This window comes from Jaculus jaculus, chromosome 6, assembly GCF_020740685.1.
Source record: "Jaculus jaculus isolate mJacJac1 chromosome 6, mJacJac1.mat.Y.cur, whole genome shotgun sequence".
In the NCBI taxonomy this organism is placed as follows: domain Eukaryota; kingdom Metazoa; phylum Chordata; class Mammalia; order Rodentia; family Dipodidae; genus Jaculus; species Jaculus jaculus.
The window spans coordinates 590301-733092 of NC_059107.1; the positions used below are offsets into that span (position 1 = coordinate 590301).

General features: G+C 43.7%; 4 protein-coding genes, 1 non-coding gene and 1 pseudogene across 7 annotated transcripts in view; 4 read left to right on the forward strand and 2 right to left on the reverse strand.

Annotated features, from left to right (window-relative positions):
• Positions 1–11800: 11800 nt before the first annotated feature.
• Positions 11801–56167, forward strand: Canx (calnexin). 3 transcript variants are annotated; one of them, XM_045151999.1, is made up of 15 exons: positions 11801–11993; positions 31465–31641; positions 33120–33193; positions 33599–33657; positions 35314–35455; positions 36349–36430; positions 37201–37393; positions 38098–38287; positions 43906–44019; positions 45393–45549; positions 48190–48405; positions 48961–49080; positions 49988–50111; positions 50810–50889; positions 53730–56167. In XM_045151999.1, exons 2-15 carry the CDS (start codon positions 31468–31470, stop codon positions 53781–53783), a joined length of 1779 nt encoding a protein of 592 aa, XP_045007934.1. In that variant the 5' UTR covers positions 11801–11993; positions 31465–31467; the 3' UTR covers positions 53784–56167. The 3 variants fall into 3 exon arrangements, with proteins under 3 accessions (XP_045007934.1, XP_004666672.2, XP_045007933.1); XM_004666615.2 differs by lacking the exon at positions 11801–11993 and having other exon boundaries at positions 31459–31641; XM_045151998.1 differs by lacking the exon at positions 11801–11993 and having other exon boundaries at positions 50813–50889.
• On the reverse strand, positions 20059–20167 carry LOC123461987 (annotated as a pseudogene).
• Positions 56168–58036: 1869 nt separating the features above from the next.
• Positions 58037–111382, forward strand: Maml1 (mastermind like transcriptional coactivator 1). Its single transcript, XM_004666614.2, has 5 exons — positions 58037–58398; positions 89597–91009; positions 104491–104712; positions 105550–105646; positions 108127–111382. The coding sequence occupies exons 1-5, from the start codon at positions 58069–58071 to the stop codon at positions 109107–109109; spliced, it is 3045 nt and encodes a 1014-aa protein (XP_004666671.1). The 5' UTR covers positions 58037–58068; the 3' UTR covers positions 109110–111382.
• LOC123461813 lies at positions 61280–61386 on the forward strand. The gene has a single exon (XR_006637878.1). It is a non-coding gene; the product is annotated as a U6 spliceosomal RNA (small nuclear RNA).
• A 16350-nt stretch (positions 111383–127732) lies between the features above and the next one.
• LOC101595871 (bifunctional methylenetetrahydrofolate dehydrogenase/cyclohydrolase, mitochondrial) lies at positions 127733–131009 on the reverse strand. Its single transcript, XM_045151624.1, is given in 3 exon segments — positions 127733–128678; positions 128681–128848; positions 130985–131009. Coding segments are annotated over 3 exon segments (1065 nt in total). The 3' UTR covers positions 127733–127806.
• An 11164-nt stretch (positions 131010–142173) lies between these two features.
• Positions 142174–142792, forward strand: part of Ltc4s (leukotriene C4 synthase) — a 1988-nt gene continuing 1369 nt past the window's right edge. The window contains exon 1 of the mRNA XM_004666613.2: positions 142174–142308. Within this exon, the coding sequence (XP_004666670.2) occupies positions 142251–142308 (58 nt within the window). The 5' untranslated portion in view covers positions 142174–142250. The remainder of the gene's footprint in view (positions 142309–142792) is intronic.

The window sequence follows — 142792 nt, forward strand, 5'->3', positions numbered from 1 at the left end:
AGAACATCTTTTTAGATGCTTGTATGCCATTCGTATTTCTTCCTTTGAGAATGCTCTATTTAGTTCCATAGCCCATTTTTTGTATGGCTTATTTGATTCCTTATTATTTAACTTTTTGAGTTCTTTGTATATCCTAGATATTAATCCTCTATCAGATATATAGCTGGAGAAGACTTTTTTCCCATTCTGTAGGTTGCCTCTTTGCTTTTTTCACTGTGTCCTTTGCAGTCCAAAATCTTTGTAATTTCATGAGGTCCCAGTGATTAATCTGTAGTTTTATTGCCTGAGCAATTAGGGTTGTATTCAGAAAGTCTTTGCCAAGACCAATATGTTGGAGGGTTTCCCCTACTTTTTTCTCTAACAGTTTCAGAGTTTCAGGTCTGATGTTAAGGTCTTTAATCCATTTGGACTTAATTCTTTTTTTTTTTTTTTAATATTTTTTATTTATTTGAGAGCAACAGACACAGAGAGAAAGACAGATAGAGGGAGAGAGAGAATGGGCGCGCCAGGGCTTCCAGCCTCTGCAAACGAACTCCAGACGCGTGCGCCCCCTTGTGCATCTGGCTAACGTGGGACCTGGGGAACCGAGCCTCGAACTGGGGTCCTTAGGCTTCACAGGCAAGCACTTAACCGCTAAGCCATCTCTCCAGCCCCATTTGGACTTAATTCTTGTGCATGGCGAGAGAGAAGAATCTATTTTCATCCTTTTGCAGATATATATCCAGTTTTCGCAACACCATTTGCTGAAGAGGCTGTCTTTTCTCCAATGAGTATTTTGGGCATTTTTATCGAATATCAGGTGGCTATAGCTACTTGGGCTTACATCTGGGTCCTCTATTCTGTTCCACTGATCTACATGTCTATTTTTGTGCCAGTACCATGCTGTTTTTGTTACTATGGCTCTGTAGTATAGGTTAAAATCAGGTATGGTGATACCACCAGCCTTATTTTTGTTGCTCAGTAATATTTTAGATATTCGAGATTTTTTGTGATTTCAAATGAATTTTTGATTGTTCTTTCTATTTCCATGAAGAATGCTTTTGGAATTTTGATAGGGATTGCATTAAATGTGTAGATTGCTTTAGGTAAGATTGCCATTTTCACAATATTGATTCTTCCAATCCAGGAACAAGGGATGTTTCTCCACTTTCTAGTGTCTTCTGCAATTTCTCACATGAGTGTTTTAAAGCTCTCATTGTAGAGATTCTTTACTTCCTTGGTTAGGTTTATTCCAAGGTACTTTATTTTTTTTGATGCAATTGTGAATGGGAGTGATTCTCTGATTTCATCCTCTGTGTGTTTGTTGTTAGCATATATGAAGGCTACTGATTTCTGTGTATTTATTTTTTATTCTGCTACATGGCTGTAGGTTTTGATCAGCTCTAACAGTTTGCTAGTAGAGTTTTTAGGGTCCTTTATGTATAGAACCATGTCATCTGCAAATAATGGTAACTTGATCTCCCCCTTTCCAATTTGTATCCCCTTTATGTGTGTCTCTTTCCTTATTGCTATGGCTAAGACTTCCAAAACTATATTAAATAAAAGTGGGTACAGTGGACACCCTTGTCTTGTTCCTGATTTTAGTGGAAAACCTTCCAGTTTTTCTTCATTTAGTAATATGTTGGATGTAGGCTTGCCATAAATAGCTTTTATTATATTGAGATATGTTCCTTCTATTCCCAGTCTCTGTAGGACTTTTATCATGAAGGGATGTTGGCTTTTGTCAAATGCTTTCTCTGTGTCCAGTGAGATGATCATGTGATTTTTGTCCTTCAACCCATTTATATAATGTATAGCATTTCTAGATTTGCATATATTGAATCATCCCTGCATCTCTGGGATAAAGCCTACTTGGTCAGGGTGAATGATCTTTTTGATATACTCTTGTATTCTGTTTGCCAATGTTTTGTTGAGAATTTTTGCATCTATGTTCATGAGGGAGATTGGCCTGTAATTTTCTTTTTTTGTTCTATCTTTGCCTGGTTTTGGTATCAGGGTGAGGCTGTCCTCATAGAAGGAGTTTGGTAGAATTCCTCTTTTTCTATTTCCTGGAAAAGCTTAAGAAGCAATGGTGTTAGCTCTTCCTTAAAGGTCTGGTAAAATTCAGCAGTGAATCCATCTGGGCCGGGGCTTTTTTTAGTTGGGAGATTATTGATAACTGTTCAGATCTCCATGTTTGTTATAGGTCTATTTAAGTGATTAATCTCATTTTGATTTAATTTAGGTAGGTCATATAAATCAAGGAAATCATCCATTTCTTTCAGATTTTCATACTTTGTGGAGTATGTGCTTTTATAGTATGTCCCTATAATTTTTTGAATTTCTCTGAAATCTGTTGTGATGTTACCTTTTCCATCTCTGATTTTATTAATTTGAGTCTATTCTCTCTTTCTTTTGGTCAGATTTGCTAAGGGTTTATCAATCTTGTTTATCCTTTCAAAGAACCAACTCTTTGTTTCATTAATTCTTTGGATTTTTTTTTGTTTCTATTTCATTAATTTCTGCCCTAATCTTTATTATTTCTTCCCGCCTACTAATTTTTGGTTTGCCTTGTTTTTCTTTTTCCAAGGCTTTAAGGTGAAGCATTAGGTCGTTTACTTGCGACCTTTCTAATTTCTTAATATAGGCACTTAAGGCTATAAATTTACCTCTTAGAACTGCCTTCATTGTGTCCCAGAGAATTTGATATGTTGTGTTCTCATTATCGTTTGACTCTAAATTTTTTGATTTCCTTCTTGATTTCTTCATTGACCCATTCATCATTTAGTAGTGTATTGTTTAGTTTCCATGATTTTGTGTATGCTCTATAGCCTTTCTTGCTACTGATTTGTAGTTTAATTCTATTGTGGTCAGATAGAATACAAGGAATTATTTCAATTTTCCTGTATTTGTTAAGATTTGCTTTGTGTCCTAATATATGGTCTATTTTAGAGAATGTTCCATGTGCTGCTGAACAGAATGTGTATTCTGCAGCCTTTGGATGAAATGTCCTGTATATATCTGTTAAGTCCATTCCTTCTATGACCTCATTTAATCCAGATACCTCTCTGTTTATTTTTTCCCGGGATGACCTGTCAATTGATGAGAGTGGGGTGTTAAAGTCACCCACCACCACTGTGTTTGGTGTTATCTGTGACCTTAGTTCTAATAGTGTTTATTTGACGAATTTGGGAGCCCCCATGTTAGGTGCATATATGTTTAGGATTGTAATGTCCTCCTGTTGGAGTGTGCCCTTAATCAATATAAAGTGACCTTCCTTATCTTTCTTGACTAACGTCGGACTAAGGTCTACCCTGTCTGATATTAGGATAGCAACCCCTGCTTGTTTTCTAGGCCCATTTGCTTGAAACATCATCTTCCAACCTTTCACCCTAAGATAATGTCTATCCTTTGTAGAAAGGTGAGTTTCTTGGAGACAACAAATTGTAGGATCCTGCTTTTTAACCCAGTCTGCAAACCTATATCTTTTGGTTGGGGCATTGAGGCCGTTGATATTAAGAGATATTATTGAAAGGTGTGTATTTATGTTTGCCTTTTTGTGTGTGTGTGTGGTTCCAGTTCTACCTGTGATCTCTTGTGTTAACTAGTATTTGAGTATTGCTTGTTGTTTCTAGGTTCCCTATATGTGTGCTTTTCCTTCTCTTCAGCATGGAGGATTCTATCAAGTATTTTCTGTAGAGCTGGCTTTGTCTTCAAATACTCCTTTAACCTGCTTTCATCATGGAATGTCCTTATTTCTCCATCTATTTGAATGGATAGCTTTGCAGGATAAAGAACCTTGGTTGACAGTTATCTTTCAGAACTTAGAATATATCACTCCAAGCCCTTCTGGCTTTAAAAGTTTGTGTTGAATAATCTGCTATAATCCTGATGGGCTTGCTTTTGTAGGTAACTTGATTTTTCTCTCTAACTGCTTTCAATATTTTTTCTTTGGTGTGTGTGTTTGGAAGTTTGATTATAATATGTCGAGGAGAGGTTCTTTCCAGGTTTTGTCTGGCTGGGGTTCTAAAGGCTTCCTGTATCTTCATTGGCACCTCTTTCCCAACTTGGGGGAAATTTTCTTCTATGATTCTGTTGAAGATGCCTACTATGCCTTTGGTGTGAAGTTCTTCTCCTTCTACTCTGCCCTGAATTCTTATATTTGATCTTTTCATAGTGTCCTGAACATCTTGAAACTCCTACTCATACTTTTCTATAAGTTTGTCTTTCTCTTTGTTGGACTGTATTAGATCTGCCACCTGGTCTTCTAGCTTAGATATTCTGTCCTCTCCTTCATCCATTCTACTGGTGAGATTGTCTACAGAGTTTTTTATTTCATTAACTGTGTTCTTCATTGTTAGTAATTCTGACTGGTTTTTCTTTATTATTTCTATTTCCTTATTTATGTCTTGTATTGCCTTCTTTATTTCATGAAATTGGTGTCCTGCATCTTCTTTGATTCCTTTGATTTCCTCTTTAAGTTCCTCTTTGACTCCTTTGATTTGTTCTCTGACTTCTTTGAACATATTTACAATCATTCTTTTGAAATCTTTCTCAGGCATTTCCTCTAACTCGTTCTCACTGGAGGTCATTTCTGATGCATCAATACTTTTAGGTAGATTTATATCGTCTTGCTTTTTAGTGTTTCTTGTGTTATAATGTATATATTTTTGCATTTTGGATTAAGTTAATGCTTGGATTTTCTAACTAGCTGGGTATTCTTAGCTGTATCAATTGATTTGGCATTATATATTTTCAGGGTAGGAGCTTAAGGTGTTAGGTGTGGCTCTTAAGACTCTCAGAGTATCTACAAAAGTGCTCCTAGGGGTTGAGTTTCCCTGCTATGGGAGTATTCAAGTAGGCTGAGTGGAATAAAATACAGGTAGATTCTAAAAGTTAACTAAATACTGTACCCATTCAATCAAAAACAGCCCCAAGTATGTATGCCAGAGTAGTTATTATAACAACCAGATCCTCTATCAACATAGAGGTTAAGATTTCTGGTCTGTTGAGGGATTCAAGTCAGCTTGTGACCGAGTGAGACCCTTCACTGATGCAAACCCAGTTACCTTGGATGATATTGGTCTCAGTCAAGTTGCTGCCTGGTCATCGGGCTGCTGTTCTGATTTCTGGAACTGGTCACTGGCTTTTCCTGTGTGGCAAACTGAGCCTGGCAACTGTGGCCCTGCAGATCAGCACCCCGCTGCTGGAACTGCTGCTGCTAAAGCTGCCTCTGCTGGGTCTGTCAGCAGCTGACGCTGCTGCTGCTGGGCCCACCACTGCTGTTGCCTCTGCTGCTGCAGCTGTAGCTGCCACTTCTAGAGCCACCACTGCTGCTGAATCTGCTGCTGCTGGATCTGCTGCTGTTGGGGCCGCTGTTACTGGTGCCAGTGCCACTGATGTTGCTGCAGGACTCTGCTCCTGCTTGTGTCCCTCTGTCGGCCCAAGTTGGCATGGCCAGGTCCCGGGACTGCTGCTCTGTTCGCTGGAGCTGGGCTCAGTTGGTGGGGGAGGGGAGGGAGCCTCAGCTGCTCTGGATCTCTCGCTGTTCCCCGTGTTCTTCTACCTTGTGTTCTGCTCCTCCGTTGCTCACTGCCGCTCTCCCTTCATGTGTCCTGAGTTGCGGAGAGCACCGGTGCGAGGGGAAGCGCCCGCACTTGGCTTTTCCTGCGGCTGGAGCCGATCTTGGGGGCTTTCTGGTGTGCCGCCGCCGCTGCCGCGGTTGGCAGAGCTGACAGAGCCGCTTTTGCTGGCCTGTGAGGGTTCTGGATGCTCTGGCTCTCTTCTACTTCTCTGCTGCTGCTTCAATTTCCTATAAACCTCACTTTTTAGTAAAAGTGTGTATTTTGCTGAGTTTTTTTGGTCTTTTTTTCCCCCTAGGCTGCTTTGGCATGGTACCTACGCCATCATCTTAACCAGAAGTCTCAACAAGTTTTTAAAAAATGTATTATTTATTTTATTCTAGCCAGACGTAGTGGTGCACGCCTTTAATCCCAGCACTTGGGATTAACGGTGTGTGCTACCATGCCCGGCTCTAAATAAATAAAAATAATTTTAAAAATATTTATCTGAGGGCTGGAGAGATGGCTTAGCAGTTAAGGCATTTGCCTGCAAAGCCAAGGGACCTCGGTTCGTTCACCAGGTCCCACATAAACCACATGCACAAGGGGGCACATGCATCTGGAGATAGTTTGCAGTGGTTAGAGGCCCTGGCGGGCCTATTCTCTTTCTCCCTCTCTCTGCCTCTTTCTCTGTCTCTTAAATTAAAAAAAAAAAATAAAGTTTAAGAAAAATATTTATCTGATAGAGAGAAAGAAAGAATGTGCCTTCCAGGGCCTCTAGTCACTGCAGATGAACTCCAGATACATGCACCACCTTGGCCATTTGGTTTATGTGGGTATTGGGGAATAGAACCTTAGGCTTCACAGGTAAACACCTTAACCATTAAGACATCTCTCCAGCCCCAGAATACACATTTAAAAAATATTTTATTTAACCAGGCATGGTGGTGCATGCCTTTAATCCCAGCACTCCGGAAGCAGAGGTAGGAGAATCATCGTGAGTTCATGGCCACCCTGAGACTCCATAGTGAATTCCAGGTAAGCCTGAGCTAAAGTGAGACCCTACCTTGAAAATAAATAAATAAAATTAAAACACAACAAAAAAATAAGCCAGGTGTGGTGGCATATGCCTTTAATCCCAACACTTGGGAGGCAGAGGTGGGAGGATCGCTGTAGTTCCAGGCCACCCTGAGAGTACATAGTGAATTCTAGTTTAGCCTGGGCTGCAGCGGAAACCCTATCTGAAAAAATCAAATAACAAGAACATAAGAGAAAGAATGAGTAAGAATGGGTGCAAAAGGGTCTAGTGTGGCTGCAAAGGTACTTTAGACACACATACCACTTTGTGATCTGGCTTTACGTTGGTTCTGGTGAATGGAACCCAGTCCATCAGGTTTTGCAAACAAGTGCCTTAAACAATTGAGCTATTTCTCCAGCCCCAGAATATAAATTAAAAAAAATTTTTTTTGTTATTTTTATTTATTTATTCGAGAAGGACAGAGAAAGAGGCAGATAGAGAGACAGAGAGAATGGACGTGCCAGGGCTTCCAGTCACTGCAAACGAACTCCAGATGTGTAGGCACCCTTGTGCATCTGGCTAACATGGGTCCTGGGGAATCGAGCCTTGAACCAGGGTCTTCAGGCTTCACAGGCAAGCGCTTAACCACTAAGCCATCTCTCCAGCCTAGAATATAAATTTTTAAATGTGTGAGATTAAAAAAAAAAATTGGGGCTGGAGAGATGGCTTAGCGGTTAAGCGCTTGCCTGTGAAGCCTAAGGACCCCGGTTCAAGGCTCGGTTCTCCAGGTCCCACGTTAGCCAGATGCACAAGGGGGCGCACGCGTCTGGAGTTCGTTTGCAGAGGCTGGAAGCCCTGGCGCGCCCATTCTCTCTCTCTCCCTCTATCTGTCTTTCTCTCTGTGTCTGTCACTCTCAAATAAATAAATAAATAAAATTAAAAAAAAATTGTACTTTTTTTTCAGGAAGTGACAGGTGTGTGTTTACTAATTTACATACTAATCACAGAGAAAGAAAGATATTGGGGTTATTTTGAGAAAATTAAAACATGTCTAGCTCGGCGTGGTGGCATATACCTTTTTTATCCCAGCACTCAGGTATAAGGATCAGTGTGAGTTTGAGGCCACCTTGAGATAACAGAGTGAATTACAGGTCAGCCTAGGCTAGTGCAAGAACCTACTTTGAAAAAAAAAAAAAATCTGTACAAAGAGTTACAAACATTCATAGTAGTTCTTTAAAAATTTTTTTTCTTCAAAACAATTTTTTTTATTAACAACGTCCATGATTATAAAAAATATCCCATGGTAATGCCCTCCCTCCCCCCATTTCCCCTTTGAAACTCCATTCTCCATCATATCTCCTCCTCCTCTCAGTCTCTTTTTTTCTCAATTTTTATTAACATCTTCCATGATTATAAAAAGTATTCCATGGTAATACCCTCCCTCCCCCCAGTTTCCCCTTTGAAATTCTTTTCTCCATCAGATCCCCTCCCCATCTCAATCAGCCTCTCTTTTATTTTGATATCATGATCTTTTCCTCCTCTTATGATGGTCTTGTGTAGGTAGTGTCAGGCACTGTGAGGTCATGGATATCCAGGCCATTTTGTGTCTGGGGGGAGCATGTTGTAAGGAGTCCTACCCTTCCTTAGGCTCTTACATTCTTTCTGCCACCTCTTCCACAATGGGCCCTGAGCATTGGAAGGTGTGAAAGAGATATTGCAGTACTGAGTACTTCTGTCACTTCTTTCCAGCACCATGACACCTTCTGAGTCATCCCAAGGTCACTGCCATCAAAGAGAAGATTCTTTACCAAAAGTGAGAGTAGCATTAATATATAGTTATGAACATTAAGAGAAGTGCTTACTGAGCAGTTTGATAAACATGGTATATACATTTATCCAGACAGCAGCAGACATTACACCCCTAGGGCTCATGACTACCCCTGTTTTAAGTTTGCAGTATCAGGGATGTATTCCCTCCCATGGAGTGGATCTCTGGTCCAATTAGTGGGCAGTTGGTTTTCACCATGACAGACATGCCACTATTGCACCCATTGGCTCATTTGGCTGGCCAAATATAAGGCTTGCAGTATCCACAGTTGAGTATCTTCACTGGTGATTTCTCTCTCTTCCATTGAACTGCATGCAGAATGGCTTCTTCTAGCTTTCTGTCAGCTGATCTACATGGAGGAGGTTATCAGCCCAGTTCCAGCAGGATTTCTCAGTGGCCTTGCAGCCCAAGTATGTGGAGTCTTCAGCAATAGGGTCTTACCATCTATTCCTGGCGGGAAACCAAGGGCCTCAGGAATGGCCTATAATCTTTTGTTTTGTTTTATTTTATTTACTTATTTGAAAGAGAGAAAGAGGGGGAGAGAGAGAGAAGAGATAATGTGCATGCCAGGGTCTCCAGCCTCTGCAAAGAAACTCCAGTTGCATGTGTCCCCTTGTGCATCTGGCTTACATGGTCCTGGAGAGTCGAACCAGGATCCTTTGGCTTTGTGGACAAACACCTTAACCACTAAGCCATCTCTTCAGCCTTATAACAGTTTTTTTTTTTTTAATAAAGCAGGAAAGCTTTACATGAGACCCTATCTTTATTTTTTATTTGTTTATTTTTATTTATTTGAGAGCAACAGACGGACAGAGAGAGAGCAAGAATGGGTGAATGGGTGTGCCACGGCCTCCAGCCACTGAAAACGAACTCCAGATGCATGCACTCCCTTGTGCATCTGGCTTATGTGGGTACTGGGGAATCAAGCCTCGAACCAGGGTCCTTAGGCTTCACAGGCAAATACTTAACCACTAAGCCATCTCTCCAGCCCTTTATAGCATTTTTAAAGCTATTTTTGAAAGAGTATGTTTGGAATTTTTGATTTAATTTATTTCATTAGACAGGGAAGAGAAAGAAGCAGATAGAGAATGGATATGCCAAGGCTTACAGCCACAGAAGACAAACTCCAGACACATGCACCACCTTGTGCATCTGGCTTATGTGGCCTCTGGGGAATTGAATCTGGGTCCTTTGGCTTTGCAGGCAAGCACCTTAAGTACTAAGCCATCTCTCCAGCCTTACATAGCAGTTTTATATCATAAAAGCCCCAAACTGGCCATGTATGTGGTGCACACTTTTAATCACAGCACTCAGGAGGCAGAGTTAGGAGGATTGCTGTGAGTTTAAGGCCAACCTGAAATTACATAGTGAATTTCAGGTCAGCCTGGGCTAGAATGAGAACTTACCTTGAATTCCTCCCCTCCCTCCCTATGAATGAGGATCCTAACACAAGTTCTCTCCCTACCTATTGCCATTGCAAACGATTAGGCACACACCTCTTTGTTCATCTGGCTTTAAGTATGTACTGGAGAACGGAACCTCAGTACCTACTTAAGGCTAACAAGTGCCCATAGCCATGTCTCCAGCCTTCTTTTTCTTGCTTGCTTTCTTGTTTCCTTTCTTTTTCTTTTTTCGTTTTGCAAGGTAGGGTGTCACTCTGGCCCAGGCTGACCTGGAATTCACTATGTAGTCTCAGGGTGGCCTCCAACTCACGGTGATCCTCCTACCTCTGCCTGCTGAATGCTGGGATTAAAGGCGTGTGTCACCACGCCAGGCTTTCTTCTTTTTTATTTTTAAAAATGTATTATTTATTTATTTGGCAGAGAGAAAGAGGGGGAAAAAAAGAGAGGGAAAATGGGCGTGCCAGGGCTCCAGCAAGAGCAAATGAACTCCAGATGCGTGCACCCACTTGTTCGTCTATCTGGTTTACATGGGTCCTGGGGAATAAAACCTGAGCCCTTTAGCTTTGCAGACAGATGCCTTAACTGCTAAGCCATCCCTCCAGCCCTCTCTTAACAAAAAGTTTATTTTCATTTATTAGAGACACAGGGAAGGAGAGTGAGTGAGAAGGGATGCACCAGGGCCCCTAGCCATTGCAAATGAACTCAACACATGTGCCACTATGTATTTGTGGTTTATGTAGGACCTGGAGAATTGAACCTGAGTCCTTAGCCTTACACAGGCAAGAACCTTAACCGCTCAGCCATCTCTCCAGCCCTCTTTTGCTTTCTTAAACCCAAGAATTGAAGGCTGACCTGGAATTCACTATTTAGTGTCAGGCAGACCTCGAATTCACAGATATCCTCCTACCTGTGCCTCCTGAGTGCTGGGATTAAAGGTCTGTGCTACCACCTTCGGCACCAATTAAAATAAACAAAAAAACCGAAAGCTGCATGTTCCACACAATCAGTTTAAAATGTAGTTTAAGGAATCCTGCTGCCTTAGCCTACAGAGTAGCTGGGAGCCACACTTCCAAAAGTAAATAAGGTAAAGTTCAGCATCATACTGATTGTTTTCTTCCCTTTGTATGTAGCAGGAAGCAATAGAAGCGCTTTACTTTACTATGTAAGTGATACACATGCTGGTTCGTTCTCCCCAAGAAGTCAAACTGTCAGTCACCAAGCAAAAATGATCAGGTCGCCTAAACATCTATTAAAATCCCCCGCTATTTCCATTTTATGAAATCTTCAGCATAGTGGAAATGGAAAATGTGCTAACACTACAAAAGCGATTAGACTATTTGAAACCAACTTGCACATCCCTTTCTTTAATTCTGTCGTCAGGGTATGTCTAGTCTTAATTCAGGAAGCTGCAGAAATGTGAAGTTGAAATAATCTCGGATTATACTACTCTAGACCGTTCCTCATTAGGAAAAGTGGAGGCCTCAGAGGCCTGGGCAGTGACTCTGCAGGAACGCCAGCGCCTGCTTACAAAGCACAGACCAGCCCGTCCACCCCGCGGGCGGGCGAGCCAGCCGTCGGGGCCGCGCAGGCAAAGGGTCCTTCTAGATCCGACCAGACCTCCCACTCCTGCTGATAGCTGCCACCAGCTCGGGATGCAAACGGCCGCGGATGCAGGTACTGAATTTAGAACCCGAGGGGTGGGACGAGGATTTGTTCGAAAGGCCAAGCGGCACACCCACTAAGGAACCAGGGCAACCCGACGCAAGACGACCGCCAAGCCTGCCCTGCCAAGGGGACTCGCGAGCCCGCTCAAGTGCGACCCGCCTTCTCGCCTCCTGCCCAACCAACAGCCACTTCCTGCCTCACTCTCGACCAATCCGTACGCTCCACGAAGAATAGCCCTAGGGGGCGTATGGGAAGGCGCGTGGAGCGATGGCCGCGTCGACCTATCAATTGTCGAAGCTTCCGTTGGGAGGCGGGGCTTACCACCCGACGTAGCTACTCAGCAGCTAGAGGCGGACACAGGGCTGGGCTTCGTGCTGAGGGCTCGCTCGTGTGATAGCGGTAGCTGTGGCCGAGGTCTCTCGGTTCTGCAGCACGTGACGGTCGGGCAGCCCCCGCCACGGTCTTCACTGCAGCGCGGGGCCGAGTTGTGCGGGTGGGAGAAGGTGTGGGCGCCGCCGGCGTTCCCTTGGAGGCTCCAGGTGAGACGGGAGGCCTGCGCGGGTGCGCGGGCCTGTGAGGACCTCGGGGGCCGGGGAGCGTGGCGCGGCGGCAGAGGGGTCGGGCGTGGCTGGTAGCCGAAGGGTCGGGCTGGCTTTCGAGGGCCCAGCCCCAGGGACGCGCGGAGAGCCGCCCGTAGCCGGGCTCAGGCCGCGCCGGCAGGGTTCGGGAGGCGTGGCAGGTGTCCTAGGGCCTCCCCTGACCTCTGAGCCAGCTAACTTGTCCCTATCGCTTTGCTTCTAGGGCTTTCTGAGGCCTCTTACTGGCTGCCTGGGCCACTTTCGAGGTGGGCTGAGTGCTCCGGTGAAGGTCTGGAGTTCGAATCGGGCCTACTTGGTACTCGTAGTGTAGTGAGAGGCGAGTTACTGCTCAAGAGAATACGCAGGGTTAGCGTTGCGGGTTCTGGATCCAAAAGTCAGGCTTTAAAGTGGAAGCTTGACCATAGCTCCTTGGCGACTAAGGAGAAGGTACTAGAAAGCGTAGTTGGGGAAACTTCAGTTTTAACGATTACAGCACCTACCTACTCGGTGGTGGGGAGTAATCCAGTCGGAGATTCATCGGACCTTAAAAGCCAGAAAACAATCGAAAGTTCACTTAGCACTCTCACTTAAAGTGCAGGAAACTGAGGCCTAGGGGTATGAAATGACTGGCCCAAGGTCATGCGGTCAGTTTGATGGTCATATTGGAATTACAATCGAAGACTAGACAGTCTTAGTGTAGTAGTATTGAAGGTTAAGGCCCTAATTCAAGCACCTCATCGATCATTTGTTGCTATGTGAACTTGGGGGGGATATTTCCCTATCTTTTGTGCTCCAGTCCCAGTAGTAGATACAATGCCTGATGGCCTTGTGAGGCTCAAATTAAGATGTGTATAAAATGGGGTATGGAAGTCGTATAGTAAATGCTTAGTAGGTAATGGCTGCAGTGAATTATAGTCTTGAGTGCCTTGGCCCACCACGCTGACATCCTCATCTTTTGAGTTGGTTAAGTCCTGTACTTATATATATACTTACGGCGCTGGAAAGCAACAGCATCTTATGGATTAACTACTGGGCTTGTCATAAGTGATAGCTGGTTGCTGGAAGTTAAACAGAGCTGAACATTAAAAGCTTGGGAGGACAAAGGTGAACCATTTTCTTTAACCATAGGAAATGGAAGGCTCTCCATATATACATATATATGGGGATATATATACACACACACACACACACACACACACACATATGTATATATATATATATAGAGAGAGAGAGAGAGAGAGAGATATTCTAGTGTGAGCCCGCTATATGTGTGTGTGTATGTATGTATATCTATCCTGTCTGTATATAATATATAAGGGTTCTTTTTTAAAGGGAAGAATAATTAGCTTGACTTTTAAAATCCTTCTGTGTCAGGCTGGAGAGATGGCTTAGCGGTTAAGCGCTTGCCTGTGAAACCTAAGGACCCCGGTTTGAGGCTCGATTCCCCAGGACGCATGTTAGCCAGATGCACAAGGGGGCGCATGCGTCTGGAGTTTGTTTGCAGTGGGTAGAGGCCCTGGCGCTCCCATTCTCTCTCTCCCTCCCTCCCTCTTTCTGTCTGTTGCTCTCAAGTAAAAATAAACAAAAAAATTTAAAAAATCCTTCTATATCTTTGGGTTTGTTTAGGGGTCATGAATAGAATCAATTCCCTTGTACATGTGCTGTAATTAAACTTACCGTAGAAGTAATGAACTGTGGGAGAAGTCCTTAGCCAGGTTGTACAGACCAGCCACGTAATTGGAACATGACAAGGGTCCAGTGTATTGTGAATGGTGCACAACAGAAAGTTTCTGATCTGTCTGAAAATGGGTGACCACATCTCCTTTTCCACCTTACTATCTTAACAATTCAATTAGCTTATCTTCCAGGGGCTGCAATGTGCAAATATTTTGACAGAAGCTGCAGTTTTGGCAATCATACTGTTGCCTCCTTTTAGTTACAACGTTCACTTTGCCCTAGCCTAAGGGGCTGGAGTGGCAGTTTAAGCATAGGTGTAGATTCTTTGTCACTTTTGTTCTCATATCTTTATTTATTTTTTATTTTTTTACTTTTTTTGGTTTTTCGAGGTAGGGTCTCACTCTAGCCCAGGCTGACCTGGCATTCACTATGGAGTCTCAGGGTGGCCTTAATCCTCCCACCTCTGCCTCCCAGAGCTGGGATTAAAGGCGTGCGCCACCACGCCCAGCTGTTCTCACATCTTTAAAATGGGAATGAAAGTCTGTATGTCTCAACTTTAGGAGGCAGTTGTAAGGGGAGATATGAAATTACTTTGTAAAGTACAAGAACTGGTCAAATAGACTTGGCAGCTCATAAAAGCTGCTGGGAAAGAAGTATAGTGTAACTTCTGTAGCTTATTGTAGAACTTGTCAGGAAAGTGCTGTTGGAATGCTTTGTTGTGGTACAAGTGTTTTTTCCTTATTTATTAGTAGTAGTATTTTGTTGTGTGTGTATGTGTGTGTGTTATTGAAGATTGAGCTCAGAACCTCACACTAGGCAAAGACTTTATATCCTAGTCACCAAGATAGTCTTGACTTTCTTGGCTCAAATGCTCCTTTCACCTAAGCTTTCCAACTACAGGAGTGTGCTGTTATACCCAGCTAAATTATTTATTTATTTTTAGTGTTCTTTTTTGTGCATGTTTTTAAAAATATTTTATTTATTTTTATTTATTTGACAGGGGGAGAGAGAACGGGTGCGCCAGGACTTCTAGCCACTGCAAGCAAACTCCAGAGGCATGTGCCACCTTGTGCATCTGGCTGATGTGGGTGCTGGGGAATAGAACCTAGATTCTTTGGCTTTGCAGACAAACACCTTAACCGCTAAGCCATCCCTACAGCCCTATTTTAGTTTTTTGAGGTAGGGTCTTGCTGTAGTCCAGGCTGACCTGGAATTCACTCTGTAGTCTCAGGGTGGCCTTGAACTCACAGAAATCCTCCTACCTCAGTCTCCCAAGTGCTGAGATTAAAGCTGTGTGTCACCATGCCTGACAAATCTATTTATTTTTATATTATTTATTTGCAAGTAGAGTGAGACAGAGAAAAGAGAGAAAATGGGCATGCCAGGGTCTCTAGCCACTACAAACAAACTCCAGATTCATCTGCCACTTGTGCATCTGGCTTTAATTTTTCTGTTTGTTTGTTTTTGAGGTAGGCTCTTAACTCTAGCCCAGACTGACCTGGACTTCACTGTGTAGTCTCAAGGTGGCATTGAACTCATGGTGATCTTCCTACCTCTGCCTCCCAAGTGCTGGGATTAAAGGTATATGCCACCATGCCCACCTTGCATCTGGCTTTAATGGGTACTGGGGAATCAAATGGAGTAATTTATAATAAAGACAGGAATGAGTTGTAAGTATTTTCTTCCATTAAATGTTTTTATTTTTTATTTATTTTGGGGGGATTTTCTGAGGTAGGGTCTCATTCTAACTTACGTTGAGCACACACTATGAAACAAGCACTGTTATAAGAAGTATTTTTGCTTATTTGCAAGTACAAAAACAAGAGAGACAGAGAAGGCCTTCAGCCACTGTAAATGAAGTCCAGATGCATGTGCCACTTTGTGGGTACTGGGCAATTGAACCTGGGCCATTAAGCTTTGCAGGCAAGTGCCTTAACTGCTGAGCCATCTCTTCAGCTCAGATTGGGGTCAGTTTAGAGATAATGAAACAGATAAGTAGCTGACTAGGGATCATGACTTGAATATATGCTCAAACATGTTCTTTTTTTTTAAGCTTATTTTTATTCATTTATTTCAGGGAGAGAAAGAATGGGTGTGCCAGGGCCTGCAGCGACTGCAAGTGACTCCAGACGCATGCGCCTTCTTGTGTATCTGGCTTACATGGGTTCTGGGGAATCGAACCGAGGTCCTTTGGCTTTGTAGGCAAACACCTTAACTGCTAAGCCATCTTCCCAGCCCTTCAAAACATGTTCTTAACTGTAATAAGGTTTTTTTTTTTTTTTTTTGAGGTAGGGTCTCACTGTAGCCCAGGCTGACCTGGAATTCACTATGTAGTCCTCAGGGTGGACTTGAACTCCTAGCGATCCTCCTACCTCTGCCTCCCGAGTGCTTGGATTAAAGGCATGCACCACCACGTTCAGCAGTATTAAGTTTGTTTGAGGTAAGGTCTCACTCTAGTTCCAGGCTACCCTCTCAACTCATAGCTATCCTCCTACCTTAGCCTCCTGAGCACTGGGACTAAAAGCATGTGCTACCACATCTGGCTTTCTTAGTTTTAATTGTGTTACATGTAAAATAGGTATATAAAACCTCCTAGATTCTTACAAGGATTATTATTAGGCTATCTAATGACCTCAAAAATTTCAAGGTTGGGGCTGGAGAGTTGTCTCAGTGGTTTAAGGCACTGCTTGCAAAGCCTGCAGGCCTGGGTTCAATTCCCCAGTACCCATGTAAGTTAGAGATACAAAGTGGCTCATGTGCCTGGACTTATCTTTGCAGTGGCAGGGGGTTGAGGTACTCCCATCCTTCCTCTCTCTTACTTTTTTCTTTTTAAGATTATTTTGTTCCAATTTTATTTATAATTTACAAGCAGAGAGAGGGAGAGAGAGAGAGAAGAGAGGCAGACAGAGAGAATGGGTATGCTAGGTCCTCGAGCCACTGTAAACGAAGTCCAGATGGATGTGCCCCTTGTGCATCTGGCTTATGTGGGTCCTGGAAAATAAAACCAAGATCCTTTGGCTTCACAGGCAAACACCTTAACCACTAAGCCATTTCTCCAGCCCTTTCATTATTATTTTTTATTATTATTGACAACTTCCATAATTATAAATAATAAGTCATGATAATTTCCTTCCCCCGCTGTTTCTCTCCTCCTAAAATAAATAAATAATAAAAAAATTTAAGGCTATGCCAAATGAGTGGATAGCTTGGATGAAAGGCCACTTTTCTTTTTCTTTTTTTTTTTGTTTTTCGAGGTAGGGTGTCACTCTAGCCCAGGCCGACCTGGGATTCATTATGGAGTCTCAGGGTAGCCTCAGACTCACGGCCATCCTCCTGCCTCTGCCTCTGAAGTGTGGGATTAAAGGCGTGTGCCACCACGCCTGGCACTTTGTTTTTAATACATAATATATTTTTTCAAATGTCTTGGTTTTTCGAGGTAGGGTCTCACTCTAATTCAGGCTGACCTGGAATTCACTATGTAGTCTCAGGGTGCCCTTGAACTCAATGTGATAATTCTACCTCTGCCTCCTTAGTGCTGGGATTAAAGGTGTGTGCCACCACGCCCGTCACATAACATACATTTTTTTTAACTTGCATAAATCTTTTTCCAAATTAAAAAAAAAATTTTTTTCTTTGTTTATTTTTATTTATTTATTTGAGAGCAACAGAGAGAAGGAGGGTGTGAGAGAGAGAGAGAATGGGTGTGCCAGGGCTTCAGCCACTGCAAACGACCTCCAGGTGCGTGCACCCATTTGTGCATCTGGCTAACGTGGGTCCCGGGAATTGAGCCTCAAACCAGGGTCCTTAGGCTTCACAGGCAAGCTCTTAACTGCTAAGCCATCTCTCCAGCCCCTTTTTCCAAATTTTTATTAACAACTTTCATGATTATAAAAAATATCTATGGTAATACCCTCCGTCCCCCCCATGGTCCTCTTTGAAACTCCATTCTCCATCATATCCCCTCCCCCTCTCAATCAGTCTTATTTTGATGTCATGATCTTTTCCTCTTATGGTCTTGTGTAGGTAGTGTCAGGCACTGTGAGGTCATGGATATCCAGGCCATTTTGTGTCTGGGGGGAGCACATTTTAAGGTGTCTTACCCTTCCTTTGGCTCTTACATCCTTTCTGCCACCTCTTCCACATTAGACCCTGAGCCTTGGAGGGTGTGAAAGAGATATTGCAGTACTGAGTACTTCTGTCACTTCTTTCCAGCACCATGACATCTTCTGAGACATCCCAAGGTCACTGCCATCAAAGAGAAGATTCTTTACCAAAAGTGAGAGTAGCATTAATATATAGGTATGAACATTAAGAGAAGTGCTTACTGAGCAGTTTGATAAACATGGTATATACATTTATCCAGACAGCAGCAGACATTACACCCCTAGGGCTCATGACTACCCCTGTTTTAAGTTTGCAGTATCAGGGATGTATTCCCTCCCATGGAGTGGATCTCTGGTCCAATTAGTGGGCAGTTGGTTTTCACCATGACAGACATGCCACTATTGCACCCATTGGCTCATTTGGCTGGCCACATATAAGGCTTGCAGTATCCACAGTTGAGTATCTTCACTGGTGATTTCTCTCTCTTCCATTGAACTGCATGCAGAATGGCTTCTTCCAGCTTTCTGTCAGCTGATCTACATGGAGGAGGTTATCAGCTCAGTTCCAGCAGGATTTCTCAGTGGCCTTGCAGCCCAAGTATGTGGAGTCTTCAGCAATAGGGTCTTATCATCTATTCCGGTGGGAAGCCAAGTGCCTCAGGAATGGCCTATAATGTTTTGGGGGCATCAGGGACCTCCCTCCCTGGCCAACACCTCACTGGAAGGTATCCCATCCCTGGCACTGAAAATCTTCTAGCAACAATGTATGGCTCCTGGGTGCTCCATTGTCCAGAAAAGTAGAATTCCATATGATTTATTTATATCCTCTTAGATTTTAATTAGCTCTCCTTCCACCTTTCCTTTACTCAGTCTCTTTCCCCTGACTTCACTTTGGGCCTTTACCCCCCCATTAATCTATTCTTCTTCTTATATCTATACAATACCATCCTATTAAGTACCCCCTTTCTTCCTTTCTCTTCTCTTTATATTTCTTTTCTAGTTTACCGGCCTTTGCTACTGAGTTTTCTTTCTACTCACACAGAAATCCAGTCATCTGTAGCTAGGATCCACATATGAAAGAGAACATGCAATACTTGGCTTTCTGGGCCTGGATTATAATATTTTTAAAATAGATTTTTTTTCAAAAATATCTAAAATACTAAGTCACTTGTTTCTGTAATTCTCATAGGTAAGAGTTTTTTTATTTTTATTTTTTTGGTTGGGAGTGTTTTGAGGTAGGATCTCATTCTAGCACAGGCTGACCTGGAATTCACTTTATTCTCAGGGTGGACTAGAACTCAGCGATCCTCATACCTCTGCCTCCTGAGTGCTGGGTTAAAGGCATGTGCCACCACACCTGTCTTGGTAAGAGGATTTTAAGGTGACAATTTTGTTTTTCATTCTTTTAAAAAAATTTTTTGAGAGAGGGAGAGAGAAAGGAAAAAGAGGTAGAGAGAGAGAGAGAAAGAAAGGGCATCCCAGGGCCTCTAACCACTGCAAACAAACTCTAGATGCATCTGTGTATCTGGTTTACGTGGGTATTGGGAATCAGTTGGCTTTGCAGTCAAGTGATTTAACTGCTAAGCCATTTCTCCAGCACATTCATTCATTCATTCATTCATTTTTTTTTTGTTTTTTCAAGGTAGAGTCTCACTCTAGCTCAAGCTGCCCTGGAACTCACTATATAGTCTCAGGGTGGTCTTGAGCTCTCTGCAATCCTCCTATTTCAGCTTCCCAAGTGCTGGGATTAAAGGCATGCACCACCATGCTTGGCCATTCTTTTATTATTATTATTATTGACAACTTCCATAATTATAGACAATAAGCCATGGTAATTCCTTCCCTCCACTTTCCCCTTTGCAACTCTACTCTCCATCATATACACCTTCCCCCCTCTTAATCATTTTCTTTTATTTTGATGTCGTCATTTTTTCCTCTTATTATGATGTTCTTACGTAGTTAATGTCAGGTACTGTGAGGTCATGGATATCCAGGCTATTGTTTTTATCCAGAAGAGTGCATTGTAAGGAGTCCTACCCTTCCTTTGGCTCTTAAATTCTTTTTGCCACCTCTTTCACAATGCACCCTGAGCTTTGGAAGGTGTGATAGAGATATTTCAGTACTGAGTACTCCTCTGTCTCATTATTTTTTGTTTAAATATTAGGGCTGGATAAAAATGAAAAGAGCCTGAGACTACAGAGTGGTGAATTCCAGGGCAGCCTGAGCTAGAGTGAGAGACTACCTTGAAAAAAAAAAAAGTATGTGGCAATGCCTTAGCTGTATGCCTGTTTTAAGGCCCAAGGTCCTCTTCCATCCCTGTCAAGGGTAGTGTTAACCTCTCCTTTTTTTTTTTTTTTTTTTCCTTCTAGGTAGGGTCTCACTCTAGCTCAAGCTGAATTCACGATACAGTCTCAAGGTATCCTTGAACTCGCAGAGATCCTTATACAAGGTGGCGTTTGCATATGGATGGAGTTCATTTGCAGTGGCTAGAGGCCCTGGTACACCTATTCCCTCTCTCCATTTATCTCTCCTTTCCTAACTAAAAATAAATAAAAAAGAGAAAATGCCAGGTGTTGTGGCACACACCTTTAATCCCAGCACTTGGAAGGCAGAGGTAGGATCACCCTGAATTCAAGACCACCCTGAGATTACATAGTAGGTAGGGTCTCACTCTAGCCAAGGCTGAGCTGGATGTCATTATGTAATTTCTGGGTGGCCTTGAATTTACACCGATCCTCCTACCTCTGCCTCCCGATTGCTGAGATCAAAAGTGCACCAGCACGCCTGGCTACAGTTTAATTTTATAAAATAGTAAACTGAATTCAGCAATGTACAGTGCTAAATAAAGTTGATTAGCTAAATACAAGAGTGGTTCAATGTATTAAAAAATGAATGTTGCCGGCGTGAATTTAAGGTCACTTGAGATTACAAAGTTAATTCTAGGTCAGCCTGGGCTAGAGTAAGCACATTGTAAGGAGTTCTACCTTTCCTTTGGCTCTAACATTCTTTCCATCACCTCTTTTGCACTGTACCCTGGGCCTTGGGAGGTGTGATAGAGATATTGCAGTGCTGAGCACTCCTCTGTCACTTCTCAGCACCATGGTTCTTTCTGAGTCATCCCAAGATCACTGCCATCTGAAAAGAGAAGTGAGAGTAGCATTAATATATGGGTATGAACATTAAGAGAAGTGCTTACTGGGCAGTTTGATGAGCATAGTATATACATTTAGCCAGACACCAGCAGATGTTACACTCCTAAGGCTCATGACTACCCCTGTTGTAGGTTTTCAGTATCAGGGATGTATTCACTCCCATGGAGCAGGCCTCCAGTCAAATTAGAGGGCTGTTGGTTTCCCCCATAACAGATAGTGTCACTGTTGCACCTGTTGGCTTATTTGGCCTGGTTGGCCAAATATAAGGCTTGCAGTATCCACTGTTGAATCTCTTCTCTGGTGATTTCTCTCTCTCCCATTGAACTGCATGCAGTGTGGCATTTCCCAGTTTTCTGTCAGCTGGTCTACATAGAGGTGTTTTTCAGCTCAGTTCCAGCAGGATTTCTCAGTGACCTTGTAGCCCAATTATGTGGATTCTTCAGCAGTAGAGTCTTACCATCTATTCCTAGTGGGAAATCAAGGGCCTTGGCAATGGCCTGTAATGCTTTGGGGGCATCAGGGACCTCTTTGGCCAACAACTCACTGGAAGGTATCCCATCCCTGGCAACAAGTGCTTTTTTTTTTTTTTTTTTAAACTTTCAAGGTTGTGTTTCACTCTAGCTCAGGCTGACCTGGAATTTACTATGTAATCTCAGGTGGCCTTGAACTCATGGTGATCCTTCTAGCTCTGCCTCCCAAGTGCTGGGATTTAAGATGTGTGCCCCTGTGGCCGGCTTGTTTGTTTTGTTTTTGGAGGTAGGGTCTTACTCTAGCTCAGACTGACCTAGAATTCACTATGTCGTCTCAGGCTGGCCTTGAACTCACTGAGATCCTCTTATCTCTTCCTCCTGAGTGCTGGTATCAAAGGCATGTGCTACCACGCCTGGCTTATTTTTGGAGGTAGGGTCTCGCTGTAGCCCAATCTGACCTGGAAGTTAATATGTTGTTTCAGAGTACAGAATGGCCTCAGATTAACTCATGGAGATCTTTTTATGTCTCCATAGCAGGCTATTGGGCCAAGAAACATTAAGTACGCTGAGCAATGCCAAACAGAAGAGCAAAAGAAACTAGCAACTTAACCCTAATCCTATAGCCTTTCAGTGCCCCACCTGTGGCAGGGGCAAGCTACAATGGTTGGAACAGAACCCTCCATTGCTCTTCCACCTGGGTTTATTTTGAGCTGGAGTCTACTGATTCTGGAGCTTGTGGGGCTAGGGCTTCGAAAATTCTTGGATTTCTATTCCCCTGTGGGACTAGGGTTACAGGTGTTTGTGGCCATACTCAGCTGTGTTTTGGATTTTAGAGGCTGTAATTTTGGTGGTTTCAGACCCTCATGCTCACACAAGGAAGCACACTTATCTCCTGAGCCATCTTTGCAACCTCATAAGTTTGATAACTGGGAACTTCAGGATTTGGGGTGTACCTCAGTGACAAAGGACTTGATCCGACCTATTGTACTCAAGATGATTCACTTAAAATTTTATTTACTTAACTTTGAGAAAGAGAAAAAGAGATAGATAGGATGGGCACACCAGTCAGGTGTGGTGGTGCATGCCTTTGAACCCAGCACTTGGCAGGCAGAGGTAGGATTTTTTTTTTTGAGTATTTCATTTTTATTATTTTTTGTTTTTCAAGGTAAGGTCTCACTCTGTTCAAGGCTGACCTGGAATTAACTATGTAGTCTCAGGGTGGCCTCGAACTTAGCATGATCCTCCTACCTTTGCCTCCCGAGTGCTGGGATTAAAGGATACACCACCACGCCTGGCTTGTTTTTATTTTTGAGAGAGAAAAAGAGGGAGGGAGGGAGAGAGAATAGGTGGGTGCACCAGGATCTCCAGACACGAGCCATCTTGTGAATCTGGCATATATGGGTCCTGGAGAATTGAACTTGCGTCCTTTAGCTTTGCAGGCATGCCTTAACTGTTAAGCCATCTCTTCAGCCATTATTTATTTTCAGCAATAGAGTCTTACCATCTATTCCTGGTGGGAAACCAAGGGCCTCCCCTAGCCCTGTTTTTAAAAATTATAACTTTTTGTTTTTTCACGGTAAGGTCTACCTCTAGGCTGACCTGGAATTCATTAAGTGCTTTCAGGGTGGCCTTGATCTCATGGCAATTCTCCTACCTCTGCCTTCCAAGTGCTGTAATTAAAGGCATGTGCCACCATGTCTAGCTCTTAAAAAAAAAAAAAAAAAAGTTTAAATTTTTATTTATTTGAGATAGAGAAAGACGCAGAGAGAGATAATGGGCATGCCTGAGCCTTTGGCTGCTGCAAATGAGCTTCAGTCAGATGCATGTACCACCTTGGCATATGTGAATCCTGGGAAATCAAACCTGGGTCCTTTGGCTTTGAAGACAAGTCCCTTAAGCACTAAGCCATTTCTCCAGTCCTCATAAGACTTTTTATTTTTTATTTAAAAATTTTTTTTTTTTACTGTTTGGAGGTAGGGTTTCACTCTGGTGCAGGCTGACCTGGAATTCACTATGTTGTCTCAGTGTGGCCTCAAACTCATGGTGATCCTCCTACTTCTGCCTCCTGAGTGCCATGACCTGGTTATATATATATTTTTTATATAGCCCTGTATCACGATTAAAGACGTGCCACGACCCTGGTTATATATATATTTTTTATATAGCCCTGTGGTTTTGAGTTTTAATTGGTAGTTTTACTGTGACCCATGTCTGGTTATACATATTTTCACTTAAGACCAAAACTTAGGACTGGGACTATAGAATTTATTGTGTTTGCAAAGCATGGATGAGGCAAAATCCTTACTTTGATCCCTAGTACCAAAAAAAAAAAAAAAAAAAAAAAGATTTTACGTGAATACGTTGAGATAGCTGTATAGCACTAATAATTGGTTGCCTTGTAATGAGTTATACATCCACCTAACATTTGCATTCTGTGTCAAAGGGGACTTCTGTTTTAGACTTTGAGGTAACTTAAAATAACAAAATTGTGCCAGCATTATGGTAGACACCTTTAATCCCAGTTGTGACTTTAAGGCCAGGCTGGAACTACAGAGTAATTTCCAGGTCATCATGGGCTATAGTGAGACTTGACTGAATAAGCAGAGGAGAAAAACCAAAATAACAAAGCTATGTGTACCCATGTGTGGTCCTCCATAAACATAGATGTTCTGAATGCTAGGTTTCCAGCTGATGGAAGTTTGGGAATTACCACCTCTTGGAGGCTGTGTATTGTTGGGGGTGGGCTTATTGGTATTATAGCCAGCTTCCCCTTGCCAGTATTTGGCACACTTTCCTGTTGCTTTTGTCCACCATATGTTGGCCAGGGCGTGATGTCCACCCCTCTGTTCATGCCATCGTTTTCTCCTGCCATCATGGAACTTCCCCTTGAGCCTGTAAGCCAAAATAAGCCTCTTTTTCCCAGAAGCTGCTGTTAGTTGGGTGGCTTCTACCAGCAATGCGAACCTGACTGCAACAATGTGTAAGAATGTGTGTATGTGTATTGGGGATCTTAGAGGACAACTAGTAAAGTGGATTAAGGATCTGGCTCAGTGTAGAGCATTTGCCCAGCATATATATAAGGCCCTGGGCTTGAACTGCAGCATTGTAAGAAATTAAGTGGTAGCTTTTAGACAGAAAATAAGTACAACTTAGAGTGTACATAAACTGTGAAGTAGAAAAGAATTGCATAAAATGTCTTTTTTTAAACAAATAATAACTTATGAGAGAGAATATGGGTGTGCCAGGGTCTCGTGGAGAGAAAGGCCAAGGAACTCATCTCAGAGTCATGCACCACTATGCTTCTGGCTTTATGTGAGTACTGGTTTAGTTAATTCCAGGTCCCCAGACTCTGTAATGTAAGCAAGCACCCCTACACTTTGTTTTTACCATAGTCATACTAGGTAGCCCACACTTTCCTTTAATCCTCCCACCTTAACCCACTGAGTGCTGAATTAGAAGTGTATGTCCAGTTTCTAAACTTGTGCATCTTGCATGTTTCCTGTCCCTATCTTAGAATTAACCATGTTGTAGTTTGCTAATACTGGTTCTGCACAGCCTTTACAACTCTCTTGCTAATGAAAATGAAGTGATAAGTTTCCAACTGTATCTTTAACCTAGAATCCAGGTTTATAACTCTGGATGTAGGGGAAAGATAATGGGAAAGAAGTGCATTTCCTGGTTTGCTGTGGACTTTTACCTTGTTTCTAATAGACAACCTGGAGTCCTCTTTTTCCTTTTTTGGTTGATCTTCAGACTTCCCCTGCTCAGAACAACTCTTTTCTGCTCTTTGCTGAGGAGACCTGTTTCATCTCTGTTGTGCCTCGTTGGTATAAAACTACACGGCAACATGTCTGATGTAACAGGTATAGGGAATTTGGGTTCTTACTGCTCCTCATTTATTTGTGTATTTATGTGTGTGTATATATGTACATGTTATGTGTATGGACATGTTTGGGCCCCCTGCCGCTACAGTCGAAAACAGTCCAGCTTTACCTGCTGAGCTATTTCCCCAGCTCCCACAAATGTATTTGCATAAACCAAACTCAGTGATTCTCAGGATCTCCTTGGGACTTTTTAGAATTGTGAAATCCCACCAAACCAGGTCCATTCTAGTTAAAATGAACCACTATGCACCCAGCAATCTTTGAACACAGCCCAGGTGACCTGTATCTCTCAAAGGTACTACCTCCTCACTCTTCAGTTCTCTTAGTCTGCTAGAGCTGCCCTAACGTGTACCAGTGCCTGGGTGGCTTGAACAGATCTCACAATTTGGAGTCTAAAGGCTGTATCAAGATGAAGGTGTCAAGGTTCCTATCTCTTGAGCTCTCATTTCCCGATTTGTTCTGCCCTGCAGATGGCTGTCTTTCCATGGCCTTCCTGTGGTGCTTATGTGCTTCTGGTATGTCTACCTCTTACAGGAACATCTGAACCATTGGACCATTATAACTTCATATAACTTTAAAACTCTTTAAGGGCCCTATTTCTAGTCACAATACAAATTAGCACTTCAGGATAATCAATTTAGTGATAGCTGGTTCTACGATTCACATAACACCATATCAGCAAATTAAACATTGATAAAGGGCCTGGGATGATGGGTCAGTAGGCAAGAGTGCTTGCTGTGCAAACATGAGGGCATGACTTACCCTGAGTTCCATTTCTTAGCATGTCAACAGCTGGGCATGGTCATGCATGCCTTGAGGTTCAGTGAGAGAAATTATGTGTATCTAGACACATATGATTGATAGCAGGTTGTGCCCAACACTTTCTGGCTTACACAAGGTGGGCACATCTGCATTCACATGTACACACGACAGTACTAAAACACACTCAGGTGGCCTCAAGTCCTCATGCTCAAGCACTCAGCCACTGCGCCCCAGCCCCAGCCTCTTTGCATATTGTGTTGATGGTAAGAATAAAGGTTTTTCTGATAAGCAAATGAATGATTACTATTTAAGTATAGGAGAAAATGTAGCCTAATGTTAACATTGAGATTGACATGTAAGAATCAATACCATTTCTAGGTAAGGTTCTGGATGATTTTATTTAGCACTTGATTTTGTCTGATTATCATAAATTATGAGCATTTAGGAATCCAGTAAACTTTTTTGTAGTTCTTCTGGTTTTACCTTTGCTCTCTTTTATTAAGTATTGTTTGACTATGGTTTGTTTTTTCCCAGGTTCCTCATGTGTGTGCTTTTCTTTCTCTTCAGCATGAAAGATTCTTTCATGTATTTTCTGTAGAGTTGGTTTTGTCTTCAAATATTCCTTTAGCCTGCTTTTCTTGTGGTATGTCCTTGTTTCTCCATCTATTTGAATGGATAGCTTTGCAGGATAAAGTAACCTTGGTTGACAGTTATCTTTCAGAACTTAGAATATATCACTTCAAGCCCTTCTGGCTTTTAAAGTTTGTGTTGAGTAATCTGCTGTGATCCTGATTGGCTTGCCTTTCTTTGTATGTTACTTGATTTTTTCTCTCTAACTGCTTTTAGTATATCTTCTTTTCTTTTCTTTATTAAATTTTTTTATTTATTTGAGAGAAACAGACAGGAGAGAGAGAATGGGCACGCCAGGGCCTTCAGCCACTGTGAACAAACTTCAGACATGTGCGCCCCCATGTGCATCTGGCTAACGTGGGTCCTGGGGAATTGAACCTAGAACCAGGGTCCTTAGGTTTCACAGGCAAGCGCTTAACCGCTAGACCATCTCTGCAGCCCTCAATATATTTTCTTTGGTTTGTATGTTTGGTAGTTTAATTATAATATGGCGAGGAGAGGTTCTTTCCAGGTTTTGTCTCTTTGGTGTTCTAAATGATTCCTGTATCTACATTGGCATCTCTTTCCCAATTTGGGGGAAGTTTCCTTCTATGATTTTGTTGAAAATACCTACTATATCTTTGGAGTGAAATTCTTTCTTTCTTGAATTCTTATGGTTGATCTTTTCATAGTGTCCTGAATGTCTTGAAATTCTCATTTATACTTTCTTGTTAGTTTCTCTTTCTCTTTGTTGGACTGTATTAGATCTGCCAACTGGTCTTCTAGTTTAGATACTCTGTGCTCTCCTTTGTCCATCCCCCCCCCCCCCCCCCCAGGTAGAGTCTCACTCTAGCTCAGGCTGACCTGCAATTCACTAATCTAGTCTCATGGCCTTGAACTCATGGCAATCCTCCTACCTCTGCCCCCCCCCCCCCCCCCCCCCGAGGCTGGGATTAAAGGCGTGCGCCACCACTACTGGTGAGATTTTCTACAGTTTTTTTTTTATTTTATTTCATTGACCATGTTCTTCATTGCTAGTAATTCTGACTGGTTTTTCTTTATTATTGCTATTTTCTTATTTATGTCTTGTATTGACCTCTGTATGTCATCAAATTGAATTGAGGTCATTTCTGATGCATTAATACTTTTTGGTGGATTTATATTGTCTTGATTTTTGGTGTTTCTTGTGTTATAATGTACATATTTTTGCGTGGGTTTTCTTTTTAATTTTTTTTATTATTTTTATTTATTTGAGAGTGACAGAGAGAGAGAGAGAGAGAGAGAGAGAGAGAGAGAGAGAGAGGGAGAGAGAACAGGTGTGCCAGGGCCTCCAGCCACTGCAGATGAGCTCTAGACATGTACACCCCCTTGTGCCTCTGGCTAACGTGGTTCTTGGGCAATGGAGCCTTGAACCAGGACCCTTAGACTTCACAGGCAAGTGCTTAACTGCTATGCCATCTCTCCAGCCCTGGATTTTCTAATTAGCTGCAGTATTATTAGATGTATCAATCTGTTATTACATATCTCAGGGTAGGAGCTTAGTGTGCTAGGTGTGGCTCTTAAGACTCTCAGAGTATCTACAAAAGTGACCCTAGATATTGGGCCTGCTATGAGAGTATTCAAGAATGATAAGTGGAACAAAATACAGGTAGGTTCTAAAATTTAAACAATGTACGCATTCAATGAAAAATAGCACAAAGTATTTGTGCAAGTTTAGATATTATGACAACCAGATCCTCTATCAAAGTCATAGTCCCTTATGGTGTGTGTGTTGCGTCAGACCCTTAATCCTGTCAACTAGGAGGTTAAGATATCTGATCTATTGAGGGTTCTAAGTCAGCTTGTGAGCAAGTGAGACCCTTCCCTAATGAACAACAGAAGAGGAAACGAAGCCACTATAAATCAAGAAGCAACAAATGGGCAAGCTCAAAATAAGCTTATTTAAGAATGACATATCCAACCATCCATCATTTAACATATAATTTCTCCTGGTATGGAAGGTGCAATTAGCACTTCTGATTCAAGCATATCAGGCTTATTTGGCAGGTTCTGACCTGGTGTAATCCCAGTTACCTGTTGGGATTATTTTGGTCTCAGTTACGCTGCGTTCCTTCTTGGGGCCCTCTTTTTTATTCTGTGGGTTCAAGTAGGCTGGCTGGGTCACTAGATTGCTGCTCTGGTCTCCAGTGCTGGGTGCTGTGAGCTCCCTTCCCCAGGTCTCTGGTGCTTACTGGCGCTTGCACTGATGGTGGGGGAGGAGAGGCTGTGGATGGTGGCTCCAGTTCGTTCTCTCACTGGTCCACGTCATCCTCACCTCACAAGCTGCTTCTCCATTGGTCGCTGCAGTGTTCCCTTCTCGTTTATTGAGTTTGCAAGTAGCTCCAGTGTGAGTGGAGAATCCCCTCACCTGGCTTTTCCTGCAGCTCAAGCTGAGCCTTGGAGCTGTGGCCCCACAGACCTGGTACTGCAGCTTCTGCCTGTCTATGTGGGCTTTAGATGCTCTGGATCTCTCCTACTTCTCTGCTGTAGTTGGTAATTTCTTACACACCTCACTTTTTACTAGAAGAGTGTGTATTTTGCTGTTTTTTTCTCCCCTAGGCTGCTTTGGTGTAGTTCCTACGCCACCATCTTAACTGAAAGTCTCAGGAATCCAGTAAATTTTATTTGTTCATTTTGGGAGCACAACCTCAAGATGTGTAATAAAAGTATTACCATTTTTTAAAATGAGTGTAGGCCATACCATCTTGAACACGCCTAGTCTCGACTAAAATGAGTGTGTGTGTGCATGTATTCGTGTGAACATGCATGTGGACACCAGAGGACAGCCTCTTGTTTGTCATTCCTCAAGAACACAGACTTTTTTTGTTTGTTTTGTTTTGTTTTAAGCAGCAGGTAGGAAGCTGACAAGTAGAATAGACGGGCCCCAGGATCCTACTGTTTGTGTCTCCTTGGAGCTAGGATTATAAGAGATGCACACACCTTTACTCCTAGCATTTGGGGGACAGAGGTAGGAGGGTCATTGTGAGTTTGAGGCCAGCCTGGGACTATATAGTGAATTCTAGATCAGCCTGGGCTAGAACAAGACCCTATTTCGAAAAAGCCACTTCAATCCCCCCCCCCCAAAAAAAAGGGCTGGAGAGATTGTTCATCATTTAAAGCATTTGCCTGCAAAGCCTAATGACCTGGGTTTGATTTCCCCAGTATTTGTATACAGACTGATGCACAAAGTGGCACATGGGTCTTGAGCTTGTTTGCAGCGGCTAAAGGCCCTGGAGTACCCATTCCCCCTGTCTCTGCTTGCAAATAAATAGTCTTTTTTTTTTTTTTTTTTTTGAGGTAGGGTCTCACTGTGGCCCAGACTGACCTGGAATTCACTGTGGAGTCTCAGGGTGGCCTTGAACTCACAGTGATCTTCCTACCTCTGCCTCACGAATGCTGGGATTAAAGGTGTGCGCCACCATGCCTGGCTTTGCAAATAAATAGTTTTTAAAAGTGAGAACTGGGGCTACAGAGATGGCTTAGTAGTTAAGCAATTGCCTGTGAAGCCTAAGGACCTTGGTTTGAGGCTCGATTCTCCAGGACCCACATTAGCCAGATACACAAGGGGTCGTATGCAACTGGAGTTCTGCATCTGGAGTTCTGCATCTGGAGTTTGTAATGGCTAGAGGCCCTAGTGTGCCCATTCTCTCTCCCTCCCTCCCTGTTTGTCAATCTCAAATAAATAAATAAGAAAAATAAAGAGAGCTGTTGCTTGGATCAGATTCCAGTCCTTATACCCAACTGAAATATTTCCCATTCCATGGTTTGTTTTGTTTTGTTTTGTTTTTCAAGGTAGGGCCTCCCTAGTCCAGGCTGACCTGGAATTCACTCTGTAGTCAGAGGGTGCCCTCGAACTCACAGCAATCCTCCTACATCTGCCTCCTGAGTGTTGGGACTACACCACCATGCCTGGCTTTTTCTTTTTTTTTTTTTTTTTTTTGGTTTTTTGAGGTAGGGTCTCACTCTAGTCCAGGCTGACCTGGAATTCACTATGTATTCTCAAGGTGGCCTTGAACTCATGGCGATCCACCTACCTCTGCCTCCCAAGTGCTGGGATTAAAGGCGTGCGCCACCACGCCCAGCATGCCTGGCTTTTTAAAAAAATATATTTTATTTATTTATTTATTTGAGAGAGCGAAAGAAGCAGAGAGAGGGAAAGAATGGGCATGCCAGAGCCTCCAGCCACTGCAAACAAACTCCAGCTGCATGTGCCCCCTTGTGCATCTGGCTTATGTACGTCCTGGAAAATCGAACTGGGGTCCTTTGGCTTTTCAGGCATTTGCCTTAACCGCTAAGCCATCTCTCCAGCCTGGCTTGTTGTTTTTCGAGGTAGGGTGTCACTCTAGTAGATCGACCTGGAATTCACTATGAAGCCTCAGAGTGGCCTTGAACTCATGGCAATCCTCCTACCTCTGCCTCCCAAGTGCTAGAATTAAAGGTGTACGCTACCACGCCCAGCTCCTTATTTTCTTTTTTGTTTCAATTTTATTTAATTTGAGATAGCAATAGAAAGGCAGCGAGAGTGAATGGGTGTACCTGTGACTTCAGCCACTGTAAAGGAACTCCAGATGCATGCCCCACCTTGTGCATCTGGCTTCCTGTGGTGCTGGGGAATTGAACCTGGGTCCTTTGGCTATTCAGGCCAGTACCTTAACTGCAAAGCCATCTCTCCAACCTGATTTTTTATAAATTTTAAATAGGTGGCAGCATGTTTAACTTATTCTTTGTCTATGCAGATCATGGAAAAGAAATGGTTACTGTATGTGCTACTGGTCCTTGGAACTGCCATTGTTCAGGCTCATGATGGACATGATGATGATATGATTGATATTGAGGATGATCTTGATGATGTCATTGAAGAGGTAGAAGATTCGAAATCAAAACCAGATAGCAGCACACTTCCATCTCCTAAGGTTTGAAGGTTTTGTGTGTTTGTGTGTGTGTGAGAGAGAGAGAGATACATATATATTTTTATTTGAGGGAATGAGAATGGACATGTAATGTCCTCTTGCTGCTGCAAATGAGAACTCCAGATACATGTGCCATTTTGTACATATGGCTATATGTGGGTATTGGGGAGTCAAATGCAGGCCTGCAGGCTTATCAAGCCAGCACTTTTAACCACTCAGCCATCTCCCAGATCAGTTTTGTTTTGCTTATTTTTTTTTTTAATCTTTTTGTATGTATGCCTGCAGGAGCATGTAGTGATAAGATACCTTGGATATTAGGTCTAGCCTTTCACCTTGTTTGAGACTGGGTCTCTGTTCACCACTGTGTTTTCTTATCTACCTGGTCTGCAAGCTTCCAGGGATTCTCTTGCCTCTTCTCTACCTCCTATCTTGCTGTAGGAATGCTGGGATTATAGATGTTCTCTCTTTTGTCCTAGCTTTACATACATGTGAACTCGTTCTCATAGTTTGTAGTAAGCCCTTTACCCCACTGACCCAGCTCTGCAGCCTGAAGCAGCTTTATTTTTGGTTTTTCAAGGTAGGGTCTCACTCTGGTCCTGGCTGACGGTGTATTAACTGTGTAGTCTCAGGGTGTCCTTGAACTTCCATGGCAATCCTCTTGCCTCTGCCTCCCAAGTGCTGGGGTTAAAGGCATGCGCCACCATGCCTGGCTCCAAGAAGAATTTTAAACTACTTTTTCTATAGCTAGGGCTGCTGGAATTCACTATGTAGTCTCAGGGTGGCCTCAAACTCAGGTTAATCCTCCTACCTCTGCCTAGTGAGTGCTGGGATTAAAGGTATGCACCACCATGCCCACCTAAAATTTCAGGTTTTTTTTTTTTTTTTTTGTTATTTAAGGTAGGGTCTCACTCTAGCCCAGGCTGACATGGAATTCACTATGTGGTCTCATGGTGGCCTCGGACTTACAGCACTACTCCTATCTCTGCCTCCTGAGTGTGGGAATTAAAGGTGCATGCCACCATGCCTGGCCACTTTTTTTTTCTTTAGAATCATTTATTTCCTTTCATATTAAATATTTCTCCATCGTGGTTTGTGAATTCATTAAATACAGCCATTTGGGATTTTTGCTGTCACTGATCACTTTTACTGGTATAGGCAAGATTACATATAAACATTCTTTGAATGTTCTATGACTACTTTAGCATAAGTTTTTTTGAATCTTGAGACAGGGTTCTCATGTAGCCCAGGCTCTGGCCACTTTTTTTAAAAAAAATATGTTTTTAAATCTATTTGAGAGAGAGAGAATGGGCATACCAGGGCCTCCAGACATTGCAGATGAACTCCAGATGCATGCACCCCCTTGTGTGTCTGGCTTATGTGGGTTCTGGAGAGTCAAACCCGGATCTTTGGCATTGCAGGCAAAATGCCTTAACTGCTAAGCCATCTCTCCAGGCCTTAATTCACTTTTTTGTTTAACACAGGTTACCTACAAAGCTCCAGTTCCAACAGGGGAAGTTTATTTTGCTGATTCTTTTGACAGAGGATCTCTGTCAGGGTAAGTATCTTCCTGGGGATAAATGTCTTTAAGGTGAACATCTTGTAAATAAGATAGAATAGGGTTAACTCTTGTGGATAATATTTTATCTAGTAAAATATCTGGCCTTTTACATCTCCACTGTTCATGTCCATTTTCCAAAATAGTCTTGGAATTTAGGACTCTCTGCTTCCATTTCTTCTCTCTCTCCTTCTACCCTAGATTTTGCCTTTGGAGAATGTTTTTGTTTCTCCTTGAGCATTTTGTTTATTTTCTTTGAGAAGTCTTACTCTGAGAGAAGAGAAAGTGAGAATGAGCATGAATGGACGTTCCTCTTGTTGCTGCAAATGAACTCCAGGCATACGTGATTTCTCTTCACAAGTTAACTCAATTGAATCTTAATTTTGGGGTTTATCTTAATTACAGGTGGATTTTATCCAAAGCCAAGAAAGATGACACTGATGATGAAATTGCCAAATATGATGGTGAGAATTTTCTTTGTTCTGGATTCAGTAGCAAATGGAGGTGACATGTTCCATGACTTCCATAAGTATGGACAATAAACCATGATAACTCCTATCCCCCACCCCCTGCATGAGTCACAGCGGGTCAGTAGAGTCAACTTTTTACACATTACCACTATCATCATCTATCCAAAATGCTTTTCTTCTCTCTCTGTGTGTGTTATGCATATATGTGTGTTTGTATGTATGTGGGCACGTATGTGTGCTCATGTATGTGGGTGCCAGATGCTGACATCAGGTGTCTTCCTCAATTGTTTTCTTTTTTTTTTTTTTTTTTTTTTTTTTTGAGATGTAGTCTTACTCTGAGCTGGAACTCACTCTGTAGCTCCAGGCTGGCATTTAATTCATAATGATCCTCCTACCTCAGCCTCCTGAATGCTGGGATTAAAAGTATACCCTACAATGCCTGGCCAACCACCTTATTTTTTGAGACAGGATCTCTATTGAACCTGGAGCTCACTGATTTGGCTAAACTTAACTAGGTAGTAAGTCATAAGGATCCTTCTGTCTCTGCCTTCCTAACCTGGGGATTACAAGTTAGTACCACAATGTGCATCTTTTATTGGGTGCTGGGTATGTGAACTCAGGTCCTCATGTTTGCATGACAGGCACTTTCCTCAGTGAGCCATTTCCCCAAACCCCAAAGGCTTTTTTTAATTAATTTAAATTATTTTTTATTAACAACTTCCATGATTGCAAACAATATCCCATGGTAATTTCCTCCCTCCCCCACTTTCCCCTTGGAAACTCCGCTCTCCATCATATTCCCTCCCCGTCTCAATCAGTCTCTTTTATTTTGATGTCATGATCTTTTACTTCCTATTATGATGGTCTTGTGTAGGTATTATCAGGCCATGTGAGGTAATGGATATCCAGGCCATTTTGTGTCTGGAGGAGCATGTTGTAAGGAGTCCTACCCTACCTTTGGCTCTTACATTCTTTCTGCCATGTCTTCTGCAATGGGCCCTGAGCCTTGGAAGGTGTGATAGTGATATTGCAATACTGAGCACTCCTCTGTCACATCTTCCCAGCACCACTGCATGTCATCTAAAAGACTGGTTCAAGTGGACATAAGTTTACAAATCTTTTATTTATTTATTTATTTATTTATTATTTTGAGAGAGAGACAATGTGGGTGCACCAGGGCCTTCAGCCATTACTAGTGAACTCCAGATGCATTTGCCCCCTTGTGCACCTGTGCATCATTGCACACTTGTGTCACTGCATCTGGCTTACGTGGGACCTAGAGATTTGAACATGAGTTCTTGGGCTTTGCAGGCAAGTGCCTTAACTGCTAAGCCATCTCTCTGCAGCCCAAGTTTTCAAATCTTACATATATTGGGATCATACCTATTTAATTACCTGTGCTGCTGTATATTACAAATGTAAGTTCACTTTTAGGTATAATAAAAATGCTACAATTTTCTAAAAACCATATCCTACTTGGCACATACACATGTACTTTTATTTGTAGCTCAGCTGCCAGGTTAATGGAATATGGTAAAGATTTATTGCTATGTTAGACATACACAGCTTAGAGTTAAGATTGTTAGGATTTATAAGACTGCAGAAAGTGATTAAAGTGTGGATTGCTTTTTAAAAAATGTTGTTTTATAGGAAAGTGGGAGGTAGATGAAATGAAGGAAACAAAGCTTCCAGGTGATAAAGGACTTGTGTTGATATCTCGGGCCAAGCATCATGCCATCTCTGCTAAGCTGAACAAGCCCTTCCTGTTTGATACTAAGCCCCTCATTGTTCAGTAAGTGCAATATTTTGTTGATAAAAATTTTCTAGAAAGGGAGATGTTAGAAAAAAAAATTTGTTTATTTTTTATTCATTTATTTGAGAGTGCTAGGCAGATAGGTAGAGATTGAGCTGGCCAGGGCCTCCAGCCACTACAAATGAACTCCAGATGCATGTGCCACCTTGTGCATCTGGTTTACATGGGTCCTGGGGAATTGAGCCTCGAACTGGGGTCTTCAGGCTTAATAGGCAAGTGCTCAACCACTAAGCCATCTCTCCAACCCCTAGAAAGGATGATTTTAGAATACATATAACTATTACTCTGTATTATAAAATCACAACAGTGTTTTTTTTTTTTTTTCAGTGAATTTAAGCCTCCTGAGTTGATTTTTTTTTTCCCCTGCCCAACAAATACTTACTATTATTTTTTGTTCGTTTTTTTAGGGTGGGGTTTCACTGTATCCCAGTCTGACCTGGAACTCACCATTTAGTCTCAGGGTGGCCTCGAACTCAGAGATAGTTATGCTCCTTACCCCAGCCTCACTAGTGCTGGAATTAAAGGCATATGCCACCAAGCCTAGCAACAAAGTATTTTGAAACAAATTACTAATCTTCCTGCTACCAAATGAATGTATGGATTTTGCAAAAGGCATTCACTGGAGCCAGGTGTGGTGACATACACCTTTAATCCTAGCACTGGAGGTAGAAATAGGAAGATGGCCATGAGTTCAAGGCCACAGATCAGCCTGGGCTAGAGTGAGACCCTAACTCGAAAAACCAAGTTTAAAAAAAAAAAAAGTTTAATTTTGCTTTCCTTATTTAAAGTGGGGTTGGTTGTCCATACAAAAGCAATGGAAGAGGAGGTTCTTTGAATGCTGTAGGATTTTTGCTTTTTTTCTCTGAAATTAGGTATGAAGTTAACTTTCAGAATGGAATAGAATGTGGTGGTGCCTATGTGAAACTGCTTTCCAAAACTCCAGAACTCAATCTGGTAGGTGCTTCTTCTTGTGGCTAGCTACACATAAAAATTTTTTTTGTATCAATTATTTTTATTAACAACTTGCATGATTATAAACAATATCTCATGGTAATGCCCTCCTTCCACCCACTTTCCCCTTTGAGACCCCATTCTCCATCATATCCCCTCCCCCTCTCAGTCTCTCTTTTATTTTGATGTTGTGATCTTTCCCTCCGATTATGATGGTCTTGTGTAGGTAGTGTCAGGCATTGTGAGGTCATGGATATCCAGGCCATTCACAAAATTATTTTTCAAGGATTTTAGGAGCTGTCAGTGGTAGAGTATATGTCCAGAATGCATAAAGCCCCAGGTTCAATTTCCAGTAGTGAAAAAAAAAAAAAAAAGGTTGGGGAGAAGGAAGAAGACCTTAGGAGATAGGTTTATAAGGTCTGTGAAAACAAAGACACCTCTGCCACCATTAATCTTTAGGAAGATTGACAGTATTAACATTGAACAAGGGTGCCATTTTATTTCAAGTAAACCTGACTTTGGAAGCTGATAACAGCTGTATCTTCTCATCTATGTAATATTTACTTTTAACAAACTTGTTTTGTTTCATGAAGGAATCAATAAACACAAAAAATTCATTATTTTAAAACTTTTGGTGTTTAGTGGTCTTTTCATTGGTATCTAAGCACACCCTGTAAACTAATGCATTTTATAAGAGGAAGTATATACTTTGTAAGGTTACTTCTAGTTCTTTGACTAGAGTTTGTTAAAATAATATGTCTTTGTTTCTGAAGGATCAGTTCCACGACAAGACTCCCTATACAATTATGTTTGGTCCAGATAAATGTGGAGAAGACTATAAATTGCACTTCATCTTCCGCCACAAAAACCCAAAGACAGGAGTATATGAAGAAAAGCATGCTAAGAGGCCAGATGCAGATCTGAAGACCTATTTTACTGATAAGAAAACACATCTTTATACATTAAGTAAGAGACCTTTTAGTTGAGGTTATTTTGGTTTGGTTTTCAAGATAGGGTCTTGACCTGGAATTTAGTATGTAGTCTCAGGCCAGCCTCACACTCACAGCAATCCTCCTACCTCTGCCTTCCAAATGCTGGGTTCAAGGCATATGGCCCAACACCTGGCTGTAAATTCCCTCCTCCACCCGTCCCCCTCCCCCAGGTAGGGTTTCAATCTAGCTCAGGTTGTCCTGGAATTCACTATGTAGTCTCAGGGTGGCCTCGAACTCAGTAATCCTCCTACTTCTGCTTCCCAAGTGCTGGGATTAAAGGCATATGCCACTATGTTTGTTTGTTTTTTTTAATATTTTACTTTATTTATTTTGAGAGAGAGAGAGGTGTTGAGAGAGAGAATGGGCACACCAGGGCCTCCAGCTGCTGCAAACAAACTCCAGATGCTAGATAGTCTTCTGTGGTTCCTGGGAAATTGAACCTTGGGTTCTTTGGCTTTGCAGGCAAGCACCTTAACTTGCTAAGCCATCTCACCAGCCCCAAAACAATTTTTTTAACTCTCATTTGTTATAATTTCTAGAAATCCTGGTGCCCTGAGGTCTTTGTTCCAGGATTTCACACTGGAGCTTTCTGTTAGAAGTCATGGTCTTTCGTGTTGTGAAGGGAACTTGGGAAGGAGTAGTTAATTTAACAGTAGCTTGTTCCTGCCTTTTTTCCAGTCTTGAATCCAGATAATAGTTTTGAAATATTAGTTGACCAATCTGTCGTGAACAGTGGCAATCTGCTAAATGACATGACTCCTGCTGTAAACCCTTCACGAGAAATCGAGGACCCAGAAGATCAGAAACCTGAAGACTGGGATGAAAGACCTAAGATACCCGATCCAGATGCTGTCAAGCCAGATGACTGGTAAGTCTTGGGGACCTGCCTTGAAGAGAAGGGAGCGTTTTGTATATTCCACATGGCTTGAACAACCACATGTTGGTTGAGTGTGATCTGATCATTTGAATAATCTGTGATAGAAGTTGGTCATGGTAGCACATGCCTGTAATTCCAGCAGTTGACAGGCTGAGGCAGGAAGAATGTAAGTACAAGGCCAACCTGAACTCCATAACAGGAGCCTATGCCCCCTTCCCAAAAGCAAAAAGAAAACGAAAATCCAAAACCTATGAAGCAGTCCTTCCCATAGGAGAAAATATAGATCACCATAGTTGAAGAGGGGGTGGGGGAAGAGTCTGGGGAGATGGCTCAGTGGTCAAAGGCACCTGCTTGCAAAGCCTGTCGGCCCTGGTTTAACTCCACAGTTCACATGTAAAGCCAGATTCACAAAGTGGTACATAGTGACTGGAGTTCCATTGAAGTGGCTAGAGGCTCTGGTGTGCACAAACAGAATTAAGTTGTTAATTCATTGTGCCCTTTTGTGTGTGTACACATGTGCATGTGGAGGCCACACTGGTAGACATTTGGTATCTCCTTGGAATATTTTTCACATTTATTTATTTGGTAGGGAGGTAGGGGAAGAGAGAGAGAAAGAATGAAAATGAGTATGAATGGGTACACTAGGACATCCTGCCACTGCAGATGAACTCCAGGAGCATGCCCCAGCTTGTGTATCTGTCTTTTTTTTTTTAAGTTTATTTATGCATTTATTAATGAGTCGGGGGGGGGTACAGACAGAAAGATTGGGCGCACCAAGGCCTCCAGCCCCTGTAAAGGAACTCCAGATGCATGTGCCACCTTGTATGTCGGCTTACATGGGTCCTGGGAATCAAATCTGGGTACTTTGGCTTTGCAGGAAAATGTCTTTAACTGCCAAGCCATGCGTCCAGCCCTGCATCTGGCTTTATGTAGGTACTGGGAAATTGAGCCCAGGCCATCAGGCATTGTAAGGAAGCACCTTACTGCTAAGCTACCTTTTGAGCCCCCTTAGTTTTTGAGGCAGTGTCTCTAATTTGAACCCAGAGCTTTACCTATTTGGCTAGTCTTTGCCCCAGGAATTTCCTGCCTAGCACTGGGAATTTGCAAGCAGAGACAGAATGGGTGTGTCATGGCCTCCTACCACTTCAGATGCATGCACCATCTGGTGCGTCTGGCTTTATGTGGGTACTGGGGAATTGAACCCAGGTCATCAGGCCCTGCAAGCAAGCACATTAACTGCTGAACCATCTCCCTAGCCCGGTTTAGCCCCCTCCCCCCTTGTTAATTTTTTTTTTAAATTACTGTTTTGGTTTTTCAAGGTAGGGTCTCAATGTAGCTCAGGCTGACCTGGGATTCACTATGTAGTCTCAGGGTGGCCTTGAACTCAAGGTAATCCTCCTACTTATGCCTCCCAAGTGCTGGGATTGAAAGTGTGTGCCACCACACCTGGCCTGTTTAGCCCTTTTTTCTTTATTTTTTAAAAGATTTTTATTTTTATTTGTTTATTAGAGACAGAGCAGGGGCGGGGGAGAGGGAAGGAAGGAGGGTGGGAGGGGGAGAGAATGGGCACAGCAGGGCCTCCAGCCACTGCATACAAACTCCAGATGCATGTGCCACCTTGTGCATCTGTGTTTAGCCCTTTTTAATTGTAATTATGAGTAATGCTTTCATAATTATTCATAGGTTTTATTTTGTGGGTATGCATATTTTCATTCTCTTGCATGCATGCCTAAGGTGAAATTATTGGGTCACATAACCACTATTTTTTGAGGAATTATACCATTTGCCACCCACAATGAGCACAGCTTTCAATTTTTTTTAAGGGTACACATTATATAACTTTATGTAGTGAGAAGTAATAAAGGATATTATTTATACTATGTTATGTTTTAGTACAAAAAGCTTATCTTCTTTAGCTATCAAGTAACTATGCAGATTTTTATTTCTTCTAGCACACACAAATTTTAACTGGTAATCATGTGCATATTGCCATTGTTACATTAATACTTTATTTTCAAGCAAGCCCCTTTAACCACTGGGCCATCTCCCTAGGCTCCAAGTAATACTTTATTTTTTATTTTTTGTTTTTCGAGGTACAGTCTCACTCTAGCCCAGGCTAACTTGGAATTCACTGTGGAGTCTTAGGTGGCCTCAAACTCATGGCAATCCTCCTACCTCTGCCCCCTGAGTGCTGGGATTAAAGGCGTGTGCCACCACTCCCGGCTTAATTTTTTAATTTTTAATTTTTAATTTTTTTCTCAATTTTTATTAACATTTTCCATGATTATAAAAAAAATCCCATGGTAATACCCCCCCCCCCCACTTTCCCCTTTGAAATCCGGCTTAATTTTTAAAGTATTCTTAGTGTATAGCTCTCAATTTTTAAAAAATATTTTATTTAGGGCTGGAAGGATTGCTTAGCCATTAAGGCATTTGCGTGCAAGGCCAAAGGACCTAGGTTCAATTCTCTAGGACCCACTTTAGTGAGATGCACAAGGGGTCGCACGCTCGGGGAGTTCATTTGCAGTGGCTGGAGGCCCTGTTGTGCCCATTCTCTATCTCCCTGTTGTGCCCATTCTCTATCTCCCTCTTTCTCTGTCAAAGAACTAAATACATAAAATATTAAAAAATATATATGCTAGGGCTTCCTGTCACTGCAAATATACTTGAGACACATGTGCCAGTTTGTATATTTGGCTTTATGTGGATACTGGGGAATTGAACTCATACCATCAGGCTTTGGAAGCAGGTACCTTTAACCATTAAGCCAGATTTCTCCAGCCCCAAACACTTATTGTTGTTGAGTTTTTTTCAAGGTAGAGTCTCCCTCAGGCTGACCTGAAACTGTAATTCCAGGGTGGCCTCAAATTCATGGAAATTCTCTCTCTCTGCTGGGATTAGGGATGTGTACTGCCACTCCTGGTTGCTTCTGCTGCTGCTTTTCCTTCTTCCTTCTTTCCTTCTTTCTTTCCTCTTCTTTCTTCCTTCTTCTTCCTCCTTTATTTCTTTTCTTCTTCTTCCTTCTTACTTCCTTCCTTCTTCTCTTCTCTTTCCAAGCTGGGAGAGAGAATGGGCATGCCATTGCAAACAAATGCATGTACCATCTTGTGCATCTGGCTTTATGTGGGTACTGGGGAATCAAACCCTGTTCTTTAGGCTTTGCAGGCAAGTGCCTTAACTGCTGGGCTATCCCTTGGCTGGTTAAAAAAAAAACATGTATTTATTTAATTTTTCTTTTTTAATGTTTTTTAAATTTTTTTTTATTTTTATCTATTTGATAATGACAGACAGACAAAGAGGCAGATAGAGACAGAGAGAGAATGGCACACCAGGGCCTCCACCCACTGCAAACGAACTCCAGATGCATACGCCCCCTTGTGCATCTGGCTAATGTGGGTTCTGGGGAATCGAGCCTTGAACCAGGGTCCTTAGGCTTCACAGGCAAGCGCTTAACCACTAAGCCATCTCTCCAGCCCATCTTTTTTTTTTTTTTTTTTAATTTATTTGAGAGCGACAGACAGAGAGAGAAAGACAGATAGAGGGAGAGAGAGAGAATGGGCGCGCCAGGGCTTCCAGCCACTGCAAACGAACTCCAGACGCATGCGCCCCCTTGTGCATCTGGCTAACGTGGGACCTGGGGAACCGAGCCTCGAACCGGGGTCCTTAGGCTTCACAGGCAAGCGCTTAACCGCTAAGCCATCTCTCCAGCCCTCCAGCCCATCTTTAATGTGGTTTTTTATTGAAAATTTCTATACAATTTGTAGGCAATAGCCCATGGTTTTTCCCTCCTCCCCACCCCCCACTATTCCCTTTGAAGCTCCACTCTCCATCGTATCCCCTACTCCTCTTTTTTTTCGAGGTAGGGTCTTACTCTAGCCCAGGCTGACTTGGAATTTACTGTGGAGTCTCAGGGTGGCCTCGAACTCGAACTCACGGCATCCTCCTACCTCTGCTTCCCAAATGCTAGAATTAAAGACGTGCGCCACCATGCCCGGCTTCCCCTGCTCCTCTTAATCAGTCTCTTTTTTTAATTTTGATGTCATGATCTTTTCTTCCTATTGTGATAGTCTTGTGTAGGTAGTGTCACTGTGAGATCATGGATATCCAGGACATTTTGGGTCTGGAAGAGCATGTTGAAAGGAGTCCTACCCTTCCTTTGGCTCTTAAATTGTTTCAGCTACCTCTTCCATAATGGACCCTGAGCCTTGGAAGATGTGATATTTCAGTGCTGAGCACTCCTCTGTCACTTCCTCTCAGTACCATGGTGCTTTCTGAGTCATCCCAAGATCAGTACCATGTGAAAAGAGAAGCTTCTCTAAACAAAAGTAAGAGTGGCATTAATATGTGGGTATGAACATTAAGAGAAGTACTTACTGGGCAGTTTGATAAGCATAGTATATGCATTTAGCCAAACAGCAGCAGACATTATACCCTTAGGGCTCATGACAACCCCTGTTGGAGGTTTTCAGTATCAGGGATGTATTCCCTTCCATGGATTGTGCCTCCAGTTCAATTAAGACAGAGATTGTTTTCTCCCATTACAAATGTGCCACTATTGTACCCGTTGGCTCATTTGGCCTGGTTGGCCAAATTTAAGGCTTGCAGTATCCTCTGTTGAGTATCTTCACTGGTGATTTTTCTCTTTCCCATTGAACTACATGCAGCATAGCTTTTTACACCTTTCTGTCAGCTGGTCTACAGGGAGGAGGTTTTCAGCTCAGTTCCTCCAGCAGGATTTCTCAGTGACCTTGCAGCCCAAGTATGTGGAGTCTTCAGCAATAGAGTCTTACCATCTATTCTTGATGGGAAACCAAGCGCCTTGGCAATGGCCTACAATGATTTTTTTTGCAGGGGAGGTTATCAGTGACCTCCCTGGCCAAGAACTCTTTGGAAGGCATCTATTTTTTTTGGGGGGGGGTATTTTGAGGTAGGGTTTTACTATGTTGTCTCAGGGTGGCCTTGAACTTGTGGCAGTGGCAGTTCTATCTCTGCCTCTCGATTGCTGGGACTAAAGGTATGTGTCGCCATGCCAGGCTAAATTTTGATTTATATATTTGAAAGAGAGAGGAGAAAGGAAGAAAGAAGAAGAAATACAATAGGTATGTCAGGGCCTCCAGCCACTGCAAACAAGCTCTACTTTGTTCATCTGGCTTATGTAGGTCCTGAGGAATTGAACCTGGATCCTTTGGCTTTGCTGGCAAATGTCTTAACCGCTAAGCCATCTCTCCAGTCCCCCTTGGCTGATTTTTTTTTTGTTTTTGTTTTTGTTTTTCGAGGTAGGGTCTCACTCTGGTCCAGGCTGACCTGGAATTAACTCTGTAGTCTCAGGGTGGCCTTGAACTCACGGCGATCCTCCTACCTCTGCCTCCTGAGTGCTGGGATTAAAGGCATGCGCCACCACGCCCAGCTCCCCTTGGCTGATTTTTAAGATTAGGTTCGTTCTTCTGGATAATAGACTAGTTACGTGATTGCTAACTATTTTCTAGAGGGAATTAGCTTTTGAGGTTATGACAAATATATTTAGAATGTTCTTTCAAGGTACCTGAAATGGAATTATATCGATTCACTTGCTTGTGTTTGCATAACTTGTGTTTTCTTTTGTGTTGAAGGGATGAAGATGCCCCTGCTAAGATTCCAGATGAAGAGGCCACAAAACCTGAAGGCTGGCTGGATGATGAACCTGAATATATACCTGATCCAGATGCAGAGAAGCCAGAAGACTGGTAAGAACTTGAGTTTACTTGTAAAATTGCCTGTTTTCTTCCTTTCTTTCTTTTCTTCCTTCTCTTTTTCTTTTTTTTAGGTCTGGCTCTAACCCAGGCTGACCTGGAATTCACATAGATCTTATCTCTGCCTCTTTTTTAACCCCCTCAAGGTAGGGTTTCACTGTAGTCCAGTTGGAACTAGAATTCACTATATAGTCTCAGGGTGGTCTTGAACTCATAGTGATCTTCCTACCTCTGTCTCATGAGTGCTGGGATTGAAGGCTTGTGCCACCACACCTGGCCTCTTTTATATTTATTTATTTTTGTTTTTTGAGGGTTTTCACTCCTTCTCAGGGTGGCCTCCATCTCGTGGTGATCCTCTTACTTCTCTGCCTCTTGAGTGCTGGAACAAAAGGTGTGTGCCACTATGTCTGGCTTCTTTCTTTTATTTTTATTTTTATTTTTTAAAGCAGGCTCTCTAGCCCATGCTGACCTGAACTCATTCTGTAGCCTAGGCTGGCCTCAAATTCATGGTGATTTTCCTACCTCAGCCTCCTCCAATGCCTGATATAAAAGGAATGTGCCATCACACCCAGCTGTCTGTGTGTTTGTGTGTATGTGTTTTAAAGTATTGAAATACAAGTACAGGCAAGTGCCAGAGTTTAAGAAGAAAACGTTTTTGGTTTTTCAAGGTAGGATCTCACTCTAGCCAAGGCTAAAGAATTCACTATGAAGTCTCAGGGTGGTCTCTAACTCACGGCAATCCTCCTACCTCTGCTTCCCGAGTGCTGGGATTAAAGGCATGTGCCACCATGCCCAGCATGAGGAAAATTTTGAAAATTTAACTACATGTGATATTTTACTTATTTATTTTTGGTTCTTTGAGGTAGGATCCCACTGTACCCCAGGCTGACCTGGAATTCCTACCTCTGCCTCCTAAGTGCTGGGATTAAAGGTGTGTGCCACCACACCTGACTTACTTCTGATATTTTAAAAATGCATATTGGGCTGGAGAGGTGGTTTAGCAGGTAAGCACTTGCCTGTGAAGCCTAAGAACTGCTGTTCGAGGCTCAATTCCCCAGGACCCACGTTAGCCAGGTGTACAAGGGGGCACATGTGTCTGGAGTTCGTTTGCAATGGCTGGAGGCCCTGGCATGCCCATTCCCCCCCCCCCTCTGCCTCTTTCTCTTTCTCTATCTGCACTTTCAAATAAATAAATAAATGTAAACCAAAAAAACTTAAAAATGCATATTATGGAAGGTCATTGTTATAGAAGTTAGAAATAGAGATTGTGTTCTGAAGGTATTCTAGCAGCATCTCTGGCGTGCTGGGCTGGCCAGATACTCAGTCACATCCCAGGACTCATTTGAAATTTTTTTACATCTCAACAGGGATGAGGATATGGATGGAGAATGGGAGGCTCCTCAGATTGCCAACCCTAAGTGTGAATCAGCTCCTGGGTGTGGTGTCTGGCAGCGACCTATGATTGACAACCCCAATTATAAGGGCAAATGGAAGCCTCCCATGATTGACAATCCTAACTACCAGGTTTGTGTTTCTTGATGATTGAGATGCTTTCATTAATCTCTTTGTACCCAAGTAAACATTTTAACTGCAGTAAGTTCCCAGTTGATGACTGTGTTCAAGCTATTGTACTAAGATCAGAAAGCAAACAAGTGATAGCTGAATGGGGTAAGTATTGTAAAGACAAATGTAGAAATAAGACAAAAGTTTTCATAATCGTTGTGACAACATTTAAAAGTACAAAGAGGGTACAAAGCTTATTGGGTGTCAGGGATGCTTTAGCCACAGGATTCAGATCTTTTGTTGTTGCTCTTATTTTTTTTGTTTTTGAGTTAGGGTCTCATGCTCACCCAGGCTGACCTGGAATTCTCTGTGTAGTCTTAGGTTGGCCTTCAACTCACAGCAGTCTCCCAACCTCTGTCACTGGAGTGAATGGATTAAAGGTGTGAGCCACTGCGCTCAGCAGAATTCAGATTTATTGATTGATTGCTTGTTTTTTTTGAGGTATGGTCTCTAGCTTAGGCTGACCTGGAATTCACCATGTAGTTTTCTCAGGCTGATCTCAGACTCAAAATGATTCTCCTATCTCTGCCTCCTAAGTGCTGGGATTAAAGGGGTGCACCACCAAACCCAGCAGGACTCAGATGTGCTGTGCTCATATTCATTCCCCCCCATCCCTTCTCCTTCTTCTTCCCTCTCTCCCTCACCTCTCTTCGCTTGCAAATAAATTAAATATTTAATTTACCATTTAGCAGGCTAGATGTTGTGATGAACACCTGTATTCCCAGCACTTGGAATGTGTAGGCAGGAGGTCTAGGAGTTTAAGTCTAACCTCAACTACATAGTGAGTTCAAAACTAGCTTTAGCTAAATAAAAACCTGTTGGATGGGCTGGAGAGATGGCTTAGCGGTTAAGCGCTTGCCTGTGAAGCCTAAGGACCCCGGTTCGAGGCTCGGTTCCCCAGGTCCCACGTTAGCCAGATGCACAAGGGGGCGCACGCGTCTGGAGTTCGTTTGCAGAGGCTGGAAGCCCTGGCGCGCCCATTCTCTCTCTCTCTCCCTCTATCTGTCTTTCTCTCTATGTCTGTCGCTCTCAAATAAATAAATAAATAATGAACAACAACCAAAAAAAATCTGTTGGAAACAAAACAAAAAGCTGACACTTAAATTTTATTTTTATTTATTTTTTATTTCAAATTAATTTTTATTTTATTTTTTGAGGTAGGGTTTTACTTTAGTCCAGGCTGACCTGGAATTCATTCTGTAGTCTCCTGGTGGCCTTGAACTTATGGCGATCCTCCTACCTCTGCCTCCTGAGTGCTGGGATTAAAGGCATATGCCACCACACCTGGCTTTAATTTATTTTTTGTATTATTTTATTTTAAATTTATGTATTTTTTGACAACTTACATAATTGTAAACAATTTCTCATGGTAATTCCCTCCCTTCCCCACTATCCCCTTTGAAACTCCACTCTCCATATCCCCTCCTCCTCTTAATCAGTGTCTGTCTTATTTTGATGTCATGATCTTTTCCTCCTATTACAATAGTCTTGTGTAGGTAGTGTCAGGTACTGGGAGGTCATGGATATTAGGACCCTTTTTTTTTTATTCAAGGTAGTGTCTTGCTCTAGCCCAGGCATGGAATTAGTCTCAGACTGGCCTAGAATTCTCAGTGATCCTCCTACCGCAGACTCCCAAGTGTTAGGAATAAAGGCATACACCACCACTCCCTGCCCATTCATCTTTTTTAAAGACCAGCTCTCTCGCTGGCCTGTAGCTTGCTAAAGAGGCTAGCCTGGCTGACGTGTGAGCAGTAGGGATCTTGCTGTCTCTGCCTCTCTGGCACTGGAATTACAACTATGGTCCATCATGCCTGGCCTTTTTTTTTCCCCCCTTAATTTGGATTCTTAGGCTTGAAACTTGGGTCCACATGCTTATAAGACATGCACTTTACCAATTGAGCTACCTTTCCAGCTCTCTACATTTTATTTTAAATTACCACTGGAAAATTTTTGTGCTGGCTTATCTTCTACCTCTAACATTTAATAATTGGTTGGAATACAGCAGATTAGAAATTATTTGAAGTATAGAAGTGTTAAGAGAGAGAAAGTGTGTGTTGGTTTTCTGAGCTAGGGTCTCACTATGTAAATCACGCTGACCTGGAATTCACTATGTAGTTTCACTAGGTCTCACTATGTAAATCAGGCTGACCTGGAATTCACTATGTAGTTTCAGGGTGGCCTTGAACTCACAGAGATCCTCCTACCTCTGCCTAGAGTACTAGGACTAAAGGCATGTGCCACCCGCCTGGCTTTTATTTTTAATTTATGAGAGAGAGAGGGAGGGAGGGAGAGAATGGGGTGCAAGAAGACCTAGCTGCTGCAAACAAACTCCAGACACATGTGGCTTACATGGGTTCTGGGCAGTAGAACCTAGGTCTTTAGGTTTTACAAGCAAGTACCTTAACCACTAAGCTATCTCTCTAGCCCCAGAATGTGTTGCTTTTTTTTTTTTTTTTTTTTTTAATCATTTGTTATTTTCCTGCTACTTGCTCAAGTTTGGCAAAGTCAGCCCTTAGCTCCATTGATGATGCATAGTGATTCTTAAAATTATTTTGTTGTTGGTATTATCTGAAATAATGTTTCTAAACTTCTTTTCAATAGGGAATCTGGAAACCCAGGAAAATACCAAATCCAGATTTCTTTGAAGATCTGGAACCTTTCAAAATGACTCCTTTCAGTGCTATTGGTTTGGAACTGTGGTCCATGACTTCTGACATTTTTTTTGACAACTTTATCATTAGTGGTGATCGAAGAGTAGTTGATGATTGGGCCAATGATGGATGGGGCCTGAAGAAAGCTGCTGATGGGGCTGCTGAGGTTAGTGCCTGCTCATTTCTTAGACATATCTGCTGTTGTAGGGAACCAATTTGTTATGTTTTGTGAAAAGCTATCTTTTGGTGTTCCTTTTTTTCCTTATTTATGTCATAAAATTCTGCTAGACATAAATATTGGTGCTTCTGATCTGATTTCATTGGTGTAATGAGGTAGGTTTACATTCTGTTATGTGGGGGGGGATTCTGTCTGTGTTTCAATTTACCATTTAGGTTATATTTTACTTATTAAATGTGCATTAAAATATAGTCATGTAACTATGCTGGGATTTGGACTTCAGATATTCCAATATCCAGAAATTCTTTACTCATTTGTTTCTGAGGTTAAGGAGCCCTCGTGCAAGAAATCTCATGAAGATGAAAAATTTCCTCCTAAATTCCTTTTACCAGTTGTGTGAGCATCATAGCTTGAACTCTTTGGAAAAGGAGGCATCTAGGTAGTACCATGCCATAAGTGAGCAGTGACACAATCAGTATAACCTATATTTGGTGCCAGAAGCCAGGACTTTGCTTCATGCCACATTGCAATCTTGTTTTTCAGCCAGGTGTCGTGGGGCAGATGCTGGAGGCAGCTGAGGAGCGCCCATGGCTCTGGGTGGTCTACATTTTGACTGTAGCTTTGCCAGTATTCCTTGTTATTCTCTTCTGCTGTTCTGGAAAGGTAGGGGTGTTTCTTTGGACTCATTTTCAGAAAGAATTCTTGTGATGTCTGATGTCATTAAAAATCACTGAAATGCTAGGCATGGTGGCCCATGATTTTAATACCAGCACTTGGGAGGCAGAGGTAAGAGGATTGCTGTGAGTCCAAGGCCAGCTTCATACCGCAGAGTGAGTTGCAGATGCATGTGCCATGATATGAGTACTAGGAAATTGAACCTGGGTCCTTTGCCTTTGCAGGCAAGTTCCTTAACTGTCAGTCTACCTCTCCAGCCAAGGCCTGTACTTTTGTGCTTTAGCCTTTGTTCTTACTGCGGATTCTGCCTTGATGTCTCCCTTATACCCCACACATATGCATGTTGACACGTGCATGCACACACACACACACAGTTATGAAGAGAAACTTATTCAAGGTGTGAATTATATCTTCATATCTATATGTCTTTTTTTTTTTTTTTTTTTTTTAGGTTGGGTCTAACTCTAAACCAGGCTGTCCTGGAACTCATTCTGTAGTCCCAGGATGACCTCAAAGCCACAGAGATATTCTCTGCCTTCCGAGTGCTAGGATTAAAGATGTATGCCACCATGTTCAGCTATATGTATATCTTATAAGTAGATTGGTACAGATTTTGACCTGTAGGCTTTTAGTAGTTATGTGGTAATGTATACATGAAAATATAAACAAAGGGCTGGAGGATGGCTTAGTGGTTATGGCACATACCTGAGAAGCCTAAGGATCCAGGTTTGATTATCCAGATCCCATGTAAGCCAGATACACATGCATATGGAGTTCACTTGCAGTGGCTAGAGGTGCTGGCATGCCCATTCTCTCTCCCTCTCCCTCTCTCATAAATAAATAATAAAGTAAAAAAATAAAATACAAAGTTGTTATGCTTTGGACAATATTTCAGAAACAATCCAATGCTATGGAGTACAAGAAGACAGATGCTCCCCAACCAGATGTGAAGGAAGAAGAAGGGAAGGAAGAGGAAAAGAACAAGGGAGATGAGGAGGAAGAAGTTGAAGAAAAACTTGGTAAGAAGTAGTGGTTGGGCTGGGGTTATAGCTAGGTGGTTGGAGGCACTGTGGGGCCTACTGGCCAGATTCAGTTCCCTAACACCCACATAAATCCAGACTCAGAGTGGTGTAATCATCTAGCATTCATTTGTAGCACCAAGAGAAATAGTGCTCAAAAAAACTGCTTTGGGGCTGGAAAGATGGCTCAGCAATTAAGGTACTTGCCTTCAGAGCCTAATAACCCAAGTTTAATTCTCCAGTGCCCATGTAAAGCCAGATGAACAAAGGGGTGCATACATCTGGAGTCTGTTTGCAGTGGTTAGAGGCCCTGCCACATCCATTCTTTCTGTCTCCTATTTTAATCTGCTTGCAAATAAATAAAACTGCTTTAGGGCTGGAGAGATGGTTCAGCAGTTAAGGCACTGTGAACCCTAAGGATGCAGGTTTGATTTCCCTAGTACTCACATAAGCCAATGCACAAGATGGCACATATGTCTGGAGTTGGTTTGCAGTGTGTTGAGGTTCTGGTGTGCCTGCCCATTCTCTCTCTCAAAATAAGTAAATACATATTTTTTTAAATTCTAAACAAACTGCTTTAAATGAGATAAGTGCTTTAAATTGTGATTGAGACATTATAGTAAAGATTGTTTTAGATGATGTCAAGTATTAGGAAGGTCAGATGTGAAATTGACTCAGTTGTTTACATTCTGTCTTAGAAGAAAAGCAGAAAAGTGATGCTGAAGAAGATGCTGACGCTATCAGTCAAGAGGAGGAAGACAGAAAACCTAAAGCAGAGGTACAGAAAAGGGCTAATAGTTTTTGTACCTCCACCTAAGCTAAGAATACATTTAAAAGTAAAGGGCGGAGCCGGTCATGGCAGCACATGACCCAGAGGAGGTGGGGCGGGGAGAAGAGGTAGGAGAATTGCTGAGACTTTGAGGCCACCCTGAGACTACAGAGTGAATTCCAGGTCAGCCTGAGCTAGAGGGAGACCCTACCTCAACAACAACAACAAAAATAGTGAAGGGAGGACTGGAGAGATTGATTGTTTAAAGGTTAAGGCACTTGCCTGTGAAGCCTAAGTACCCATGTTCTACTTTCCAGATCCCACTAGCTAGACCCACAAAGGTGAGGCAAACACAAGGTTGCACATGCTCAATAGGTGACACAGCGTCTGGAGTTAAGTTGAAGTTGCTGAGGCTCTGGCATGCAACTTTTCTCTCTCTCTCCCTTTCAAATAAAATAATTATAAGAAATAAAAGTACAGAGAATATTTTCATAGATTAATTTGTAATGGCTGTGGCAATGAGAATTCTGCTTGAGCCAGTTTTGTTTTTTTTTTTCTTTTTTCGAGGTAGAGTCTCACTCTGGTCCAGGCTGACCTGGAATTAACTCTGTCATCTCAGGGTGGCCTTGAACTCATGGCAATCCTACTACCTCTGCCTCCCGAGTGCTGGGATTAAAGGCATGCGCCACCACGCCCAGCCAGTTGTTTTTTGTTTTTTTTTTTGGTTTTTGAGGTGGGGTTTCTCTTGCTCAGCTTGACCTGGAATTCACTGTGTGGTCTCAGGGTGGCCTTGAATTCATGGTGATCCTCCTACCTTTGCAATATTTTATTTTTATTTATTTGAGAGAGAGAGAGAGAGAGAGAGAGAGAGAGAATGGGTGTGCCACTGCTTCTAGCCACTGTAAACAAACTCCAGATGCATGAGCCAACTTGTGCATCTGGCTTTATTGTGGTGCTGGGGAGTCGAACCTGGGTCCTTTGGCTTTGCAGGCAAGCACCTTGACTGCTAAGCCATCTCTTCAGCCCATTTTTAAAATTTAAATTTCATTATTTTAAAGTATAGCTGAATCACAAGAGTATTTTTCTGTGCTGAAAATAGTTTTCTGGAATAAGCAAAAGTTGAAGGGAATAAAATTCTAAGACGTGAGCATGAAATTGTCAAGTTTTGCCAGACATGGTGGCACACACCTTTAATCCCAGTACTTGGGAGGCAGAGGTAGGAGGATAGATAGCCATGAGTTCAAGGCCACCCTGAGACTACATTGTGAATTCTATGTCAGCCTGAGCTAGGGTGAGATCCTAACTTGACAAAAAACAAAACAAAACAAAACAAAAATATTGTCAATAGTTTTGTTAAATTTATATCTCACTGTCCCCTCAAAAGTTACTTCTTTGAGTTGGGTGTGATGATGCATGCCTTTAATCCCAACACTTGAGAGGTATTGATAGGAGGATCTCCTGAGTTCAAGGCCAGCCTGTGACTACATAGTGAATTCCAGGTCAGCCTGAGCTAAAGTGAGATCCAACCTCTTAAAGAAATTTTAAAAAGTTTGTCTTGTCCTGGAGAGATGGCTCATTGGTTAAGGCACGTGGCCCTAAAACCTAATGATGCAAGTACCCACATAAAGCCCAATGGCACAAGTGGTGCATGTATCTGAAGCTTATTTGCAGTGTTAGAAAACCCTGATGCACCCATTCTTTCTCTGTTTCTTCCCCCCTCCCTTGCAAATAAATTAATAAAATATGTAAAATGGAAAAAAAAAATGTTGGGTCTTGGGAGATGTTTCAGCAGTTAAGAGCACTTGCTTGAAAGCATGCTGGCCCAAGTTGGATTTCTCCAACATCCACATGAAACCAGATGCACAAATTTGTGCATTTGCTTGAGGCAGCAAGAGGCTCTGGCTTAGCCGGGTGTGGTGGCGCATGCCTTTAATCCCAGCACTTGTGAGGCAGAGGTAGGAGGATTGCTGTGAGTTCGAGGCTACCCTGAGACTACAGAACGAATTCCAGGTCAGCCTGGGCTAGAGTGAAACCCTACCTCGGAAAACCAAAAAAAAAAAAGAGGCTCTGGCTTGCCCATACTCTTTGTCTCTCTCAAATTAAGAAAATGCCCCATAATGCACACAGGTGTGCTGTGACTCTCACACTTGAAAGGTGGACACGTTGTCTAAACATTTTTCTCTCACTTAAAAAAAAAATTATCTGAGAGAGAGAGAATGGGCGCACCAGGGCCTCCAGCCACTGCAAAGAAACTCCAGACACATGCGCCTTCTTGCATATCTGGTTTACATGGGTCCTGGGGATCAAACAGGGGTCCTTTGGCTTTGTAGGCAGGTGCCTTAACCACTAAGCCATTTCTCCAGCCCTTACTTACTTAAAAAAAATTTTTTTTGTTTATTTATTTATTTGAGAAAGATAGAGAGAATGGGCACACCAGGGCTTCCAGACACTGCAAACGAACTCCAGATGCATGCGCCACCTTGTGCATCTGGATCTGACTTAATGTGGGTACTGGGGAATCAAGCCTCCAACTGGGGTACTTAGGCTTCACACGCAAGAGCTTAACTGCTAAGCCAACTTTCCCACCCTGCCTCCCCCCACTAGGTAGGGTCTCACTCTAGCCCAGGAATTCATTATGGAGTCTCAGGGTGGCCTTGAACTCATGGCGATCCTCCTGCCTCTGCCTCCTGAGTGCTGGGATTAAAGGCATGTGCCACCACACCTGGTACTTTTTTTTTTTTTTTTTTTAACTTCAGCAGATGGTTTGCTACTGATTTTGGAAATCTGATGAACTTTTCTTTCTTTAAATGTTCTAATCATAGCAAATTTCTTTCCTTTTCAATTAATAGGAGGATGAAATTTTGAACAGATCGCCAAGAAACAGAAAGCCTCGGAGAGAGTGAAATAATCTTGAGAACTTGATCTGTGATTTCCTCTTCCTTCCCCTCCCTTGCAAGTGTGGTCCTAGGACAGGACCTGCTATACCTTAGGTTAAAACTCCGAAAACCTCAAGACATCACCATCCACAGGTTCCAGTCAAACACTAGTCTGTATAAGTTTAAACATCTAGCAGTACATAATTGCGGTTGTGACATAAAGGAGCCTGTTTCTGTAGAAAAGAAAACATTTAACATAATGGTTGTGAAATGTAACATGAAGCAACTAACTTGTATTTTCTGTTTGTTTGTTTGTTTTAAACATCTTTTTTTTTAATAGAATGATAGAATTTTACCAGTCTAAAATCTTGGCTTAATTTAATATATTAATCTATCCACAAAAACCACCATCATCATTTTGAAGTATTAGGGGGAAGAATTGCAGTTTTTACAACAAATTTTTTGTTTGGTATTGCAAAACATTCAAGTGTCTTTGTCCCTTAAAATTGATAATCACGTTTAAGCATAGTCATTTGTCTTTATAATCTTGTTTTGTGTGCTTCCATTACTCAGTTCCTCCTAAGGAAAATGAGAGGGATTAGGTGGAAGCCCAAATTTATAGAAGAGTCCCTTTAAATTGTATTGAGAATAGACCAAAAAAAAAAAAATCTTCAAAAGCAAAACACTTCACTTGATGTTGGTTAGATCAAAGTTAATGTGTTCTGTGTTGCCCTTGGAACTGCTTAGTTCTCAGACAGGTTTGCAGTTAGTTAGGGGAGGAGGTGGCTTACTGTAGCAGTTTTGGGCATTCTTATATCACACATAGGGAGTGTCTGGCTTCCAGGCCTCTGGAGAACAAGGTTCATTTTTAAGGCATGCTGGTGGGGCCAGAGTAGATGTTTTCATCACTTGTGCCACTGTGTTGACACTGTTTCCTTACCTATTTCCCCCAAACCCTCGCTTTCTCCTCTGCTATGCATACTCTTCACAGCGCAGCTTGCAGTCCGTTGCTGAAAATGATTATAAAGCTCTGCATAGTGTTAAGCTTTATTGTGATTAAATGTGTTCCTTCTTTTTAAGCAGACCCACACCTTTCCAGGGTCTACCTACAGGATAGAATACAAGCTCATTTTTATCCATTTCTTTTACTCAGTGTAAAGACTAGAAGTCTAATAAAAGGTGGGCCAGTTTAGAATTGACTATAATTGAACACAGGCTAAAAGTATTTATGGGAGGAGTGACATGTAGCATGAGTTATTTGACTTTTGTAGGGTATTTAAAGTCTTCATTTGCAATTCATGTAAAAGTTGTCTTAAATTTACACAATAAAGCAGTCTGTTCGATTTTTTTTTAAAGTGGTTTTGAGGCATTTTTTTCAAAAGTGATTTTAGGGTTTTTTTTAATGTGGCATGTAGATGGGTGCTAACATAGCTTCTCCCCCATTACTATAGTGTAATAATAATAATATTACACCACACTGAAATGTATTCAGAAACAGATGTTTCAACTTTATTCTTTTTTCAGAGGCGTTTTAAGTTGTACCGATGATACTGTTTCTTGCACTGACTATATATAAACACTCCATAGTGTTTATATTGGGGAGATACTGGGATAGACATATATTTGTAAAAGATGAAGACTGTACCTGTTGTTTTTTTTTTTGTTGTTGTTGTTTTTTAATTCTGGTTCATTTAAGTTTTTCTTCAGGCTGGAATGCATTTTTCTTGCTGTTCAGTGCTTTATCCTTCTGATCTGTTGTTCTGTGGTCCCAGTGACCTTAGCTATGTAGCAGACTTCCCAAAATGTATGGAGTGCAAATAAATAGTTACTTAGCAAGAACTTAAAATATGTCTGCAGGTTTCTCCTTGAAGCAAATGTGTGAGTATCATTGCATATCTAGAAATCTGTTTCATCCTTCTCCATTGACATTGTATTTGATGCCTAATTTCTTCCATCTGATCTGTGAATTGACAGGCCTATTTAAACCATCAGTATTTATTGCCTTTCAGGGTTATTAGCAAAATTTGTAGAAAAAAAATTCTCACCCCCTCCCTTACACACAATTTGTGTTGAAGGCAATCCCAAGTAGTTAAATGTTTGACACTTTAATGAATGACCAGCAGTTTTCAGCTTTCAAAAGCTCTTACATAAAGGGCTGGTGTTGCATCTCAGTAGTAGAGTGCTTGCCTATCATGGAAAGGCCCTAACTTTGAGCACTAGTACCAGGCCAAACAAAGCAAGGCACATTCAGATTTTACATGCTGGCTACCTGTCCTATTGCTGTAACATGCCCAGTCTCCCACAGCTGTCTTGATCCATTTTTCTTGTACACAGAGTATGCTTTACTTCTCAAATTGTCACATTACTTAATGGTGTTACATTAAAGCCCTATGTTGTATCTTTTTACTGAACTTCATGATAACCTTCAGTGTGTTTTGTGTTTCACTATCTTTTCATTGACCCACTAGTAATTTGCTTGCTAGTGTGTGGAAACTACAGTGAAATAATTACCACATGAGTTTGATTTAATTGTGTCTTTATTTAGTTCTCTCTTTCTGTTCAATTGTGGTTTAGCAGTTTCTGTTGTATTAAATAGAAATAACTCAGAAAAGGAAATTTTCTTTTTTTTTTTTTTTTTTTAAGTTTTGCGAGGTTTCACTCTAGCCCAGACTGACCTGGAATTCACTATGTAGTCTCAGGGTGGCCTTAATTCTCCTACCTCTGCCTTCTGAGTGCTGGGACTAAAAGGCATGTGCCACCACGCCTGGCTTTTGGTTTTCTTTAATTTTTTTTTTTTTTTTTCAGTGCTGGGATTCAGGACCCCTGAGCTACACCACCCTCCAACCTTGAGATTATAATTAAAAAAAAATTTTTTTAAAGGTAATCTTTGTTCAGAATCAGATTATGTATTTGAGGGATTTTTTTGGATATTATGCTCGTGACATTTTATAAAGCTTTTAAAGCTTTTAGATTGCTCATTGAAGAGTATACACAATATAGTTTAGTTGACATTATTTTGTTCTTTTGAAAAAGTTTGAAGCTGGTATGATAGTACCCACATATAATCGCACTCCGGAGGCCGAGGCAGATAATTTAGGAGCTTGAGGCCAACCTGGCCTACCAGACCCTACAGGACTGGATGTAGTTCCGTGGTAGTGCGCTTTCCTAGCATGGGTTCAGTCTCCAGAGCTGCAAAAGTTTAAAAAGCTCTTTATTGGGGTTGTTAAATTTATGTCTGAAGATAGGTAAGAGGCAAGGAACTGCATTTCTCTTATGTTTTTGTAGTCCACCTTTAAAAACAGTTTGTGCGCCCCCCCCCCCCATTTGTACAAGTTCACTTTTTTCCTTGAGATTTTAAAACCTTTTCATGAGTTCCAGTAAGTTTGAAGTGACTGATGGTGCCCTCTAGTGTACATGTTTCTAGTTTTTCTGGTCCTTTAGGTTTTGTTTTGTTTTTGCTTCTTTGCCCTTTTGCTTATTACATTATTGGAACCCAACGTTCTTTGGTTGGAATTTACTGAGTCACACAACTTTAAGTGTAAGTCGGCTTCACACCCACTCTATCACATCTTTGTTGTGTTTCCAAGTATTGAGGCAGTGATTTAGAACAGCTCAAGGGAAAACCTGTACCAGTTCACTGGTGAGCAAGGTTGACCAGCTAATAGGGCTGGGAGTGAGGAAATAGCGATGGCTCCTTGTGAACCGCCCTTCTACGGGGCAGGGTTCTGGGTCTGGCCAGTTAGTCCGCTTTCTTCGTGGACCCGGAAGGGACTACCGTAAGAGGGCGGTATTCAGGAACCTTCTCTCCCCTCTCGGACAGGACAGGCTCTTGTCAGCCTTCCAGGACTGAGACCCGCCCTGGGGCTTCCCTTGGCCTCTTGCTTCAGAGCCTTTTAAATGCCGCTAAGGAATCCTAGCGGACCCCTTACGTGCTTGTCCCCACGCCCTCAGGTTGCCGGCCCTGTCCTGATTGGTCAGATTTCACGTCTGTCAGCTGTGACGCACGGGTTCGCCGGCCCAGACCCCGCCCCCTTCCGAGGGCTCCCGAAAACAATTTTAAGATGGCGGCGGCGGCGGCGCGGAAAACAATGGGGCAGGGGCGGAGGGGACAGGCCGAGGCCTGAGGTGGGCCTCGAGGGCCGGCCTGGGGTCGGGCCGAGCGGGGCAGGAGAAGTTCCGCCGCCGCGCGCGTGCCCGCTCCGCAGTCCACAGTGGTATGGAGCGACCGTGAGGCGGGCCGAGGCCGCCGGGAGCAGCGGAGCCCGAAGTGCCATCCGGCCCCGAGAGGCCCGGCCCGTGAAGCCCACGGCCCATGGTGCTGCCCACCTGCCCCATGGCGGAGTTCGCGCTGCCGCGGCACAGCGCGGTCATGGAGCGCCTCCGCCGGCGTATCGAGCTGTGCCGGCGCCACCACAGCACCTGTGAGGCCCGCTACGAGGCCGTGTCTCCCGAGCGCCTGGAGCTCGAACGCCAGCACACCTTCGCCCTGCACCAGCGCTGCATCCAGGCCAAGGCCAAGCGCGCCGGCAAACACCGCCAGCCACCCGCCGCCGCCCCGGCCCCGGCCCCGGTGCCCGCCGCTCCTGCTCCGGCCGCCCGCCTCGACTCTGCCGACGGCCCCGAGCACGGCCGTCCGGTCGCGGTGAGTAGGGCAGGCTCTTGTGGCAGCAGTCACTTCCCGAGAACGCCTCCGGGGATGCGCCGGGCCTTCGGGAAGCAACTTAGTGCGCCCAGCTTCTGTATCTGGGTCGAGGCAGGCTAACAGGGCAGGGAGCTGAGCGGTTGTCATCTTAGGGAAATGGCACCGAGCTACAGTCAGGAAGCACTTTTACCGGGAGGACTTTTCGCGAAGCCTGGGCTGGGAAAGCTGAAAGGTTTTTATCCTAAACTTGCTTCCAAACTGTTGAGAACTTCATTTCGGAACAGACCGGTCAGCTTTCGAGTTGCCTAGCCTGTAGGAAGTTCTTGCACAGTAGGCCTGGCCTCACTTACTCTGCAAATGTTGATTGGATCCTTCCTTGCTCTCTGCGAGGTCCTGTGCAGTGAGCTGGGGTCAGGGCTTTAATATGGAAATAAGTCGGCCTGCGGTTGACAGTATCTAACTGCTTCTGAATGGGAAACCAAAGTCTTTGAAAACCTAAGGGAAATGCGTGGTGCTGCTTGCTTATTGAATTGTATAAAAAATACTTGGGTAACCCTAAACTGTGTAAACTTGAGATTCCCGTTATACTCGACAATTCGTTTTAACCTATGAGATCTATTTAAAAATTTCTGACAGTATTAGATAGTTGTTGGAGAAAACAATAAAGTGACATGAATTAGCTGTTAGTAAATTGTTATGTCATATATATTTTTAGTGTCCAATACAGAAATTTGTTGTTCAAACCAATTTATAAAAGGGAGACAAGTTGTGTGTGTGTATGTGGGGGTATGTTATTCTTGTTAAAGTTTAAACGTAAAAGTCAAAAGTTACTCTGGTTTGTTCTCTGTATTTTTGTTTTGTTTTTCGAGGTAGGGTTTTACTCCAGCCCAGGCTAACCTGGAATTCACCATGTTGTCACAGGCCGGCCTTGTACTCACAGTGATCCTCCTACCTCTGTCTCCCGAGTGCTGGGATTAAATGCATGTGCCACCTTGCCTGGCAGTTCTCTGTATTTTTAATATATGTCTTTATTGTCTCTCATTTGAATTACTGTAGTACTCTTCCCTAACTAGTTTTTAGGCTTTTAGTCGTCACCCCCTCACACACTTTTTCAGAATGCTTGAAACGTTCTATTGCTGGAAGGAATGAAGTTTAATCTCCAGGTTGGCTCTTTGGACCAGTGTGACCTAACCTATCTTCCTAAATCTCCCACAGTTCCGCTATTCTGGTTATTACTATTTTTCTCCCATATTAGCTTTAGCTATTGGACCTAAACACAGACCACTTGGGTTTAAATACACATTTCATTGCTTATTGAGTGGGCTGGTCAAGCCTCATCCTTTTTTGGCTCACCTGTAAAATTGTAAGATCCAAAAGAAATGAGCATGGTTGTGAGAATATTTCATAAACTAAAAGGCTGCCTACAGGACACTTTTCATAATCCTGTCATTCTGTTCACTTTCTTTCTCTGCTTTACACCTAGTTTCTGAAACCTTAGCCCACAGCAGTCAGAATCTCCTCTATCCATACATTTATGAAACATGCTATTTATACTCCTTATTTTCAGCACATAGTCATAAACTAGACAGCAAGCTCTTGGAGTCAGGGCTTAGCTCACACACATTTTACGCGGTCTGTGTTTGTTGAGTGATTGATATTAAACTTGGTGGTGCTTTACTCAGTCATCTATCCAAAATGACTTAACTGCACAAGTCACTTCTAACAACTCTTGTTTTAAGGAAAGATATCCACTTCTCCCTCATGCCCCCTGCTGGGGATTGAGCCCAGGGTTCACAGGTAAGCAAGAGCTTTCTACTGAGCTATACTCCTAGCTCTAAAAAAAAAAGCTAGCCTGGGTGGTGGTGCATACCTTTGATCCCAGCACTTGGAAGGCAGAGGTAGGAGGATTGCTGTGAGCTCAAGGCCACCCTAAGACTACATAGTGAATTCCAGGTCAGTCTGGGCTAGAGTGAGACCCTACCTTGAAAGCCCCCCTCCGAAAAAAAAAAAAAAAGATGGGTTAGAGATATAGCTTAGTGGTTAAGGAGCTTGTCTTACAAGCCTAAGGACCATATTCTGCTCCCCAGAACCCACCTAAGGCAGGTGCACATGGTGGTGTATGCATCTGGAGTTCATTTGCAGTGGCTATAGCCCATGGCATGCCTATTCTCTTTCTCTCCCTCCCCCTCTATCTATCTCTAATAAAATAAAAATATTTAAGGGTTGGAGAAATGGCTTAGAGGTTAAGGTACTTGCCTGGAAAGCTTAACTACCCAGGTTCAATTCCCCAGTACCCACGTAGGGCCAGATACACACAAAGTGGTGTTTAAATCTGGAGTTCATTTTCAGTGGCTGAGACCCAGGAGCACCCATTCTCTCTCTGCTTACAAATAAAATTTAAAAAATTAAAGATTTTAGCCGGGTGTGGTGGCGCATGCCTTTAATCCCAGCACTCGGGAGGCAGAGGTAGGAGGATTGCCATGAGTTCAAAGCCACCCTGAAATGACAGTCAATTCCAGGTCAGCCTGGACCAGAGTGAGACCCTACCTCGAAAAATTTTAAAAAAAAAAAAAAATTAAAGATTAAAAAAAAATTACATGTACTCATAAATAGTTGTCTTGAATACCCTCTAGAAGAATATTAGTAGTGATTTAATTTTAAGGTTATGGTGAAAATTTAGAACTTGAAGCCAGGTATGGTGGGACACACCTTTAATCCCAGCACTCACTCGGGAGGCAGAAGTAGGAGATCAGCATGAGTTCAAGGCCAGCCTGAGACTACATAGTGAATTCCATGCCAGTCTGGGCTTGAGTGAAACCCTACCTTTAAAAACCAAACAGAAAAATTAGAACTTGAGATTTTTTTTTTAATTTTTTTTTTCGTGCTTGCTTCAGCAGCACATATACTAAAATTGGAATGATACAGAGAAGATTGGTATGGCCCCTGTGCAAGGATGACATGCAAATTCGTGAAGCGTTCCATATTTTTTTTCTGTTTACACAGTGAGTATGTACACAACTAATAAAAAAAATTAAAGCTTTGTATCACTGGAAAGGGCCTGGGGAGATGGTTCAGCCATAAAAGGCACTTATTTGAATCACTGGAGGAAAATTGGGTTCTTATTCTCTCTACATATATATTTTGCCATCACGCTTTTATTTTATTTATTTATTTATTTATTTGTTGACAAGTTCCATAACTATAAACAATATCCTATGGTAATTCCCTCCCTCCCCCACCTTCCCCTTTGAAACTCCACTCTCCATCATATTCCCTCCCTCTCTCAATCAGTTTCTCTTTTATTTAGATGTCATGATCTTTTCCTCATTTTATGATGGTCTTGTATAGGTCGTGTCAGGCACTGTGAGGTCATGGATATCCAGGCCATTTTGTGTCTGGAGGTGCATGTTGTAAGGAGTCCTACCCTTTCTTTGGTTCTTAACATTCTATCTGCCACCTCTTCTGCAATGGACCCTTAGCCTTGGAAGATGTGATAGAGGTATTTCAGTGCTGAGCACTCCTGTCACTTCTTAGCACCATGTTTCCTTCTGAGTCATCCAAGGTCACTGCCATCTGACAAGAGATGGTTCTTTAACCAAAAGTGAGAGTAGCATTAATATATGAGTATGAGCATTAAGAGAAGTGCTTACTGAGCAGTTTGGTGAGCATAGTATATACATTTAGCCAGGTAACAGCAGATGTTACACCCCTGGGGCTCATGACTACCCCTGTTGTAGGTTTTCAGTGTCAGCGATGTATTCCCTCCCATGGGGTGGGCCTCCAGTCAAATTAGAGACCGGTTGGTTTCCCCTATAACAGATGTGCCACTATTGCACCCATTGGCTCATTTGGCCTGGCTGGCCAAATATAAGGCTTGCAGTATCCACTATTGAGTATCTTCATTGGTGATATCCCTCTCTCTCTATCTCTCTCTTCCCCCTCCCCTCCATTGAACTGCATGCAGCCTGGCTTTTTCCAGCTTTCTGTCAGCTCGTCTACATGGAGGAAGTTTTCAGCTCAGTTCCTCCAGCAGGATTTCTCAGTGGTCTTGCAGCCCAAGCATGTGGAGTCTTTAGCAATAGGGTTTTGCCATCTATTCCTGGTGGGAAACCAAGGGCCTCAGCAATGGCCTGTAATGTTTTGGGGGTATCAATGACCTCCCTGGCCAACAACTCACTGGAAGGTACCCCATCCCTGGCATGGAAAACTTTCTAGTAACAATCTATGTCTGCTGAGTGTTCCATTGTCCAAAAAAGTAGGTTTTCATATGACTTATTTATATCCTCTTAGGTTTTGATTAGCCCTCCTTCCACCTATCCTTTACACAATCTCTTCCCCGACCTCATTTAGGCCTTTTCACCCCATTAATCTGTTCTTTTACTTACATATACACAATACCATCCTATTAAGTCCCCCTCTCCCTGTATTTCTATTCCCTTTATATTTCCTTTCTAGCTTACTGGCCGCTGCTACTGAGTTTTCTTCTTATTCACACAGAAGTCCAATCATTTGTAGCTAGGATCCACATATGAGAGAGAACATGTGACATTTGACTTTCTGGGCCTGGGTTCCCTCACTTAGTATAATCCTTTCCAGATCCATCCATTTTCCTGCAAATTTCATAACTTCATTTTTCTTTACTGCTGAGTAGAACTCCATTGTGTAAATGTGCCACATCTTCATTATCCACTCATCAGTTGAGGAACATCCATGCTGGTTCTGTTTTTTAGCTATTGTTTTTTTTTTTTGGGGGGGGGGAATCTTACTATAGCTCAGGTTGACCTGGAATTCACTCTGTAGTCTCAGGGTGGCCTTGAACTCTCAGTGATCCACCTACTTCTGCCTCCTGAGTGCTGAGATTAAAGGCATGCGCCACCATGCCCAGCTTTATTTATTTATTTATTTATTAAACATTTTTAAAATATTTTATATTTATTTATTTGACAGAGAAAGAAGAACTGAGAGAGAGAGAGAGAGAGAGAATGGGTGCAGGGTTTCCAGTCACTGTAAACTTAACTCCAGACACTTGCGCCCCCCTTGTGCATCTGGCTAATGTGGGTCCTGGGGAATCAAACCTGGGTGCTTTGGCTTTGCAGGCAAATGCTGTAACTGCTAAGCCATCCCTCCAGTCCTATTTATTTATTTATTTATTTATTTTCCTCAAATTTTATTAACATTTTCCATGATTATAACAAATATCCCAAGGTAATACCCTCCCTCCCCCCACTTTCCCCTTTGAAATTCCATTCTCCATCATATCCCCTCCCCATCTCAATCAGCCTCTCTTTTATTTTGATGTCTTGGTCTTTTCCTCCTCTTATGATGGTCTTGTGTAGGTAGTGTCAGGCACTGTGAGGTCATGGATATCCAGGCCATTTTATGTCTGAAGGGAGCACGTTGTAAGGAGTCCTGCCCTTCCTTTGGCTCTTACATTCTTTCCGCCACCACTTCCGCATTAGACCCTGAGCCTTGGAAGGTGTGATCTAGATGTTACTCAGTACTCCAGTCACTTCTTTCCAGCACTATGATACCTTCTGGTTCATCCCAAGGTCACTGCCTTCTGAAAAGAGAAGATTCTCTACCCAAAGTGAGAGTAGCATTAATATAAGGGTATGAATATTAAGAGAAGTGCTTACTGGGCAGTTTGATAAGTATACTATATACATTTTTCCAGACATCAGCAGATGTTACACCCCTAGGGCTCATGACTACCCCTGTTTTAAGTTTCCAGTATCAGGGATGTGTTTCCCCCCATGGAGTGGGCAGGCCTCCAGTCCAATTGGAGGGCAGTTGGTTTCCACCATGATGGATGTGCCACTATTGCACCCATTGGCTCATTTTGCCTGGCTGGCTAATTATAAGGCTTGCAGTGTCCACTGTTGAGTATCTTCACTGGTGGTATCTCTTTCTCCCATTGAACTGCATGTAGAATGGCTTCTTCCAGCTTTCTGTCAACTGGTCTACATGTAGGATGTTATCAGCTCAGTTCAGGCTATTTATTTATTTATTTTTTAATGTGAGAGAGTTAGAGGGGAGGGAGAGCATATGTGACCTTGTGCATGTGTCACATTGTGCATCTTGTTTACATGGGACCTGGCAAGTCAAACATGGGTCCTTAGGTCCTTAACCACTATGCCATCACTCTCACCCTCCTATCCTAATTTTTTAAAAAAAATTAATTCTGACTGTATTAGAGTCTGGGGGGTGGAGAGATGCCTCAGTGGTTAAAGGCACTGGCTTGTAAAGCCTGACATCTGGGTTCATTTCCCCAGTACCCCATGTAAAGCCAGATGCACTAAGTGACACATATGTCTGGAGTTCGTTTTCAGTGACAAGAAGCCTTGGCTCTCCCATACTCTCTACTTCTTTCTCCGCCCCCCGCCCCCAATAGCACTGGGAGACTGGTAGGAGGATCGCCGTAAGTTTGAGGCCTTTGAGACTACATAGTGAATTCCAGGTTGTCTGAACATGGTGGCACACGCTTTTAATCCCAGCACTCAGGAGGCAGTAGGGGGACTGCCATGAGTTCAAGGCCACCCTGAGTCTACATAGTGTCTTCCAGGTCAGCCTGAGCTAGAATGAGACCCTACCTCAAAAAGAAACAAACAAACAAACAACAACAACAACAACAACAAAAAACACCTTGAATCCGGCTGCTATCCAAACACTTAGGAGGCAGAGTCAGGAGGATAGCCACTTCAAGACCAGCCTGGTTTATATAGTTTCAGGACACCCAGGGCATACACAGAGAGACCCTGACTCAAAAAGAAAAAGAATTTGAATCTGGTTTGCACGTAATTCTTTTGTGCACCTGATCAGATGGGCTAAATTGGGTTGATATCATATTAAACCTTGACCTGAGGGTCTCATGAGTTTAATCTTTACTGTTACTGCAGTTAGTGTTTTGTCTCTCTTGGAAGAGGAGTCTTTTCCCTCAGGCTCCTACAGATTCTGGCTTAGCTGTTCAGCCTTGTAATGGGGTCTAGGAGATAAGTATCACTAAGAAAACAGCCAGAGGGAGAAGAGTCTTTAGCTGTAAGATTTTGACTTATCAAATCATTTAAAAAATAAATAAATAAGCCGGGTGTGGTGGCACACGCCTTTAATCCCAGCACTTAGGAGGCAGAGGTAGGAAGATCGCAGTGAGTTTGAGGCCACCCTTGAGACTCCTTAGTGAATTCCAGGTCAGCCTGAGCTACAGTGAGACCCTACCTCAAAAAAAAAAAAAAAAAAAAAAAAAAACTTTGAAAGAGATGGAGAAAGAGGCAGATGGAAGGAGAGAATGAATGGGCTCGCCAAACCCTCTAGCTACTGCAAGTGAACTCCGGATGCATGTGCCACATTGTGCACCTGGCTTATGTGGGTACTGGGGATCGAATCTGGGTCTTTAGGCTTTGCGAGCAAGTGCTTTTTGAAACGTTTTTATTTATTTGCAAGCAGAGAGAGCACGGGCTTGCTAGGGCCTCTAGCCACTGCAAAGGAACTCTAGACCATGCACTACTTGTTCATCTGGCTTTATTTGGGTACTGAGAAATCAAACCCTGGTCCTTGGGTTTGGCAGGCAAGCACCTTAACCACTGAGCCATCACTCCCAACCCCACCTCCACCCGACACACATCAGTTACAGACATGCTTGACCAAGTTGCCCAGCTTTTACATGGGTTCTGAAGAGCAGAACTATAGTTGTCTCGGCACTCATGCTTAAGCACTCTTAGCCTTCTCCACAGCCTCTGTACCCTAGGTTTTTGGTTTTTTTTTTTTTATTTGATTTGATTTATTTATTTGAGAGTGAGAGAGAGAGAAAAAGAAGCAGATAGAGAGAATGAGCACACCAGGGCTTTCAGCTGTTGCAAATGAATTCCAGAAGCATTTGCCACCTTGTGCATCTGACTTATGTGGGTCCTGGGGAGTCGAACCTGGGTCCATTGGCTTTGCAGACAACTGCCTTAACTGCTAAGACATCCCTACAGCCCTACCTTAGTTTTTGAGGAGTGAGTTTATTAGAATCTTTGTACTTCTTCATGCTCTTGAAAAACAAATACTAGCATTAAAATGATTGACTCTTGCAGGACTTCCTGGGTTATGGAGAATTATCTACCCATTTCATACAAACTTTCATTCTGTAAATGAAAATCATCTTTTGCAATAGTTTGGATATAATCTCTCTATAATAGAGTGCTATAGTAAAGTCCTTTTATCAAGTGTTTGCTGCAGAGCCAAGAAGAACTGATCCCTAAATTGTGATAGTAGACAAAAAACACTTGACAGTTATATGCCAACCATTCATCATGGAAGCTGCTCTGCCCACTTCTTTTTAGCTAACTTCTCTTAGCTTCAACCCCCTCACCTTTTTTTAAAGAAGTCTTTCAATATAGGGTCTTGCTCTAGCCCTGGCTGACCTGGAATTCACTCTGTAGTCTCAGGCTGGCCTTGAACTCACAGGGAACTTCCTGCCTCTGCTTCCCAAATGCCAGGATTAAACGCATGTGCTACTACACCCAGCTAGAGTTTCTTTTTAAAATTCTTTTTGCTAAATATTTTTATTTACTTATGTATTTGCAAACAGGGAGAGAGAAAGAGAATGAATGTTCTAGGACCTCTTGTGACTGCCATACCTAGCTATTTCTCTGAGTCGTGGTAATCGAACTCAAAGGGTCTCTGCAGGCTTTTCACCACTGTGCCATCACTCCAGCCCATTTTATTTTATTTTGTTCTTCTTTTGTAGAAGTTACTGATAATGTGGTTGGAGAAGTGGGTAGCTCAGCAGTTAAAAGTACTTGCTTGCAAAGCCTGCTGGTCTGTGTTCAATTCCCCAGCCACCCATGTAAACTTGCTTGCTGGCCAAACTCATTTGCAATGCAAGAGACCCTATCTCAAAGAAAATGAAGCCCAGACAACTCCTGACCTTTACAATGTGCACTGTGGCATACATACATACCTATTGCACAAATAAATAAATAATTAAAAAGAGAAAGATGACTAGGCCAGGCATTGTGGTACACTCTTTTAATCCCAGTACTTGGGAGGTAGGAGGAAGATTGCTTTGAATTTCTGGTCTGCCTCCCCAGTATTGAGATTAAAGGCATGTACCACCACACCTAGCTATGATCCATAACTTTTAACAGTTTTGGAGGGGGGGAATGGGGTGTATGTGTGTGTATTTTGGAGGTAGGGTCTCACTCTATAGGCTGACTGGAACTCACTCTGTAGTTCCACCTCTGCTCCTGAGTGCTGGAATTAAAAGTTAGTTGTGAGTGGGTTTTTTTTCCTTTTTTCCTTTTTTTTTTTTTTTTGTTTATTTTATTTATTTATTTATTTGAGAGTGACAGAGAGAGAGAAAGAGGCAGATAGAGCTAGAGAGAGCAAGAATGGGCGCGCCAGGGCCTCCAGCCACTGCAAACGAACTCCAGATGCGTGCGCCCCCTTGTGCATCTGGCTAACGTGGGTCCTGGGGAATTGAGCCTCGAACCGGGGTCCTTAGGCTTCACAGGCAAGCGCTTAACCGCTAAGCCATCTCTCCAGCCCCCTTTTTTTCTTTTTTAATGTGTGTGAGAGAGACAGAGAGAATGTCAGGGCCTCCAGCCACTGTAAACAATCTCCAGACGCATGTGCCACCTTGTGCATCTGGCTTTATGTGGGTGCTAGGGAATCAAACTTGAGTTCTTTGGTCTTGCCAGCAAGCACTTTAACCACTAAGCCATCTTTCTAGCCCCAAATTATCAAATATATCCCCAGTATGGTCCCCTGGACAAGTGGCGATTTATGCACTTACGGGCTTCCACTGCTCATTACCCTACCAACCACGCTCACCAATAAAACTCACAGTACAAAAAAAAAAAGGTTAATTTTAGCTGGGAATGGTGATGCATACCTACAGTCAGCTACTCTGAAGGCACAGGCAAGACGATTACCAGTTTCAGACTGGCTGGGCAACTTACCAAGTCCCTGTCTCAAAAGAAAAAGAAAAGAAAAAATGGCGCACACCTTTAATCCCAGCACTTGGGAGGCAGAGATAGGATTGCTAGGAGTTTGAGCCCAGCCCGGGACTACATAGTGAATTCCAAGTCAGCCTGGGCTAGAGTGAGGCCCTACCTTGAAACCCACCCTGCCCCCCCCCTCCAAATGTAAAAGGGCTGCAGCTGTAGCTTAGTGGTAGAGAGAGCGCTTGCCTTGCTATGGACAAGAACCTAGATTCTGTCCCCAGAGAAAAAAAGGTTAAATTTATGTTATGGTAAATGCTGAGCAGGAAAGAGTAATGTGTTGTCACATTAATAGAAAGCATGTCCCCTGCACAAGGATGACTAGCAAATTTGTGAAGCATTCCATGTTTGAAAAAAGCAAAGAGATGCCAGGTATGGTGACACACACCTTTAATAACCTAGCACTCGGGAGGCAGAGGTAGTTAGGATCACCATGAGTTTGAAGTCGTGAATTCCATGTCATCCTGGGCTAGAGTGAAACCCTACCTTGAAAAACCAAAAAAAATCATAAATTTTAAAAAAAGAAGAAAAGCAAGGAAAAAGGGTAATATGATACTAAGTGCCTGAGAGTGGCAGTTTGGGACAAAATACTGTTTTTTGTTGTTGTTGTTTGTTTGTTTGTTTTGGTTTTCCAAAGTAGGGTCTTGCTGTAGCTCAGAGCTGACCTGGAATTCATTATGTAGTTTCAGGGTGGCCTCGAACTCATGGCAATCCTCCTACCTCTGCCTCCTGAGTTCTGGGATTAAAGGTGCGCATAACCACACCCATCTTAATATTCTATGTTTTAATTTGAGCCTGAAGTAAGTGTCAAGAAAGCACATTGCAGATGGTGCCACCAGCACAGATTCCTTGAGGCATGATCTGTCTTGTGTTTAAAAGATTTTCCTGGGGGCTGGAGAGATGGCTAAGTGGTTAAGCGCTTGCCTGTGAAGCCTAAGGACCCCAGTTCGAGGCTCGGTTCCCCAGGTCCCACGTTAGCCAGATGCACAAGGGGGCGCACGCGTCTGGAGTTCGTTTGCAGAGGCTGGAAGCCCTGGCGCGCCCATTCTCTCTCTCTCTCTCTCTCTCTCTCTCTCTGTCTTTCTTTGTCTGTCGCTCTCAAATAAATAAATTAATTAATTTAAAAAAAAAAGATTTTCCTGGGAGCTGGGCATGGTGGCACACTCCTTTAATCATAGCACTCAGAAAGCTGAGGGAGGAGGATCGCCATGAGTTCGAGGCCACCCTGAATTCACTACATAGTGAATTCCAGGTCAGCTTGGGTTAGAGTGAAACCGTGCCTCAAAAAAACAAACAAACAAACAAACAAAAAAAGGATTGTTCTGATGCTAGGTGGAAGATATCTGAGGTTAGCATGGACAGGAGTAGATGCAATCAAGGCTTTTGTAGTTATGGAGATTGAGAAGAAGGAATGAAGGCTCTACTATTGCTGTATCCCTAGACCTGTAATGATTTTTTTTTAAGCAGATTCCAAGAATATCAGATGTGAAGCTTGGAGCTTCCCTGGTAATACTGACACTGTGGGGTCTTCGTCATGCAGGTTACTCTAGGACCTCAAAGTGTTTCTGGGATTCCCGGGCTTTTGTTTCTAGTTATTTATTTTTAATAAGTAGGGCTGGAGAGATGGCTAAGCAATTAAAAGTGCTTGCTTGCTAAGCCTGCTAACTCAATTTGATTCCCCCAGTATCCCTGTAAAGTCAGATGCACAAAGTGGCACATGCATCTGGAGTTCATTTGCAATGACAAGAGGCCCTGGTGTGCCCATTTTCTCTCTCTCTCCTTCCCCCTCTGTTGCTGTGATTAAGCACCTGTCTAAAAGCAGCTGGTGAGAGGAAAGTATTTGTTTTGGCTTACTGTCTTAAGGAGAAGCTCCCATGATGGCAGGGAAAAGCATGGAATTAGCAGTGGCTAAATATCACTTCTGAAATAACAGGTGGAAAACAGCAGCAGGAGAGTGGGCTAATCTTTGGCAAGGTGGAGCTGACTATAACAACCCTAAGCCTGCCCCCAACAACATACCTCCTCCAGCAAGGCTCCACCTTCCAAATTACTATCAACTGGGGACCAAGGATTATAATACAAACACTTGAGTTTACAAAAGGCACCATAGTGCTGAGAAGTAACTGTGGAGTGCTCAGCACTGAAACATCTCTTATCACACATTCCAAGGCTCAGGGTCCATTGTGGAAGAGGTGGTGGAAAGAATTCTAAGAGCCAAAGGAATGGTAGGACTACCTACAATGCAATCTTCCAGACACAAAATGGCCTGGATATCCATGACCTCATTATGCCTGGCACTGCCTACACAAAACCCTCCTAATAGGAAAAGATGAAGACATCAAAATTAAGGAGAGACTTAAATTGAGAGAGGGGATATGATGGAGGGTGCTTCTGTGAGGGGGAAGTGGGGAAGGGGAGGAATTGTCATGGTTTATTGTCTATAATTATGGAAGTTGATAATATAAATAAATAGATCCAGGCATGGTGGAACATGCCTTTAATCCCAGCATGTGGGAGGCAGAGGTAGGAGGATCACCATGTGTTCAAGGCCACCCTGAAACTACATAGTGAATTTCAGGTCAGCCTGGGCTAGAGTGAAACCCTACCTCAAAAATGCCCCAAATAAATAAATTAAGTAAAATAAAAATAAAAAGAGTTTGTGGGGGACATTTACCATACACTTTCAAGTAAATAAATAATAATATTCTTACATACCAGGTGTGGTAGTTCACACCTATGGTTCTAAACACTCAGAGGCTGAGATAGGATCACTTATGAGGCCAGCCCAAGCTACACAGTGAGTTCCAAGTCAGTTTGGGCTAGAGTGAGACCTTGGGTTAAAAAAAAAAAAAGGCTGGGCATGGTGGCACACACCTCTAATTCCAGCACTCAGGAGGCAGAGATAGGGTTGCAGTGAGTTTGGGGCCAGCCTGAGACAACATAGTGAATTCCAGGTCAGCCTGTGAGACCCTACCTTGAAAAACCATAAAAAGAGAAACAGAAAATGAAATTTGAGCCTGCTATCGTGGCTCACTTGTAATCCCAGCACTGTGGAAACTGAGATGGGAGGATCACTGAACGTTCAACAACAGCCTGGTCTACATAATAAGACTCTTGCCCAAAAAGAAAGGAAGGGCTAGGTAGATAGCTTAGTAGTTGCTTGAAAAGTCTGATAGCTCAGGTTCAATTCCCAAGCCAACCATATAAAGCTGGATGCAAAAGTGGCATTTCTGGTGTTTGTAATGGCAAGAAGCCCTGGTGTGCTGTTTGTGTACACACAAACACACACACACACAAACACACAGCAAATAAAAATAAGGAAAAGTAAAAAATGAAAAGGAAACTAAAAAGAACCATTACAGAGATCCAACATCTGAATAATAGAAATTATAGGGAGAGAGAAAATGGGGTAGTGAGTTAGAAATGTTAGTTTGAGAATTGAAGAATATGGTTGCCTTGTGCCCAGCAGTAAGGAAAAAAATAAAAATAGACCCACACCAGTCACATTTCTCAACATTGGGTTTGAAAAGATTTATAAGCTTTTATTGTGAGGAGTGTTAGATGCTGCATGAAATTTTGCCTAGGGAGACATGAACACACATCTTCATCCTAGATTGGACATAGAGGACAGACCAAAGCACAAGTGCACCAAAACCTGGCATTGGTGATGGAGACTTACAGGAGCATGGATGGCAGCAGTCATACCAGAAAGCACACTCCAGCATAGGTGGCCACTCACGAAAGCTGTACCTGGAGCTCACTGCAGGACCTGCAGGCAGTCTGCTGGTCAGAGGCCTCCCCTCAACACTTGTGCCCTTATGTAACCATGGGGAGTCAGGTGAGCTTTTCAATTTCAACCTTCCTGGATTTGCTTACCTCCTGAGTCTTATGAGCCTTCTTCCTCCCTCCAGAGGGAATGTTTCAATTTGAGGAAATCACTGGGTTAATGCAATTCCTTGGGCTTCATGTCAGCTATATAGGAAGCACAAAGACAGTTGGAGGAGTGTCTTCAAAATTCTGAAGAAAAAGCCAGATGTAGTGGCACACGCCTTTAATCCCAGCACTCGGGAGGCAGAGGTAGGAAGGATCTCCGTGAGTTTGAGGCCACCCTGAGACTACATAGTGAATTCCAGGTCAGCCTGGGTTAGAGTGAAACCCTACCTCAAAATATGTAGAAAAAAATTAACCAGCCTAGAATTTTATGCTTGTAGTCAAAACTATTAAACAAGAACGAATTTTAAATGAAGTCATTTTTAAACTCATACTCCTTTTGAAAGGACTGGAAATTGTGTTTCACAAAATAAAGAGTAAATCATGAAAGAACAAAATACAAGATAGAAGGCTGGTGTGGTACACGCCTTTTATCCCAGGCAGAGGTAGGTGGATTGCCGGATTGCCATGAGTTCAAGGCCACCCTGAGACTACATAGTGAATTTCAGGTCAGCCTGGGCTATAGTAAAGCTCTACCTCAAAACAAACAAACAAAAATATAAGATAGGAAGGAAGGGAGGAGGGTACTTAATAGGTTGATATTGTATATATGTAAGTACAATGATTGAGATGGGGAGGTAATATGATGGAGAATGGAATTTCAAAGGGGAAAGTGGGGGGAGGAGGGAGTTACCATGGGATATTTTTTTTTATAATCATGGAAAATGCTAATAAAAATTTTAAAAAAAAGATTTATAAAAAAAATACAAGATAGAAGGAGACACAGGAGATCCAGCACAGAAGGAAAGATAAGGAAATCCCACTGTAGAGGTAAATGATCCCAGCAATTGAGCCCTGCTGAAGCAATGCAAGCCCAGAGGTGGACTGCTCACTACAACTTACTTCTAGGGGCCATCATACATACATATATTTTATAAGCCAAGAGGAGAGAGAGAGAGAGAGGGAGGGAGGGAGCGCGCGCGCGTGCGAATGGGCACAGCAGGGCCTCTAGCCACTGCAGATGAATTCTACATGCATGCACCACTTTGTGCATCTTGTTTTACATGGGTGTTGGGGAATTGAACTCAGGTCACTAGCCTTTTCAGGTAAAAACCTTAAATGCTCTGGACGTGGTGGCACACACCTTTAATCCCAGCACTCAGGAGGCAGCGGTAGGAGATTACATAGTGAATTCCAGGTCAGCCTGGGCCAGAGTGAGACCCTACCTCAAAAAATAACAAAAAACCTTAACTGCTAAGTCATTTTTCCAGCCCGGGAGGCAGGGACATTTGTTTAACCCAAGGAAAAGCATCTGAATGCCTACCTAGCAGGCCTGAGATGTGGACCAGCCCCTGAATGTGTAGTGAAATATGGCCAGAGGGAGGGGCCTCCTGTGTCCCTTCAACTATTAAGCTTCTAAACCCACCATGCCCTACTTCCAGCTATGAATGACATGCATGTCCCTTAACAGCATGAAGAGAAAGATCCTTGTCAGCACATGGTTAAGACAAGCAAAGTACTGTCTAGAAGCTAGGCCAAGCCCTCCTAGGAGGTGGTACTAATGCAGGATTTTGGAGTTCTGAGGTGGTCCCCTAATTTATGAACCCAATTTTGGGTCCTGTCCAATTTTCAACAAAGAATTGAGTTTAGAGGAAGCATCCACGTGGTAGTTTCAGAGACCAGAGGAAAAATTTTATATATATATAATTTAAATTAAGAAGTTTCTCCAAATCAGAAGTTACCCCAAAGTATGAAGCAGAGACAAGCAGAAGAACTACCCAGACCAAGAAGCAGTATTCTGCGCTTCCTTGCAACCAACCAAGCTTGGAAGTGCTGGGGTATCACCACCAGACCAGTGTATCCCTGTGACCAGAGCATGCAAGGAGTAGAGAGATAGACTGGAAAACAGCACTGGCAGACCTTTATAGTTGATTGAAAATATATTCTTTCACCAAATTCAGGTGTGTAAAGGGGAAAACCAACTAGTTTGTACATTTGAAGGAGCAGGCTTCAGGGCCAGTCCACCTGGGTAGTGCAGGTCACCTATCTAGGTAGTGTGCTAGACTGGGTTGTGGGGTTCAGGGAGCTGTTGTAGATTGCTCTTGATCAGACAGAGTTCCATTCTTGCCAGGGTGAGGTGGCATCAGTTTTCTTTGGGCCTCAGTTCCTAACCCAAACTGCCAGAAACAGCTAGCTTCTGCCAGATATGTTGGTGCATGCCTTTAATCCCAGCACTTGGGAGGCAGAAGTAGTAGGATCACTGAGTTCGAGGACACCCTGCGACTATATAGTGAATTCAGGTCAAATTGAACTAAAATGAGACCTACCTTGTAAACCCTCTTTCCCCCCCAAAAGAAAACTATATTCCTCCTACTTCTCCTTCAGCACCAGGTTATTTGGCCTTGTTATTCCTTTTTAAAAAAAAAATTTAGGAGAGCAAGAGATAGAGAATTGGAGCACCAGGGCCTCAGCTACTAAAATTAAATTCCAAATGCTTGCACCACCTAGTGGGCATGTATGACCTTCCACTTGTGTTACCTTTGTTCATCTATCTGGTTTATGTCATCAGCTCGGGAGAGTCAAACATGGAGCCTTAGGCTTTGCAGGCAAGCATCTTAACTGCTAAGCCATCTCTCCAACCCTTTATTATTATTTTAATGCTACCCATCCCCCAAAATGACTGATGCTCACCCAAATCAGAGCAATTCAACTGTTAGTTCAGAATCACCCTCAGGCACACTGTTGTAGTCAGGTTCGCATTGCTGGTAGAAATCACCCAACTAAGAGCAGCTTGTGGGAAAAAGAGGTTTATTTATTTTTTTTATTTATTTTTTTTTTTCGAGGTAGAGTCTCACTCTGGCCCAGGCTGACCTGGAATTCACTATGGACTCTCAGGGTGGCCTTGAACTCACAGCAATCCTCCTACCTCTGCCTCCCAAGTGCTGGGATTAAAGGCATGCGCCACCACGCCCGGCAAGAGGTTTATTTTTGCTTACAGGCTTGAGGGGAAGCTCCACAATAGCAGGGGAAAATGATGGTATAAGCAGAGGGTTATGGCACAGAAAGAAAAATCTCCGGATGAACTGCTGCCCATTCAGTTGCAATTGAGAGATTATAACCTTTGAGATTGGGCCAGTTGACCTGCACTGGGGCAATAGGAAGAATGTAGACTCTTTTGAAGGGGCCTGAGTGCTCAAGGAGTGTCCTGTTCTTCAAAGTCCGCTTTATTCCCCCCTGTATTAACAAATTGACTACCTGGTATTATGGAATATAAGAAATGCAGGAAAGAGAGGGCCATTGAATTTGCAACGTTTTGGAAACGGCCATGGCCAGTGTGAAGCAGGTTTGCTGGATGCCTGCATGGAGACCCCATTGAGCCATGAGGATGAACCATGGGTTGCAGTGGAGACCCAGTGGAGATGTCGGGACCACAAGATGGCTGCTAAGGAAAGCTGCCGGCTTCAATGAAGTTTTCCAGGACTGTGAGTAGCTTAGCTGGGGGCCACAGAATTGGAATTGGAATTCCAGAGACTTGTCACTGGCTAGAGTTGTTGGACTTGGAGTTACAGAGTTTAATGTTTGCCTTGTTTTAAATCTTGTTTTGGTTGGATATTTCTTTGTTATGCCCAATGTCGTCTTTTGCAGTGTGAATGTTTATTCTGTGCCATTGTTTTTTTTTTGGGGGGGATTGGTATTATGGCTCAGTTAAAAGATCTTGGACTATGGGAATGTATGAGCATCATTAAAATTGATAAAAACTATGGGGACTTTTAAAATTGGATGAATGTACTGCATTTTACATCACATAAGGTTATCAGTTTATAGGGGCCAGGGACAGAATGTGGTGGTTTGATTCAGGTGTACCCCATAAACTCAAGTGTTGTGAATTCTAGGTTCCCAGTTGATGGAGATTTGGGAATTAATGCCTCCTGGAAGCAGTGTGTTGCTGAGGGCAGGCTTATGGGTATTATAACCATCTCCACCTTGCTAGTGTTTGGCACACTCTCCTATTGCTATTGTCCACCTTATGTTGGCCAGGATGTTATGTCCCACCTCTGCTCATGCCATCGTTTTCCCTGCCATCATGGAGCTTCCTCCTCAAGCCTGTGAGCCAAAATAAACCTCTTTTTCCCCACAAGCTACTCTTGGTTGGGTGATTTCTACCAGCAATGCAAACCTGTCTGCAACACACACCTAGAATAATAATTGGCAAAATTTCTTGGATTTACTCTCCCCATCTAGTCAGGTTGATCCACAAAAATAACCATCACATATAAAAGTGAAACATGAATATATTTGTAGTTTAGATACTCTGTAGTGATGTAGATGGTAGATTGAGGGATCAGAAAGGTGGCCAGCAAGCAGATCATTTAAAATGTAGTTCTTTTTGTCTAAGCAAAAAATAATTCAGAACTAGAAAGTAGTGGAGTGGAAATGGAAGAAAGGCTAGATTCTAGAGATATTTGGATGGTAAAGTGAAATGAACATGGTGATTGATCTTTTAGTAGGAGTCAGAAATGAACTAGTTTCTACAGGGGTAGCCATTCTAGGGGTTGCTAAGAAATTGAATTAAGCCATGGTACCTTTACCAGGGTGACTGCATAGGAGTAGTGAGGGTGTCATTAGATCCAAAACTAACCCACAGTTCCAAATCTGCACAGTTTTTTTTTTTTTTTTTTTTTTTTTTTTTGAGACCCAAGGCTGGTCTCAAACTCACTCTGTAACTCCTGGTTGCCCTTGAACTCACAGAAATCCTCCTACCTCTGCTTTCGGAGTGCTGGGATTAAAGGTGTGCACCACCATGCCCAGCTGCCTTGGTTTTGGGGACAGGATTTCATGCACCCAGGTAGCTTCAAACTTGTTATGTAGTCAAGGGTGACTTTAATTCCTGAGTCTTCTGCTCTGTCTGCTAAGTGCTGGGATTACTGAGTATGTGCTATCCCATTTGCTTTTTTTTTTTTTAATTGAGAAAGCATAGAATACTCTTTTTTTTTTTCAAGGTAGGGTCTCACTCTAGCCCAGGATGACCTGGATCTCACTCTACCCTAGGTTGGCCTTGAACTCAGTGATTCCCCTACTTCAATGCTGGGACCAAAGGTGTGCATGGCCATACCTAGCTAGAATCCCATTTCCAAATTGTGGTATGATTTAGGCCCATGCATGCAGCCTTCATGTGCATACTTTGTACTATACCAGTCTTTTTGTGGTAGGCAGGAGACCACTCCTGGGAGCCATGAAGCTGCAGGTGGGTATTCTGGCTCATAGCCCATCAAATATTCTCTACTGCTACCTTCAAGCCATAGTTGCCTCTGATCCTCTTTCTCCTGGCTCTGTTCATGTAAAATAGTGATAACACTGCCTTTGTGCAGGTTCTGTCTTGTGGGTTCCTGTATCCTCCGGGGCCCAGCCATGGTCCCGGAAGGTGCCCAGGCAACTGGGGTAGGTGAGCGTGTGACGAGAGAAACACTCCCAGGAAATAGTTAAACAGCTCTCTCAGTTTATTGTCAATGAAAATAGGTTTATAAGCATCTGAGGGTGGGGGCAGGACCTTAAGGGGATTGGACATACCAAATTCATTTCTGATGCCTAATTAGCATATGGGGACATTCATTCCAGCAAGTAGGCAATGGCAAGGGGGTGTCAGGTGATCTAGGGTCTCAGGGCTGTGTGAAGACTGCTGGCTGATAAGGAGTTTCCTAGTCAACTGGCCAAAGGTTACCAGGGCTATGGGCAGAGCCTAAGTTCAGGTGTGGTGGGCTTGGAGAAGGAGTGGCCTCTTATAGCCTGGGGGTCCTTAGCCTTCCTTGGAAGCTCAGGCCCCTTTCCTGAAGCCTCTAGCCTGTGCTTGGCAGTGCCCAACACTGCCTAGCACCAAAGAAGTTTTAAAACTCAGGAGTGGTGGCTTGTGTCTTTAATCCCAGCGCTTGGGAGGCAGACGTTGGAGGATCATTGTGAGTTCGAGGCTACCCTGAGACTACATCATGTAGGTCAGCCTGGGTACAGTGAGACCCTACCTTGAAAAACTTTAAAAAAAAAAAATAGGTTCTCAATAAATGTTACTTCTTTTGAGTTTTAAGTGGATATCTATTTTGTTGCAGTTTTGATTCTTTGAGTTTATTATTTTTATGTTTTTATACTTTTTATGTATTTGCAAGCAGAGAGAGAGAGAGAGGGGTATAGAAGAGTGACAGAACGGGTATGCCAGAGTCTCTAGCTACTGCAAATGAACTACAGATGCATGTGTCACTTTGTGTGTGGATCTATGTGGGTACTGGGGAATCAAACCTGGTTTGTTAGGCTTTGCAGGCAAGTGGCTTAATTGCTGAGCCATATCTCAAGCCTTTTTTTTTTTCCTTAGGTTTTTCAAGGTAGAGTCTCACTCTAGCTCAGGCTGGCCTGAACTCCCAGCAATCTTCCTACCTCTGTCTCCCAAGTGCTGGGATTAACAGTGTGTGTCACCCTGCCTGGCTAGTATAAAAAATCTGGCTGCCCATGGAGTTCTTTCTGGTTTGGCAAACTGGTCAATTTCAGCCAAAAGTCAGAATTTAACATCTGGTGACTGAACAGTGATGATGAGCCAAGTTCCGTTTGGGTTTTGGAAAGACAGCCAGCCGAGTGAAGAAGCTGCTCCTGTGCTCATAGCTAGTGGAGACAGACTGGCCATTGTGCAGCCTGGGGTGTGCTAGCTAGAAGGTAGCACAAGAAAGCTATGCAAACTCTGCAGTCACCCTTGGAAACTGTGTCCTCTGCTGTCAAGTGCTAAGGGATGTCCACAGAATCCCTTGTGCTCCTAGCAAAAACTGTTCTCTGCCTGTTGCAGTCAGGTTCGCATTGCTGGTAGAAATCACCCAACCAAGAGCAGCTTGTGGGAAAAAGGTTTATTTTGGCTTATAGGCGCAAGGGGCAGCTCCCCAATGGCAGGGAAAATGATGGCATGAGCAGAGGGTGGACATCACCCCCTGGCTCACATAAGGTGGATAACAGGAACAGGAGAGTGTGCCAAACACTGACAGGGGGAAACTGGCTATAACTCCAATAAACCCGCCCTCAACACTACACCGCCTCCAGGAGGTATGAATTCCCAAATCTCCGTCAGCTGGGAACCCAGCATTCAGAACACCTAAACTTACGGGAGACACCTGAATCAAACCACCACACTGCCCATCTATATCCTTACCCCCATGTACCCACTGACGATACAGACAGGCCTGGCCTCTTGCTGCTTTATCTCACTGTGTTCTCGCCACACATGAGTTGCTAGCAATGTTCTTCTCCCAGAGATCCTTAGCCCAACCCTACAGCCAGGCATCAGCAAAACTTCTAGGTCCTTCCACAACACAAAACCAGAACCTGGCCTCTTTCACCATCTCTGCCACTACCGCCTGAGTCTGACATCGTTTCTTTCTTTCTTTTTCTCAAGGTAGGGTTTTACTCTAGCCCAGGCTGACCTGGAATTCACTCTGTAGTCTCAGGGTGGCCTTGAACTCATAGCAATCTTAACTTTGCCTCTTGAGTGCTGGGATTAAAGGCGTGCACCACCACGCCCAGCCCTGACATCATTTCTAACCTAGACTGCTGTTGTCTAATTGGTCTCCGGCTGTTCCTACCCTCCTGCAGTCTGCTCTCTGCCCCACATGATCCTCCTTTGCTCAGAATCCCATGTTTGTCTATCTCACCCAGAGTCCACAAAGCCCTTACAGTCCGGCCCACCTGGCTGTTTTCTCTCTGGTGACACCTCGTGCTCTTTGTTCCTGTTCTCTGTTGAGCTATATGGCTCCTGCTCATGGGCAGATACCCACCTGCCTTAGCCCTTGCATTGCACTGCAGTGTCTGGGTCTCTGTAAGTATTAGCGTGACTGTCTGTACTTTCTTGCTCAGACTTTATACATGCAGTGAGGCCTTTCCTGAGCTTGTCATTTAAAGTCATCAAGGCAGCAGCCTCTTTCTATGACCCCCCCCCCCCACCGCTTTGGGAGTACTTCTCAGCTGTATAGGTCTAGAAGAGCCAGGTGTTTGGTTTGTTCCCTGCTGAATTCCTCCCTGCCCCCCAGGGCTTTAGACTGTGGCTGGCTTCATCGCCTCTCAATTGATTCATGCCAAAGAAGTTGAAAGTGGGGAGTTTGCTAGAAATAGGAAGGAGTAGGCCCCCCAGGGAGGTGGAAGTAGGATCTGTCTAATATCTTTAGATAGATCTAAGATCTTTAGCCTGGGGCTACAGGCTGAGTTTTTGGTCTGCCTAGGCTAGAGTGAGACCCTTGGGGGTGTGGAGAAAGAAAGGAATGGCAAAAATGGTGAAGTATCTTGTGCAGATGCACAAAAGTGTTTGTGTTGGGCCCTGTGTGCAATAAGTATCCTGCTGCCCAATCCAGACAAGTAATAGACATTCTTGTGTCTTTGGTACCATCCTGAAAACTTAGTCTGAAAGCTAGTTTTTAGGGCTACCCTGTCCTTTAAGGACCCACCAGTCAGGCAGGGTTTGTGTTTGAAATGTGCCTAGACCAAACTGAGTTGTGCTCAAGTCTAAAATGTGTATTTGGATGTTTAAAACTTAGTACAAAAAAGGTTCTATATTGGTTAAATGCTAAAATGAAAATAGAAATTCAGATTTACCTCTTTGTTTTTATTATAATTACTTTTTAAAAAATTTTATTTATTTATTTATTTGAGAGCGACAGACACAGAGAGAAAGACAGATAGAGGAAGAGAGAGAGAATGGGCGCGCCAGGGCTTCCTGCCTCTGCAAATGAACTCCAGACGCATGCGCCCCTTGTGCATCTGGCTAACGTGGGACCTGGGGAACCAAGCCTTGAACCGGGGTCCTTAGGCTTCACAGGCAAGCGCTTAACCGCCAAGCCATATCTCCAGCCCTATAATTACTTTTTTTTATTATTGGGATCTCACTATGTAGCTCAGTCCAGCCTCCAACTCGCAATGCTCTTGTGTCCACCTTCCCAGTGCCTGGGGTAACAGAAGTGCACGTGAGTCTGCTGTACCTTTTTTAAAAAATTTTTATTTTTATTTTTCAAGGTAGGGTCTCAGTCTAGCCCAGGTTGACCTGGAACTCACTCTGTAGTCCCAGGATGACTGGCCTCAAACTCACAGAGATCCGCCTACCTCCTCTGTCTTACAAATGCTCAGATTAAAGGCATATACCACCACACCTGGCAAGCCTTATTTTTTTTTTAATATTTTTTTTGTTCATTTTTTATTTATTTATTTGAGAGCAACAGACAGAGAAAGAAAGACAGATAGAGGGAGAGAGAGAGAATGGGCATGCCAGCGCTTCCAGCCTCTGTAAATGAACTCCAGACGCGTGCGCCCCCTTGTGCATCTGGCTAACGTGGGACCTGGGGAACTGAGCCTTGAACCGGGGTCCTTAGGCTTCACAGGCAAGCACTTAACCGCTAAGCCATATCTCCAGCCCAAGCCTTATTTTTATTGCCTTGTATGCTGCATTAGGTATTTGGCAGGCATAGTGGCACACATTTTTAATCCCAGTATTAGGTATTTTAAGTATTTCTCCTTAACAAATAGATTTACTGACTGACCTTAACTCTCTAATTCATTTGGACAAGTGATTTTAGCTATTTCAGCATGCTTGTCTGTGAAGGGCATCTGGGTACCCTGTTCTGCACCGGGGTTTCAGAAGTCTGTGCATGTTCTGGACTCCAGGACCAATTGATGTTCTTCCAAGAGCTAATGGCAAGGGAGTACTTAGTGGGTGAGGTCTGAGGAGGGACTGGGAAACTTTTTTGCTTTAGCTGTTCTAGAATCAAGGGTAAGGCTCTTGGAGGAGATGGCTAGGTTTGTAGCTTAGTGGGTAGAGTGCTTGCCTAGCCTGCGCAATACCCTGGATCTGCTCCTCAGCACCAGCAGGCTGATACACACCTGTAATCTCAGCACTCAGAAGATAGAGGTAGGAGGATCAGAGGTTCAAAGTAATCTTCAGCTACATACAGAATTTGAAGATAGTCTAGGCTATACAGAGTGAGGCCCTGTCTCAAAAATCAAAATTTTTAGAAAAACCTGAAACCATATACATTAAATAATGTTTTTCCTCCTCTTGGCAGCTACCGTCTATGACTTTTTTTTTAAATTTATTTATTTGAGAGCGACAGACACAGAGAGAAAGACAGATAGAGGAAGAGAGAGAGAATGGGCACGCCAGGGCTTCCAGCCTCTGCAAACGAACTCCAGACTCGAGCGCCCCCTTGTGCATCTGGCTAATGTGGGACCTGGGGAACCGAGCCTCGAACCGGGGTCCTTAGGCTTCACAGGCAAGCGCTTAACCGCTAAGACATCTCTCCAGCCCCCGTCTATGACTTTTAAGTACCTCATACATGGAATCATGCATTATTTGTCCTGTTTTCAATGTATTGTATTTTTGTATTGTAGCATGTATGCTTGTACATGTGTAGATGCCAAAGGAGACCATTGAGGGTCCCTTCATTGCTCATCTGCCAGTTTCCTTGAGACAGAGTGTCACTAATTTCACAAGTCCCAGCGATTCTGTTTTCTGTTTCCCACAGGACTGGAGTTATAAATGTGCATGGCCATATCCAGCTGTTTACATAGGTGCTGGGGAACTGAACTTGGGTAGTCTCAGGCCCTCGTGTTTGCATGGGAAAGTGCTCTTACCTGCTAAGAGGGTGAGGGGAGGCTGGAGATGGTTCAGCACTTTAAAGGCACTTGCTTGTAAAGCCTGACAGCCTAGGTTCAAAGTGGTATGCATGCATCTGGAATTTGTTTGCAGTAGCAGGAGGTCCCAGCATATTCATCCATATTCTCTCTCTGTCTCCCTCCCTCTTTCTTCCTCCCTCCTTCTCCCTCTCTCTCTTTCCTTGCAATTAAATAAATAAAAAATTTAAAAAAAGAGGCCAGGTGTGGTGGTGTACACCTTTAATCCCAGCAATAGGGAAAGGGAGATGAAGAAGGAGGATCAATGTAAATTCAAGGCCAGCCTGGGCTAGAGCAAGACCCTACCTCAAAAAAACAAAACTAAACAAAAGCAAAGCTGATGTATGCATATCAAATTCCTAGTGTTGATATGCTCTAATTACATGCAATACTAGCAGTAGGGGAAACTGAGTGAAAGGCCACAAGACTTTTCTATACTATTGTAATTTTTGGTTAACTATAATTATTTTAAACTATAATGGAGGGCTAGGTGTGGTGGTACGCCTTTAATCCCAGCACTTGGGAGGCAGAGGTAGGAGGATCACCGTGAGTTTGAGGCCACCCTGAGACTACATAGTGAATTCCAGGTCAGCCTGGGCTAGAGTGAGACCCTACCTCGAAAAATCAAATAAATAAATAAATAAATAGAATAAAAATATAATGGGAAGGGTCTGGAGAGATGGCTTAGTGGTTAAGGCACTTGCCTGCAAAGCCAAAACCCAGGTTTGATTTCCCCAGGACCCATGTAAGCCAGATGTACAAGGGGACACATGCATCTGGAGTTCATTTGTTGTGGCTGGGGGTCCTAGAATGGCCTTTCTCTCTTTGTCTGTCTCTCTCTCTCTCTTTCTCTCCCTGTCTATTTCCGTATCTCTCTCTCAAATAAATAAATAAAAATAAAAATAAAAATAAAATGGAGAGATGGCTTAGCAGTTACAGTGCTTGCCTACAAAGCCTAAGGACACAGGTTTGCGTCCCCAGGATCCATGTAAGCCAGAGACACATGGCACATGCATCAGAAGTTTGTTTGCAGTGGCTGAAGGCCCTGGCATCCCTTTCTCTCTGTCTCTCTCCCTCTAATAAATAAATAAATAAGTAAAATTAAATATAAAAAATAAAATAAAAATTGAGCCAGGCATGGACATGCTTTTAATCCCAGCACTCAGGAGGCAAAGATAGGAAGATCACTGAGTTTGAGGCTAGCCTGGTACTACAAAATGAGTCATAGGTTAGCTTGGGCTAGAGTGAGACCATGCTTTAAAATAAGAAAATAAAAGCCAGGCATGGGGGTGCATGCCTTTAATCCCAGCACTCAGGAGGCAGAGGTAGGGGGATCACCATGAGTTTGAGGCCATCCTGAGACTACATAGTAAATTCCAGGTCATCCTAAGCTAGTGTGAGACCCTACCTCAAAAAACTGAAAAGAAAAAAGTAAATAGGTCTGGAGAGATTGCTTAGTGGTTAAGGTTCTTGCCTGCAAAGCCTAAGGACCCAGGTTTGATTCTTCAGTACCCATGTAAAGCAGATGCACATACATCTGGAGTTTGTTTGCCCTAGCATGCCCATTATTTCTCTTTTTCTCTCTGTCTCTCTCATTGCTTGCTTGCAAATAAATAAAATTGAATATAAATAAGGTCTGGAGTAGTGGCTTAGAGAGGTTAAAGGCACTTGCTTACAGAGCGTGCTGGCCCAGGTTTGATTCCCCAGCACCCATGTAAAGCCAGATACACAAAGCGCATGAGTCTGGAATTCATTTACAGTGGCAGGAGGCCCTGGCATGCCAGTACACACACACACACACACACACACACACACACACACACATTCTCTCTCTCTCTCTCTCTCTCTCTCTCTCTGTGTGTGTGTGTCCACATCTTTCTTTCTGTCTCTAATAAATTAAAATATTAAGAAAAATAAGTAAATCAGTGAAATTTTAAATTCTGACTTATAATACAAAAAAAGTATTTTAAAAATTTTAAGGTAATTATCAAACTGCAAAGTTTACTGAAAAATGCATTGCTTTGGAATGAACTTGCCATTTTTCCTTGCCTGGAGAGGAGCCTACAGACATCTTTGTACTCACCATGCTGATGTGTTTGCATTCCTAGTCACTGATGCTATAAAGGTGAAGTTTTTTTATTTTTTTAATAAATATTTTTATTTATTTGCAAGCAGAAAGAGATAGGAAAAAAAAAGACAGAGAGACAGACCGAATGGGCATACCAGGACCTCCAGGTGCACTGGACAGATTTCATCAAACTGTCTGTTTGCCCACAGAGAGGCTTGAAGGTGAAGTGATAGAAACAGGAGCCCTCCAGAGGTGGGGGAGCTGAGATGGCACGTTTAGTAACCTATACTGTTAAGCTCTTCTGCTCCAAGAACTGCTCTGCTCACTATTTGTTTTGTGTGTTTGTATGTGTGTCCATATGTGTGTGGGTGCATATGTGTGCAGGTGTTCATGCAATGTGTATGTGGATGCCAAACTGTCTTCCTCAATCTCTCCACCTTATTTTTAACCTTTTTATTAATTATGAACTTTACTATGTAAACAAATTGTGTATTGGTGTCATCCCTCTTCCCCACCTCCATTCCCTGAGGGTCCTTTTCAGTGGAGTTGTTGTATTCTTCATAATGAACGAATGCATCAATCAGTCTCTGTTGGTAGGGTCTCGCTATGTAACCCCAGGCTGGCCTCAGACTCCCAAATGCTAGAACTAAAGGTATGCAACACCATCTAAACTTTACATACCTTTGTGGGGTGGGGGTACTAGGGAGGGATTGACTGAGAGCCGTTGCACATACACAGCATCACAGAGCTCTCATCCTCATATTTAACTTTTAACTTGCACAAATTGTTCTCCCATCTCTGTTGTAAATGTCTGGAGATTAGACTCTGAGGTTTACTGTCTTTAGAGGCATCCCCTACAGGGCCATGCACATATCAGGAACTCCTACACCTGCCCAAGGCTTAAAGATCTGCCAGAACCACACATCCCACACTCCCCACCCCCTGCCCATCGACACCATTCCAATTAACAATTGTCACTACTTGAGAATATGGCCCAGTATTTCTTTTTTTTTTTTTTTTTTTTTTTTTTTTTAATTTTTATTAAAATTTTAAATTATTATAAAATATATCCCATGGTAATTCCCTCCCTCCCCACCCCCACACTTTCCCGTTTGAAATTCCATTCTCAGTCATATTACCTCCCCATTACAATCATTGTAATTACATATATACAATATCAACCTATTAAGTATCCTCCTCCCTTCCTTTCTCCACCCTTTATGTCTCCTTTTCAACTTACTGGCCTCTGCTACTAAGTATTTTCATTCTCACACAGAAGCCCAGTCATCTGTAGCTAGGATCCCCATATGAGGGAGAACATGTGGCGCTTGGCTTTCTGGCCCAGTATTTCTTTTGGCTAAAAGCAATTGGTATTGAAAAAATAAGTTGTTGCTTTGGTAGTTGTCTGCAGCTGTTTGCATGTGGCTATTGAAAGGAGTGGAAGGTTTTATTATTGTTAGAGCAAAGACAAATTGTGTTTCTAATCCTGGTCAGCCAGCTGACTCATCAAATGCCTTGACCCCTAAGGTGTCCATCTTCCCCTGTAGGAAATGGAAAATGAGCTCTTCTGTTTATGGCCTGCACCTGGCTGTGTGGAACAAAAGAAAACAATAGTGCCAGGTGTGGTGGTATGCACTTCCATCTTGAGAAGCAGAGGTAGGAGGATTGTGTTAGTTTGAAGCCAGCTTGGCACTACATAGTGAATTCCAGGTCAACCTGGACTTCAGTGAGACCCTACCTTGAAGGGGGGGAAGAAAAAAGAAAAAGAAGAAGAGAAAAAAGATTAGAGGATAGCATGATGGCTCATACCTGTGCCCCCCACTTGAGAAGTAGAGGCAAGAGGATTGAGTTTGAGGCCACCCTGGACTATATAGCAATACTATCTCAGAAGATGAGAATGAGTAGGAAAAAAATAGGTATTAAAATTTTAGCTACTGGGGCTGGAGAGATGGCTTAGCAGTGAAAGCACTTGACTGTGAAGCCTGAGGACCCAGGTTCAATTCTCCAGGTCTCAGGTAAGCCAGATGCACATGGTGGTGCATGTGTCTAGAGTTTGTTTGTAATGGCCAGAGGCCGTGGCGTGCCCATTCTCTGTCTTCCCCTCTCTCTGTCTAAATAAATAGAAATAAAAATCTTTTAGAAATACATTAGCTACTTATTTTTTCATTTTTTTTCCCCCGAGTCAGAATCAGTCTCTAGCCCAGGCTGACTTGGAACTTACTCTGTAGCTAGCCCCAGACTGGCTTCCAATTTATGGCAGTCTCCTTCCTCACCCCCTACCCTCCAGGGCTGGGATTAAAAGTATGCACCACCAGAGCTTGGAGAGATGGCTTAGCAGTTAAGGCATTTGCCTGCAAAGCCAAAGGACCCATATTCTGTTCACCAGGACCCGTGTAAGCCAGATGCACAAGGTGGCGCATGTGTCTGGAGTTCATTTGTAGCAACTGGAGGCCCTGGTATGCCCATTCTCATTCTCTCTCTCCCTCTCCCTTTTTCTGCCCCCCCCCCCCCTCTCTCTCTCTCTCTCTCTCTTTTTTAAGTGGGGACTCACTGTAGCACAGGCTGACTGGAATTCACTATGTAGTCTCAGGGGGGCCTTGAATCCCAACACTAAGGAGGTAGAGGTAGGAGGAGGATTGCTGTGAGTTTGAGAGCAGCCTGGAATGACAGAGCGAGTTCCAGGTCAGCCTGAGCTAGAGTGATACCTTGATAAAACCAGGAAAAAAAAAAAAAATTCGGAGCAGGGTTCTCCTGTCTCCATCTTCCCCTAGGTGGCAGTAGGAAACAGAAGAGCCTATAAAGTGGAAGTCCTTAGGTCCCAGAAGCCCTTTTCTTTTCTTTTCTTTTCTTTTTTAATTTTTTTCATTTATTTTTATTTACTTATTTTAGAGCAACAGCGAGAGAAAGAGGTAGATGGGGAGAGAGAGAGAGAGAGGGAGGGAGGGAGGGAGGGAGGGAGGGAAGGAATGAATGGGCGCGCCAGGGCTTCCAGCCACTGCTAACGAACTCCAGACGTGTGAGCCCCCTTGTGCATCTGGCTAACATGGTTCCTGGGGAATCCAGCCTCAAACCGGGGTCCTTAGGCTTCACAGGCAAGCACTTAACCGCTAAGCCATCTCTCCAGCCCAGAAGCCCTTTTCTTAATGTGGGGGCTACCACTGTGTTGTTTACATTTGCTCTGCAGTTCTATTTGGTAGGCATTTTTTTCCAGACCAACTTAGGTACCCATATGGATTTAGAGAAGTGCTCAGCTGGTATTTGTGGAGCTCTGTGTTAATAAATTTAATAGTTCAGAATATCTTGCTGTGGCGAAAAGGATTGTCAGCAGTGTAATTAAGACCAAGAAGTTGAGAATGTTGTACTCCTTAGTGGCCAGAGCTGGTGTCCATGGAGTTCTCTTGGTCAGGAAGACACCCAGGTGAGAGGATACCTGCACTCAGGATGAGAATGGCAGGTCAGTATAGCTCTTCTCTGTATGGAATGCCACATGCCACCCTGTCTCTCTAAAACCTGTTTACAGATAGAATTAGAACTGTCTGGTTTTGAGAAAGGGGCGTACTATATATAGCTCAGGCTGCCTTGGAATTGTCATTCCTTCTTGCCTCAGCCTTCTCCCTCAGTGTGGAATTGCAGGTGTGTAACACTACACACACCACCAGGCTGAAACACTGCAGGTCCTTAGGGTCACTAGGAGGGGACAGGTTTGGTGAATGATGAAATACAGTATGTACTTAGAATAAAAGTTAACAGAAGATAGGGTCTCACTCTAGCCAAAGAATTCACTATGTAGTCTCAAGGTGGCCTGAACTCATGGCAATCTTCCTACCTCTGCCTCCCAAGTGTTGGGATTAAAGGCACGTACCACCACACCTGGCTAGATTGACTTTTTAAATTTTTAATATTTATTTATTTAGAGAGAATGGGCACACCAGGGCCTTTAGTCACTGCAGATAAACTCCAGACACATATGCCACCAAGTATATCTGGCTTACATGGGGTTCTAGGGAATCAAACCTGGGTCTTTCGGCTTCATAGGCAAGTGACTTAACTGCTAAGCCATCTATCCAGCCCAAGCTCCATTCTTTTTGTTTTTGTTTGTTTGATTGTTTTGTTTTTTGACGTGTGGTCTCACTCTGGCTAACATGGAATTCACTATGTAGTCTCAAGGTGGCCTTGAACTCATGGTGGTCCTCCTACCTCTGACTCTCGAGTGCTGGAATTAAAGGCGTGCACCACCATGCCCGGCTCCAAGCTCCATTCTTTAGCAGAGCCTCAAAATAGATGATAATGACCAGCATTAAGTTTATATCCTGCAGAAGTCTGGGGTCTGATGCATTGCTTTCCCATAGCAAATAAGACATTTAATTCTAACTGGTTAGGCACAGACTGGGTTGGGAGAAGCAATGCTCTAAGGGGAATTGGAGGTGTGACTCCACTGGAGGGCACTACAAGGGTTCAAGTTCCTGGTTTAAGTCACTGTTGGAAGCAGAGGCCACCTTAGGCAAGGAATTATATACCTGTCCATCTTTCCATTGTCTTTCAGCATCTTCATGATACAGTGAAGAGGAATCTTGATAGTGCTGCCTCCCCTCAAAATGGGGATCAACAAAATGGCTATGGAGATCTCTTTCCTGGGCACAAGAAGACCCGCCGGGAGGCCCCTCTGAGTGTTACTGTGTCTGCCAATGGGCTACCTCCAGCCTCGCCCCTTGGCCAGCCTGACAAATCTGGGGCTGATGCCCTCCAGTCTGGTGGGAAGCACTCTCTAGGGCTAGACACTATCAATAAAAAGTGCCTGGCAGACACAGGCCTCCACCTGAATGGAAGCAGCAATCCCAGTGAGTCATTTCCTCTGAGCCTGAACAAAGAGCTGAAGCAGGAGCCTGTGGATGATCTGCCGTGCATGATTGCTGGGGCGGGAGGCTCTATATCGCAGAGCAACCTCATGCCAGACCTCAACCTTAATGAGCAGGAGTGGAAGGAGCTCATTGAAGAGCTGAACAGGTCAGTACCTGATGAAGACATGAAGGACTTGTTTACTGAGGACTTTGAGGAAAAGAAGGAGCCAGAGCCTTCTAGCTCTGCCACACAACCCCCCTTGGCCCAGGACATGAATATCAAGACAGAGTTTTCTCCAGCAGCCTTTGACCAGGATCAATTAGGCTCTCCACATGTACGGGCTGGGTCTGCAGGGCAGACCTTTTTAGGGCCTTCATCTGCCCCTGTGAGCACAGATTCCCCGAGCCTTGGTGGCTCTCAGACCCTGTTCCACACCTCTGGTCAACCTGGGGCAGACAATCCTAGTCCAAGCCTGATGCAGGCATCAGCTCAGGCCCAGAATGCACAAAGAGCCCTCGGGAGTGTGGTGTTGCCCAGCCAGGGGCCAGGAGGCGCTTCAGAGCTGTCCTCTGCCCACCAGCTCCAGCAGATGGCTGCTAAACAGAAGCGTGAACAGATGCTCCAGAACACACAACAAGCTGTCCCAGCACCCACCCCAGGCCAGATGTCAACATGGCAGCAAACGGGACCTTCCCACAGTCCCTTAGATGTTCCTTACCCCATGGAAAAGCCTGCCAGCCCTCCTGGCTACAAGCAAGACTTTGCCAACTCCAAACTACTCATGATGCCTGGTGTGAATAAGAGTTCCCCTCGGCCTGGCGGCCCCTTCCTCCAACCTGGCCATGTGAACCTGCTGAGTCACCAGTCACCAAGTAGCTTGAATCAGAACTCTGTGAATACCCCAGGCTCTGTTCTGGACTATGGCAATACAAAACCCCTTTCTCATTACAAAGCAGACTGTGGGCAAGGAGGTCCTGGGTCTGGCCAGAATAAACCAGCATTGATGGCCTATCTTCCTCAGCAGCTGCCTCATCTGAATAATGAGCAGAACCCTTTGTTTATGATGAAACCAAAGCCAGGAAACATGTCCTTCCGATCATTAGTTCCACCTGGCCAGGTAAGTACATGCCTTCTCACATTAGGGAAGTTCCATGTTAAATTGGGAGCCTGTCGAGGTAGTTTTGGTAATGGAGGGAAGCAGAAGAAGATTTTATGTAATACTGGGATCCAACCAGGGCTTCATGCCCGCTGGGAATATGTTCTACAAAATAAGCTACATCTCCAGACCCAGGATAAGTTTTAATTTTTTTGTTTTATATTTATTTATATATTTGGAAAGTGACAGACAGAGAAAGAGGCAGAGAGAGAGAGAGTGAGAAGAATGGGCACACCAGAGCCTGCAGCCACTGCAAACTAACTCCAGACACATGGCTAACGTGGGTCCTGGGGAATCGAGCCTTGAACCGGGGTTCTTAGGCTTCACAGGCAAGCGCTTAACCGCTAAGCCATCTCTCCAGCCCCAGGATTAGTTTTAATTGTTGTTTTCTTTGGGGTTTTTATTTTTCTCCTTGTGTATGTGCATGCCCATGTATGTGTCCTTGCAGTACCCTATACGCTCACTTTCAGTGGTTAAGGGGGGGGTGGAGTTGCTTGCCTATAGCCAAGGTGGAATGCCAGGTGTTCTGCACTGTCACTCTTCCTTCTGGTCTTGCTTTAAGTCAGAGTCTTTTTTACAAATATTTATTTATTTGACAGAGAAAGATGGAGAGAGAATAGACATGCCTGGGCCTCCAGACATGTGCTCCCCCTTGTGCATCTGGCTAACATGTGTGCCCTGGGGAATTGAATTAGGGTCCTTTGGTTTTGCAGGAAAACACCTTAACCACTAAGCCCTGGAGTCTTTTTACTGTTTCTGGAGTTGTGGGGCTTAATTCTTAATTCTTGGTTATCTCCTCCCCTGCAGGAGCCCAGGGTTTTATATGGAAGTTTCGAGATTTGAATTTGGGGCAGTCTCAGGCCCCATTAGGCCCTCATGTTTGCTCAGGAAGTACATTTGACTGCTGAGCCATCTCTCTAACCTAGGTTTGGAGGCAGGATTTCACTGTAGCCCAGACCGACCTAGAAATCACTCTGTAGTCCCAGGCTGGCCTCAGATTCACGGTGATTCTCCTGTTTCAGCTTCCAGAGCACTGGGATTAGATACATACCACCACACCTGGCAATTGACTTTCTTTTTATTTATTTAAATATATTTTTTAGGGCTGGACAAATGGCTTAGCAGTTAAGGCACTTGCCTGCAAAGCCTAAGGACCCAGGTTTAATTCCCCAGTACATACATAAGCCAAAAGCACAAGGTGGCACATTCGTCTAGAGTTCATATGCAATTGCTCGAGGCCCTGACAAGCTTATTCTCTCTTTCTCTCTCTCTCTGAAATAAATAAAAATAGAAAGAAAAACAATATTTAAATATATTTTTGATTTTTTGTTTGTTTGCTTTTTCAAGTTAGGGTCTCATTATAGCCCAGGCTGACCTGGAATTTACTATGTAGTCCCTGGGTGGCCTTGAACTCTCAGTGAATATCCTACCTCTGCCCCCCAAGTGCTGGGATTAATGGCGTGTGCCACCACACCTGGCTCTAAGAGAGAGAGGCACAGGCAGATACATATAGAGAGAGAATGGGCTCACCAGAATCTTCTGCCAGGGCAAATGACCTCCAGATGCATGCACCACCTTGTGCATATGGCTTTATATGGGTAGTGGGGAATCAAACCCAGGTCATTAGGCTTTGCAGGCAAGTACCTTAACTGCAGAGCCATCTCTTCAGCCCAATTTTCATTTTATTTTTTATATAATTTTATTTATTTATCCTCCTACCTCTGCCTCCCTAGTGCTGGGATTAAAGGCGTGTGCCACCATGCTGGGCTCAATTTTTAAAATGGGCTGGGCATGGTACCTCATATCTGTAATCTCAGCACTCCAGAAGCCAAAGCAAGTGGATGGATCACTGTGTGTTTGAGGCCATCCTGGGTAACAGAGTGAGACTGTGTCTCAAAAAACAAACAAAACAATTACAGTAACTTGATGTTTAACTATGGAAACATTTGAAGGCTCAGCTTGTTTAGTTCGTTGTTTTGTGGCACACAATTTTAAGTCACTATGGCTGTGTTCTGTAGTCATGGTCATACTGAATGTGCATTTCTAAAGGAAACTATTTATTTATTTGAGAAAGAGGCAAATAGAGAGAGAATAGACATGTCAGGGCCTCCAGCCACTGCAAAGGAATTCCAGATGAATGTGCCACCTTACATGGCTTACATGGTCTTGAAGAATTGAACATGGGTTCTTTGGCTTTGCAGGCAAGTGCCTTTACTGCTAGGCCTTCTCTCCAGCCCTTGAATATGCTTTTCAGAGGCTTTGCTTTCTGCCACCTTCCAGATCTGTCTTCCAAGTACCTCAAGCCAGGTGGGATTACAGGCACTAGCTACATGGAAGGCCGAGTATATCTTGAATTCAAGGCTAGCTTGAGCTACATAGTCAGATCCTGGTTTTTGTTTGTTTGTTTGTTTTTTGTTTTTCAAAGTAGGGTTTCACTCTAGCCCAGACTGACCTGAAATTCACTACATAGTCTCAGGGTGGCTTCAAACTCATGGCAATCTGTCTACCTCTGCACTGAAGTACTGGGATTAAAGGCGTGCGCACCACAACCAGCTTGATTTGTTTTTTTTAGGTCTACCCAGGCTGACCTTGAACTCACAGCAATCCTCCTACTTCTACTTCCCAAGTACTGGGACTACAGGCATGTGCCACCACACCTGGCTGAGATCCCATCTTTAAGCAAAAATAAATCTAGGGATGGAGAGATGGCTTAGTGGTAAGGCACTTGACTGCAAAACCAAAGGACCCAGGTTCAGTTCCTCAGGACCCACATAAAGCTAGATACATAAGGTGATGCATGCATCTGGAGTTTACAGAGGCTAGAGGCCCTGGTGCACCCATATTTAAAAAAAAAAAAAGAAATTATGGGGATATGATGGAGAATGGAATTTCAAAGGGGAAAGTGGGGGGGGGGAATTACCATGGGATTTTTTTTTATAATCATGGAAAATGTTAATAAAATTTTTTTTTTTAAAATCTAGGCCTAGTAGCTCATGCTTACAATCTCAAGAGGCTAAGGCCAGATTAAGCTACAGTGTGAGACCCTGCTTGTTTAAAAAAAATGACAGAAGGTTTGAGAGATGGCTTAGCAGTTAAGGTGCTTGCCTGCAAAACCTATGGACCTAGGTTCAACTCTGCAGATGTACATGGTGGTGCATGCGTCTGGAGTTTGTTATTTGCAATGGCTAGAGTCCCTACCCATTCATATCCCCCCCCCGCCCCCACAACAAATAAATTATAAATAAACAAATCACAAAAGAATAAAATGTGTCAGACATGGTGACACTCTCCTTTAATCCCAGCACTCAGGAGGCTGAAGTAGGAGGATTGTGTGAGGTCAATGCCAGCTTGTGCTACAGAATGAGTACCAAGTCAGCCTGGGCTAGAGTAAGACCCTGCTTAAAAAAAAAAATAAAAGCATTGCTGGGCATGGTAGTACCTGCCTTTTAATCCTAGCACTAGGTAGGGAGGCAGAGGTAGGAGGATCGCCATGAGTTTGAGGCCACCCTGAGACTACAAAGTGAATTCAGGTCAGCCTGGGCTAGAGCAAAACCCTACCTTGAAAAACCAAAAAAATAAAAATAAAAAGCATTAAGCATGACCTTAAGAAAGGCAGAATAAAGCCGGGCGTGGTGGCGCACGCCTTTAATCCCAGCACTCGGGAGGCAGAGGTAGGAGGATCACCGAGAGTTCGAGGCCACCCTGAGACTACATAGTGAATTCCAGGTCAGCCTGAGCCAGAGTGAGACCCTAACTCGAAAAACCAAAAAAAAAAAAAAAAAAAAAAAAAAAGAAAGGCAGAATAGCAGGATGGGCCTGGTGGTGGAAGCCTGCAATACCAGCAAATTTAGAGGCTAAGGCAGGAAGATTGGAAGTTCATGGGCAGCCTGGGTAACTTAATAAGACTCTGTCTCAAAAAATATTTCAGGGGGCTGGAGAGATGGCTTAGCGGTTAAGTGCTTGCCTGTGAAGCCTAAGGACCCCGGTTCGAGGCTCGGTTCCCCAGGTCCCACGTTAGCCAGATGCACAAGGGGGCGCAAGCGTCTGGAGTTCGTTTGCAGAGGCTGGAAGCCCTGGCGCGCCCATTCTCTCTCTCTCTCTCTCTATCTGTCTTTCTCTCTGTGTCTGTCGCTCTCAAATAAATAAATAAATAAATAACTTTAAAAAAAATATTTCAGGGCTGGAGAGATGGCTTAGTGGTTAAGGCACTTGCCTACAAAGCCAAAGGACCCAGGTTCGATTTTCTAGTACCCATGTAAAGCTATTTCCAGTACTCATGCACAAGGTGGCACATGCACCTGGAGTTCATATGCAGTGGCTAGAGGCCCTGGCATGCCCATTTTCTCCCTGTCTCTCTCTACCTCTTTCCTTCTCTCTCATATAAATAAATAAATTTTACACAAAGTATTTTAACTGGGCGTGGTGGCACACACTTTTAATTCCAGCATTTAGGAGGCAGTAGGAGGGGGATCTTTGTGAGTTTGAGACCATTCTGAGACTACAGAGTGAAACCCTACCTTGAAAAACCAAAAACAAACAAAAAAAGTATTTTAAAGACTGAGCTTATAGTTGAATGATAGAATGCTCATCTAGCAAGAGTGAAGCCCTAGGTTCAATCCCCAGTACTAAAAAAATAAATAAAAGTGGGGAGACAAGGCAGAATAGCACAGTGATAAGCCATTTTTAGCACCAGGAACCCTAAATAATAACTAAATAACTAATAGCTAAATCAATAACTATCAGGTAAACATAATCAGTGAGGACAATTTTTGCCTTTTTAAAAATTTTATTTAAAGGAAACAGTGGCTGACTAATCAAAGACAGGTAGAGACAAGAAGCAGGAGTTAATGTTAGAGTTTAGTATTGTAAGCCAGTATCTGACAGGGGAGCTTCTTAGTCTCTTTGTTTAGATTGTAATGTTTTATAGTTATGTTTTTCTTTTTGGGTGATTAAGACTATGCAGGCTGCCAGAATTAACTGTATATTTTAGAGGTCAATAATGGCGCTATAGGAGAGACTCTTAGGGACCTGTGAGGAGTTCTGTGACTCTCAGCATTGTCATCTGCTAGGATAAGTCAAGGCCATGGTGACCAACTGGCCCTCTCTGTCTTGGGAAGACTGGAGGACTGATTTCCCTCTGATGTGACTCTCCTGTTGCAGATACATTGACTTGGAATTCATCTTCGGGTCTCCATATCTTCTGATCAAGAAGACAGGTGACTTACCAGAGGCTAGAAGTTAGAAAATGTCCCCTCATCATCTCCTGTGGCCTTCTGACCTGGGAGCAGGAACAAAAATATTGGTTATCTTCTTAACTCCAGTGTTTCCAATTGACTTTGGCTTCTACTTATGGTTATTAATCACTCAGAGACATTGCACATATCTGATTAGCAAAACAGATTCAGTTAAAAATGTACAGAACATATCTGGTCAGGGAATGACACAATACTTTAAAGTCATTCTGATCAGTATTTAAGTTTAGTTGTCAGGTGACAGTATAAGCTATATCTGGAACATAGAAAGCATACATATTTTATCTTTTCCATATCTATCAGTTGAAAGTACAGGAAGAATATTTTAGTAGTCTTAAATAATATTTTATCAATAACTTTAAGCCAGTTGATTTAATCTAGAAATTGCATGCCAAGACAAAAAGACAAGACAGTATAAAACCTTGGTATATGTGTTTGAGAACAACTTTGGCTAGTCTGTATACCAATTCAGGTACCAGTTACTCCCCAAACTGAAAACAGAACAGAGTTTAAGATTATTTTTCTAGGGCAGGAAACATGTCTTAAGTATCAATATCTCTATAAGCAATATCTCTATAAGCAATGAAATAAAAAACCTTGACTGAAACAAATTATACATAGCTTAAGAATAAAATAAACCTGGTCATTGTTGAGTTAACCAAGCCCAATTTTAACATACATTAGAGACAATATGACAGACACAAAGTAATATCTTAAATAAGTATCTTTTTCCATTGAACAATTTTGCGGCTTAACTAAAGAAATATTTATGACTGTTATATAAAGCTTAGACAAAGTATATTAACATTGTTTGTGTATAGTAGGTCTCCCTAAGACATAGGGAGCTTCCTCAATTTTCCTAAGAAAAAAGTCACAGTGACCAAATCACCTTTTTTTTTTTTCAAGGCACAGTCTCATTATAGCCCAGGCTGACCTGCAATTCACTATGTAGTCTCAGGCTAGCCTCAAACTCATGGTGATCCTCCTACCTCTGCCTCCTGAGTGCTGGCATTAAAGGTGTGTGCCACCACACCTGGCTTATCCAAATTACCTTTTATAAGACTTAGATTATGATCTCAGTGACAACCACCCAACACAGCCAGCATAAACAAGACTGGAATCATTTTAAAATTACAGGGTTTTAACCAGGCATGGTGATGCATGTTTTTAATCCCAGCACTTGGTAGGCAAATGTAGGATCACTGAGTTTGAGGCCAGCCTGGGACTACAGAATAGTCAGTCTGAGATAGTGAGATTCCCTACCTTGAAAAACAAGTAAACAAATGAAAATTACCCTAGCCTTTATAAAAAAAAAATTACAAAAAACTTTAGAGCTGGGCGTGGTGGCACATACCTTTAACCGAGCAGTTGAGAGGCCGAGGTAGGAAGATCGTCAGGAGTTCAAGGCCACCCTGAGACTACAGAGTGAATTCCAGGTCAGCCTGAGCTATAATGAGACCCTATCTCAAAAAAAAAAAAAAAAAAGGAAGAAGAAGAAGAAGAAAAAAGGAAGGAAGGAAAAGAAAAGAAAAAAACTTTAGATAATTTTTCAAGGTTTTTCAGTGATCTTGTTGGCTAAAAATAACATTAAGCAAATGAAACATTAAGACCTAAGCTTTTAAGCTTTCATTCTCTTATTTTCTGTAACTACTGATTGGTTCAGCTAAATAGCTCTGCTTATTGATAGCCAAGCGTTATGTACTTTTTATAAACCAAATTATAGTATTCTGATATCTGGAAAAGTTTGATATTAACAAAAAGTAGAGTTAACATATTTAAAGCACATGAGGCAACAGAGAATAAACTATGAACAGAAGATCTGCTAACAATTCAAAATAAACAAGAAATCTATATTATGTAGTAACATTTTTGGGCTTAAATATGAGGACATGAAAAACTTTACTTTTTTTTTTTTTTCAAGGTAGGGTCTCACTCTAGCTCAGGTTGACCTGGATTTCATTATGTAGTCTCAGGGTGATCCTCCTACTTCTGCCTCCCAAGTGCTGGGATTGAAGGCATGTGCAGCCAAGGCTGGCCATGTTTTTTTGTTTGTTTGTTTTTTGTCTTCAAAAGATTTTTTGAGTTAGCTGTTTATAGAAGAGTAGACCTGGCTTGACTTCTACGGTTTACCCAGGATATCCTGAAACACTTTTTGTTTTTTTAAAATATGAAAGCAGATTCAAACATTATTAGAAATTTTAGAAATTTTCTGTATTGAATGCTTCTAAATCTAAACATAAATCTTGAGGCTGTTGTCTGTTAGTATACTGTCCCACAGAAGCAGATAAAGTAAACTTAAAAACAGTTGCAAATTCTTATAGGAAATCCCCTACTTTTGTCCTTGCTATGGAGAGCTGCCCCAGCCACAGCAGTTTTCCCCCAGGTTCTAGCATAACTTCCTTTACAAAATTTTTTAATATATTTTATTCATTTATTTATTTATTTATGAGAGAGAGAGAGAGAATGGGGATGCCAGAGCCTCCAGCCATTGCAAACGAACTCCAGATGCATGTGCCCCTTGTGCATCTGGTTTCCATGGGTCCTGGGGAATCAAACCTGGATCCTTTGGCTTTGCAGGCAAATGCCTTAACCACTAAGCCATCTCTCCAGCCCTTTATTTTTTTATTTTTTTTATTTTTTAATTTCCAGGGGTAGTTTTGGACTTTGCTCAGGGCTACAAGGCAGCTTTCTGATCCTGTCTTTTAAAAAATATATATTTATTTGACAGAGAAAGAGAGAGGAGAATGGTCATGCCAGGACCTCCAGCCAGGGCAGACGAACTCCAGACGCTTGTTCCTCCTTGTGAGCTGGCTAACGTGGGACCTGGGGAATTTAACCTGGGTCCTTTTACTTTGCAGGCAAATGCCTTAACCACTAAGCCATCCCTCCAGCCCTGATCTGTCATTTTAAGAGTAGGAGAATCTTACAGTTTTGTTTTTTTTTTCTGCCTATGATTTTAATTACTTTCAGTGTTCCTTCTGGGAGACACTCAACAGTAAAAGTTGGCCATGCAGTCTAGGACAGTGGGGTTTGGCAGAGGACATCCTTCTCTCCCCCCCCCCCCCATTGACTTTCCCATGGTGTTGGTACTGCAGAACAGACACAAAAGGCAAACCCTTATAATTCTGCAGCCTTAGGGCTGTGAGCCACACATATACTCATTATACACACACATTCATTCCAAGTGAACTTTTTCATATGGACTCCACATATTTCCCCCACATACATCCATTCATTCATTTATTCATTCATTCAGAAGCTATGCATTCCCATTTTAAATTCCTATTTTATTTATAACTCTAGAGATCAAAACCAAACCTCGAAATTACTTCGGGTATTATTTCAGATTTCATAATCAGAATTTTCCAAACCAAAATCTGACTATGTTCAATTCCAGTTTTTAATTTCTCATTTACCTGGTGTGGTCAGGGTGTCCAGGTTACCCAAGGATGAGCCCTGACTTGATTTGCAGTTGGGAGGTCAAAGGTTCCCTCTGGTGCCGTCACACAACAAAGTATAGCTGATCTAATTCACAGAACTTCATCAAAGAGAAGGCTTCACATGTGACACCCAAATCAAAAAGTTCACAAGGACACATTACAAGTGGGCTAGGTGTGCCCTGACCCATCGTGGAGTTTTCAGGTTCTGCAGCTGGTTTCCTGGAGGATCCAAAAATGCTAAGCACAAAGGGACAAAACAAACACTAAACAGAAAGTCAGAACATGTGGCCACACAGAACTGAAACCGACCAAAGGTCTGAGGACATCTCACCACCACCCGAGATTAGGGAAGTAGTGCTGCGTCCAGCCTTCCACTGAATCCCCCTTACTTCCAGAGGCTTTACGACCAGATGACTCTCTGCCACAGAGTTGATATCCCCTGACTACCATTCTTTCCTGCCAGGGCCTGGAGAATGTCCCTGGGGCTGAGGAACACAGTGGTCACCCCCTAGAATCTCCAACCTGCAGTCAGAGTCCCAAGAAATCAAGACCTTGAGACAAGATTCGGCAAGTCTTAAAACTGCATGCGAACAGAAACAAAACTTACCTCCAGAGAGTCTCCCTGTCAATCTCTGTAAAGAGGACAGAGGTTCTGAAGCCTCTTTGTCTTCTTTAGTCACAGAAGACATCTAGGCAGTAAGGTACCAGAAACTTTGCCAGTGCTGGGGCTTACTGACATCCTACTCTGGCCCAAGCAAAAGTCACTTTGTCAGCTCCCCTGAGGGGTTTGGCCCCCAGTACTTCCCAGGATGTTTCCTAGGCCTTAAGGCCAGTGAGGGAAAAAATGCAGGAATGAATCTGGCTGAGTGCCCCTGCCAGATCCCAGGCAAGCCCCCAAATGTAATGGGTCCTGGGGCCACTCAGAGATTCACCAGTCTGACATAAATATGATATTAATAAATAGAGGTATTTATTTCTGGCCAGGACTATAATTTGAGCCAGGAACTTGAAAGTGCAGCCCCTAGTTACATCTGGTCAGGGTTTATAAGGACAAATTGCTAAATAAGTCTAAGTGACAATAGTCACAAGCCTAGTTACAAAGGCAACAACAACAAAAAAAGTTAGAGGTTATCTCATTCAAGCAGATGGCCTAGTATTCTGCATGCCAAAGATAATATTTGCAAGGTACCACATCCTGCATACCACTGGTTTCTTTATAACATTTCCTTCTCCATCACAACACTGATCTGGAATTCACTATGTAGTCTTAGTCTTAGGATGGCCTTGAACTCACAGCAATCCACCTACGTCTGCCTTCTGAGTTCTGGGATTAAAAATGTGTGCCACCACTCTTGGCTCTTTTGTTTTGTTTTTTGAGGTAGCGTCTTGCTCTAGCCCAGGCTGACCATCAGCTCACTATGTTGTCTCAGAATGGCCTCAAACTCACAGGAAACCTACCTCTGCCTCTCAATTAAAAAATAAACAAACATGGCAGGCATGGTGGCGCACAGTTTTAATCCCAGCACTTGGGAGACACAGGTAGGAGGATCGCTGTGAGTTCGAGGCCACCCTGAGACTACATAGTGAATCCCAGGCCAGCCTGGACCAGAGTGAAACCCTACCTCAAAAAAGAAAAATAAGGGCTGGAGAGATGGCTTAGCGGTTAAGCGCTTGCCTGTGAAGCCTAAGGACCCCGGTTTGAGGCTCGGTTCCCCAGGTCCCATGTTAGCCAGATGCACAAGGGGGCGCACGCGTCTGGAGTTCGTTTGCAGAGGCTGGTAGCCCTGGCGCGCCCATTCTCTCTCTCTCCCTCTATCTGTCTTTCTCTCTGTGTCTGTCACTCTCAAATAAATAAATAAAAAATAAAAAAAAGAAAAATAAATAAACAAATAAAACTTATTTATTTCTTTGCAAGGAGAGGGAAAATGAATGAATAAATATGCCAGGGCCTCTTACCATTACAAATAAACTCCAGATGCATGCATTACTTTGTGCATCTGGTTTATGTGGGTACTGGAGAATTGAACCCAGGCCACTAGGTTTTACAAGCAAATGCCTTAACTCTGAGCCATCTCTCCAGCCTGAGACAAGGTCTTCTTTAGCCCAGGTTGACCTATGAACCCAAGAATGACCTTGGGTTCCATGTCTTCCTCCTTTAGCTGGGACTACAGGCATGTACCATCATGTCTATCATAGGCTGGAGAGTTTGCACAGTGGTTAGGGCACTTAGCTGCAAAGCCTAATAACCTGTGTTTGATTCCCTAGTACCCATACAAAGCCAGATGCACAGAGTGGTACATGCATCTGGAGTTTATTTGCAGTGGCTGGAGGCTCTGGTAATGCTCCCATTCTCTATGTTTGTATATTCTATCTCTCCCTGCTTGCAATTAAAATAAATAAATTTTTGTTTTTAAAAAAATGGTATCATAGCCGGGTGTGGTGGCGCACGCCTTTAATCCCAGCACTCGGGAGGCAGAGGTAGGAGGATCGCCGTGAGTTCAAGGCCACCCTGAGATGACAGAGTTAATTCCAGGTCAGCCTGGACCAGAGTGAGACCCCACCTCGAAAAACCAAAAAAAAAAAAAAAAAAAATGGTATCTTTTTAAAAAGAGGGTTGCTGGAGAGATGGCTTAGCAGTTAAAGTGCATGCCTGCAAAGCCTAAGGACCCAGGTTCAATTCTCCAGGTCCTACGTAAGTCAGATACACATGGGGCGCATGCATCTGGAGTTTGTTTGCAGTGGCTTAGAGGTACTGATGCACCCATTCTCCTTCATTCTCTCTCTCCCCCTCTCTCTGTCTCTAATAAATAAGTAAATAAAAATAAAATCTTAAAAAAAAAAAAAAGGTTGAACTTGCTGGGAATGGTGTTGTATGCCTTTGATCCCAGAACTTGGGAGGTAGAAATAGGAGGATTGCTGTGAATTTGAAGCTAGCCTGAGACTACATAGTGAGTTCCAAGTCAGCCTGGGCTAGAGTGAGACCCTACCTCAAAATTTAAAAAATTTTTTTTATTTATTTGAGAAAGATAAGAGGCAAAGAGAAAGAGAGAATGGTTGTGCCAGGGCCTTCAGCAACTGCAAACAAACACCAGACACATGCACCCCCTTGTGCATCTGGCTTATGTGGGTCCTGGGGAATTGAACCTGGGTCCTTAGGCTTCACAGGCAAATGCCTTAACCCCTAAGCCATTTCCCCAGCCCCCAAAAAATTTTTTTGAAAAATTTTAAAGATATTTATTTATTTGAAAGAGAGAGTGGGCATACCAGGCATCCAGCTACTGCTGCAAATGAATTACAGATGCAAGTGCCCCCTTGTGTGTCTGGCTTACATGGGTCCTGGAGAGTCGAACCGGGATCCTTTGGCTTTGCAGGCAAACACCTTAACCTCTAAGCCATCTCTCTAGCCCCCCCTAAAATTTTTTGAGATAGGGTTATATGTATAATCCAGGCTGCCTTGAACTAGCTATATATGGCCAGGGATGGCCTTGAATTTCTGATCCTCCTCCCATCATCTCCCCATGTTCTAGGATTACAGATGTGAACCCCCTAGTTTACAACAACATTTCTATTGACCAGAGTCCTCTTGAGAATGGGGTCGCTTCTGTGCACAAACTGATAAGTAGACATTTCTAAGTCTTTGTTGCTGATTGGAATTAGTGTACAAATATGACCACTTACATGTTACAGGGGCCAAAGCTAGCATGGAACAAGTGATTCTTACTGCTTGGCACCTGGATGCTCAATCCACATTGGATTTGGTCCCCACCCATCCCATCAAAGGATGTTGTTAAGTATATTGATGAACTTTTTTCCCCCCCAATTTGAGAGAAAGCACATGGGTGTGCCAGGGCCTCTTACTGCTGCAAACGAACTCCAGATATATGAGTCACTTTGTGCATCTGGCTTTACATGGGTGTTAGGGACTCAAACCTGGCCAGGCCAGCAGGTTTTGCAAATAAACACATTTAACCACTGAGCCAGCTTCTCAGCTCCATGTTAGTCAACTTTTTTATGGCGATGAGCAAATAACCTGAGAAGAAAAACTTAAGGGAAGAGTGTTTATTTTGGCTTAAAGTCTGAAGGAACTGAAGCATCCAGTTCCTCATGGTGGGGAAGCCATGGCAGCAGTGTGAGTGTGCATTGCTTGCAAATCTCAAAAGTTCAGTGAGCAGAGAGGCCAACAACAGAAGTAGGACTGTGTTATAATATTCAAGGAGCATGCCCAAGAAACCCATTTTCCCCAGCCAGGCTCCATCTCCCAAAGGCTCCACAACTTTGCAAAACAGTCTCACCAGATGGGAATCAAGTATCTAAGCACAGGAGCCTGTGGGAGACATTTTTTTTTTTTGGTTTATTTATTTTTTTATTTATTTGAGAGCAACAGACAGAGAAAGAAGCAGAAAGAGAGAGAGGGGGTGGGGGAGAATGTGCTCGCCAGGGCTTCCAGCCACTGCAGACAAATTTCAGATGCTTGCGCCCCCTTGTGCATCTGGCTAACATGGGTCCTGGGGAATTGAGCCTCGAACCAGGGTCCTTAGGCTTCACAGGCAAGCACTTAACCGTTAAGCCATCTCTCCAGCCCTGTGGGGGACATTTTATATCCAAACACTGACAGCAGAGAAGCTGACCCTTGGAGTCAAGACGAAGCGATAAGCAGAACCCTCACTGGGTGAAGCTCATCTAACCTGCTTAGAGCTTAAACGTGTCACCCATCCCACATGACTTGGATCCCCTTTATCTGTGTTGACAGGATCAGAACACTTCCACTGTCCCTGTGCCAGCCCAGGCCACCAGTGTGGGGCCCCAGCCTCCCAGCGTGTCCGTGGCCAGCACTCGCAGCAGTGCCCCATACCTCGGCAGTCAGCAGCAGGCAGCTGTGATGAAGCAGCACCAGCTGCTCCACAGGGAGCAACAGCAGCACCTGCAGCAGCAGCAGTTCCTGCAGAGGCAGCAGCACCTTCTGGCTGAGCAGGTAACAGAAGTAAGGGCCACACAGGTGCCGCTTGTGCCTGCTCCCACTTTGCGTGCCTGACTTCACCAAGCTGGTCCTTGAGAACCCCCTTTTAAGAGTGTGGCATTTCTCAGGCAGGTGCCTATATCCAAATCCACTGTGAGGCAAGTAGTCAAGGGGACTGAAGGTCGAAGTTGTGTGTGTAAGGGGCATTTACCTATGTTGGCTGGTTGGTAGCTTCTAGGCCACGTGGCACACATGTCTATCAGTTGCCATGGGTCCCCACTTTGTTAGGAAGCACAACATGGAAAGGGCAGTGAAGATGCCCCTGAGCTTCTAGAATCAGGATGCACATTGACTCACTGTGTCACCAGGGGTAGTGTGTAGGCACCACGGGCTACCAGGAAGAGTTCAAGGCCAGTCTGGGATACAAAGTGAGACCCTACTAAAAAAAAAAAGAAAAAGAAAAAGAAAAAGAGGAAGGAAGAAATAGAAGGTAGAGGAAAGGATACAGAATGCATGTGATGGAGATTAATCTAATTGATACCTCACTGCCTCCTTCTACCATTTTTGTAAGTAACTCCCTTATTAGGATGTAATTCTTATAATTCAGTTGTTTAACCATACAATTTAGTAGCTTTCACTTTATTTACAGAGCTTGCAACTATCACCACAACCCATTTTAGAACATTTCCATTACCCAAAACAAACCTGATGTGGATGAGTAGATACTCTCCTCCCCCAGCCCTCAAGAGCCTGTCTTTGGTTACAGATTTAGGCACTTAGCTTTTCTCTGATGCTAACTCTGCTCATTTGTTTTTGTCTTTCTTTACATGAGTTTCATGTTTTTTTTTCTAGGAGAAGCAGCAGTTTCAGCGCCATCTGACCCGCCCGCCCCCTCAGTACCAAGACCCAGCTCAAAGCACCTTCCCACAGCAGGTTGGACAGTTCACAGGTAAGGGGACAGAGTGGTACAGGTTGGTCCAGCACAGCTCATTGGTCCCTGTCCAGTGCTGATTGAGTTTTCTTCCACATAGCACTTTGGTCTGTAGAAGCAGCCTGGATTTCAAGTTAGTCCAAGGCGCTATAAGAGGGTCCCAGTGGCAGACTGCTGGGAATGCTTTTGTTAGGTCCCTGGCTGTGCAGGGAAATATCTTCTGTGAGTCTTAAGAATATTCTTTGATTTTTTCTACATGTCTTCAAAACAAAGCCTTGTATAATTTTCCTGATAGGGAGAGACTACTGCACACATATGACCTTTGGTTTCTCTCCTCCTTACTGTTCACTTGGGTGTTGCAGAAAGCAGTACCAGCAGTGGACAGTAGACAGGAGAGGGCAGGAAGCACACTGAAACCTCAGCTGTCACCTCTGAGATGTGACCTTTGACTTATTTGGGCTATCACTCCCGAAAGAGCATAACCATTTCAGGTGACAGGTGCAGCAAGTCTGGTCTTATTTTACCTTCTTCACTCTTCTTGGACCATCCTAGAAGCCTGTCTCTCCTTAGTTACCTTCAGTACTAAATGTCCCAGTGAAACTAACCAAACATTTCAGCTGTGTGCTGGCTGGGAACATGAGGATTAAGTCTTCAGGTGTTCCAGAAGCCTGCCTGTTCTCTGTTTCCTGACTCCATCCCTCTCGAACCGATAGGGACTGTTGATTGGAGTGGAGTAGACTAGCTCAGCTCTCTTGTTTTCCTCAGCCCAGTTTTGATGCAGGTGCTAATGGAGAGAGCAAGAGGGAGATAAAAGTCCTAAATTGTGGACAATCCTGAGCAGTGGCTCTCCTACCCAAGAGATGTCACCATTTGGCCATTGCTCAGGCTAGAAGCTATAGACAGAAAATTCCAGCCTGATGTGATAGTGCACTCCTGTCCCAGTGCTCAGGAGACAAAGGCCATCCTAGGGCTACATAGGCAGACTGTGTCACCAACAAGAAAACAATGAACAACACGTTCCCTGAAGACAAAGCTTTCCCAGATGTCTCCCAGCATGGCACCTATGGCAAAACTGGTGCTCAGTAGATACCTGGTGGTTCCATGCTGGATGTCTCCTTCCCTTGGCCATTCTTCAGCCATCCTATCATAGGGAACCTTTTCCAGCAGTACTAATCCATGGTCTTGGGCTTTTCAGTCAAGTACTATTCTGTTTCTTTTTGTTGTTGTTTGTTTGTTTGTTTGTTTTGTTTTGTTTTTTGAGGTAGGATCACACTCTAGCTCAGGCTGACCTGGGACTCACTAAGTAGTTTCAGGGTGGCCTCAAACTCACGGTGATCCTCCTACTTCTGCCTCCCGAGTACTGGGATTAAAGACATACGCCACCACGCCCAGCTCTGTTTATTCTGTTTTTTAAATTTCATTTATTATTTGAAAGAGAGAGAGAAAGGGGCAGATAGGGAGAGAGAAAATGGGCAGAACAGGGCCTCTAGCCACTGCAAATGAACTCCTGATGTATGCACCACCTTGTGCATCTGGCTTATGTGGGTACTGGGAAATTGAACTTGGGTCCTTAGGCTTCACAAACAAGTGCCTTAACTGGTAAGCCATCTCTCTAGCCCTATTTTGGCTAGTATGATAGGTTCTCATGTAGTCCAAGCTGGTCACTGTATAGCCAAGGATGACCCTGAACGCCTGACCTTCTGCTCCTACCTTCCACGTGCTAGGATTATAGGTGTACACCACCATGCCTGCATGGAAGCGTGCCAGGAAAGCGATGTACCATTGAGTCTCCTCAATCCTCCTCTCTTTCTTCTCTAGCCACTATACTCTGTCCCCGTGCCCTAGCCATGGCTAACTTGTTAATGTCCCCTCAGACAGCCTTTCACAGCTCTGTTTCTAGAATGCTTTTCTTCTTTAAGATGTTAAGTTGCCCAAACTTATATGCACACACACATGCATGGTGCTGAGGAGTGAATCCAGGGCTTGTGCATGTTAGGTAACTACTCCACCACTGACCTGTATCCCTATCCCTAAATACCCTTGTAAACTGCACCATGCTTGTCACCGTTTTGAAACATTTTTCAAATCTTTCTGGGCACCAAGCCTTCAGGTCCCATGCACTCTGAAGTCTGATGCCCAGGCTGTGATTCCATCATACCCTGTGGCAGCGTTGACCACATTGAAGTCCCAGTACCTAGCCAGGCCCTGACTGAGCAGAACTTTGTTGGGTGTTTAGTAAGTGAGTGGACAAACCGGCCCTCTGAAGTTTCACCCCTTCCTTGGTGTCTTTCTGAATCTTGTCATTGTTCTTGATCTGGCCTCCCTCCCCACTGCCCCAGGTTTTGTTCTTGGCCTTATGCTACTACCCAGAACATGGCTGGTTTTGGGTGCTGTCTTCCATGCTTGTGTGAGAGAAGTTTCAACTTGGGTCTCAGAGATATCTCTACATTGGGGGTCAAGAAATGCTGACTTGATTGACAGAATCTTCTGTCTTCTAGGATCTGCTGCTGCTGCTGTGCCTGGCATAAACAACTTGGGTCCATCCAACTCCAGCTGTCCTCGAGTGTTCCCTCAGCCTAGCAATCTGATGTCAATTGGTCCTGGACATGCTTCTGTTTCTTCTCTTCCCTCCAATTCAGGCCAGCAGGAACGGGGTGTGGCCCAGTTCACTGGCTCCCAGAGCATGCCTCAGAGCAGCCTCTATGGTATGGCCTCTGGCATAACCCAAATAGTTGCCCAACCCCCACCACAGGCCACCAGTGGACATTCCCACATTCCACGGCAGACCAGCGTGGGCCAGAATGCCTCAGTTCCCACTGCCTATGGACAGAACTCTCTGGGAAGCTCTAGCCTCTCCCAGCAGCATAGTAAGGGAACCCTGACTTCTGGTTTAACAAAGCCACAAGTCCCAAGGGTGTCAGCAGCCATGGGAGGTCAGAATGCCTCCTGGCAACACCAGGGATTACCAAACCTGAACAGTCAGACCCCAGGGAACAGCAGTGTCAGTCCTTTTACTGCAGCCTCCAGTTTCCATATGCAGCAGGCCCACCTGAAAATGTCTGGTCCACAGTTCTCTCAAGCCATGCCCAACAGGCCCATGGCCCCCATGAGCTCAGCAGGTGCAGCAGGGTCCATGCTGGCCCCAGTGAGCACACAGCAGAGGAACAGTGGCCCTGCACCCACACCTCCCCAGGCAGCCCCACAGCAAGGCCTGCCTGGTCTAAGCCCAGCAGGGCCTGAGCTGGGGGCCTTCAGCCAGAGCCCCACCTCTCAGATGAACAGCCGAGCAGGACTGCACTGTGCCCAGGCCTACCCCGTGCGGACCGTTGGCCAGGAGCTGCCATTTGCCTATAGCGGGCAGCCGGGCAGCAGTGGGCTGTCCAGTGTGACTGGACACACTGACTTGATAGACTCACTGCTGAAGAACAGGACTTCTGAGGAGTGGATAAATGAGTTGAATGACTTTTTAGGATCTCAGTAATGAGAGTTTGTTGTGTTTCTAGTGTTCTCAGATTCAAGAAAGAACAACTACTTTGGACCAAAAGCCCAGGGACCCTGGGCCAGTAGCACCAGAGCCACAGCCAAGGCTGGCTCTGGTCAGGATTTGCTGAGCTCCCGGGCCAGCAGTTGTGGTCTGTTGGGCTGGTCCCTGCTCACCTGCTGGCATCACTGCCTGGGGTTGGGATAGCAGGATAGGGCTCAAAAGTTGATTTCCTACCCATATGACCAAAAATCCAGTACTAACACTGAAACCCCATGATGTCAGGCTTAGAGAAGAAATTTGTGCCATGTGGTTGACCTTGCCCAAGATTTCTCTACTTGCTTCAAGGTTGGGGGAAATTTTTAAATAGAATTATTTGCAATTTGTTTCATAGAAGACTTGTTTTAAAGGTTTTTAAGCAGGTAGAATAGTGGTGGTTTCCACCAACAAGGTGCGATGGGAAGCCAGGCTCCTGTGGATTGGGAGCTGTCCTTATCCTTCTCCTAATCAGCTTGTGGGAAACAGTTCCCGAAAGCACAGGCTTCGGATGCCAAAAAGAACAGGATGCCACGAGATGTCAGATCTTGTAGCCTAGATAAGGTCCTTTCTAACCTCTCTTCTTCCTCCAGAGTGCTGTCTTTCCTGGCTGCCACTCATTATTGAGGATGCCAGCCCTCAGGAGTCTGACTAAATGCTGCAGGTGGAGATTTGGGGTCCAGTGTCCTTGTGGATCATGAGCCTCAAACCTTCTGCAGTGTTTCTGACAACTTGTGTTTTACACGACAGAAACATCGTTGGCAGGTTGTGCACCTGTGTCTTTCCTCTGCCCTATCTTCATTCATTTCCCATGACCTTTCTTTCTGTCTCCCCTTCCCCTGTCCAGCCAAAATGGGAAACTGATTTATTACCTTGAAAGAGAAAAAGAAACAGTCATTAAAATTCCTTCGGGAACCCTAGCATTGTAGAGATTTGGAGGAAAAAGGCTGCGGGCCAGCCCAGGGCAAGGTATTGACTTCTGCTACTCCCACATCAGATGACTTGCACTTTTAAAGATGGCTTTATAACACTAACACATCCTTTTTAAAGATTCAAGTGAATTCTCTTTGAAGGTATTAGTTAATGGAGTTGACTGAGCTGAGAGTCCAGAGAATAGATGGCATGTGGACTGTGTGTGGAAAATAAGTGAGCATTTGTCCACAGTGAAAGCCAGGTGGTGAGTACAAAGTGAGACCCTGAACCCCAGATGGTGGAAAAAAGGAGTTCGCTGAAGAGTGATGCATGTGCAGTTATTTGTGGAAAAACCTCAACTCCATCTCTGTTTCCCTGAGGTCTCAACATGCATCATCTAAGGAGTACGAGTGAAGAATTTAGTCAAGGGAAATAAACACACACAACAAGCCCGAGTCGCGTTATACACATTGGTATCTCGTTTGCACCAGCAGTGCCTTTTCACTGAGAGTGCTTGTACTCTCAGGTCCTTGTCTCCAGTAGCCATTTGCCACCTGTGGTGGTGTGTGGGCCATTTCCTCTTCAACCTCCCTGCCTTCCTCAGACACTCAGCTCTCAAAGGAGGCGGACCAAGGCAGTGAAGACGCCACCCTCTGATCAAGTTCCCCAATCTCAAGGGGAGAAGGCAGCGTCAGCGGGGTTTCTACCAAAACTAAGACTGGTTGTGGATCCTTCTTCCTCTCTTGGCCTCCTGCAGCCACTGCCCACCCCTGCCTCCGTCTCCCAGGTGCACTCTGCCTTAGGCCCCACTGGCTATACAGGCAGGGGGCGTTCTTCTTGCTGCAGTGTCATAGCAATAAAATGTGATTCTTGGGGTCACCCACAGAGCTGCCCATGGCTTTATTTATGAATCTGGTTTTGGGGAGTCAGGGAAGAGGTTGCTCTGCTTCCGTGCACATCCCTATCTCCCCAGAGCCATGACTCAGAAGAAAAGGGTGCTCGGACTTTCGTTATACACTTGTGCTTTGTGTAAATAAATGTTTACAATTTTATATTGAAGATGAAATAAGCGTTAGAGCGTCCAACTGTATATTTTTTACTTTTATAGATTTTAAAACTATGATTCTTTATATATGTGATTTTGGGGAACTATGATAAGTTTTATGAAAAACAGTTGATATTGTCTTTATGGTCATCAAAAGTACATCAAAATCCTATTAATCCCCATAGTCTTCCCTCCACTCTGGTTATATACCAAAAAGAAATCTTTACTTTCCTTGTCGTATCATTACAAAAATAATAAAAATATTTTGCTAGTATGGAAACTGCTTGTGTATTTGACTTCCCATGGGGTGGACTAGCAGAGAAACTTTGGCAGTTACTGATTTTATTTTGTGATTTAACTTTGCTTTTTTACAGTACATTGTTTTGGGGGAGTTGCTCATTTGGGTGAGGGCCTGAAAGTAACTTGTTATATGATGATAGGGTGTTGAATTAGAGCTGACGGTGCTCAGAGAAATCAGGCTCCACCCCCCCTTTTTGGTTTTTCAAGGCAGAGTCTCAATCTAGCTCAGGCTGACCTGGAATTCACTTTGTGGTCTTAGGTTGGCCTCAGGCTCACATCAGTCCTCCTACCTATGCCTCCCACGTGCTGGGATTAAAGGTGTGGGCCACCACGCCCAGGTGCTCTCCCCTTTCTGATGCTTACCCCATGGCCTTGTGTAAATCCAGTGGGAAGAAAGGTGGACTAGGATAGTTCAAGTGCTGGATTTTTTTAAATAGTTACTTATTTGAGAGAGAGAGAGTATGGGCACACCAGAGCCTCCTACCTCTACAAATGGACTCCAGACACATGTGCCCCTTTGTGCAAGTGCCTTTAACTGCTGAGTCATTTTCCCAGCCCCAGGTGTTGTGTTTAAACCTTACCTGTACAGGTAGTATGCTGTGCTCTGCATGTTCACCCCACCACACTGCAGGTGACTGAGGTGCACTCCTGAAACAGGAGAAGGACAGAGAAATGGGATTGATAGAATCAGAAAGCTAGATTACACTGATAAGAAAAGGGACAGCATCCTGTCATATGGAGTCATGTTCCCAACCTCACCACATAAGGCATAGGAAAGGGAAACTCAAGACTGCAGTCTTGGCTAAGAATGCCCAGCATGTACGATATGAAAGAACACAGATCTAAGCCCGTGGGAGCCCAGCCTGCTCAGCAGGTGGACAGAGGTGACTGCCACAACATGGTGAAGCAGGCAGCTGTAGCTGTAGGAAGAAATTTGCAGGAAGTATCTTTTGCTGTCTGCCCCACAATTCCAGCTCCGAGAAGCCATCCTGGAAGGTAATGGAAGACAGCAAAAGTCACAGCATAGAAGCTGACAGTAACTCAGTTTATGACTGCTGAGAAGCAAGGTCGTCTACAAAGCTATAAGGACTGGTGAAATCACTTGTAGACAGGATGACCCACTCTCCAAGAGAATTCATTTCTTTCAAATATTTGTGAAGGTTCTCAAAATACTTACTTGCAAGAAAGAAGCTGACAGAGAATGGGTGCACCAGGGTCACCAGCCACTGCAAACAAACTCCAGACTTGTGCCACCTTATGTATTTGGCTTTACATGGGTACTGGGGAATGGAACCTAGGTCCTTTGGCTTTGCAGGCAAGCGCCTTAACAGCTAAGACATCTCTCCAACCCTTGTGGGAGTTTTGAACAGCAACTTGGAATAGTGGTTTTGTTGGACTTGGTTTCAAGCCTCTTAAAAAGAAATCTGAAGCCGGGTGTGGTGGCGCACACCTTTAATCCCAGCACTAGGGAGGCAAAGGTAAAATCACCGCCACTCTGAGACTACATAGTGAATGAAAGCATGGGTATGCCAGGGCTTTTTTTTTTTTTCTCAATTTTTATTAACATTTTCCATGATTATAAAAAAATCCCATGGTAATACCCTCCCCCCCCCACACTTTCCCCTTTGAAATTCCATCATATCCCCTCCCCATCTGAATCAGTCTCTCTATTTTGATGTCATGATCTTTTCCTCCTCTTATGATGGTCTTGTGTAGGTAGTGTCAGGCACTGTGAGGTCATGGATATCCAGGCCATTTTGTGTCTGGAGGAGCATGTTGTAAGGAGTCCTACCCTTCCTTTGGCTCTTAAATTCTTTCCACCACCTTTTCTGCCATTAGACCCTGAGCCTTGTAAGGTGTGATCGAGATGTTACTCAGTACTCCAGTCACTTCTTTCCAGCACTATGATACCTTGTCGTATCATAGTCATCCCAAGGTCACTGCCATCTGAAAAGAAAAGATTCTCTACCCAAAGTGAGAGTAGCATTAATATAAGGGTATGAATATTTAGAGAAGTGCTTGCTGGGCAGTTTGATAAGCATAGTATATTCATTTATCCGGACATCAGCAGTTGTTACACCCCTAAGGCTCATGACTACCCCTGTTTTAAGTTTTCAGTATCAGGGATGTATTCTCCCCCATGGAGCGGGCCTCCAGTCCAATTGGAGGGCAGTTGGTTTCCCCAGGGCTTCTTAATATGTGCCACTTTGTGCATCTGGCTTTAAGCACTGGTGAATCGAACCCGGGATAGCAGACTTTGGTAGCAAGCACCTTTAACCAGAGCCATCATCTCTCCAGCTCTATCAAGTGTGTATGTGTCTGTGTGTGTTCATGTATGTCCCACATGTATATTTGTGTGTGTGTACAGAGGCTATAGATCAACATGTTTCTCAGAGAGTATTTTTGGTGTGTGTGTGAAGATGTGTACACCCATGTGCACCCATGCAAAGGTCAGAAGAAAATGCTGGGTGTCCTCTGAAGCTCTTCAGTGTTGTTTCCTGGAGACACAGGGACTCCCACTGAGCCTGGCTGAACAGAGAGCTGCATTGATTCTTCTATCTGTACTTTCCCCCCAACCTCACCTGCTGCAGGACTGAGGTGAGGTATGTATAGCCACACCTGACTTTACATGGGCAGTGGGAATCAAACTCAGGCCCTCATGTTTACACAACAGCAAGCACTCTTATTGGTGGAACAAACACTCCACCCCATTTTCAATTTCTTTTTTGTTTTGTTTTTCGAGGTAGGGTCTCACTCTAGCCTAGGCTGACATGGAATTCATTATGTACTCTCACACTGGCCTTGAACTCAGTGATCCTCCTACCATAGTCTCCCAAGTGCTGGGACTAAAGGCGTGCACCACGATGCTTGGCTTCACCTTTTAAATATTTGTATTTGGGCTGGAGAGATGGCTTAGCAGTTAAGGCATTTGCCTGTGAAACCAAAGGACCCAGGTTCAGTTCCCAGGACTCACATAAGCCAGATGCACAAGGGGCACATGTGTCTGGAGTTTGTTTGCAGTGGCTAGAGGCCCTGGCATGCCCATTCTCTGTCTTCTTTCTATCTCTCTGCTCACAAATAAATAAAAATTTAAAAATAATAATAAATAAAATATAAATATTTGCATTCATTTCCAAGGATATTAGGTAGGTAGATAGATTGATAGATAGATGGATGGATGATAGATGAGAGAGAATATGGGTATGCCAGGGCCTCCAGCCAATGCAAACAAGCTCCATATTCATGCACCATTTTGTGTATCTGGCTTTATGTGGGTACTGGAGAATCAAAGCCAGGTCGTCAGGCTTTACAGGCAAGTGCCTTAACCACTGAGCTATCTCCCCAGCCCTTTTTTAAAGAATAGGGCTGCTATAATTAGAGAAGTTGTCAATTAATAAAAGTTAAGGCCAGGTGTGGTAGCACACGCCTTTAATCCCAGCACTCGGGAGCAGAAATAGGAGGATTGCCTTGAGTTCAAGGCCAGCCTGAGACTACATAGTGAATTCCAGATCAGCCTGGGCTACAGTGAGACCCTACTTTGGAAAAAAAGTTTAAAAATATTTAGGGCTGTAGAGATGGCTCTGGAGAGATTCTCCAGTATCCATATAAATATATTTTAATTTTTAATTAAAATTTATTAAATTATTATTTGTTAATTAGTTTATTTAATTATTAAATTAAGTTAAATACTTTAAATATTTATTTAGGGCTGGAGAGATGGCTTAGCTATTAAGGCGCTTGCTTGTGAAGCCTAAGGAAGGACCCAGGTTTGATTCCCCAGTACCCATGTAAGCCAGATGCACAAGGTGGTACATGCATCTGGAGTTCATTTGCTATGGCTAGAGGCCCTCGTGTGGCCATTCCCTCTCTCTCTCTCTCTCTCTCTCTCTCTGTCTCTCTCTCTCATCTGCCTCTTTCTTTCTCCACTTTTAGAGGTAGGAAGCAAAAAGTACAATAACTGTATTTCCTTTACAAGAGATGTCTGACATGATTCCAGCTGGAATACCTCACTGAGAGACCAAGCCTAGGATGCTGCTTACCAGCAGGGTTCCCTGCCCTCTAGAGTGTACTTTTTCATATCAAGGCCTTCAATGTACTCAGAACTTTTTGCCCATCCAGTTACTTAACATTACATTACCAGTATAGTGGCCAAATATGATAAAGGATGTCCCCAAAAGTCCAGTTTCCCCTGAACTTGGATCAACTACCAGAGCCTTGGAACCAGACAGGGGATGCACACTTGCATCCCAGCAGTCAGAAGGCAACCTCTGGTACTGTTCCTCAGGCGCTTTCCACCTCTTTTGAAACAGGGTCTTCTGCTGGCGTGGACCTTGCCAACTGCCTGGTCACTGAGCCCCACCTACCCACCTGTCTCTGCCTCCTCCCTGCTGCATTACAAGTGCACACCACCATGCCAGCTCTTAGGGTCAAACTCAGGTCTTCTTGCTTGCAAGCCATGTCCTTTATTGTCTGAACTTACCTTATAGCTCATGATACTGCTTTTGAAGTAAGTAGATATCTTTTTGCTCAGAGATACTGCGTGCAAGGATTCAAGCAACCTCAAATATTCAGAAAATAAAAACTTACTATACTGTGCCCACATAGACGTTTTTACTCCTTGTCTGTATTCCCTGAATGATACAACTATTTACAAGTATTTGCGTTGAATTAGGGATTATAAATCACCTCGTCATGATTTAAAGTCTACAGGAGGGTACACAATGATTATATATAAATACTAGCCCATTTTACATAAGGGATTTAAACATTTGCAGATTTTGGCATTTGAAGCCCTGGAGCCAGTCCCTAGTGGATGCCAAGGGATGACCAAACTCTCCATAGTGGCTAATGATGCCGATTCCTCATGGCTTTCCTGCTCCAAGACTTCCTAGTCTGAGGTCAAGGAACCCGTAGGGATTCAGCCTATGTCAGGGCAGCTCCCAAGCCCACGCCTGGTGGAGTGACTTGCTGGGAGGAATCCCAATTCAAGCTGTGACTTATTAAGGGTGAAAGAATATGGGGCAATGTCAGCAAGATCAGCAAAGGGGAAGTGGCCTGGAGGTAAAGTCACTTCCCTGTGGAGTCATCCCCATAGCAGTGAGTTGTGACAATTGCCTGTGAAACATTGCCAAGTTGCCCAGGGTTTGTGTTTGTTTGGTGTGCGGGACTGAACTTAAATGGTAGGCAAGAACTCTACCCCTTAGCTACATCCCCGTGACACCCCCCCCCCGTTTAAAATTTGTTAGCTGTGTGTGTTCATATGTATGAGTGTTGGTGCACACATGCCATGGTATGCATGTGGATGTCATAGCGCATCTTTTTTTGTTGCTTGTATGTGGGGTAATGCACTATGTGTGTGGTGTGGTAAGTATGCTGTGTGCACACATACATGCCCTTGCAGAGCACTGTGCTCCCCTGCGGTGGCCAGAGCAGAATGTCTGGTGTCCTGCTTCATTGCTCTTCCACCAGTTCTCGCCTTTTGAGCCAGAGTCTCTTAATAAAGCCAGAATTTCCTGTTTTTCACAAGCCCAGGTGATTCCCTGGTCTCCGTTGCCCTTTGCAGGGCTAGGGTTACAGGCCCATGTGGTCTACATGGGATTTGGAGATTCAAACTCTTGTTTTTAGGACCCCTCAGGCTTGTGCTAGAAACAGACTTAATTGTTGAGTCATCTCTCCAGACCACTTTTTTTTGCTTGCACATGGGTATGTGTGATATGTAGGGTATATGCATGCATATGTACCCACTCAAGACCCCATGCTGTCCTATGCTGGGGATGCTCTGGCCTGTGGTGGCCAGAGAAGAATGTCAGGTGTCCTGCTCCATTGCTCTCTGATTTGAGAGTCTTTTGCTGTTTTTCCCCCCACAGCTTCAGGAATTCCTAAATCTCATCTTCTCTACAGGAACTGGGGTTACAGGTACATGTGGCCATGCCTAGCTTTTTGTTTGTTTGCTTGCTTGTTTTTTTTTTTTTTTTTTTTTTTTTTCCAGGTAGGGTCTCACTCTAGCCTGGCTAAATTGGGACTATAGTCCCAAACTGGCTTCGAATTCACAGCTATCTTCCTACCTTTGCCTCCCCAGTGCTAGGATTAGAGTGTGCCACCATGCCCAGTTCATGCCTACTTTTGACCATGGGTTCTAGAGATTTGAATTTGGGTGGTCTCAAGTTTCCTCAGGCAGGAAGTGCATTTAACCATTGAGCCATTTCTCCAGCACAGAGGATAATTCTCAGGTCAGTCATTGCCTTCCCCATTTGTTTGAGGCAGGGTTTTCTCATGCTGGTCGCAGCTCCTTTTGCAAGTTTATGCAAAATTCTCCCATCTCTGCCTTCCTTAGGGCTTCTGATTTTCACATGAGGTCTGGGGATCCCAATTTAGGCACTCAGGTTTATGCAGCAAATGCTTTATCCTCTATCCCATCCCCCCAGTCCATTTTTGTTCTTGAGACAAGGTCTGACTATGCCTGAGCTTGCTATACTCATGCGTCAGTCTCCCTAGTATTGGGATTTCAGGAATAAGCCACTGTCTCGCTATCATTGTGTGTGTGTGTGTGTGTGTGTGTGTGTGTGTGTGTGTGTGTGTGTGTGTACACATGCTTCTCTGCCATGCCTCCTTGTTCTGTGCCCACAGGGGACCTTGCTTTGCAGAAGAAGCTCAGAGTTAAGTGGAGAAAGAAGCAGGAAGAGGAGGAAGAGGGAAATAGCTGGCCCATGACTCATTCACAGAGCACGTAGGAGTGCCAGGCTCCCAAGAAGCACATACACAGCCCTGGTCATGGCAAAGCCCAGCTCTGAAGGAAGTCCCTCAGCTCTGGATTCCAGCCTTGTGACCTTGGGCACAAACTTCCCATCCCAGACCTGAAGCTGCTTCTGCAAAACTGAGTTGCTTATGGTGTGTGCTGTTGGCATGGCAACACTAAGCAAAAGCTGGTTGTTGTATCCAGAATACAGATCTCTACAGCACACCCAGCTTGCCTGTGATGTACTCTATCTCACCCAACTTCCTGTTTACAGAAAGTTCCATCCAGAAGGCAGGGGCAGGGGACTTCTGTGTATCTTGTCAGGTGGCAGCATCCTGTTGTTCCACTTCTGAACTGCTCCCCCCACCCCCCCCAGAAAGTTTCCTTTCAGGCCTCACAGTTGAACACTGTTGCACTTGGGAGCTACAAATGATCCACGCCTGGACCTGTGATGTCACCACAGGTTGTGGGACGGTGGGGTTTGGCTTTGTCTTTATGTCCCAGCCTGTTTATTAGGTGTAACTCTCAGGTAGGACCTGAAAGGATTGGGCTCAGTTCTTCCTGGAGGGCTTCAGAGTGTGCCCTCCACACTGGCACCTCTTTTTTTTTCGTTTTGTTTTTTGTTTTGGTTTTTCAAGGCAGGGTCTCACTGTAGTGCAGGCTGACCTGGAATTCACTATGTAGTCTCAAGGCTGTCTTGAACTCACAGTGATCTCCTACCTTTGCCTCCCAAGTGCTGGGATTAAAGGCATGTGCCACCATGCTTGGCTTGAAAAAAAAAAAAAACTTTAAAAAATTTATTTTTGAGAGAGGCAGAAAAAGAGAGAGAATAGGTATGCCAGGGCCTCTAGCTACTGCAAAGGAATGCAAGACATATGTGCATCTGGCTTATGTGGGTCCTGGAGAATTGAACCTGGGTTCTTAGGCTTTGCAGGCAAGTGCCTTAACTACTGAGCCATCTCTCCAGCTTCCTTTTCTTTTCTTTTGCTTGTGTGTTTGTGCATATAAAATGTGGTGTGTGTCCTTGTGGTGCCCATGTGCTTGCCTAAAGTGGGGCTCATCTTGCAGTGTCTGGAGCAGGATGGTGGGTGTCCTGCTCCAATGCTTTTGTGCCCATTCTCTTTTAAAATTTATTTATTTGAGACAGAGAGAAAGGGGGAGGGAGAGGCAGAAAATGGGCAGGCCAGAGCCCATTGCCACTGCAGACAAGTTCCAGATGTACATATGTGCCACTTTGTGCATCTGGCTTTATGTGTGCTCTGGGGAATCAAACCCAGTATGTTTGGCTTTGCAAGCAAGCATCTTTAACCACTGAGCAATCTCTCTAGCTCATCTTGTGCCCATCCTTGTTTGAGCTGGAGTCTCTTACTGATACTGGAGCAAGCTGCTTTATTTTATTTTATTTTTTTGGTTTTCCAAGGTAGGGTCTCACTGTAGCTCAGGCTGACCTGGAATTCATTATGTAATCTCAGGGTGACCTTGAACTCATGGCAATTCTCCTACCTCCACCTCCTGAGTGCTGAGATTAAAGGCGTGCACCACCATGCCCAGCTTGCTTTAAAATACACACACACACACACACACACACACACACACACACACACACACATATATTTTAAGCATGATGTGTCTAGAGTTCTATTACACTGGCTGAGGATTGTGACACACCAATTCTCTCACTCTCTTGCATTGAAAAGGCCAGTTTGGGGCTGGAGAGAGGGCTTAGTGGTTAAGTGCTTGCCTAAGGACACTGGTTCAAGGCTGTATTGCCCAGGACCCACGTTAACCAGATGCACAAGGGGGCGCACACGTATGGAGTTCGTTTGCAGTGACCGGAGGCCCTGGTGAGCCCATTCTCTTTCTTCCTCTTTCTCTGTTCTCTCAAATAAATAAATAAATAATTTTTTTAAAAAGGCCAGTTTGTTGGGCTTGCCTCAAAATATTTATTTATCTAGAGAGAGAGAGAAAGGCATGCCAGGGCCACTAGCCACTGCAAACAAACTCCAGACACATGCACTACCAGTTGCATCTGGCTTATATGGCTTCTGGGGACTTGAACCTGGGTCCTTAGGCTCTATAGGCAAATACCTTAACTGCTAAGCCATCTCTTCAGTCAAGAGCTGCCTTTTGTAAGCCCTAGCAATTCCCTGGTCTCTGCTCACCTTTGCAGAACTGAGGTTACAGGCATGTGTGGCTTATGCCCAGCTGTTTATGTGAGTTCTGGAAATTCACACTAGGGTGTTTTGGGGCTCCCTCGGGCCCTCATGCTTGTGCTGGAAACACACAACTGCTAAGCCATCTCTCAACCCTTGAGCTTCTTATAGAAAGGCAATAGCCCAGCTACCTATTTTAATGGGACTTCTTTCCATCAGAGAGCTTTCATGTCACTTTCCTTTATTTATTGATTTATTTATTTGAGACAAAGATGGGCAGAGAAATTGAGTCTGGGTATGCTGGGGCTTCCTACCACTGAAAATGAACTCCAGATGCATGCACCACTTTTGTGCACCTGACTGTAGGTGGGTACTAGGGAATCAAACCTTGGATCCAGCCCTTGTTTCACCTTCTTTTTTTTTTTTTTTTTTTTTTTCAACGTAGAGGTAGGGTTTCACTATAGTCCAAGCTGACCTGGAATTCACTATGTAGTCTCAGGGTGGCCTCGAACTCATGGTGTTGTTTCACTTTCTTTTCAAGTTTTCGTTGTTGTTGTTGTTGTTGTTGTTGTTTTGAGGTAGGGTCTTACTCTTGCCCAAGTTGACCTGGCACTCACCCTGTAGTCCCAGGATGGCCTTGAACTCATGGCAATCCTCCCAAGTGCTGGAATTAAAGCCATGTGCCACCACATCCAGCTTTTATTGTTGTTTTTCAAAGTGGGGTCTCACTCTGGCCCAAGCTGACCTGGAATTCACCATGTAGTCTCAGGGTGACCTCGAAGTCACGGCAATCCTCCTACCTCCTCCTAAGCACTGGGATTAAAGGCATGTACCACCACACTCTGCTACATCCAGCTTTGTTAAAGTATTTTTATTTATGTATTAGAGAGAGCACATGCACACCACTGCGAACAAACTCCAGACACGTGCACTACTTTGTGCATCTTGCTTTACATGGGTTCTGGGTAACTGAGCCTGGAGCAGCAGACTTTGAAAGAAATTACCTTTCAACCCTTTCCTTTCACTTTCAATAAAACTTTATTTTTTTGCCCTTAAAAAGGGGAAAGGGGCTGGTTGGGCAGATGGCTGAGCAGTTAAATGTGCTTGCTTACAAAACCTGCCAGCTGGATTCAATTCCCCAGCTACCCACATAAGGGCAGATAGGCATTCACATTCAGCAGGAAGAGGCCTTGATGCATATAGGACTGGAGAGATGGCTTAGTGGTTAAGGAGTTTGCCTATGAAATTTAAGCACTGAGGTTTGATTCCCCAGTACCCATGTAAGCCAGATGCACAAGGTGGTACATACATCTGGAGTTCATTTACACTGGCTGGAGGCCTTGGTGTGCCCATTCACTCTCCTTCTATATGCCTCTTTCTTCCCTTCCCCCTCTCTCTCTTTAAATAAATAAAAATATTTTAAAAAAATATTTTATATGAGAAAGAGGCAAAGAGATGGGGGGGGGGGGAGAATGGGCATGCCAGAGCATCCAGCCACTGCAAATGAACTCAAGACGTATGTACCAACTTGTGCATCTGGCTTATGTGGGTCCTGGGGAATTGAACCTGGGTCCTTTGGCTTTGTAGACAAGCACTTTAACTGCTAAGCTATCTCTCCTGCCCTAAAAATGTCTGGGTTTTTTTTCCCCCAAAAAAATATAGCACTGGAGAGATGGCTTGTTGGTTAAGTCCCTTGCCTGCAAAGCTTAATAACCTAAGTTCAATAAAGCCAGAAGCACAAAGTGGCACATATATGTGGAGTTTGTTTGTAGTGGCTAGAAGCCCTGGTACACCCATTTTCTCTCTCTTTATACTCTCAGTCTCTCTCTACTTGCAAGAAAATAGAGAAATAAACAGCCAGATACACAGAATGGCACATGTGTCTGGAGTTCATTTGCAGTGGTGGGAGGCTTTGGGGCACCCCTTTCTTTCTCTCCTTGCAAATAAATAATGTTAACAAACAAATAAAAAGGCAGTAACTAAAGCATGGATGCTATGAGAGCTGCTAGCCCCAACACTGCCGCCATGTTGACACACTTATTAATGTGGAAATCTCTGACAGCCTGATAGCATCTTTGGGGTAAAGACCACATCTGTAACCCATTTGGCAGCTTCCCTGGTTGACACCCATGAGATTCTTCACAGGTATGACTGGTATCTGGGTCCACTTGAAAAATAGTTGTTTTTTTGAGCCAGGTATGGTGGTGGTACATACTTTTAATCCAAGCACTCAGGAAGCAGAGATAGGAGGATTGCTATGAGTTTGAGGCCAGCCAGGAGCTACAGAGTTCCAGGTCAGCCTGGGCTAGAGTGAGACTCTACCTCAAAAAAAAGAAAAGAAAAAAAGAGTTGCCTGGATAAAATAGTGGTTCTTAAAATCTTCACACCTTTGTATACTAAGGAAAAACTTCTAATGAGTATGGCGATGCATAGCTGTAACACAAGGAAGGAAGGAAGGAAGGAAGGAAGGAAGGAAGGAAGGAAGGAAGGAAGGAAGGGAAGGAAGAAAAATAGCTGGGCTTGGTGGCACATGTATTAAATCCCAGCAAAATTTTATTTTATCCAGGCAAAATTATTTATTTGCAAGGGGAGGAGAAAGGAGAGGAGAGAGCGGGAAAATGCACCAGGGCCTCCTGCCACTGCAAACTCCAGATGCATGAGACACTTTGTGCATCTGGTTTACATAAATACTGGGGAATCAAACCCAGGCTTTCAGACTTTGCAAGCCAGGGCCTTTAACAGTTGAGCCATCTCCCTAGCCCCAATATATATATTTTTTTCTTTTCCTTTTTTTTATGTAGGGTCTCACTCTAGCCCAGACTGACCTGGAATTCATTCTGTAGTCTCAGGGTGGCCTTTTAATCCATGGCAGCCTTCCTACCTTGGCATCCCAAGTACTGGGATTAAAGGCATGAGCCACCATGACCAGCCCCCAAAATATTTTTTAATATTTTATTTATTTGAGAGATAGAATGGGCACAGCAAGACCTCCAGCCACTGAAAAGAATTCCAGACAAATGTGCCACCTTGTGCATCTGGCTCACGTGGGTACTGGGGAATTTAACCTGGGTTCTTAGGCTTCACAGGCAAGTACTTTAATTGCTAAGCCATCTCTACAGCCCCCCAAAATATTTTTTAATTAAAAATATCTCATTTATTAGGGAGAGAGAGAATGGGTGTACCAGGGACTCTAGCCACTGCAAATGAATTCCAGATGTATGTGCCACCTTGTGCATCTGAATTACCTGAGTATTGATGAATCAAACTGGGGTCCTTGGGCTTTGCAGGCAGGTGCCTTAACTGTTAAGCCATCTTTCCAATCCCCCCCACCACCAATTATTTTTAAAAGCCTATGGCTAGGGAGGTTATAAGCTCTAGAGAAAATACTACTGTTGTCTGGCTAAATGGATATACTGTGCCCACCAAAGTGCCCTCTTTTACATTTATGCCCATTGTTGCAGTCTGGTTCACATTGCTGGTAGAAATCACCCAACAAGAGTAGCTTCTGGGAAAAAGAGATTTATTTTGGCTTACAGGCTCGAGGGGAAGCTTCACGATGGCAGGGGAAAACGATGGCATGAGCAGAGAGTGGACAACACCCCCTGGCCAACATAAGATGGACCACAGCAACAGGAGGGTGTGCCCAACACTGGCAAGGGGAAACTGGCTTTAATACCCATAAGCCCGCTCCCAACAATATACTCCCTCCAGGAGGCATTAATTCCCAAATATCCATCAGCTGGGAACCTAGCATTCAGAACACCTAAGTTTATGGGGGACACCTAAATCAAACCACCACACCCATATAGTAATGCTACTCTCACTTTTGGTTCGAGAAGCTTCTCTTGTCAGATGGTGGTGACCACTGGAGTGACTCAAAACACCAAAGTGCTGAAAAGAAGTGACAGTGGAGTGTTCAACACTGAGACATCTCTTTCATACTCTCTAAGGCCCAGGATCCATTGCAGAAGTGGTGGAAAGAATGTAGGAGCCAAAGGAAGGGGAGGAATAGTTATAAATAATACTGTCTTCTAGATACAAAGTGGCCACGGCCAAGACATTCATGACCTCACAGTGGCTGATACTACCTACACAAGACCTGTATAATAGGAGGAAAATGAATGATATCAAAACAAAAGACAGACTGGTTGGAAAGTAGAAGTGATTCAGGGGAGGAGGGATTTGGAAGGGGAATAAAGGGAGGATGGTGGAAGGGGATTATGATCATGGTATATTGTCTATATTTAAGGAAGTTTCAATAAATAGTTAATGCTAGGGGGAATGGCACACATCTTTAATCCCAGAGGTAGGAGGATGGCCATTAGTTTGAGGCCACCCTAAAACTACATAGTGACTACCAGGTGGGCTAGAGCGAGAACCTACCTCAAAAGTACAAACAAGGGTTGGAGAGATGGCTTAGCAGTTGAGGTGTTTGCCTGCAAAGCCAAAGGATCTCTCAGTTCAATTCTCCAGAACCAACGTAAGCCAGATATACAAGGGGCTGCATGCATCTGGGGTTCATTTGCAGGGCCTGGAGGCCCTGGCACACCCATTCTTTCCTTCCCTCCCTCTCTGCCTCTTTCTCTCTCTCTTTCCTTTTTTTTTTTTTTTTTTTTTTTTTTTTTGGTTTTTCAAGGTAGGGTCTCACTCTAGCCCAGTCTGACCTGGAATTCACTATGTAGTCTCAGGGTGACCTCGAACTCACAGCAATCTTTCTACCTCTGCCTCCTGAGTACTGGGATTAAAGGCATGCGCCACCACACCCAGCTAATAAAATATATATTTTAAAACCACACAAACAAAAATTCGGCTAGATGTGGTTATTTTGAATTTACTGTAATCTCCCAGTCTCATCCTTCTTAAGAGAGTTCAAAACCAGCCTGGGGGCTGAAGAGATGGCTCACTGATTAAATGTGCTTGCTTAGAAAGCCTGCCAACCTGGGTTTGATTCCCCAGTGTACTCACCGTCCAGCAGTGCTTGGAAGAATGCAAAATGAACACACAACACGTAAAATACGATTTGGGTCACAGGGATGCACTAGACAGCTCACTGAACTGACTGTACTCACAGATTTTATTCAGTTTCAGGCAGTAAGACCTATGGGGAGGCTGAACATAAGACAGATCATGAGTTTGCCTCATCAGATAAGGAGTTGTTTATCAGGATCTTTGGATTCCCTGTCTTTAAAAAGCATCTCCAATGGAATTTCAAATGGGAAAGTGTGGGGGTGGGGAGGGAGGGAATTACCATGGGATATATTTTATAATCATGGAAAATGTTAATAAAAAATTTAAAAAAAAAAAAAGCATCTCCATGTGAGCCGGGCGTGGTGGCGCATGCCTTTAATCCCAGCACTGGGAGACAGAGGTAAGAGGATCTCTGTGAGTTCAAGGCCACCCTGAGATTCCATAGTGAATTCCGGGTCAGCCTGGGCTAGAGTGAGACCCTACCTCGAAAAACAAAAAAAAAATAAAATAAAATAAAATAAAAAGCACCTCCATGTGCTGGTTCACCATGGGGCTGAAGAGATGGTGACTGCCTGCTAAACCTAACAACCTGAATTCAATTTCACAGTACCAACATAAGCTAGATGAGCAGTGGCACATACATCTGGAGTTTGTTTGCAGTGGCTAAGCCCTGGCATGCCTATTCTGTCAGTCAAATGAATTAATTAAATTTTTTATAACTTTTTTTCTTTTTGGTTTTTTAATTATTTTTTACCAGACAGATGTGTTTTATTAACAAAAACAATAGCAACAAAATCCTTTATTCAGAAAATCTGATTAAGTATGATATAAACTCAAGCTCTTAAAAACCTTTCAGGAGAGCCATCAGGGTACATGAAATAAAAACAGGCAGCTGTTGACAATTCTTTGGTGGAAAGTTAAGTTTCATACTTACACTTGCTGCCCTAATGATTATTATGCCCAAGTTTTGTTTTTCAAAAATAGGTTTCAAGGTATCCAAGAAAACCATACAAGATGCCCTGTAACAATATAAGACTTACACAACAGAGTTTAAGGAGGTCACAAAAGCCAAACATGATAATACACACAAATGACTTATAAAATAAGTCTTTCAATCTTAGAAAACTAAAATGGGGCAAGCTCATCCAAGGGTAACATAGATCAGACAAGGGCAAGAGCAAATGGATCCTACACATTTCCTCAGTGACTAAGCCACAGGAAGACAGAGTGGAGCTTTCATTTCAAAACCCAGCCAATTCCGTTCTCAGGTAAATTTAACTACCAATTGGTGTACATAGAAATTAATTTTCCTTTTTCATCCCCTAATTTCTCTAGCAACATTTTTCCTTTGGTTTGGCAAGTTCAACTCAGAAGCCTTGGAAACTAAAATGAGTGTCAACTATTGTTGGAATAGCATTTGGAAAATGCAATCCTTAAAAAAAATTTTATTAGCATTGTCCATGATTATAAAAAGATATCCCATGGTAATTCCCTCCCTCCTCCCCCCCACACTTTCCCCTTTGAAATTCCATTCTCCATCATATTACCTCCCCATTTCAATCATTGTACTTACATATATACAATATCAACCTATTAAGTATCCTCCTCCCTTCCTTTCTCTTCCCTTTATGTCTCCTTTTTAACTTACTGGCCTCTGCTACTAAGTATTTTTATTCTCACGCAGAAGTCCAATCATCTGTAGTTAGGATCCACATATGAGAGAGAACATGTGGCGCTTGGCTTTCTGGGCCTGGGTTACCTCACTTAGTATAATCCTTTCCAGGTCCATCCATTTTTCTGCAAATTTCATAACTTCATTTTTCTTTACCACTGAATAGAACTCCATTGTATAAATGTGCCACATCTTCATTATCCACTCATCAGTTGAGGGACATCTAGGCTGGTTCCATTTCCCAGCTATTATAACTTGAGCAGCAATAAACGGTTGAGCACGTACTTCTAAGGAAATGAGATGATTCCTTCGGATATATGCTTAGGAGTGTTATAGCTGGGTCATATGGTAGATCAATCTTTAGCTGTTTTAGGAACCTCCACACTGATTTCCACAATGGCTGGACCAGATTGCATTCCCATCAGCAGTGTAGAAGGGTTCCTCTTTTTCCACATCCCCGCCAACATTTATGATCATTTGTTTTCATGATGGTGGCCAATCTGACAGGAGTGAGATGGAATCTCAATGTAGTTTTAATCTGCATTTCCCTGATGGCTAGTGACATAGAACATTTTTTTAGATGCTTATATGTCATTCGTATTTCTTCAAAAAGGCAAATTTTTGACAAAGTTCAGTGTCTACTCTCAGAGTGACATATTCCATGTCTTCACTAGGCTTTGCTGAACTATATGTCATGATCCAGCAGGGATGTTGGCATGCTCCCTGGTGAGCACCCCTCTCCTCATTTAAGCTTTCAATAAATACAAAGTATTATTTTAGATCACTTCAGAATAAATTTAAAATATTGCATTTCTATAGGCCTGCTTTGCTTCTTGGACTGGCGTGGAGTGATGTTCACAGCATTGGAGCAGCAGTTAATTAGTGGCTACTCCACACTCCTTTGACTTGCACAGTTCTAGCTCCTCAGGCCTTTGCACTTTCTTTGCAGCAATAATGGTATTCTTCATTAGCATGGCCACTGTCATGGGCCCAACACCCCCAGGGACTGGAGTGATGTAACTGGCTTTCTTCCTGACTCCTTCAAAATCCACATCTCCAACCAATTTGGGCTTGGCAGTTACAGGATTTTGAATTCTGTTTATTCCCACATCAATGACTGCCACTCCTTCGTTGATCATATCTGCTGTGATCATATTTGGAATGCCAGCAGCAGATACTACAATATCCGCAATGATTGTGTGTTTTTTCAACTGTTCTTTGGGAGTATATCGATGAGATATTGTAAGCATAGCATCACCTCCAGGACGTTCGTGTGCCCCATCTGTGTGCAGCAACATTGCAATGGGCATTCCAACATTTTTTGATCTTCCAGCTACAACCACATTTTTCCCTAGAGTGGGAATGCCAGTTCTCCTAATTATTTCCCACACCCCCCATGGGGTGGCTGGCAACATGGAATCTTGGTCCAAACACATCCGGCCAACATTAATTACATGAAAGCCATCAACATCCTTGTCTGGGGAAAGGGCACTGCAAATCCTTCTCTCATCACTATGCTCTGGGAGTGGAAGCTGAACAAGGAGGCCATCTACATTTTCATCATTGTTTAGCTTATTAATTAAATTTAGCAGCTCTTCTTCTGAAATTGAAGCTGGTTTCACAATTGTCTCACTGTTGATTTCCACATCAGCTGCAGCCCTGGTTTTGTTGAGGACGTAGGAGTGACTCGCAGGGTTCTCTCCAACCAGAACCACGCTCAGGTGTGGCCGTTTGATGCCCGAGGCCCCCACTCTTCTACATCCGGTCGCACTTCTTGCTTGATCTGCTGGGCCAGTTTCCTCCCAGAAATGACAACAGCTTCATTTTGAACTGCGGCAAGGTGGAAGGGGCACGGGCGGAGCGGGGAGCCGTGTGCAGGCCGAAGCAGCCTTGTAGCCGCGCCGGGCCCGCGCAGGACTGCAGTAACATTTTTGAAGACATGAAAAATTCTATAAATTATATATATATATATATGTATATATATATATATGTATATATATGTATGTATGTATATATATATATATATATGTATATTTTTTTTTTTCGAGGTAGGGTCTCACTCTGGTCCAGGCTGACCTGGAATTCACTATGTAGTCTCAGGGTGGCCTTGAACTCATAGTGATCCTCCTACCTCTGCCTCCTGAGTGCTGGGATTAAAGGCGTGTGTCACCACGCCTGGCTATTTTTTTTTTATTAACAACTTCCATGATTATAAAAAATACCCCATGGTAATACCCTCCCTCCCTCCTCTTACCCCTTTGAAACTCCATTCTCCATCATACCCCATCCTCATCTCAATCAGTCTTTTACTTTTGATGTCATGATCTTTTCCTCCTCTTATGATGGTTTTATACAGGTAGTGTCAGGCACTGTGAGGTTGAAAGACTCCCTTGAGGGAGACCCTCACTCAAGTCTCAGGAGAGCATGCACCCAAAGACACACAGGAGACGGAGCTTGCTGCAAAAGCATGAGGCTTTATTCAGGAAGGCCAGAGCTCTGGGGTCGACACTTATCTCACGCAGGAGACAGAGGAATTGACCCCCAGCCCCTTTGGAGGTTTCTTTTTATAGGATTTCTATAGCAAGAGTGGGTAGGGGGAGGTTTTACAAGGATGCTTACAAAGCAGGAATTGTTAACTTTTGTTGCAACTTTACTGGTACAGTTATGTCAAAACATCTTATCTTTACTTAACCAGGGTTCAAGTCTCCAGTTAGGCTATCTTGGGAGACCATTTCCTCATTCCTGTTTTTCTCAAAACTTGTCGACTCAATCTATATCTTGTCTATTTTTAACTCTACTCTTCCTGGGGCATAAAGTTTAGGTTCCCCTTTAGCTGTTCTGCAGCCACCATCTGTCTCTTTACAAAGTTTATCTTGAATTTTTCTATCCTATCTTTCAAGGTCATGGATATCCAGGCCATTTTGTGTTTAGAGGGAGCATGTTGTATGGAGTCCTGCCCTTCCTTTGGCTCTTACATTCTTTCTGCCACCTCTTCTGCATTAGACCCTGAGCCTTGGAAGGTGTGATAGAGATGTTATTCAGTACTCCAGTCACTTCTTTCCATCACCATGATACCTTCTGAGTCGTCCCAAGGTCACTGACATCTGAAAAGAGAAAGTTATCTAATGAATATAAGGGTGTGAACATTAAGAGAAGTGCTTACTGGGCAGTTTTTTTTTTTGTTTTTGTTTTTTTTTTGAGAGCGACAGACACAGAGAGAAAGACAGATAGAGGGAGAGAGAGAGAATGGGCGCACCAGGGCTTACAGCCTCTGCAAACGAACTCCAGATGCGTGCGCCCCCTTGTGCATCTGGCTAACGTGGGTCCTGGGGAACCGAGCCTCGAACTGGGGTCCTTAGGCTTCACAGGCAAGCGCTTAACCGCTAAGCCATCTCTCCAGCCCTTACTGGGCAGTTTGATAAGCATAGTATATACATCTAGCCAGACAACAGCAGACGTTATACCCTAGGGCTCATGACAACCCCTGTTTTAAGTTTTCAGTATCAGGGATGTATTCCCTCCCATGGAGCAGGCCTCCAGTCCAATTAAAAGGCAGTTGGTTTCCCCCATAACAGATGTGCCACTATTGCTATAATTTTCTTTTTCAAGGTAGGGCTCCACTCTAGTCCAGGCTTACCTGGAATTCACTCTGTATTCTCAGGGTGGCCTTGAACTCATGGTGATCCTACTACCTCTGCCTCCCAAGTGCTGGGACTAAAGGTGTGCACCACCACACCCAGCAAATTTTATAATTTGTAAAGTCCAGAGGTTGGATACTATATATATATATATCATGATATATATATATATATATATATATATATATATATATATTAAGATATATTAAGATATATATATATATTAAATGAGATTTAGCACTTTTGAAAGCTAAATAAATGTCCATCCAATCTACAAGTCAGTTTCTGAAATTAATTTAGCTATATTTAACATACCCAAAGAATAGAGGAACTGGATTAAACTGCCATGAACTAATGAAAAAAGGAGACAAGTCTCATGAAAAAGAGAGGGAATAAGCATGCCAGGGCCACTTGCCACTGTAACCAATTTCCAAATGCATGTTCCACTATGTGCATCTGGTTTTGCAAATAAGCACCTTTAAATGCTGAGCCAAAAAAAAAAAAATTAATCTCTTGCTACTGATTTGTAGTTTAATTCCATTGTGGTCAGATAGAATGCAAGGAATTATTTCAATTTTCCTGAATTTGTTAAGATTTGCTTTGTGTCCTAATATATGGTCTATTTTAGAGAATGTTCCATGTGCTGCTGAAAAGGATGTATATTCTGCAGCCTTTGGATGAAATGTCCTGTATATATCTGTTAAGTCCATTCCTTCTATGACCTCATTTAGTCCAGATGCCTCTCTGTTTATTCTTTCCCGGGATGACCTGTCAATTGATGAGAGTGGGGTGTTAAAGTCACCCACCACCACTGTGTTTGGTGTTATCTGTGACCTTAGTTCTAATAGTGTTTATTTGACGAATTTGGGAGCCCCCATGTTAGGTGCATATATGTTTAGGATTGTAATGTCCTCCTGTTGGAGTGTGCCCTTAATCAATATAAAGTGACCTTCCTTATCTTTCTTGACTAACGTCGGACTAAAGTCTACCCTGTCTGATATTAGGATAGCAACCCCTGCTTGTTTTCTAGGCCCATTTGCTTGAAACATCATCTTCCAACCTTTCACCCTAAGATAATGTCTATCCTTTGTAGAAAGGTGAGTTTCTTGGAGACAACAAATTGTAGGATCCTGCTTTTTAACCCAGTCTGCAAATCTATGTCTTTTCGTTGGGGCATTGAGGCCTTTGATATTAAGAGATATTATTGAAAGGTGTGTATTTTTGTTTGCCATTTGTGTGTGTGTGTGTGTGTTTCTGGTTCTACCTGCGCTCTCTTCTGTTAACTAGTATTTGAGTATTGCTTGTTTTTTCTAGGTTCCTTATATGTGTGCTTTTCCTTTTCTTCAGCATGGAGGATTCTATCAAGTATTTTCTGTAGAGCTGGTTTTGTCTTCAAATACTCCTTTAACCTGCTTTTGTCATGGAATGTCTTTATTTCTCCATCTATTTGAATGGATAACTTTGCAGGATAAAGTAACCTTGGTTGACAGTTGTTATCTTTCAGAACTTGAAATATATCACTCCAAGCCCTTCTGGCTTTAAAAGTTTGTGTTGAATAATCTGCTGTAATCCTGATGGGCTTGCTTTTGTAGGTAACTTGATTTTTCTCTCTAACTACTTTCAATATTTTTTCTTTGGTGTGTGTGTTTGGAAGTTTGATTATAATATGGTGAGGAGAGGTTCTTTCTGGGTTTTGTCTGGCTGGGGTTCTAAAGGCTTCCTGTATCTGCATTGGCACCTCTTTCCCAATTTGGGGGAAATTTTCTTCTATGATTCTGTTGAAGACGCCTACTATGCCTCTGGAGTGGAGTTCTTCTCCTTCTACTATGCCCTGAATTCTTTTTTTTTTTTTAATTTTTATTTATTTATTTGAGAGCGACAGACACAGAGAGAAAGACAGATGTAGGGAGAGAGAGAGAATGGGCAAGCCAGGGCTTCCAGCCTCTGCAAACGAACTCCAGACGCGTGCGCCCCATTGTGCATCTGGCTAACGTGGGACCTGGGGAACCGAGCCTCGAACCGGGGCCTTAGGCTTCACAGGCAAGCGCTTAACCGCTAAGCCATCTCTCCAGCTCCCCTGAATTCTTATATTGGATCTTTTCATAGTGTCCCGAATATCTTGAAATTCCCACTCATACTTTTCTATAAGTTTGTCTTTCTTTTTGTTGGACTGCATTAGGTCTGCCACCTGGTCTTCTAGCTTAGATATTCTGTCCTCTCCCTCATCCATCCTACTGGTGAGATTTTCTACAGAGTTTTTTATTTCATTAACTGTGTTCTTCATTGCTAGTAATTCTGACTGTTTTTTCTTTATTATTTCTATTTCCTTATTTATGTCTTGTATTGCCTTCTTTATTTCATGAAATTGGTGTCCTGCATCTTCTTTGATTCCTTTGATTTCCTCTTTAAGTTCCTCTTTGACTCCTTTGATTTGTTCTCTGACTTCTTTGAACATATTTACAATCATTCTTTTGAACTCTTTCTCAGGCATTTCCTTCTAACTCTTTCTCACTGGAGGACATTTCTGATGCATTAATACTTTTAGGTGGGTTTATATCGTCTTGCTTTTTAGTGTTTCTTGTGTTATAATGTATATATTTTTGCATCTTGGATTAAGTTAATGCTTGGATTTTCTAGCTAGCTGTGTATTCTTAGCTGTATCAATTGATTTGATGTAATATATTTTCAGGGTAGGACCTTAAGGTGTTAGGTGTGGCTCTTAAGACTCTCAGAGTATCTACAAAGATGTTCTTAGGGGTTGAGTTTCCCTGCTATAGGAGTATTCAAGCCAGCTGAGTGGAATAAAATACAGGTAGATTCTAAAATTTAACTAAACACTGTACACATTCAATCAAAAACAGCCCCAAGTATGTATGCAAGAGTAGTTATTATAATGACCAGATCCTCTATCAACATAGAGGTTAAGATTTCTGGTCTGTTGAGGGATCCCAGTCAGCTTGCGACCAAGTGAGACCCTTCCCTGGTGCAATCCCAGTTACCTTGGATGATTTTGGTCTCAGTCAAGTTGCTGCCTGGGCCGGCGGGCTGCTGTTCTGATTTCTGGAGCTGGGCACTTGCTTTTCCTGCAGGGCAAACCGAGCCTGGCACGTGTGGCCCTGCAGATCAGCACCCCTGCTGCTGGAACTGCTGCTGCTCAAGCTGCCCCTGCTGGGACTGTAGCCACTGCTGCTGAAGGTGTTGCTGCTGGGCCCACCGCTGCTGCTGCCTCTGCTGCTGCTGTAGCTGCCACTACTGGAGCCACCACTGCTGCTGAAGCTGCTGCTGCTGTGTCCACTGCCGCTGCTCCCCCTGAAGCTGCTGCTGCCGAGTCTGCCGCTGCTGGCACTCCTGGGTCTGCTGCTACTGGGGCCGCTGTTACCGGTGCTGGAGCCACTGATGTTGCTGCCGAACTCTGCTCCTGCTTGGGTCCCGCTGTCACCCCAAGTTGGCATGGCCGGGTCCCGGGCTGCTGCTCTGTTCGCCAGAGCTGGGCTCAGGCTGTGGGAGAAGGGAGGGAGCCGCAGCTGCTCTGGTTCTCTCACTGCTCCAAGCGTTCTTCTCCCTCGCGGTCTGCTCCTCCGTTGCTCGCTGCCACTCTCCCCTCACGTTTCCTGAGTTGCGGAGAGCGCGGTGTGAGGGGAAAATCCCGCACCTGGCTTTTCCTGCGGCTCGAGCCGAGTCTGGCGGCTTTCTGGTGTGCTGCGGCCGCGGCGGTTGGCCGAGCTGCTGGAGCCGCTTTTCCCGCCTGTGCAGGCTCTGGATGCTCTGGGTCTCTCCTACTTCTCTGCTGCCGCTTTAATTTCCTATACACCTCACTTTTTAGTAAAAGTGTGTATTTTGCTGAGTTTTTTTGGTCTTTTTTCCCCCCTAGGCTGCTTTGGTGTGGTACCTATGCCACCATCTTAACCGGAAGTCTAAAAAAATTTAATCTCTTAAAATACACAAAATTTTATGACACAATCTTTATTTGAACCTTAACCAACTCTATAATTCTGCCTGTGATAATTTGATAAACTTGTTCGGTAATGACATAAGTTAAAACTAAAGTAGTAAGACTGATTGTTGGAGGAACTGAGGAATTACATCTTAATTTTTATTTTTTATTTTTTGGGCATAGGGTCTCACTATAGCCCAGGCTGACTGGAATTAACTTTGTAGTCTCAGGGTGGCCTTGAACTCGCAGTGATCCACCTACCTCTGCCTCCTGAGTGCTGGGATTAAAGATGTGCACCACCACCCCTGGCTTTTCATCTTAAAATCTTAACACAACTTTGTTTAGAATTTTTTTTACCGTCCACCATAAAATAAACAGTTTTTTAAGTATGTGACAGATAAATATTATTTTAATGTTTCAAATGTGGTCTATTTACCTTATAAAATAGGGAAAAAGAGTAAATATTTTCTCTGTGAGGTTTTTTGTTGTTGTTGTTGAGGCAGGGTTTTAGATATAATAACCTTAGGAGAGAATTAAATAAATATTAAGTCAATTTTAACCTTAAGATTTAGTTAAAAGGTTGACAAATAGAGGAACCTAGTTAACTTGTTGGGTACTCTAAATTCAGTCTTTCATAACCATTATTATTGCTATGCCCAGTTCTCGGCACCCCCAGTGACCACCAAGGAGAACCAAACACGTATGCAAAGGCAAGGAGGTTTATTTTGGGCTTAAGCTTGGACTCTTGACTTCATCAACACAGTGGATTCATACAGGAGCCCAAGTGTCAGGAGAACGGGGTCTTTAGAGGGATTTGAACGTAGAAGTAGGGAATGGTTACATGATTGGTTTGCCTATACATTGGCAGAAGTTTATTTATTTATTTATTTATTTATTTTTGTTAAATAAGTGAGAATTTGAAATCAAAAGTATTATTCTCAGCCGGGCGTGGTGGCGCATGCCTTTAATCCCAGCACTTGGGAGGCAGAGGTAGGAGGATTGCCATGAGTTGGAGGCCACCCTGAGACTCCATAGTGAATTCCAGGTCAGCCTGGGCTAGAGTGAGACCCTACCTCGAAAAATCAAAAAAAAAAAAAAAAAAGTATCATTCTCAGGCCATTTGGACCCATTGTCCAGCTTATGGATGTGGCCAAGAAGAGTTGCAGAGAAAGATAAGATGTTGTCCAGGAGTCGTAGAGGCTTTACATTCTTTTTTTTTTAAATTATTTATTTATTTATTTGAGAGCGACAGACACAGAGAGAAAGACAGATGTAGGGAGAGAGAGAGAATGGGCGTGCCAGGGCTTCCAGCCTCTGCAAACGAACTCCAGACGCGTGCGCCCCATTGTGCATCTGGCTAACGTGGGACCTGGGGAACCGAGCCTCCAACCGGGGCCTTAGGCTTCACAGGCAAGCGCTTAACCGCTAAGCCATCTCTCCAGCCCGGCTTTACATTCTTAAGGAGACAGGGAAAGAGCAAAACAAGGGTGAGAGAAAAACCAGAGTTAAAAGTGGGATTACAAAGAACACCAATATGACCCCCTGGCCTGTTAGGGTGAACGGGGCTGCGCCTCCCACGTGGGCAGAGGCCGCATAGGTCACAACTGTCAGCTGTTTAGCCTATTAGTGGGCGAGGAGGGCAATTGTGCTCCTGATGGCAAAAGCAGCTGGCTGTGGAAGATGAGAGCTCAGGAGGGGGAGGGAAAGAGAGGGAGTGTCCTGATGTGGTACAACCAAACCAAAAGGTACCCCTTAGGGCACGGTAGACTAGGGAGCGAGACCCGAGGTGTCAAGAGTGTGTCTTCCTTGAAGCCCGTGGTTGGGGCCTAACAGCCGAGGGGTGTAGCCTGGTGTGCTGTCACGGATTCTGGATTTCATGAGGAGGGATAAAATCTGAGAACAGGCTGACCTGAGAGGGACACTTACCAAGGAGGGAGGAGATGGAGAAGGGAAGGAGAGTGATGCCAAGTCATGGTGGGTGTAAGAGCCTGTATTAGACAGAGATGGTCCAAGGCTTTCAGAGGGTCAAATGGCAGCTCGGTGGTCTGGTCAGGGGAAAAGAGGCCTGGCTGCCTAAGAGGGCAACTGGAAGCCTTCCTATCCAAGTCACAGCACCAGATGTAAGGTTCAGGAGTGATCAAGATCACAAAGACCACTCTGAGGCAAAGATGGAAGCTTTTATTTAGGAAAAACATGAGCTGCCAGGGCTGACTCTCAAGAGCGGAGCAGTCAATTTGGGATTACAGATAGTGGGCTGTATAGAGCTCTTCAGTTGGGGAAGGTGAGGAAGGGGGAAGTTAAAAAAAAAAAAAAAGGTTTCTTTAGGGGAGACCTAAGATAGCCAGGGTGTGACACCAGAACAGTAACCAGGTGACCTGAGAGATAAAAGGGCAGGAAACCTAGACTTAGGGGTATTTTTAGGCAAGGAAGGGATAATGACCCACTTCCTTAAATCTTTGTTGCCATTCTGCTGTCTTTGGTGACTCCATTTTGTCCTGACCTAACAGTAATAGCAACAAAAAGTCTATGAGAACCAGGCACAGTGGTGCATGTCATTAACCCCAGCAAGAAGGCTGAGGACAGCCTAAGCTAGAGTGAGACCCTACCTCTAAAAATCAACAAAGTCTGTGTATGAAATACACAATAATAATACACACTAGACAGTATCAAGATCACAAAAGACAGGGCTGGAGGGCTGTAGTTCAGTTGGTAAAGTGCTTGTCTAGCATGCATGAAACACTGAGTTAGCTCTCCATTAGGGCATAAACTGTGCATGCCTATAATTCTATAATTCTAGAATTGAAGCAGAAGATTCATAAGTTCAAGGTCATCCTTGGCTATGTAGTGAGCTCAAAGCCAATCTGTTTGGATACAGGAGACCCTATCTCAAAAAGATCATCCTACGTCTGCCTCCCGGGTGCTGGGATTAAAAGCACTCCCAGCTTCATGGAGGATATTAAGGACAACTTCCCATTAGAAGCAGTGGAGATTCTGGCCAAAGGGACACTCTAAAACAATTGTGTAAATCTAAGTCTGAGTAAATCTGAGTAAGGCCTAGCTATGGTGAGAATAGGCTTTGTCTCCTCTATGCTCATTCAGGAGCTTAATCTCCAGAGTCTTTACTTAACAGGTTTAGGAAGATAAAAATTTGATCACCTAATCGGACTATGGTCTCTAGTGGAGAGAACTTTGGGAAGTGAGTATTTGTTCACTAGAATGGAGCTCTCAAGATTGAATCCCAGTGGCCACACATATACACAGCTCTGGCCATACGACACAGCAGGGGCCGCTCCAGCCCACGTCAAGTTGTTTGGACTTCCAGCCTCCCAAATTGCAAGCTAAACCATGGTGGTGCATGCCTTAATTCCAGCACTCCAGCACTTATTAGGGAGGCAGGGGTAAGAGGATCACTGTGAATCTGAGGCCAGCCTGGGACTAAAGAGTGAATGCCAGGTCAGACTGGGCTAGAGTGAGACTCTATCTTGAGAAAACAAAAACAACAAAAATCCTCTTTTCTCTATACAGTAGGTTGCCTCTGGTATTTTGCCAAATAATAAAAGTGCCCAACAATCTGTAGATTAGTTATCAGTGTTAACTTATTGGTTTTTGAAGAGTTAATAGCCTTCCCTGGAAATTAGAGGGAACTAAAGAGTTACTAACTCTCTCTAAAACTAGCAGGCAATAAAGAAGTCACAGAGACATGTAGTCTTGACTGGCTACTCCCAAATGATAAACTTCCCTTAACTCAGAACACCTTGAGGAACAGAAACCGTCTGGTGGGTTATCTTCCCTAATCAATTTGGCTAAAAGGCTTATCCTCATCATATAAGTAACATATAAGTAATGTAGTAGTTTAATGAAGATTATTTACATAACTGCTATACCAGAAAGCCATGGTGGAAATCCATCTGCATCCACAGGAACATACTTTGTTCTTCTGACTGTAAATAAGTTGGATCAAACTGTCTTATTCACAATTCCAGCTAGGGGAAGGAACTAGTATTGAAAGACATAATGGTCAATTCTGTCTATAATTGATGTTTAGGAAAAAGCACTTTTCACTGTTTTAAATGGTCAAACATTGATTTGTGAGAGACAATATTAACCTAAGCAGTCACTTAGGAAGTCATATTGAGGACTTCCGGTTAAGATGGCGGTCTAGGTACCACGCCAAAGCAGCCTAGGGGGGAAAAAGACCAAAAAAAGTTAGCAAAATACACACTTTTACTAAAAACTGAGGTGTATAGGAAATTAAAGCGGCAGCGGGGAAGTAGAAGAGATCCAGAGCATCCAGAGCCCACACAGGCTGGCAAAAGCGGCCCTGGTAGCTCTGCCAACTGTGGCAGCGGCGCACCAGAAAGCCGCCAGACTCGGCTCCAGCCGCAGGAAAAGCCAGGTGCGGGAGCTTCCCCTCACACCGCGCTCTCCGCAACTCGGGAAACGTGAGGGGAGAGCGGCAGCGAGCAATGGAGGAGCAGACCGGGAGGAGAAGAACACGCGGAGCAGCGAGAGAACCGGAGCAGCTGTGGCTCCCTCCCCTCCCCCACCGCCTGAGCCCAGCTCTGGTGAACAGAGCAGCGGTCCCGGGACACGGCCACGCCAACTTGGGCTGACAGCGGGACCCAAGCAGGAGCAGAGTCCCGCAGCTACATCAGCGGCTCTGGCACCAGTAACAGCGGCCCCAGTAGCAGCAGATCCAGTAGCAGCAGCAGCTTCAGTGGCAGCAGTGGCTCCAGCAGTGGCAGCTACAGCAGCAGCAGCAGCAGTGGACCCAGCAGCAGCAGCTTCAGCAGCAGCGGCAGCTTTAGCAGCAGCAATTCCAGCAGCGGGTGTGCTGATCTGCAGGGCCACAGTTGCCAGGCTCGGTTTGCCCCGCAGGAAAAGTAAGTGCCCAGCTCCAGAAATCAGAAAAGCAGCCCAACGACCAGGCAGCAACTTGACTGAGACCAAAATCATCCAAGGTAACTGGGATTGCACCAGGGAAGTGTCTCACTTGGTCACAAGCTGACTTGGATCCCTCAACAGACAAGAAATTTTAACCTCTTTGTTGATAGAGGATCTGGTTGTTATAATAACTACTCTTGCATACATACTTGGGGCTGTTTTTGATTGAAGATGTACAGTGTTTAGTTAACTTTTAGAATCTACCTGTATTTTATTCCACTCAGCCTACTTGAATACTCCCATGGCAGGGAAACTCAACCCCTTAGGAACACCTTTGTAGATACTCTGAGAGTCTTAGGAAGTCATATTGAGACTTGGGTTGAGGTGTTATATTTTGAACATATGTTGTATTTATGAAAAACAAAACTATGGGAGAACCTTCTAAAAGAACCAGTATTTTAACTTTATAATATTGGGGACTTCAAAGTAGCAACAAAGGATGCTGAAAATATGTTACTTTTACTTTGGTCAAAATTTTTATGATCCAATTTCTTAAAATTTTGTATTTTCAGTCTTGGAATTAGGAATATCTGTATGGATATATACATAATTAAAAGTGTAATTCTGAAAATAAAAAGAAAAAAAAACTTTCAGGTTGCAAGGATTATAACTTTTTGTTTAGGATTAAATAACAGTACATGAAAACAAAAGTGTAATTCTGAAATATTCAATAACTAAATTTGTTTTCCAGGAAAAAAAAAAGGCTTATCCTCATCAAACACACAAATAACTACAGTTCCTTATCTACTTCCCTTGGACCTGCAGCTGGTACAGTCTGTTTTTCTTAGGATCCTTCTTATAAACTTGCACCCCAGCCTGGCCCAGTGCTTCAGCCTTCATCCATGGGAAGGCTGCTGCCCCTCACTGTTTCTGTAAATAGTCTGTCTGTAGAGATCAAGTCCAGTGTTTGGTGTTCTCTTTTGCTTTTCTCTTACCTTTCCTTAGAGCTTTTTTATTTTATTTTATTTTTTTTCCTGAGGTGGGGTATTACTCTGGCCCAGGTTGACCTGGAATTCACTATGTAGTGTCAGGCTGACCTTGAACTCAGGGTGATCCTCCCACCTATGCCTCCCAGGTGCTGAAATTAAAGGCATACACCACCACACTCAGCTGTCTTTTTGTTTTTGCTATTTAAAGGGATCTGGGTGGGAGGTAAGGGGGTTCGTGCCTTTAATCCCAGCACTAGGGAGGCTGAGGTAGGAGGATCACTGTGAATTCATGAATTCAAGGCCAGCCTGAGACAAATTCTAGGTCAGCCTGAGCTAGAGTAAGACCCTACCTCAAAAAGTCAAAAAAAAAAAAAAAAAAAAAAAGGAGGGGGGGCTCTGGGGAAGCTCTGGGCAGAGACACCAGAGTCTGGTGGCAGCAGGAGAAAGGCTGGCCAGGTGACAAGGGTATTGTTCTCAAGAATCCCAACATGAGGGCTGGGCATGGTGGCACACGCCTTTAATCCTGGCAGAGGTAGTAGGCAATGAATTGGAGGCCACCTTGAGAATACATAGCGAATTCCAGGTCAGCCTACCTCAAAAAGAAAAAAAAAAACAACAAACATGATCCTGATGTATTGAAGATTCCCCAGAATTTAGTAGGCTAGGGAGTGGGCAGGGCATCCTGGTGGCCTAGGACTGGTGACAAGGCAGTTACTCTGTACCTCTCTTGTACCCTACCTTTCCTGGCTTGTGGTCTTTGCATCTAGATTAGTCTGGACTGTGCAACCACTGACCAGACCCACCTCAAACCAGCTTCAACCAAAAAGAGAAGTGACCATTTCACAAGACTGAAAAGGCCATATGGCTCCAAGGAGCACACAGGGTGGGGGCGGGGCAGTCCTAGGGATGGCTCCTCAATACAATACAGCTCAGGGGCGCACACTGGGGAGGTGGGGTCTTAGGGATGATGGCTCAATACATACCCTCAAGTACTTTCCCTCTCCTTCCCTTTTCCAAACATCAAATGAAGTTTCCAGAAGTGCATCTCTTTATCTCATGTCAGCCTAAGCTCACAGTTTTGGCCACATATCCATCCCACAGGACTGACAGGGACAGGAGTCAACTCTGTCCAGTGTGGGGAGGGTTGTGCTCAGGAAAGGGAGGACCAGTACCATAAGCCAAGTAGCGAAGTGGGATGTTAGGCAGGCAAACATGACAGGCAATGTTCCAGAATCAGAGGCCATTTAAGTGGTTGACCCACTCTGCCAACCAGGAGTCATGGAGACAGGTATCCTTTCATGGTGCTTACTCATGGAGCCCAGGAAGCTCTGAGTCTGGTGGACCTCAAATTGTGGGGAAGGAGCAAGAACATGGTTAAACCCATTGTGGCTGGGGACACTTGGGTGTTAAGCCAGAGTTGAGAAGTGTGTATCAGAGCTGTATGCTACTGAGTAGCTCAGATAGGGGCAGGGAAACAGAAAGTGTGTTTAGGAATGTGTGTAAAGAATAAGGAGGAAAGCCGGGCATGGTGGTGCACGCCTTTAATCCCAGCACTCGGAAGGCAGAGGTAGGAGGATCACCGTGAGTTCGAGGCCACCCTGAAACTACATAGTGAATTCCAGGTCAGCCTGAGCTGGAGTGAAGCCCTACCTGGGGGGGAGGGGAGAAAGAACAATGAGGGGGTGGTAGTAGCCAGACTGTCTACCGCCTTGGTTTCCACCCTCTCTGTGGGCCTGGTCACACTCCCCACAGCCCCTCCCCACCCCGCCTCTCACTGAGAAGGGGTGGGAAGGGTGTTGAGTCTCTTCCTCTCCTGGGCCAGCCTCTGACCAGCTTATCAGAGCTCCACAGTTAGTCTTGCTGCCACCTGCACCATGAAGGACGAGGTGGCTCTTCTGGCTACTGTCACCCTCCTGGGAGTTCTACTACAAGGTGGGATGGCTCATGTCTGGAAGGTGGGTGGACCTCACACCCATGAAGCCTGCTTTCTGCTCTTCAGGCCATGAGGAAGTATTGGCAGGCCTAGGCCCAGGGAAAGGTTGAGTAGGGGTTGGGGGTACCTCCAGCTAGGACTCCTGGTGCCAAGGGTTAAACTCTTTCAGGACTACCAGAGCCTTGGATGTCAAAGGGTCCTGAGTTGGAGCTGAGGGGCCCTACTTTCCTGGGGTGGAGAAAGGGAAGTCCTGAAGGAGTGTTTGCAGGATTAGTGGAAACTCCGAACAGAGACCAAGGGGTCAGAGAGGTGTCCAACCAGGCAGAAGGCAGGAGGATGACAAAGATTGCTGAGGGACCGCTGAGGCAAGCATGCCAGGTGCCTGCCTTGGGCTGGGGGCTTCTTGGCCAGGATAAGAAACCCAAAGGAGAGCAGACGCTTTCTGGGATCTAGGTGTGCATTCAGCTGTAGGACGCGGAGAGT

Bases quoted from the DNA above. Each gene is read 5' to 3' on its own strand.
- Canx (XM_004666615.2), top strand. From the start codon at position 31,459: ATGCAGATCATGGAAAAGAAATGGTTACTGTATGTGCTACTGGTCCTT. The intron at 33,194-33,598 runs GTAAGTATCTTC...TCTTAATTACAG, and splicing joins GACAGAGGATCTCTGTCAGG to GTGGATTTTATCCAAAGCCA. The intron at 49,081-49,987 runs GTAGGGGTGTTT...ACAATATTTCAG, and splicing joins TCTTCTGCTGTTCTGGAAAG to AAACAATCCAATGCTATGGA.
- Maml1 (XM_004666614.2), top strand. From the start codon at position 58,069: ATGGTGCTGCCCACCTGCCCCATGGCGGAGTTCGCGCTGCCGCGGCAC. The intron at 104,713-105,549 runs GTAACAGAAGTA...TTTTTTTTCTAG, and splicing joins AGCACCTTCTGGCTGAGCAG to GAGAAGCAGCAGTTTCAGCG. The intron at 105,647-108,126 runs GTAAGGGGACAG...TCTGTCTTCTAG, and splicing joins GCAGGTTGGACAGTTCACAG to GATCTGCTGCTGCTGCTGTG.